The sequence below is a fragment of the Oryza brachyantha genome, chromosome 7 (genome assembly GCF_000231095.2).
Source record: "Oryza brachyantha chromosome 7, ObraRS2, whole genome shotgun sequence".
In the NCBI taxonomy this organism is placed as follows: Eukaryota; Viridiplantae; Streptophyta; class Magnoliopsida; order Poales; family Poaceae; genus Oryza; species Oryza brachyantha.
The window spans coordinates 4977420-5120435 of record NC_023169.2 but is presented as its reverse complement, the minus strand read 5'-3'; the positions used below and the strand labels follow the sequence as shown (position 1 = coordinate 5120435).

The following is a 143016-nucleotide window of genomic DNA, read 5'->3' as shown; positions in this document are numbered from 1 at the left end:
AAAGCTCAATTATTATAGGAGACTGTGTAACCCGTTACATGTCAAGAAAGTATTAATACTCAACTCCCCAAAATTTTGTATTGAGTCTATAAAAAGTCAACTCTTGGAGATGCTCTTGTGCCTAAAAATTAAAAGATGCCAAAAAAAACTAAATTACCATGTATTAGGAACACATGAATACGTATGTACGTCTCAAATCATAGGATAAGAGAGAGCCATTATTATTAGGCATGCGTAAATATTGAAATAGATTTAGGAATGTTCGAAGATACGTATTTCCGATCTAATTTCGATCCAGACATAATTTTGAGGATCAATTTTAGATACCGGAGTATATCCTCACACGAAGAGATATTATCAACCCTCAACCGTGCGTGCCAAGGAAAGGGCAGGAGACAAGAAGACACGCGATGACATCGGACAATCCGGGCCCACCATGTCAGAGAGTCCACAACCTCCCCGGCCATACTTTTGACCGGGAAAAACCAAAAAGGATACACACGACGGGTCGAGTCCAACATAGGGATGAAGCTAGATCGAAATAGAGAGGTGCCACGGGTATCTGAATTTGAATCGGAGGGATGAATATATGGTGACTCATAAATTTTAGTTAAAAATTTTTCCGAAGGGGGTTTCTGGGAACCCCTTCTTGTATGCAGCTTCGCCACTGGTCCGACATAGAATGCGAGAGAGCTGGTAATACCTCCGTTACATAATAGCTTCATTTTTCGTTTTTCTCTGTAACGTTTAACCCTTCGTCAAAATTTATCAAAAACTTAAAAAAATTAGTCACGTATAAAGTACCATTCATGGTTTATCATCTTGTAAGAATAAAAATATTAATCACAAAAAAATTTCAAATGAGACAAAAAGTCAAAACATTGTATAAAAAAACTGAAAAATGATTTTATTTCAGGACGGAGGTAGTATTAGACACGAGTAAACATTGAAAAAGATTTAGGAAGTTGCAGATATGGTCTCTGATCTAATTTCCAGGATATGATTTTATGGTCAATTTTAGATACTGTATCCTCACAGAAAGAGAGATTGCATGCCAGGAAAGGGCAGGAGAGAGAGGAAAACACATATTGACATCGGACAATCCGGCCCACTCGGCCCACCACGTCAAAGAGTTCGCGACCGCCCCGCCCCGTCCCGCCCCTACTTCCGACCGGGAAAAACCGAAAAGGATACATACAACGCGGTCGAGTCCGACTCCGTATACGCTACGACTACGTACCCCTCCGATCCCTCGCCGCCCACGCCATGTATGCACGCACGATCCCCTCGTCGTCGATCGAGTCCACTACCGCCGCCGCCGAGATCGAATCGAATCAGAGACCTCATCGCAGCAGCAGCAGCGTCGTCGTCGTCGTCGTCGAGCAGTACTAGCACGTGCGTGCGTCGATCATGAGGTTCGTGGCGGCGTACCTGATGGCCACCATGGGCGGCAACCCGAGCCCCAGCAAGGACGACGTGCGCGCCATCCTCGCCTCCGTCGGCGCCGACGTCGTCGGCGACCGCGACGCCAACGCCAAGCTCGACCTCCTCTTCGCGCAGGTCGCCGGCAAGGACGTCGCCGAGCTCATCGCCGTCGGGAGCGAGAAGTTCGCCTTCGCGCCATGCGGTGGCGCAGCCGCCGCCGCCGCCGCTCCGTCGGCCGGCGCCGCGGCGGAGGAGAAGGAGAAGGAGGAGGAGGAGGAGGAGGAGGAGGAGAAGGCTGTGGAGAAGGTGGAGGAGGAGGACGACGACGACGATATTGTGTTCTCCCTCTTCGACGAGGAGTAAATTAAAGCTAGCGTCGCGTCTTCGTCTCCGATCAGCCGTACGTGCATGCATGAGTGGCTAAAGTCTATAAATAAATACGTATTTAGCATCGCCTTTATGCAATACGCATGCATCAAGGCATAAGTATGCATATATACGTTAATAGTAGTAGCAGTAAGGTAGTATGCATTTAGCTTTGTGTCTATATATATAATGGATCGATGGGATGGGTTTACAGTGCTTGTACCTTCGTCTAATCGTTTATTTAGTGCTTGTTATTTTGCTGTGTATCTGTTCTACCTTAATTTTTTCGTTAATTATATTGACAGCTGAATCTCTGATCGATCATGCACGTGCAACGTACGCAGGGCGTTATACTATGGCTGCGTTTCTTTGTATAAATTATGGAATTAATTAATAAAAAGTTGAAAATCTAATGTAGAAAGGTGAGATTATAAACTTTTATATATAATCTTTTTGCAAAAGTTATACCATTTAGTGGTTTTGGAAAGTGTGTGCGGAAAAGCCGAGCAAAAATCTAAGAAAAAACCAACAAAAAATACAACCTATGTATCAAGTAGGGCTAAATGAATAAGCTCGTGGCTCAGTAGCTCGTTCAACTTATGGCCAGGTTGGCTCAACTCGTTTTAATTTCCTACCAAGCTAAGCCACACAGTTTTGGCTCGTTTGGGATAACGAGTCAACTTAGCTCGCTCCCGAGCTAAACATGCAAGCTACATCAAAGACACTTTCTAGATTGTTTTATGGTTTGGTACTAAGGCCACGTTTGGCCTCATGGCTAAGTTAACTTAGCTCCCTTATTTTTTACGCATACGTTTCCCTAACGGCTAAACGACGTATTTTTTAAAAGAAAATCTGTAGAAAAGTTATTTTAAAAATCATACTACCTCCGTCTCTAAATATTTGACGCCGTTGACTTTTTTATATACGTTTGACTATTCGTCTTATTCAAATTTTTTTGCCAAATATGTAAAGCTATATATGTGCATAAAAATATATTTAACAACGAATACAATGATATAAAATAATTAATAATTATGTAAATTTTTTGAATAAGACGAATAGTCAAACACGTATAAAAAAGTCAACGGCGTCAAACATTTAGGGACGGAGGGAGTATTAATCTATTTTATATTTTTTTAATAATTAATAATTAATTAATCATGTACTAATCTATTATTATGTTTTCTGCGCCAGTTAAATTAACTTATCACCCTAAAGAACGAACGTGGCCTAAGAATAATTACAATATACCTATACTAACGCTATCGTGTTATAATATTTTTATTAATACATCATTTAATTTCATATTAATCAAATTATTTTTTCTAAAATAGGTTTAATTGCACTGTAATTCAATTCAAGTCATATATCAAACATTTCTATGCTGACATATGGTGACATTTGGTCATATAAACCAAATAACTGAAAGAAAGTTTATGTTACAAATATTGCACAATTTTATATATCCACAGTCATATTCAACTAGATGAATTTCACGGCCATACGCGTACCATCCATCATACTCTTAACGCATGTGTGTTCTAAAGATGACCTAAATAGAAATCTTTTTTAAGACATGTATATAGCTGTTTAATATAATGTAATTGGGATCTACCTTCTCATTAATGTAAAATGAAGTTTTTAGGTAAATTTGTGCAATTCCAGTTAACTACAACTTTTATCATAATTTAATAGAAATCCACTACAAATATAGGTTAGGCAAAAGAAAAACTTAATCATAAATCATAATAATATGAAATTAAGAAATCTAATTACGTGTATAATGATTAAGCTTACAAATAATTAAAACTCAACCAGACATAACTTCATCACTTTTGGTCTACACAGTTCGGCCTTGTGCTATGTTTGGATAACTCATTAGAACTTCATATGGTTTCTAAAAAGCAAAATCGAAACACACTTGATGTGGTACCCGAAGAGTAAGCTGACCATGTATGAACTTCATATGATTTCCAGTAAAAATACACATGAACAACCACCCCCCTAGTAGAAAGAATAGGAAAAGAATATACTATGTAAAAGTCTCAAACTAGGTGAAATCTAATTGTGTATGGAATCAATCCCATATAATATCTAATTGTGAAAAAGAAAATACTATGTAAAAGTCTCGGACCGACGCATGCATGTACAGGATTTGGGCCCACGGGAACTATCCGGGGAAAATACGAGAACCGTGAAAACGGTCAGGAAAACTAACTTAACCGATTTCGCTAGCCTTTCCTACTTTTCCTGTCAAAACGATATTCGGACGAAAAAATCGATATACGGTGCATCCCGTTTTCAACCGTATTTGTCCCTTACCGACGTGAGCCGCCAAAAATGTTGAGGCAAGAGGGGCTCATATTTATGCGCAGGAACTATAGCCAGAGGAAGGGGTATGAATCTCGAGCGGAGGTAAATCTTTTCACCTAACTTTTTACACGTTGGGCCCGTTTGACACAGCTGCAGCTCCCAACTCCAATTTGTCTAGAGCCAGATTTATGCGGAACGGTACAAATTCTATTTTTTTATGAGTGAAGTTAACGGAGCTGCTCCTAAAAAATAAACTATAGGCACGGAGCTTGGTTTTGCTGCTCCACGACTCCACTCCATAAAAAAAACCCACTACCCTTTATTTTTTTTATAATTACACTACTATGTCATTCATACCCTAATCTATTCTCGTCTCTCTCCGTATGTATTCGTAGCGGCGACGCGTGGCACTCGCATGCAGCAGCAGCAGCAGCGTGCAGGGCGCTGCGGCGGCGGCCGGCGCGCAGCCTGCATCTGCGCGGCAGGGCGCGCAGGCTGCATCTACGCGGCCAGGGCGCAGCAGGCGGTGGGCTGCGTGCAGGGCACTGCGGCGTGGGCGACCAGGACGCGACATGGCACGACGGCGGCAGCGGCAGCGGCAGCAGCAGCAGCGTACTAAGGTATTGTCTACTTTTTTCTGATTTTTTCTATATGCAAACTGCAACCTAAGTACCTAACTGAGGTCCGTTCGGCAGCCAGGTTAGATATCTACGAGCTCTTGTTTTCCACGCGTACGCTTTCTAAACTGCTAAAATATGTATTTTTTGTAAAAATTTTCTATTGGAAAGTTGTTTTAAAAAATCATATTAATATATTTTATATTTTTTAATAATTAATAATTAATTAATCATGTACTAATCTATTACTACGTTTTTCGCGCCAGATAACTTACCCTCTTCCCCCCTCACCCGAACACGGCCTAGATGATTTCATGATTGCATTATTAGATTATTCGATTATTTGTTTGTACATATAAAATAATATTGTCTATAATTTTTACTTAACAATACATAACATTATTTGTTATACCATGATTGTGCATATAGATATACTACGTGATCATTTTATTTTAGGAGTTCTGGAACAGATAAAGCTAACTAAACAGTTTTGATCTGCTCTTCAGCTTTCACAGGAATATCTCTCACTTAAGTTAAAGTTTGGAGCTAGTATCTGAAGTTCAGAGCCTATTAAAATCATATCAAATAGGGCCAATGGTAAGTCGTTGGTGTAATACTTTCCCTGTGTAGAGGTGATGCCCATCGGTCTTAGAATAAGTCTACCATTGTTTCACTAACTTTGATATAGGATATACTAAATTCCTAAATTATCAATAGAAGATGAATAAAACGGGATGCAGAAAGATCAAGCAAAGCAATGGGTTTACATCGATGATATTGATATTGTGGTGTCATATATAAAGCCTCGTGAAGCACGCCAAAGTCAATAGAAGATCCAAGCCAAAATACTGCTGAAATCTAGACACATCCAACGTGAGAGTTTGAGACCCAATTACTACTGCAATAGAAAATCAAATAAAACATGGATCACGAGCCTACTCAGAGCAGACTATAAGTCAACTTATAAACATATTTTAAAAAGATAAAAGAGAAGAAAGAAGAGAAGTGAGCTACTAATTTGTAGTCAGCTACACACGGGCTCTAAAAAAAAATATGTATATGACATGTGAGACCATGTATTGATGTTTTGTAGATAACTATTATATAAATTATCTATTAGATTATAGATGAATTGGAGCCACTAGTTGAATATACTGTTGAACTTGAACTTGTTCTCAGCAGATTCAATGGCCAACGATCTAATTAACTATGAGGGCGGTTCGAACGAAAGAAAGTGACATATTTACTCTAGTATAAGAAATTAGTATATAAATCATTTTTTACAATATGTGTTCGCATAATAATTGTTTTTTTCTCTCTCTTCTACGCTGTATCTTTCACTAACGACGAGCATGATATATGCTTCTTAGAAACCAGTGGTTTCTCTCCAATGATGAATTTATGATTTTTTTAGTATATTGGGTGAAGAGAAGACTTGGTTTCTCTAGGAGAAAACCATTTTTAAGTTTTTTCTCTCTTTCTTCATTAATTACGTTATCATGTCATCATTTTGCTTATCTGACAAGATATTTAATAAGAAAAGAAACCACGTTTAATACATCATTGGACTGCCTGACGAAGCTATTTAATTAGATTGTTGGCCATTGAAACGTATAAACTAATCGCACTGTAAAGGTATAAAATAATAAAAATAAAATAAATTGTCATGGGCCTACACCAACACCCAATACCTACTCCTAACAAATCGTGCAGATTTACATTAAAAAGTAATACCTGGACTGGAAGTTTCAAATAGCGACGATATTTTACTAAGTTTATCTTAAAATATCATCTCACGCATAGCGAGCAGTCAAATTACTATTTTCGCTGAAAATTTAGCACTCATTATTAAAATACTCATTTATTTTTATATTATAAGATATTTTTATTATGCTAATACCGATTCATCTATATAGGTTATAAGTATTCTAAATTCTCGAAAGGATGTCCCATCATCTGATGCATGCTATCCAAATAGTCATCAAAAAATTTGTAAAGATAGATTAATATAAGATATATCACTACATAAACATGCAAATTTAAATATGACTTCTACAATTCATACCAAATAATAAATTGAACTCTAAATAATATACGTATACTTAAAGTCATTTTTGTTATTTTTGTTATGGATTGTAAAAGTCATATTTGAACTTGCATATTTGTGTAGTGATATATCTTATATTAATATATCTTCACAAATTTTTAGAATTTTTTGATTAACTTCTGCCTTCGATTCATAACGTAAGATGTTTGACTTTTTTGGTTGTAATGTTTGACTATTCGTTTTATTCAAAAATTTAGTACAAATATAAAAAATAACAAGTCGTGCTTAAAATTCTTTTAATAATAAAGTAAGTCACAAACAAAATTAATGATATTTTTATATTTTTTAATAAGACAAATGATCAAACATCCAAAAAAATCAAACATCTTACATTATGTAACGGAGGGAGTATTTAAATAGCATGCAATAGATGAGGGGATATCCTTTCGAGGGTTTAAAATCCACTCCCGTAGCTTAGTCATATGGAACTAGCTAATGTCCTAAAGTATTTCATCTTGAAGCACCTATTTTTCTTTTTGAGAAATATAATATGCGTAGGTACTTAATTTGTTGAAGATGTTAAAATTGCCTAAACTATATATATATATATATTTTGCACCTTCATATTTGTCCACGACGTTAAATAGACAAAGAGCTCAAGCACCTATACTGGAAGAGCTGTACGGCTATACCTCGCTGACCTGACTTAGCTTGAAATCGATCGGCCAATGGCTGCTGCTCCCGCCGCCTCGTGAAGGCCTCCGACGCCTCCATCCAGCCGCACGTAGCCGCCGTCTCCAACCTCGACCTGTACCCTAACACCTTTCAGGCCTCCATAGTCTGCCTCTACGGCCCCAAGGCCGGCGGCGACTTCGACGCCGTCGTCGCCACCTTCGAGGCCGTTCTCCCGTCGCTGCTCAACCACTTCTACCCTCTCGCCGGCCGGATCGTCGTCGACCCTTCCTCCGGCCTACCCGAGCTGCACTGCCACAACCAGGGCGCGGAGCTTGTCGTCGGCGAGGTCGACGTCGCGCTGGGCAGCCTGGACTACGCCGTGACCGGCGAGTCGGTGAAGAGGATGATGCTGCCGTACCCCGAGGACGTGCCGCTGTCGGTGCAGCTGCTCCGGTTTGCCTGGGGCGGCTTCTCCGTCGTGTGGGGCAACAACAACCTCCTCAACGACGGCCACGCCATAACCATGGTCGTCAGGATGTGGTCGGAGCTGGCGCGGACGGGGAGGATCGCCGACGGGACGCCCGTCAACCACGACCGGTCGGTGTTCCGCCCCCGCAGCCCGCCGGCGTACGGCGCGGCGCTCGACGCCCTGTTCACGACGTACGACGACCGCCGGCTGGTGAACGTCCTGACCGCCCACGACAGCTTCGTCGAGCGGCTGTACTACATCGAGGCCGGAGACATCGCCCGGCTGCGCGACACGGCGAGCACCAACGAGGTGCGGCCGTCGCGGGTGCAGGCCGTGTCGGCGTACCTGTGGAAGGCGCTCGCCGGCGTGGTGGCCGCGTCGCGCGTCCCCGAGGAGCGGTGCTGCATGGGGTACTACGTGGACGCCCGGCGGCGAGAGACGTCCCCGGCGCTGCTCCAGGCGATGCGCAGCTACTTCGGCAACGTGATGGCGTACGCCGTCGGCGACGCGGCCGTGGAGGAGGTCCTGGCAAAGCCGCTGGCGGAGGTGGCGGCCATGGTGCGGGAGAGCATCACGTCGATCGACTACGACGAGTACCTGCAGGAGCTGGTGGACTGGGTGGAGGAGCACAAGGCGGAGAAGGTGATGGAGGCCAGCGCGCTCGGGCTGGGCTCCCCGACGGTGATCCAGACGGTGTTCGCGTCGTTCCCGCTGGACACCGACTTCGGGTGAGGCCAGGCGGCGCTGGCCATGCCCTTGTGGGACCACGAGAGGGTGACCTGCGGGACGCTGGCCGTCGGAGCGCGGCCGGGAGGCGACGGGTCGTGGCTGGTGAGCGCCTACGTATGGCCGCGGCTGGCGGCGGCGCTGGAGTCCGACGAGCGCCGCGTCTTCAAGCCCCTCACGGCGGCGTACCTCGGCCTCGTGTAAAATTTTAGCTAGCTTGCTATGCTGCACTGCTTAATAATTTGCTTTCTCGTGTGGAAGAAAAGCATTTTTCAAGCCTCGTTCCTGCGATCCAGGGACGGATCCAACTCATTCCGTCTTGTCTACGAACCAAATACATTATAATTTAATTCCAGTATTCTATTTCGCGCATTGTGTTATCTCAACACATTGATGATGCATGTGAGGTATTAATATGTACCGGAGAATTTCAACTTATTAAGCTTAAGCTGTAAACTTGCATATTAAAGATTGTTTGGGGAGCTTTTGGTCTGGGCGACTGCAGCTCGGAAATTCTAGCTCCCCAAACAGCTCAGATGGTCACCACATTACTTATGATAATATGTAGATATACATTCTAAGAAACGAGCTAGAAGCTAAAAGTTAAAAAATATAGCATTTTCAGATCCGGATAAATGGGTTCTTATCAACCGCTTTTTAAGTATATTAAGCTCCTGTTGCCAACCAAATACACGGAAGAAACTGAACATCTCGTGCAACGTATGCGCCATGTTCTTTACGTAGTATTTTCTTTGTTTTTTCAGGCACTTCGTGAACCGTTAAACAGTGTATTTTTTAAAGTTTCTTAAATAAAAGCTCACCGTCTCATATTTTTAAAATAATTTTTTGAACTCTATATCAATTAATCTCATAATATTAAATAAGTATTAGGTAAGTAAAAAACATCTTTTAAAAACCACCATGAACTTTATTTATAATATTATAAAGTTCGTCATGATAACAGAAGCATAATTTTTTAGATTTTAGATTTTATTTATTAAATTATTCATAAATTTAATTTTATGATTAAAATAAAATCACAAGACTATCCTTCTCCCGCCCTCCCAGAGAGCGAAATGCTAACTTGGCAGACAGTTGGCCGCGACGCTTCCTTCTTCACTCGTGGGCAACGGGCGACCGGGACGGTGGCCTTCGTGGGCAGTGCCACATCCATGCATTTCGCCTAGCATGTCTAGCAAGGCCATAGGGATGACAGGGTTCACGTTTGTGGTTCGCATCGAGAGACGGTTTTGGTACGTTAGACCAGTCTAAAGTTAAGACAAATTTTGAAAAATGGGAAATTTGGTAAAAAAAATATGTATTAGATTAATTTGGAGTGAATTTTGGTGCAAGAAATAGATAAAAAAATAAATTTACAAATGATTAAAAATGCATTAGTAAAAAAGGAAAAAATATAGTTTATTAGGTAAAAGTTGTTTGTAGTTGTATGTATATGTTTATATGAAAAATTTGATGTGAGGATGGTATTTTCGATGAGACTGATCCAGATATGTAAGGATATGTTTATACGTTGTTCCGTTAGGTTATTATGGAAAATAAGAATTATAGCTATCACTTGTTCGTTCATATTGGATAACTTTCTATGTCAATTAATTTAGGTAATATTTGTAACTTCTCGAGATATATAAGTAGGATAAATTCACATGCTTCTCGATACAAATGACATGATTTATTTGTTAGTTAAATAAATACAGGTGTATTAGTGTAGATAGAACCCCTGATCTTGCGTGAGAACATGGAGAACCCCTGATAACGTTTTTCCAAAAATAAGTCCTAACTGTTAGAATCATAGCTAACTACTAATTTTCTAGTTTTCTTATAATTATACAATTTTTTAGATTTCTTTTATAATTTTTAACTTGGTTTATATTATCCACGGATTTCGACTTTTCGCTTGAAATCACGTGGTTATGACCGCTTATCACGTAGTTTTGACTGAGGAGCCATGATAACCATGTAATTTATATTTAAAAATTTTAAATTAAATTTATGTCGTTTTCGCGGTCTTAACAGTTACCCCGCGATAGCTATGCCTCCGACAGCAGCTATTAGAGCATCTCCAACAAGAGATTAATATAATCCCAAAAATTAAATATTGACATTACATGATAAAGCTACACTCTAACAGATGGTCAAAAAATCTCCCCATCTTTTAGCCTTCCCAAGCAATGGTGTTTTGTGATGTAAATTTTGGTCTCCTGCCAGCGTTCCCAATCAACTGCGCGCCATTTCTTTTTTGGCCGGCGCTTTTTTTCGTTCGCGAACCCTCCGTCTCTTTCTGGAAAATTCATCGCCGCCCCTCACCTCCTCCTCCTCCATCCGCCAGGACCGCAGCCCCACTCCACCTTCATCCGCCGGTCGCCGATCGTCGGCGGCCGCTGCCCCCTTCCCTTCCACCCACCGCCAGGCACTGGCGCCTCCTCCTCCTCCCGTCGGCGTCTCGGCCGCCGCCCCTCACCTCCTCCTCCGCCCGTCGACCGTCGGCGTCTCGCCCGCCGCCCCCCAACACCTCCATCGGCTGGCCGCCGACGGCTGCCGCCCCCTCCCCTTCCACCCACCGCCGGCGCCGGCGCCGGCGTTTCCCCGTACATCCACCGGCCGCCGCCGGACACCGCCCCTCCCCCTTCCTCTTCCACTCACAGCCGTCCGCCGGCGCCAACCCCTCCTCCTCGGCCGCCGCCCCATCCCCCTCCCGGCTGGTTGCTGCCCCGTCCCCCTCCCGTCTGGCTGCTACTCCAGCGTTCCTCTCCCGGCCGGGTGCTGCTCCACATCCTCCTCCCAGCAGGTATGTCCAGAACGTGTTCTTCAATCTTTTTTGAGGTTGAAACATCACTTGAGATGTGGGAAGATGTGGTAGTATGGGGATAAATGAGGCACAGTATCGTGTGCATTGGTTGAAACATCACTCGAATCGCATTTGGCAAATAACAATTGAAATGTGAGGCAATACAGCATTCCCAATCCGAGGTTGTCCAAATGTTTTCTGTGGGAAGTAGTTTAACCATTGCAGTCAAATTAATTGTTTGTCATTGCTTTCAATGATGTTAGAAATCTGATGCCAAGCAAATCACAGAACAGAGAATTTCACGGGCAATAATTTCAAAAGAAAACAGTTCATAAAGAAACTCAAATAAAACCCACTGTGGATCTACAAACAGTCAGAATACTCTGCTGCTATTTTAAGTGTTTCGTCTAATACTCTGATTCTGACACGATCATGTATTCATGATGATTTTTGTGTTAACTTCGTATCATATGTTAATTTCTCATGAGCATATTGTTTCAACCATTCAGACCTAACTAAGAGTACATAGCTAGAGATTGTTGAGAGCAGGATTACATGTTTTCATCTTATTAGTGATGGCACAAGTGATAACCACTTATGTTGAAGATAAATTTGTAGCCTTTGGAATTCAGAATTTATCAATTGTTTGCTTGATGAGATATTTGCTCCCTATCTGAAATGTCCTTTTCTAAAAAGTCTGAAATGTCCTTCTCCAACATATTGCATTCCTCAAACAAATTGTATTCTGCCAGGCCCGAGCTATTTACCATTGAACCATGTTTATTTTGGTATATACTTAGCAAAACCTTAATGTATCTGCAGGTGAAGAAAAAGCTAGGATTGCTGAAGTCTGCAGTGTGGCTGGGCAGTTCTATTCTGCTGTTCTAAATGGATCTGCTTACTTTTTTTATCAATTCTAGAAGGCACTTCATGCTCTAGTTTGTATATAAGGCTGTTGAATTGTTCTAACAGAAAATGTCATTTCTCTTTGCACTATGAATCTCATTTTACTATTCTATTTGTCATCAGATGCATTACTCAGAAATCAGAACGGTGTGCTTATATCGTGAGCTTTATTGTTGCTGGGACTTCTGTGGCCATCATGATACTGAATTTATCTCAGATAGTCGAGCTGTGCTAAATTTTGTTTCAATGGTGTAGAATATAAGTGAATTCATCAATTAATTGATGATGAGGAAAATTTTAAAGTTTTTAGGACTTTTTTTAGGCAACTCTTGGAGAATTGGGTTGTTTCGATGCCCAATAATTTTGGTGTGTTCTCAATCCATGATTTTTATGAGCTAATTTTTAGGCCCTCCGTGGTTTGGGCAACCCTGGGGATGACACCATTTGCGTTGGTAAAAACTGCCACTCTCATTTTTATTCGCTTCTCCTTTATCCTAAGTTTAAAATTTTAATCATAAATTTATAGATGGCTTAAATGTTTTTTCACCGTAATTTATTTTTCAGCCTTAACTTTTAGATTGCAAATAACATATATATAACAGTTTTACTCTAAATTATTTTTTGTTTGTAAATAAGTTGTTTGGCACCCCTGAAAACCAAAGAACAGAACCATTTTCTTATCTTTTTATTACAGTTTAATTTTCTCTGGCAGCTAGTAATTAAAGCTAAATACATAGAACCGACAGAGAGTTGCCCTTTTGGACAAAGATTCCACCTAAATATATTTTATCCTCATTTAAATTAGCATGCACAATTTTTAGCAACCAAGTTGCACCATTAAAATTGGGTATGGTGAATTTTATAAATATGTAGAATTTAATTATAAAATTTAAATCATTTTATATATCGAAAATATTTGTTGGTCACAAGGTGGAAACCACAGTGTTGGAAGTTTGGTACCGGTCTATCTCCTACAGGCTTGGGCCAAGATGGTGGCCCAGGAAGCCCAAATATGCCTCCGGAAGGAGTGCCTTTGCTAGTCCGGAAAGCCTTCGGCCTAAGCGCTGTGGAAACAAACAAGCAGACCCATAAAGGCATGTTTAAAGGTAGAGCACCCTATTGATTTTTATCTGATCCACGTCAGCGCCAAGAGTTTATTTTATAAAGGTACAAATAAAAGTAGAGTCGGATGTGGTTTCTTAACTAATGCAACAAATATTAATTACACTGCTTTTCTTTTTATCCACCCTCATGCAATAAGGTTTTCTTTGATAAATGCTAAGAGTCGACTTTAAACCGTTATCATACATAACAATGTCTTTTCTCTCTTCTTCCCTCTCTTTCCTCCATGTAAACAAATTTGCTAACGTGGCGATAGAGTTAGCTAAATAAGCACATTTGTAATTGTCCTAAATAGGCTGGATAATAGGCTCAGCCTAAATAAATCTAGACCATGTGCATTCTATCTTGTACCATGAATGTGTGTGACCCTAGCAAATTCTCCTGCGTAGTGTTATAAATAGACGCTCAGGAGGATTGTAATAGGGAAAATTAATCTTCAAAAACCTATTACTTGAAAATACTTAGTATGCTATAATTGTTCATTTTGGCAACACCCATGAGTACCCGTAAGGGTTCCAGGTGCTTGATGACTGCCTACCACACTAGGTAAACCTCAACGGTAACACTGTTATGTGGGATTTTTAATACACGGGTGTTCATATGCCTCGGCCTCGTATCAAATAGTGGAACAAGTCAAAGATATTAGTAGGGTATGAACAGAACGAGCTTTAGCCATACTTTCTATTAATCTTTAATAAAAAGAATTAGATGGGTCTCAGTGGAGGCTCTTATAGCTTTAATAGGGTAGTGAGGATTTGAGCCTTCGCCGTCTCCATGCTGGATCCATCCCCATCTTGTGCCACCCATCCCTCATAAATTAAATACCCTTTTTTTACATAATTGTTTATAGACTTAAATATCTATTAAATACATGCTGGTAACAATCAAATTAGAAGAATGGGAGCTCATATTTTGGCTTATTTACGAAAAAAACAAAACGACATACTTGCAAACAAAAAATAATTTATAAATAAAACTTTTATATACATGTTTTAATGATCTAAAATAAGCTATTATAAAAAAAAAATCAAAAACTAACTCTAAATTTAAGATAGGGTGAAGATCTTTATTTTGTGTAGCGTCCAGCTGTGGATGCTATTGTCGAGAACGTGGAGGCCTGAATTGTTCCAAATGAGATCCTCATTGTCGAGAACGTCGAGGCCTGAATAGTTCCAAATGATATCCTCTGCAGTATTGTCCCATATGTCAGTCTGCAGTACTACATATGCAGTATTGTAGAGGATCTGTGCACGAATGGTTTACCCACTGCAGTCAAACTAGCCCTAGTCGGTGTGACAATTCGATGAAACTAATGGCTCTTGTGCGGCTGCACCGTGGCCTCTCGTCTCTGTTTTGTACGGGTAAAATTTGATAGTCTTATCTAAATTCATTCGTCAATGAATATATATAATAGATCATTTACTAGCATCAGTATAAATTTAAACATACTAAAAAGTCTTATATTGCGCAGAGTACCTCCATCTACGGCGAATTGTCAAAAACGGTTTTTTACATGTAGTTTTTCTGTTTGAAACGGTCTGGATATGGCCAAGAATTTGAATTTTAACTACTTGGTGAGGTGGCTTCAACACGATACTTAAAGAAAAACTAAATCTTATAAACAGAAAGATTCAGATTATATTGTTTTTACATAAACAGTATCAGAAATTTTATACCGGTTTCATCCCTAAATTTAAAATCAGCCCTAGCTCTCAAAGTGCGGTAGCGTATATATTCACTTCATCTCAATGGTACTAAAGTTCCTACATTACTTAGTTTCTACTGGATAGATCTGCTTGTTTCATCAAGATTATTACAACAATAGTTTTACATGATGCAATGGTCCACTTAGCTTAATTATAATAATTAACATATACATTTGAAAAAGTAAAGCATGTTCCGTTGAAGTTCTACAAACAGAGGAAATTGTTTACATGTATACTCCTTTCATGAGAGACAACAATGAAATAGTTAGATCCGATGTCAGTAACTTTTACCACAGTCAAAAATTAATTACTAATAGAGTCATTTTGCTTCTTTTGTAGGTGCAACCTCGGGCGAAACAATGGGTTGGTGGACAACTGGAGCTTACAGCCATGGAGTCTCGTATTTTCGTATTTTCGTTTATATTTATGCTTAGAGTGAAGTGCACCAGCGGTCCCTAAACTTGTATGCATGTGTCATCTAGGTCCCTAAAATCTCAAAATATATTTTTGGGTCCCCGAACTTGTCCGGGGGTGTTATATAGGTTCAAACGGGTTCCAACCGGCTCCATCCACTGACGTGGCATGCCACGGTGGCGTATACGTGTTGGTAGTGCCATGTCGATCCCACATGTCAATTTCTCTCTTCTCCTTATTCTTTTCTCTCTCTTCTCGTAGGCGCCACCGTGGCATGCCACGTCAGCGGATGGAGCCGGTTGGAGCCCGTTTGGACCTATATGACAAATGCATTTTGAGAGTTTAGGGACCTAGATGACACATGTATACAAGTTTAGGGACCGCTGGTGTACTTCACTCTTATACTTATAAGCTAAAATTTAATTTTTTAATATTATTTTGAAGTTGATTTTAGGATTTGGTAAGCGAAGTTCATTTTTCAACTTTGGCTTCTAGATCACTAAGAATATATATATAAAAATTTTATTCATAAATTATTTTTATTTATAAATATATCGTTTGAATTTTTTACCCGACACTAGGTTTAGTTGGTATATTCACGTTCTTCATATGTTGCACATTCAATATATTTATCTTTAACTCAACAACTCCGATAGCCTACACACTTGCATGGACACTTTTTTTATTTTTAGAATATAGGATTATAATTTACTTAAAAATGGCTGGTGTTAAATTAAAGACATGATAATTTCCTAAATATATGCTTACCCGTTCTCATTTTTTTAAATATTTCTCTGAAACCATTCACACTGGTTCACAGTACCATTTCCACGTATGTTGCGCAGGATATAAATATGACTCCAAAAAAATGTAGAGCAAAATTTAAGTTCTTGCAATCAAAACTAAAATAGATTCGTCCATTCCGTATCGTAAGATATATTTAGATTCATCCATCAATCTATGCATGTTATTTTTATATATGTAGATGTATTAGCATCCAAATTAAATTAGAAAAAGTTGAAAAGTCTTGCATTATATAACAGAAGATATAAATTAATTTGTATAGTGAATCTATGAAAAATCATTGAGATCATCCAATGTCCAGGTTATTAATATCACACACTTTATATGGTGTTTTGTCCATTTATTAACAAAACAATTCCGTGGGTAGCCTGGAGCTCGAAAATGTGCCGCGCAAAATTGGGCTTTGGCCCAACCTATGAAGGGCCTAGGCTGACAAAAATTATTCAAGACACCAACTAGGAAAAAGTCCATTTCTTGTCCCTCCTAGGAGCCGAAATTCATTGACTTCTCTTAGCCGTAAAACAAATTCAAATGGAGTCACTCGGTAGTATTAATAGTGGTTTTGGCTAACATGGTGCATACGTGGTAGGTTGATTTGGTCTTTATCCTGTATGCGTGGCTACGTGGCGTTTAAATGTAATTATAGTCAGCAAACAAAATTAAAAAATATTAAGTGGATCCACATGTTCGTTGAAAAATAAGAAAATCTACTCCATACCATTGAGTTTGCATCGATTCAATGATCTACAATTGATTTGGTCGAGTTCTAAGATATACCCTCAGTTAGCAGTTCTCTCTACAACTTCTAACATAATAAATTAATAGTCAATCTTGTAAAGGGTATTTAATTAATAGTCAATCTTGTAAAGGGTATTTTGGACATTTATTACAATTGCATAGGATACAAGGGTAGAGAAAACTGTTAACCGATGGTATATCTTAGAACTTGACCAAGTCAATAGCAGATCGTTGAATCGATGCAAACTCTATGGTATGGAGTAGATTTTCTCTTAAAAATATAGGCAAAATTTTCTACAGGGTATCGAAAAAACGTGTAATTAGCTAGTGGGCACCGTAAGATCACGAATTTACTGCAGGACACCATAAAAATGTGGTAATTAGCTGATAGACACTCCGGCCATTATTTTATTAATTTCAAAGTCAAAAATTTTAAAAATAACTAGATTGCCCTCGGTGGCCAACCGGTTATGCTAACTAGGTCTGGTCAAAACAGACCAGTAGGTCTCGGTGCTGCAACACACCCGAACCCTAGCCTACAGGGTAACTGAGCAGGCGGCGGCCCGCTCACCTAGAGCAATCTCGTCATTTTTAAAATTTTTGACTCCTAAATTAATAAAATGATGGCCGATGTGTCTACTAGCTAATTACCATATTTTTATAGTGCCCTGCCGCAAATTCATGATCTTACGGTGTCCACCAGCTAACTACACGTTTTTTTGATGTCCTGTATCAAATTTTGCCAAAAATATAATACTACCTCCATTTCGCAATATAAGATGTTTGATTTGTTTGTTTGCAACGTTTGATCATTCGTTTTATTCAAAAATTTAGTACAAATATAAAAAATGACAAGTCATGTTTAAATTTCTTTTGATAATAGAATAAGTCAGAAGCAAAATAAATAATATTTTTATAATTTTTTAAATAAGACATGATCAAAACAATATAAGTAAAAATATCAAACATCTACGCTATAAAACGGAGAGAGTAAAAAATAGTGGACCGACTTATGAACTCCCCATCCCTCTCGCTTTACCCCTTTCTAACTAAAGAAGCACGAAGCTATTGCGTCTTTAATCGTCTTGTCTTTCCTCCTGCCCCTCCGAGCCTTCTTCACCTCCCCCATTCCTCTCTGCATACTCTCACACACGTGATTTCTCCCGAGAAATTTGAGATTTTGTCACTGCTTAATGTTCGATGTTATGCCATTTCATAAATGAGCTTCGATAAAGAGTCATGTTTAACTGGGTGGACTTCGATCTTTTACCATTTTAGCTCATTTAAGCATTTTAAATGTATTTTCGGTAAAATTTCGGGATCGTGTGACTGGGTTACCCCTGTCTCGTTCTCTCTCGTTCGCTGTTCTGCACGAGCCAGGAGGAGGCGACGGAGCATTCGCCGTGCATGGCTGGCGGCGACGGCGCGCCGCCGACGGCGCCCTGCCCAACCGGCGATGCTCCGCCCGACTCGACCGCCTCGCCGTCTGATTGGACCGCCGGCGCCACCAGCCGCAGGCCAAGCCCGGCCGCAAGTGCCCAGGCCGCCGCCGCTTTGCCGGCCAGCGTGCTGCCGCCGCCGGTGATGACCCCCGACGCTCTGAAAGATAAACTAATCTGGGTTAACGTCGATCGGTGCGACGCTACGCTAACACGCTCCCCCGACGGCACTCGTGACGGCGCTCCCTCCACCTCCACACCGTTGTGCGACTTGCTGGAAAAATTTGGCCTGGAAAAATTGCTTTTAGGTGTACAGACATTTCGCTTGCTGGAAAATTTGTAGTGTTCTTGTTCATGAACTAAAGCAGTCTTCTTGTTCGTTCATTCTCATGGAAAAGCCGAGTGAAATAAATCCAGTGCTCCAATTCTTTTCTTCTTTCCTTGAATGAACAGTAGAGGACAAATGTGAAAATGGAAATAAACAGAGGATTGAACTCCAGTGATGGCTTGAAAATATTGCCGATTAACTCCAGTGCTCCACTTGAAGCCAGCTAAATCACAGAAGAAAAAAATCCCATATGAACAGCGAGCGGCGCCGCTAAATCGCCGGCCGAGCAGGGCGCCGCTGTCGCCGCCGGCCATGCATGGCGAGCGCTCCGTCGCCTCCTCCTACAGAACAGCGAACAAGAGAGAGAACAAGACAGGGGCAAAACGGTCACACAATCCCGAAATTTCACCGAAAATATATCTAAAATGTATATATGGGTAAAAATGGCAAAATATCGAAACCCACCCAGTTAAGCGTGGCTTTTTATCGAAACTCATTTGTGGGATGGCATAATATCAAAGCCAATATTAAGCAGTGGCAAATCTCAAATTTCTCGGTTCCTCGCCCACCGCCATGCCATCTCCCTTCCCCTCGCTAGCCAGCACCGCTATCCGTTGTTGTGCTCAGCTCCACCGCGACGGGGATGCGGATCTGGAAGCAGCTAGAGGGGACCTCCAGTAACCAATGGGTCGGCTTTTGTCGTGTCTCCTCTAACCCCCACTGGATGCTCTCCTACCAGGCTTGGTTCGGTCGGAGAAAGGATTAGGGGAAGAGAAGAGGGAAAAAAGAGCCACAATGTTAGCCATGAACGATGTCATCCAACCTATAGCGCACCAACTTATTTTACTTATTCTACATTATTCATTCATCATTTTACATCCTTCAATTAGAAATTATCTTCACAAGATTAGACAGCTAGGACGAACTTCACCTCTCATTACGTATAATTTCTATATATTATAGGCTTTCTAAATTAGAAATTATCTAAGCAATCATAGAGTTTCCATATGTTAGAGATTACCTTTCTAATTAGAAACAAGTCAAACACTTTCTCTGTATTAGAAACTTTATATAAAGATAAAAATATATCATTTTAAATCATAAAGTTTCTACAACTATGCATTATATAACTTTAGAATCAAAGTTCAATCACAACATCAGCATGGCATGCAAAACACCACAAGCTGACACGAGACGTCATTAGAAAACCGACAACGATACCATAACAATGAAGTTTAGGTTCAACACCATGTCATAGTTGCGCCAATCATAATATCAATGAATGCTCTAGACCACTTTGGTTGAATACTTAAATAGACAATCACTAACAATAATATCAGAGATCAATATACGATAATAGAAATAATTATTTGGGGTTTTAGAAATATTTCGTCGGCACCCATCTTTTTACGTGAAATAAGTAAATATGTTGATCGATGCATCACCGCAGAATATTTTTTAATCATTGAAATATATATGCACATCCTGATAATGAACACAATAAAATCGCTAAAATTAACTTTAAATTTAAGGTTAAAATTTAAATTATAACTTGTAATTAAAAACGAAAAGACGAAAGAATTTGTTACGCCAAATTGTCAGATAAAATGACGAAGAAGAAAAAGGGGAGAAGAGACTTCCAGCTGACTTGCGTGGAGTTCTTTATCCTCTCAAAAGAAGGCGCGTCGCCAACGCGTCGTAGCCGCGTCCAACGCGGACGCTGACGATGCAAATTGGCAACTCGTTTTTCGTACTTTACCACGAGCCATGACGAGTAGAGAGATTTTTGACCTACTCGTTTTTAACAAAATTCTACTAAACGAAACCAATAAAAAAGGAAGACTCTGCGCCAAAAGTCTGCACTGGATCAGTCATAGACTACTATATTAATTGGTGACGATGTTGATTTATATTTTTATGCTTACACAAGAAAGCCGTCGCAGGTGTATGACTTCGTTTAAATCTTGGTAAATATATATTGTTATTACTAGTATTTTTAGTTCATATGGAGGTTAAAAATTAAAGAAAGTTTATTCTACTTTCTCAAGTATGTAGGGACGCCAAAATCTTAATTAAAAATCTTGACATCCCCACTTATGTAATATCTAAAGATACCACGGTTTATACTAGAAAATGTATGTGATATATTTTGGTACGTTTGTGAGGACAGTAAAATTATCCTAACAATTATAATACCTTCGTATAAAAAACCCTCATAAGCTTTCGGTAAACCCATGCTTAAAGCTTTTCCTAAAAAATAACTGTTTTATACAAAAGATATAAAAGACATATACAAATGCATCACAACGCTGACTACAAGGGGATCAAACATAAATCGATGAACCTCCTTGATTTCTATAATAAAAGCACGTGTGTACGAGTAATATTATTGACACGTGAAGCCATGTGGCACAACGTCGGTGCAACACCAAAGGTAATTACCCCTGACCATCTAGTGTATTTACAAAAATTTAGCATAAATATAAAAAATGACAAGTCATGTATATTCAAAGTTCTTTTGATAATAAAGTATATCATAAGCAAAATAAATAATATTTCCATAAATTTTTAAATAAGACGAATGATCAAACGTTACAACTAAAAAAGTCAAACATCTTACGTTATGAAATGAAGGGAGTACTAGGCAGATTTGTGCTTGCCGCTAGCGTATCCATTCCGTTAGTTCTTAGCGCACTAGCATGCTTGATACTTTGAACATTTAGGTAGATTTAGAGAAATATCCAAACTACTATTTGCATCGTCAATGTTACGGGTACGGGGATAGCCGGTACATTCGTATTTACCTTGGCAAGAGTACTGTACGTATCTAATCCTATAAGTAAAGAAATCATATATATTTTATACGTAGAACTATCAACTTATTCGAGAAAAATAAATAGAGTTTTACTCGGTTTTTACCAAGATCATTCGAGTATATCTATACTTGTCTTTTTAGTTCTACTTTATCAAGTCAATAGTTGTACGTATAAAATACAAGACCATCACGAAAGAACACAAGGAAATCCAATCCAACATATCTAGAGAGGAAACAAGAGATACACACAAGACACATTAGACCAAGACTTCAGAAGTGCATTCATCGAGATCAATCCTATACAACTCATCGACTTATAGCTACATGTAGTCTACCCGAGTAGACAGTTCTAAGTCTTGTATTGATTGTGTTCTAAATATAAGCATTTATAGGATTCAAAACTTATACCACAATATATGTGAATCTCCTGTTTTGTGCGTGCAAAGTTGTTAGTCGTGTTCTGCTTGTCCGTTTACCATTGTCTACTTATAGCTACATGATAGTCTACCATTGTTTGAGCTGTGTAGTTGCAATTCGTGTTCTGCTTGTCTATTTCACGACTCGCGCGTCATATCGATTGGGTTGTGCGAATATGTAATTCGTACGTGGTTCTGGTTTTGTTCATGCTAACCCGTGTTTCGTGTGAGTTTTGTCATTGTTCGTGTGAGCCGTTAATAGGTCATCATGCGAATTTGATATTTGTACGTGAGTTGGTAATTCTGTTCTACCAACAATCTTTGTTAAGCTATTGTGAGTCGTTCTGCCATTGTCGTCGAGATTCGTACCATGAACCCGTGTTCTTGATAGGAGTCATTAACGGGTCATTTCATCATCAGGTTAACGTCTCAATTTTCCTTCAATTTTTCTGGTTCCGTTCGCGTCGCCGTTTAACAAGTCTTAGCTACGAAAATGAGAGAACTTCTAAAATTCATAACTAATTAATCCGAAGTCAGTTTAAGCCCATTCAAATATTTTGTCAAGAATCCAGTAAAAATAGTTTTTTACTGTTTAAGTGTCCCAATGTACTGTTTTGAGTATTTTTAATTGTATACTTTAGATTTTGGTGAAACCGATCAAGGTTCCGGTTTACTACGAAGTGGTAGCACAAACCTTTCCAAGGTCACAAGGCAAGTCATAATACAATCCTTGAGCATGTTATTCCCTATTTTTAAATTATTTTCACATTTATAAGTTATTTATGCATTATTTCGCAATTACATGCTATATGAGAATTACCTTGGCTCCGGGGTATATTTATATGTTGTTAAATTGAATGCTTAGCCATGTTTATTTCCTTTATGATGTGACCACGCCTACTACGGATACAACTGTTGCTCACATCATGGATGAACACGATGATATCATGATCAAGTCCTCCGAGTGCTAGAATCCGATTTAGCCACCTGATGCAGCGCTGACTTCAAACGACCGCCAAATCTTCATAAAGCTCTATTTTTGGCCCATGAGTATTTAATGGAAAGCTTTCGGGAGTCCTCTTTCCAACGGATCTTGCCTCATTGTCAAATTCCATCCGAGTCAACGGGAATCACGAAAACAATGTGCCATGTCACCTATAATGGGCTTATAAGCTTGTAACTTCGTTTGTGACTTGGCCCAAGAGTGGCCCAAGGGGGGTGCGCCCCAACCAGGGGGAGGACGCCCCTATGGCCTCCTACACTACTTTAAATAGTTAACTACCCCTTTAGGGTTATTTGGGTTTTGTTAGGTTGAAAGTTAGCTACTTGCTACTTCCATGTAATTACAGATCCGGCTAGGATTCCTGGTTACATGTTCAGAACCCCAACCTTTGTGAGTCAATTTATATTGCTTTTATCTTGTTCTTTCTTATTCTCGATTGCTTGCATGAATAGTTTGATTTGACCAGCAAGATCAACAATCCCAGTAAAGATGTATCGGTCGCTAATGCGTAACACAACAATGTCAAGTATGGTTGTAGTCGGGTCGTCAATTTCTTTCCTCAAATCATAGTTATCCAACTCACCAAAAGATTAGGCCACCCGTGCACACATCACTTTACCACACAAAATTTGGATTGGGACATTATATTCATCCTCATTAATAATTTGAGATTCAGTCTCACAATGAAAGTAGTTCATTTTTAGGGTTTTAATAAAACAACTAAAATATGACTAAAGGTGGGCTGTGAGTACATAGTTTTGTTGATCATGCTCATGACAAATAAGGGCCAGTTCACGAAAAACCCTTGGAAGAGTTATCCATACTTACCACAAGCTAGGATGGGAAACAAGTGAACTAAAATATAGTTTTCTTTTTTTCCTAGGCACCTAGGCAAGGGTAGGAGGGATGGAGTTAGGTCGGCTCGAAGATTTGTTCATCGACTATCGGATCTAACGTGGCATAAGGGACGTAGCCTGCCTTTGATACCCTAAGTCCTCAAATTCCGTACTCAGATATTTATTCGATGATATAATATTTAATGTTTAAGATAAGATTCAGTCATACATTTAAAAATTTCGACTATCAATATATAGTAATAGCTTTATACAATCCAATGTTTCTATCATAGTATGATGATACTTCTTCAAGGCATATCTACATATATCATTTGTTTTATTTTTTAAACTAAGCATTTGAAAAACAATTTATTGTGACTGTTTGAAAATTTTGGACAGATATTTTCTTGAATATCAAATATTTATGGCTGGAGAGAGCATTAGAAGAGAAATACTGATTAACATTCAATGTTAAACACCTTGTAAAGCCAATTTCATTTCATATTTCCATGTTCCTGAGGCGGAGCATTAAAAAATTGGCTCTTTCTCGCTAATGCTACTCTGTGCCCAATGTGAGGGGTTTATCCTAAATCATCTTCCAACCTTCAGTCTTAAATCTTGTTACCTTCTTGTTTTTCTTAGACTCCACTCAGTTCTTCGTGTGGTAATATCCATAAGCAGTCTTCAAAATATATATTTGAGTATTGCCTTCTCCAACCTTATATTTTTTTAAAAACAGTAAATACATTGAAATATATTTTCAAATATTAATATTTCTTATTACTAACGGGTTAATATTGTAATGTTTATTTTACTTCATCAAATTCTACTGGAGTACTTGACCGCCTAAACTATTTTCCTCACGTTACATCCCTACCCAAAGAAAACTATTGAAAATGTTCCATTTAATTCCCTAATGGCATTTCTTTTTCTCTCTTATTTTGCACTAAAATTTGATAGGACAACTTACATCTCAAAATTCCTTTTAATGTTCTATCACTGTTTACATAGCTTTAAAGCTTATAAGGATAAATTAAATATCACAATTTTAATGTTCAAACAAACTGCCATTATAAAAATAAAAATATTTTCGAACTACCATAATGGTGTCAAATGTGGCTCCCAAAAAATGTCAAGAGGAAAATAAATATTATTTATTAGATTATAGCGAATCATTTTGAATGTGTGATCCAATAAAATAGTGTGACAGTGTGAGAGAGTAAACCGAAATATTTTTCCTTCTATAGATAATCTAGGACTTCGTCCATTTAAGACCGGATCAGGCGCAGCCGCGTTTTGTGGATGCTATCGGAAAAGGCATAACCAACGACCAAGACGGCACTTGGTCAAGAAAAAAAAGAAGTGCTCACCACTTCCACTTGGTCCCGTTTTATATCATTATATGTCATCATCATTAGATGGAGATGGACACAAATTACACAAACTTAAATACTCCACTGGTTGTCTCCAAATAGTACCTATTTGGAATAATTATTTAGCTTTTTTTAGGATATATTTACAAACCAAAAATAGTTTAGGAATAAAACTGTTATATAAGTGTTCTTAGTGATTTAAAATCCAAGGCGGTAAAAATAAACCACGATAAAAAATCTCAAAATTAATTCTAAATTTATGATTAAAAATTTAAATTTTGAATTATAAGCTTAAGGCAAAGCGAAAGGATGGATGCGACTGATTCTTGAAGTCAAGTCCTCCCAAAAAAAACAAAAAAATAGATATATAAAGAACGAGAGCTCCTCGAGCTGACAGAACACAAAAATTGATAGACACCTCTCCTGTCCTGCTGGTAGCTAGCAAGCAAGCAACCGAGCTTCCATCCATCCGGTCGCCGGGGATGTTCGACGATGGCTGCGGCGACTGCTGCTATCGGTGTAGGGACTTCTGCTGGTGCCTCCTCTGCGTCCTCATCCTCCTCGCCATCGCGCTCGTCGTCGTCCTCGTCGTCGCCTTCGGCTTCGTCGTCCAGCCCTCCGTCACCGTCGACGACGCCGCGCTCACCCGCCTCGCCCTCGCCGCCGCGGCGCCCACCACGGCGCTCGCCTACAACCTCTCGCTCGTCCTCGTTGTCCGCAACCGGAACTGGGCCATGTCCATGAAGAACGTGGAGCCCCTGGAGGCCGCCTACAAGTTCGACGGCCAGCAGTTCGACCGCGTCCAGATCGCCGACAAGGGCGCGAGGCACGGGCCCAAGAAGACGGTGGTGTACAGGCTCTCGTCGGGCAGCGACGCCGCGGCCGCGTCCCTGGGGAACGCCGGCGTCGCCGAGTTCAAGAAGGAGAACGCGACGGGGACGTTCGAGGTGGAGGTGGCGGTGTCCGGCAAGGTGAGCTACACGGCGCGCATCACCAAGTGCAAGATCGAGGCGGCGTGCAAGCTCAAGCTGCAGCTCGCGCCGCCGGGGCAGGCGCCGGCGGCGCTGGTGTTCGAGAAGGTCAAGTGCAAGCTTGCCAAGGCGGAGAAGAACTGCTAGCTAGTGGTTGTTGGGTCAATTGGATTTGAATGTGTTTTTTTGTGCAATTGTGTTTAAATAATTTGCCAAGTGGTGTTTGTTAATTGCTACTGTACTACACTTGTGTGTGTTTTAGTCTATTAATTTTACCCACTCTGCACCAAGTGGTTGGGCGTAATTTAGGTGGTGTTTAGATTGAGAAAATTTTTAGGAGAAGCGTCACGTCAAATGTTTGATCGGATGTCGGAAGGAGTTTTCGGATACGAATGAAAAAACAAATTTCACGGCTAGGCTAGAAACCACGAGACGAATCTTTTGAGTCTAATAAATCTGTCATTAGCACATGTTGGTACTGTAGCACTTATGACTAATCATGGACTAATTAGGCTCAAAAGATTCGTCTCAATATTTCTTTCATAACTGTGTGGTTAGTTTTTTGGTTCATCTATATTTAATGCTTTATTTAGGTAGTTTTTTGGTTCATCTATATTTAATGCTTTATTTAGGTGTCTAAAAAATTGATGTGATGTTTTTGAAAAAATTTTTTGGAACTAAACAAGGCCTTAGCTGCAGGCTTCTTCTACTCAGGGGAAGTGGTTGAGGGTAAACTAGCCGTTAGTTTGGAAGGCTGTTGTTAGGGCATTACTAACCCAATGACTAGGATGATATCTATAACATTAATTAAGTTGCCATCTAGTATTAAAGATGATGTGGCAAATGAATAAATAAGGAAAGAGCACGAGACATGGTTTCTACATAACATTCAAGATATCATGTGATATAAGTAGCATTAAATTGAAGTATGGAATAGTGGTGTTTGCATTGGAAGAGTAGTGTCTAGTACTAGTTTCTTGATGATGTGGAATTTATGAAAACTACATTTAGTGTTATGGGTTGGGAATACCCTTATGTTATCTTATTGGACCAAAGTGTGTCAGGAATTCAGGATCTTTCTTTATGCTTTTGTATATTAATTAATTCATGTTCAATTGCCATTTCACATTAAAGTGAATGGATTGTACTTTTTTCCCCTAAAATTTGGATCCAGAGTTATTCCAACTAGCAAAGGTTTTATTAACCCGCATAAATATGGTGGTGGCCTGATTGGATATATTACCAGGTTATTTTCAGCTACTTTACTAGATTATTGTCTTAGATTAATAATTTACTGCAAGCATCTTGTTTTTCTTTCAAAATTTTTTTTGGTACAAAATTGCTTTGTCCATGAGATGATTGTTTGGGTGTTTCATGAAAAAAGCCAACCGATATATTTGTAAATAAAAAATAACTTGTGAATAAAACTTTTATATATGTATTCTTAGCAATATAAAAGCCAATATTAGAAAATAAACTTCAAATTAAAAGTTAAAATTTAAAATTTGACATATAAGCATAAGTGTAAACGAATAGATGGGGCTAATTAACTTATCTTAATAATAGCTGAATATCCTATATAATAATAGTAATAGTAATAATAATAATAATAATAATAATAATAATAATAATAATAATAATAATAATAATAATAATAATAATAATAATAATAATAATAATAATAATAATAATAATAATAATAATAATAATAATAATAATAATAATAATAATAATAATAATAATAATAATAATAATAATAATAATAATAATAATAATAATAATAATAATAATAATAATAATAATAATAGACTGTGGGCCGTTGCTCATGCCATGCATATTAGCCCATTTGACCTCTCCGGTCAAGCTTGGGAACCATCTGGTTGCCCTAACATAATTTTCTCTGGACATACCACTAATTTATAAATAGTTTTTTGGAATCAACCGCCATATAATTATCCTCGTCATATTTGTTTTTTCTAATTAAGAAATCTATAATTTGTTATTACTAGGTTGCACGATATAATATTTAAAAGAATTTAATTCAAGTCAATTCGTTGGGCCATTCGAGTTGGTTTGATACAGATTGAGATCCAGTGCAATCTTAGTTAGAACTACATGTTATTGACTAATGGAAATCGTGGGCATATATTTTTCACTAAACCACTTAGATCTGATGCAACAGTTTTATCGCTACAATGACTAATACAATACGCAATAGTAGCACTTAAATCTGGATTCTTAGATTTACATGGAATAGTCCTACTGAGATTACTTATGCTGCAGTAGAAACTTCATTGGATCGAAATTCCTTAGATTCATGTAACTGGGGATTATTATATTTTTGATCGAATATTGAAACATGACTTAGATAGTAAACATTATCCACTTCTTCTTCATAAGAGATTGGCAGTCCACAAAATTACTATGCATCTAAAGAAAATGAATGGATCTGGATCCTCTGCAGTGTAGTACTACTCACTGACAGGTGGACCCAATAACCTGTAGGGCTCATCTATCGGTGAACAATACTTCATAGTCAGTACTGCAGAAGATCCTAATTAAAAATAAATTGATTCTCCTAGTATCAAAACGAAGCCTTTCGCATTGCCATAAATTTACTCTGTAGTTAAACAATTTGACTTTACGTGCTTAAAAAATGATGTTGCTTCAAAAAGCCAGCAGTACTCCAGAAAAAAAAGAGGCGACAGTAGATCAATGATTCAAATACCAAAAGTAATTAAGTTAATGTAGTTAAAAAAAAGCTAGGTAAGATAATGCGCAGCATTTTTTGAGAGAAGAGCAATAATTTAGACCATAAATAAGTGATTCAAATGCTACAACGAATTGACATAATATGGCTTAATCAAAGCATAGATAATTCATATTATATATATTTAGTAGGGATCAACTTAACTTTATATTCATATAAGATTCCAGCGGCAAAAAAGCGTGAAGATAAAAGATCAGCTCTAGATTTTTTTGAGAGAACATAATGCAACGCAGAGCTCACAACACATATATTCTCTACGAAGCTTGGTCGGCATATCCTAGAGAGATTGACGAAGTCACCACGTGCGCCTCTCTGTCGACGGGTACGTCGCTACCACTGAAAGCACGAAGCCGTTAGAATCCTAAAAAATTCGCTTCAATATAGAGTCGAACCAGGACCTTAAAAGTTACTAAGACCTTTATAATCACTAGGCTACACGCCATTTCGTAGATCAGCTCTAAAATGGGCCAAGGCTCATATCGTCCCATACTATTTTACTATTACTAAGAAATAGAACCTCTATACCACGTGGAAAGGACCTAAACAACCTATAATTTGCTCTTACTAAGCTGCACGATATATTTTTTAAAAGAATTTAATTCAAGTCAATTCGTTTGGCTGTTCAAAGTTGCTTTGATACGGATTGAATTGAGATCCAGTATAGTCACAATGAAAACTGCACGTTAGGAACTACATACAATTGTGGGCGTCCATTTTCTCAACGAACCACTAAAATATGATGGTATAGTTTTCTTGCTACAATGACTAATACAATATCTCCCATGTCTGAGTGGAAGCACTTAAATATTGACCTTGGAGACTGCTTATGTTGCGTCAAATACTCAGATTGCTTACGTTGCAGTCACCCTGGAGACTACACTGGATCCAAATTGCATTGATACATGTGACCGCGGATATGTCGCAATATATTAGTCGATAATCTCGATGGAATGATTAATATCGATAATACTAATAATTGTGGCAGTACAATCAATATCGATAATCGCAAGTATTTCACCTATAATCGTGTGTTTTTGATGTTATATCTCACAGTAAATATGACTTTCGTGGCTAGTTAAAATATTGGTCAGCTGTTGTGATATATCTGATCTTTACTGATTTATGAGAATATAATTTATTTTTAACCATAATTCAATGTTGCATGCATTATTTTTGAGAAAAAAACCTCTTCGCCACAAGGTTCTAAAATAAGAACTATCACCGAGAATTTTCTGGATTTTTTTAATCATTTTTATCAAAAAAAAATACTCATAAAAAATTTTGCAAATGTTACACCGCACCCCGATGGCTCAAATGATTACGACGATAACGCAAACCCTTGTCACGTCCTAGCATTGGGCATAGTCTTATGCTTCATCTTTGCTACATGGGCCATGAGTGGTTTTTAGAGTTTAGACCAATATCAATATTCCAGGAAACTGCTGCCTAGTTTCTCTGCCTTTTCTCAAGAAACAATCCAACCTTTTGCAATCAATTTCCTATCCACTAGTCTGTGGAGGTCTGAATTAATGCAAAGCGAGTACAGCAGCCATCAATATATCGACCGACGACTTCACCCAGTTGACCCAACAAGACACCAGCTCGCACCAGATCCGACCCGCACATTCCCGATCCAACGGCGGAAAATCAACTGCAAAGCGTTAAAGCTACCGCCTCCATTCCATAATAACTTTATTTTTCGTTTTTCCGTATCCAATGTTTGATCATTCGTCTTATTTAAAAAAATTATAAAAAACTTAAAAAAATAGTCACGTATAAATTACTATTCATGTTTTATCATGTATTAAAAAAAATATTGATCGTAAAAAAATTTAAATAAGACGAAGAGTCAAAATATTATATAAAAAATTAAAAAAATGATCCTATTTCAGATCGAAGGTAGTACCAGATACCGATGACTTTCCTCTCCTTCACATGTCTCCCCTTCTGAGATGTGCCAAGATAAATTCGTGCGAATGTGTGATGCAATCTGACCAATCATAATCATCAGCAGCAAAGGCTCTAAATTGAGGGAAAAAATTGCAATAATTTCACTTCTTATATATATATTATATAAATAAAAAATAATGAATAAATAAAAAATATATACATATATTGTTTTAGTGGTCTAAAAGCTAATGTTGGAAAATAAATTCAGTAAAAGACTCTAAAACAAAGATTAAAAATTTAAATTTTATCTTATATGTTATGCCCGAGCATAACAGAAAAGATAATGTGCTTAAATTCAGAATTCCCGATTAATGGTTTGCCCACTGTGTTGTCAGTAGCTCAGCTGCTGCTGCTGCTTCTTCTTCTTCCTCCTCCGACCAGCCACCACTCCAAGATCCAATCTTGCGGAGAGCTCACTCAGCTCAGGCTCCGAGCCATGTGCTGCTGCTGCTGCGAGTGCGGGTGCTACGACTGCTACGAGGCGTGCTGCGACCGCTGCTGCGGCTGCATCTCCTACGACACGCGGGAGAGCATCTTCTACTTCTGCGTCTGCCTCGCCATCGTCGCCGCCGTCGTCCTCCTCGTCGTGCTCCTCGTCGCCTACGGCTTCATCCGCCACGTCTCCGTCACCGTCGAGTCCGCGTCGCTGACGCGCTTCAACCTGTCCGCCCCGCCGGCGGTCACGGCGCTCGCCTTCAACCTCTCGCTCACGCTCGCCGTCCGCAACAAGAACTGGGCGATGAGCATCAAGAACACCAAGGAGCTGGAGGCCGGCTACAGCTTCGACGGCCAGCGGTTCGAGCGCGTCAAGGTCGCCGACGAGGGGAAGAAGCTCCCCGCCGGGAAGACCCTGGTGTACCACCTCGCCTCCGGCTCCGAAGGCGCCTACGCGGCGCTCGGCAACGCCGGCGTCGCCGAGTTCAAGAAGGAGAACGCGACGGGGGTGTTCGACGTGGAGGTGACGATCTCCGGCGAGGTCAGGTACCAGGCGCACCTCACCAAGTGCAAGCTCGCCGCGTCGTGCCCGCTCAAGCTGCAGCTCGCGCCGCCGGGCACGCCGGCCGTCGTCTTCCAGAAGGTCAAGTGCAAGCTCGCCGCCGCCGACAAGAACTGCTAGTTAGCTAGCGCTCGTCGCCATGCCTGCATAGCTAGTGGCTATGCGATTGACTGATTTGTGATTCATTTCATGTCTGAATTTCTGCTGGATTTGAAAGAATTGCAATGTTCGATTCGCTTCAATTCTCTGGTGGTACAAGGGGAATTTCTCCTCTTTTTTTTTTTTCTGTTCTTTTCATCTGCACTTTTATTCTGTAAAGTAATGCAGATTTGCTGTTAGCACACCCCTCCCCTGATTTGAGGTTATTGAGCTCTTTATGCTTCAGCATTTATCCCTTGTTAGTTTGGCTGCCTGTAGTCTAATTGTTCTCTGAAATAAGTTGGTAAATATAGGCCGCTTTCAGGCAAGGGAAGGTAAGTTAAGTTACCCAGCAAAAAAAATATAGTAATAGATTAGTACATAATTAATTAATTATTAATTATTAAAAAATATAAAATTGATTCATATTATTTTTAAAATAACTTTTCTATAGAACCTTTTTGCAAAAAACTACATCTTTACTAGTTCGGGAAGTCTGCACGCGGAAAACGAAAGGACTAAATTAACTTATACCCTCAGTCGAACGCGGCCATAACAATTTGAACTTTTGAACATACATTCAGGAAAGATCTTATCATGTTATTTCGCATAGAGAGACTCGTATTTTTTTATGCTTTCTATAAGCGAAATGATTTATTAATCATTAAAAGAATAATTTGTAGAATTTGTACGTAATTTTTTATAAACTTGTTTTTAGCGATCTAAGTGCAAATATCGTAAAATAAACTCACATAAGAAAACCTAAAATCAACTTTAAAATTAAAATTTAAAACTAACAATTTTATTTATGATTATAAACGGTTGGTGCTGGAAAACATGTGGTCTAAACGTTTCCTTTTTTTTAGAACAAAACAAGGTTATTGTGTTGGTGATGCCAGCTGACTGATGCGACTTGAATATCTGTTGCAACAATAATGTGCAATGATCATGATGATAATGATACAGTAACTTCACCACCACAATATAACAAGGCATGGGTGGTATAACCCTTACGGTGGTGGAGCTCATTTTGCCGTTGAGTTTGTAGTCTTTGTAACTAAAAGCAAGTTTAACAGAGTCTCTAAATATATCTAGGGTTAATTGAATTCATATCATTATAAATTTATTTGTTTAGAAAATTATAAATTAGTCGTTTAAATTTCGCACTTATTCATTACATACCACCGCTTACCACTTCAACACATTTCTCAGACTTTTAGACCAAATCGCTATTGTCTTCTTCCTTACCCCCTTCACCACTAGTGTTGTCGTGCGCCCGCTACTCCAGTTTTTGAATGGGACCAGCTCCTACTTCTTCACCAACATTTACCCCTACTTCATCTAGGCCAGCAACAACCAGACTGTCCAGTTGGAGTACGCGCTCTTCTATGGTTGTGACCGCTACGTTGACCTGCAGGGCACATGGCTCACATACACCAAGCTCCGTCATCTAGAGCAGATCAGCGAAAACATCCACAATGCCGCCATCTAGAACCGGAACTTTGCAGCACGGATGACCAAGAACCCCAGCACGCCTGGGCACGAATATGTAGGGGAACAGGATGTTCGACGCTAGCTCGTACTAGAAAGGCAGTTCAAGAAGGGGAAGGAAGAATGGGACGAGGAAGAGGACAAGGATAATTTGGTCTAAAAATTTTAGAAAATATGTCGAAGGGGTAAGTAGTGATATATAAAGAATACATGTGAAATTGTGATGGCATAGCTCCAATTAAGCGAATAGTGATGGTATTTTTTTTAAGACGAGCAAATTTATAAAGTGTCAACGATTGGTGTCGGCAATAAACCTATAGGGTGGCTATTAGGCTAGGAACTCGATGTCGATGGTTAGAATGAAGACGAAGGCGTTTTACCTAGTTCAGACTCTCAGTTGACAAGATAATACCCTAATCCTGCTTGACGATTGTATTGGATGTGCGATCGTATGTCCCTCAAGGGGTCCCCCGTACCCCCCCTTATATAGGAGAAAATTGCATATCTATCCCAGGTAATTGTTGATTTCGCAAAAATACCATCGTTCAGATGAGCTACTTTAAAATGCCACGGCTATGTGATGCCAACGTGCTGGAATGCCAATTTAACCTATTATGTAATCTGAGAATTCATTTTTTGATTTGTCAGGTTTTTTGGGACAAATATGCCCCTGACATTAATTGCAAGAGAGAAAGAACAGAGAGATTCCCAGTGGAGAAAAAAAGCTAGGGCTTGGAGAGCAGTCGCCGGCGGCCGCTACCCAGCGTCAACCCACGCCCTCCCCGCCGGCGGCCACCACGCCATGCCAAGCCCTCCCCTCCCGGCCGTGGTCCTGCGCCTCTCCCCGCGCCCTCCTCTGCCGCCTACGCCCCTCACCGCGCCATCCCTGGCTGGCCAACTCCCCGCGCCCTCCCTGCCGGTGGCTGCCACGCCAAGTCCTCCCCTCCCGGCCGTGGTCCTGAGCCCCTCCCTGCGCCCTCCTCTGCTGCCTCGGCGCTGACCGCGCAGTCTGCTGGTGGAATTTTGTAGATGATGCAGTGTTGTGCTCGAATTTTTTACATGATACAGTCTTGTGCTGGAATTTTTTACATGATGCAGTGTGCTGCCACTTTGTAGATGATGCAGGGTGCTGCTGGCATTTTTTTTGGACAATGCGCACTGCTGCTGCAATGCCCTTTTTTTAGCTAATTTAGGCTGATCCTGCAATTTTTAGATGAAGCAGGCTTCGGCTGCTATTCTTGGATGATGCAGCCGGCCATTTTTTCCTGGAATTTTGTACCGTGGCGGCCGCCGATGGGGAGGGCATGGGGTGGGCGGCTGCCGGCGGGGAGGGCGCGGGCTGGCGCGGGGTGACGGCCGCCGGTGACTACTCTCCAAATCCTAGTTTTTTTTCTCCACCGTGAGTCTCTCTGTTCTTTCTCTTCTGGGTCTTTCTCTTTTTTCTCTCTTGCAATTGATGCTGCGGGCATATTTGTCCCAAAAAAACCTGACAAATCAAAAAATAAATTCTCAGATTGCATAATTGGCTAAATTAGCATTCCAGCATGTTGGCATCACTTAGCTGTGGTATTTTAAAGTAGCTTATCTGAGCGATGGTATTTTTGCGAAACCAGCAGTTACCTGTGCTAATATGCAATTTTCTCCTTATACAGTGAGGGGTAAGCCTCATATAAATGGTAGAATCCTAATCTGATAAGACTAAGATCTATCCTAATTTGGTTTCAACCCGGATCCGGTATGTGCGGCATGCAATCCGACCGTTACCGAACACCGGCTAATATCATACATATATAATTTCCTTCCTATTTGGTACCCCTACGACCGTATGCATACATTTAGTCTACGGATACCCCTAGTACAGGTATCCCACATAATGACATGAATCCAATTAACCTTTTTTATGTATGTTATCTCCACAACAATTAAGAGCCAATCTATTCATTTTATCTCCACACCAATTAATACGCAACATATATAAGAGCAATAGACATCTAACTACGGGTTACGAGATGCTACGTGGACTTAAAAGATGATGGGGGAGAAAACAAGTGAAGAGAGAGGAGGAGAACTGTCTCGTACAAAAGACAATCTCTATACAAACTTTAAAAATGAGAGAGAAATGGAAGAGTTGATTGGTACATAGAGTATCAGGGAACTGCTGAATAGAGGATGTAGAAAAAATTAGAGGTAATCATTGCCTCTACCACAAAAACTTCCTGTAATGTATCACCTCTAATATACAAACTCCAATGCCATTATATTTGTTTTCTCTGTCAATAATCTATGCATTTTTCTTTAGAGCTTTGTAGTAGTTGTGTTGATATTATGGGAATTATGGTTCCCTCACCAGTGGTAGGGCCACCCCGACCACTCTCCTTAAGGCTGATCTGGGGTCGGTCAGCTCGACACTAGTCACATGTGCATGCGCATTAGGCCCCAATACTAGGGACCTACCGAGGGAGGTCTACATGGCTCGGATGCCCCTTACACCATTTGCCCCACGCCGCAACATTAACTATGATGAAAAACACCTATCATTCATAGGACAGGCATAAAAAATAGGGGCACCTCTTGTCGGATCTCATTAGTCTTGTCATCATCTTCATCCCAATTCAAGACGTTTCGTGAATAACATCAGTTAGACTGCCCCTTGTCCTCACAAACAGGTGGGAGCCAATAGCGAGATACCTAACGACATGTGCATTGGGGTTCTGGCTCTGTCCATTCATAAAAGACGTGGTATACAAGGGCCGATACGTCCATGTAAGGCTATCACTGGCCTTCGGAGCCACCATCCTATCGCATATCCTGTCAATAGGGAGGAAGCACACGCATTAAATGGCTACATCAAAAGGTGAAAAGCATTGGGAACTAGTGCATGTAGACACATTTTTCTCAGGTATCTCTTTACCACTATAAAAAGATGACCAAGGGTGACAACTATAAACCAATAGAAGACATGAAGAGAAAAGAGAAAAACATAAGCCTGAATGAGGAGTGTTCAAGAACTAGGCGACGGAAAAGAAAGCCTGTAACAACCCCTCATCAGGAGTGCTCAAGAGTCTATACTCATATTTATTGTTTGAGAGCTTCTCTAATTCTGATCATTTGTGTTCCATACGAAAAATCCATAACAACATTCACATGAGTAGTGTATTACGCCTCTATGTGTCCCGAACCTATAGACTTGCTTTGCATGTGTGATTCTTGCATACAGTTACTACACCACAATCCACCATATTTGAGCTAGTGATTTCTCTCGCGCTCTCTCGACCAGACATAAAAAGAGATCCCATGATCTTTCACTCGAGCATATCACATTCTAACAAGTTGCTTCTTGCAAGACAAGTGACTCGTCATTTTTCTTCTCTGCTCTACCTCGTCATTCAATTATATATGGTATTTTTTAGGTGCATCATATATAGGTTTACAGTACTTGCTCTAATGTTATATTTAGAACGGAGGATCGGCTGAAATTTTTTTCAGTGACACATAAAATAAGGTAAATCATTTCTGCAAATTGAGTATTAATTATTACAACTTGGAAAAGTGAATTTATTTGATTTCCTAGAAAACTTCTAAGTAAATTATTTTTGCACGAAACATAATGTTTAACCGTTCAAGATCCCATAAAACGAGAAAAAAAATCCAAGCCGAATAGCTGAAAGAACCAAGCTCATTATTTTTTTGGCTCCTCACAACAGCAAAGACGCCAGCGACAAAGCTCGAGCAGCTGCTTGATCCGACCGAGGGCTGGCTTTATCGTTGACTCTTTGATTGTTCGAAGAAAGTCAATAAAATATTTACAAACAAAAAATAATTCATAAATAGAACTTTTATGCATATCTTAGTAGTCTAAAACCAATAATGGAAAATAATTTTTTATAAAAAACCTAAAATCAACTCTAAATTTAAAGTTAAAAATTTAAATTTTGATATATAAGTATAAGTAGAATGAAAAATTTAATGACATCTACCATAGAAAATGTCCCTGCCATATAACAATTGAATTCCTATACGTTGAGATACACCTAGAGATTTGTGTACATGTATAAAGTGACGAAATATGGATGAAATACTCTATTCTATTAGTAAATATTTTGAAACACAAACATAATAATAATACAATAAAAAAGGAAATCTTTTAAGAATTTTTAAGAAGCGTGGAGCAATTTTTTGGGGCGCATTATTACAGATCAGCCCATACCAACTCTGGCTTACACTTGCTACGTCACGCATACAGCTATTGCAAGGTATGTTGCCTGTATATTTTGGTCCTAGTTCATATAATTATTACCCACGATTTCTGTCTTTGATATAGCGTTGAAATCATGATCCTCTGCAATAGCATCTGATACTATTGAGAGCGACAATAACATGAATTTGGATTATTTTTTTTTTACCATTGGGTCAAAACGAACATCTCAGTGCTACAGTAGCACTAAAGTAATGAAAACGGACATCTCAGTGCTACAGTGGCCCGTTGATTAACGGGATCGACACACCGATTCCAACGCATAGCAACAAAAGTACAAAACAGAAATTAGACTCACTGTTGTTTCCCCCTGCCCACGTGCTTCTCCCCCGTGCTTCCCCCTGCCTCTGCCGCGGATACGCATCGCCGACTCCTTGCCGCTGCGCTTCCTTGCCGTCACGAATCCTGATGCCGCGCTTCCTCGCCGTTGATTCCTGCTTGGTGTCGCGCACCTCTACGCACTCCAGCTAGCTCAACGTCGCCGGCAAGGAGCGTGTCCGCTACACGCCGAGGAACAGAGCAGGAGCTATCTGGTTCTGGCTTGGTCTCGCGCGCTCCACCTCGCTCAACGTCATCGGCGAGGAGCACGTGCACTGCAAGGCGATGAACGGAGCAGGAGCTGCGACTAGTTTCGGGTTTAGGTCGGTCTCGCACGCCTCCGCGTGCTCTACCTTGCTCAACGTTTCCGACGAACATGTATCAATTGATTGAACTGTTACACAATATCAACATCCCTACGCATCGTGTGATGTCAATTTTTGGTGATTTTCATTAAGATACCATATATGAATGATGCCATGTTAGGTAACATGGTACATCTGTGGTATCATGGTACTGTTCTATGTTTGATATCTCAAAGGTATCAGGCAGGGTTCCATGTCTGATTGTCTGGTAACATGGTTTTTGAGACTTAGGTAATATGTGTTAACACAAAAATTTCTAGTTTTGACGTCAACAACATGTTACCATGTTTGTTGTCTCAAGGTATCAGCCATGAAACCATATCTGGTAACATGGTTCCTCTTAGATAACATGGTACCTAACAAGTATCATTTATTGTATCATGAGTAACCATGGTACCACACAGGTATCATCTTTGATACCTCAAGATATCAGCCATGTACCATCCCGGGTAACATGGTTCCTCTTAGGTAATATGGATCCTGACAAGTACCATGTATGGTATCATCAGTAAACATGGTATCATGTCTGGTACGCATGGTTCCTCTTAGCTAACATGGTACCCTGACAAGTACGATGTATGATACCTAACAGGTACCATTCATGGTATCATGAGTAAACATGGTACCACACATGTACCATGTTTGATTCCTCAAGGTATTAGCCATGGTATCATGTCTGGTAACATGGTTGCTCTCAGGTAACATGGTACCTGACATGTACCATATTTAATACCTCAAAGTATCAGACATGTTACTAGTAGTAGCACCCATGTTACCTATGTTAACAGTGTACAAAAAATGTCAGGCTGCCATGGTGCCAATACAACGTGATGGTGAGTGGCATAGCATATCAGATATAATGCCAACAAAGAAAATGATAAAAAAGAGGTCATGTTTCTATTAGATATGTACGTATGATACCCTTGGGAATAAATTGACAAAATGAAGAAAAATAGATGATGTAGAAAAATTGGCCATTGTCTTTGTCGCCTCCGTCGTCGCTGTCGTGGCACCACCGCTGCCGCCGCCGTGAGATGCTAATCCCCATTCCACACATCCACCAAAATATTGTTGATTCGTACTAAGGAAGGGGGAGAAATGGGGTAAGAAGCTTTGGAATACCGGAGGAGATGGAGTGGAATGGAGTGCGCCGCTGCTGCCACGGTCGTCAGCGTCGTCTTCGCCGTCGTCGCCGCTATCGCCTGCTTCGTCGCCGATTGGTTTCGTGCTTGCACCTGTCTGCTTTGTTCCACCCAATGTGTCTGTCCGAGTGAGCTGTTAGTACTAACCGCAGTCGCATCCCTGAGCCGTTACTACTAACCACATCCCATCGCTCTCCCTTCGGACGGGCCACCGTTCGGTAGCATTTCCGAAACTAGACACGAGTATCTCGTCCCTAATTCTTAGTACGGGATTGGCTTGACTTGTAGCCACATTATTTTTTACCCCAATTCTGACGGAGAATCAAGATGCGCGGCACTACTACATGCAAAGCGCTTCTCTGCTCAGTGTCGATCGCGCTCCTCGCCGTCGAGGCGCTGATTTCTTGCCGCCGTGCTCCTCGTAGTAGCGACGTCGATTCCTGCTGCCGCAGTGCTCCTCGCCGCGAATGACTGCCATCCGCGCGCCTCTCACCACCAATTTTTGCTCGGTCTCACGTGCCTCCACGTGCTCAACCTCGCTCAACGGTGCAGACGAGGAGAGTGTCCGCTACAGGCAGTTGAACGAGGTACCATGTTATCTAACCATGTTACCAAGACTGGTACCCTCAGGTAGCACCCATGTTACATGGGAGATACCATATTACTTGGCTATGTTACCAAGTTTGATACCCTTCAAGTACCATCCATGTTGGTAGCACCTATATTATTTAGGAGGTATCATGTACCTAGGTACTGTGTTATCTAGTTTATGTTATCTAGATACCCTTCAGGTACCATACCTGATATATGGAGGTACCAATTCATCTAATGCATCTTTTTTATATTAACTAAAAAGCTAGCAAATAATTTTTGTTCACGCACAAACCCGTCCATGGAGTAAGATGTCAATCTAATCCCCCTTATCCATCCAAAAGTTGCTAATTCATCCGAGGAAAAGAAAGAGAATGAGGTAGACGATCCTTAGGTTGCCAGAAGCAGGATAGAGTGCACCGCCGCTATCATCACCATCGTCGTCGCCGCTGCCGGCATCGTCGTCATCGCTGCCGCAGCCACTGCAAGCCATCGCTGCTGCTGCCGCTGCTGCCATCGTCGCTGTAGCAGCAGCCGCAAGCCATCGCCGTTGTCGCTGCTGTGTCCACCGCTGCTGGCGTCGCTGCAACAGCAGCCGCAAGCCGCCGTCGTTGCCACCGCTGTCTCCGCCGCTGCCGTTGTCACTGCTGCAGTAGCCGCAAGCCGCCACCATTGCCGCCGCTGTCTCCGCCACTGCCGTCGTCGCTGCTGCAGCAGCCGCAAGCCGCCACCATTGTTGCTGTTGTCTACGTCGCCTCCTACTCTATGTTGTCGTTGCTGTACCCGTGTCCTAACAAAGCTGCTAGTGCTAATGTATCGAACGTATCCCGTCGCTCTTGCTTCGGAGGGTATACCGTCTGGGTAGCATTTCCGTATTTTATACTGCTCACGATAATTTTAGTGTTACTCATATGAACAGTGTCCATCTGCTGTAATGTAAACGATCTAAACCCATAGCATGGAGTTTCTGTTCCAACACAAAAGCTTAAGGTCATACTCACTTCATAGGCGCAGTCAACACAAGTAAACTCTAACTATATGCATTTAAAATATAGTATGTTCGCTCTTTTTTTTCATTTGACAACATTAACTTTATGTCAACGCTTGATCATTCGTTTACTTTAAAAAAATTATATAATTATTAATTATTTTCTTATAATTTATTAATTAAGATATTTTAAGTACGACTTGTAATTTTACAAATTTATATAAAAGTTTTTAAATAACACCAATGGTGAATTGTACAAGAAAAATCAAGACATACAATAAAAAAACCCGAGGAAGTAGGTTTTACGCAAATAATAAACAATATACTCATAGTTTTTCACAGCAAGAGCATTCGTAATCTCACTAACTTCTTTGTTAATTTCTGTTGCAGAACTAGCTAATCAAAGTCAACAGTCTAAAACAACAATTGTTTCTGAAACCGTATGCAGTAATTAAAAAACACGACGGGTTATTCAGTCTCTCATCTCTGCCTCAACGTGTCGGTGACGAATTTCGCCGGAGGAAACACCCGTGCGGTTAGAACGAGGCAGCGTTGTGAAGTGTTGAAGGCCTTACTGGGGAAGACAGCAAGTTCCTACCAAATGGTCGTGAGACGAGTAGATCGATGACTGTGTATTTTAATTGTTTCATAATCTCTACCATCTTACATAAGCTTAATTGATATCAAATTTTTAAAACTTTTTACTATCAATAGGATTTTAAAATATATATTTGGTCTGAAAATAACAATGTAGCATGTATAGGTTTTGAGTATCCTACTATTGTACAAAACGGCAGGAATTGTCAAACGGTTGGGTGTAGTTTAGAGAACAAGGTGTTCACCACTTGGGCAAACTTGTGAACATTCACTCGATAGCTTTATACTCGTTTCGTTTTCTTTTTAGTTTTATCTGAATTCATATAAATGCTAATGAATCTAGACATATATAAAAATTATATACATTCATCAATTGATGAATTTAGACAAGGTTAGAAAGTCTTACGATAAGAAACGGATGTAATAATATTCTTGCTTGCTCGCAGCGTGATGGTATAAAGCTCACAAGGCTTGCAACTTAATTTTGCCCTCTTTCTCGTCTATATACAACGACCCATCGAACCTCCCCGTCGTCGTCGTCGTCGTCTCATCCGAAGCTCTGAACCCCGGCGACGGCGGCGTCTGACAATGTGCGACGAGTGCTGCTGCCGGTGCCGGTGCGGGGAGGGCCTCATCGTGTTCGGCGTCATCTTCGGCGCCCTCGTCTTCGCGGTGCTCCTGGCGGCGTTCGGGTTCGTCCGGCCCCCCACCTTCGTCGTCGACGACGCCTCGCTGACGCGGTTCAACCTGTCGGCGGCGACGTCCTCGTTCGCCTACAACCTCACGGTGACGCTGGTCGCCCACAACCCCAACTGGGCCATGGCCGCCAAGAACACCAAGCAGATGGACGTCGAGTACAGGTTCGACGGCCAGGTGTTCGAGCGGATCCAGCTCGCCGGCAAGGGCGACAAGCTCCGCCCCGGGAGGACGGTGGTGCACCGGCTGTCGTCCGGCAGCGAGAGCGCGCTCGTCCCGACGCTGGGCAACGCCGGCGTCGTCGAGTACAGGGACGAGCGCGCCAAGGGGACGTTCGACGTCGAGGTGGCCGTCGCCGGCGAGGTGAGGTACACGGCCAGGTACACCAAGTGCAAGATCGAGGCGACGTGCCCGCTCAAGCTGCAGCTCGCGCCGCCGGGCACCACGGCGGTGGCGTTCCAGAAGGTCAAGTGCAAGCTCGCCAGCCGGGAGAAGAACTGCTAGATTGCATTCATGGCGGCGGCGGCGGATTCTCACTTCTAATTTCTTTTTTATGGCATTGACGTGTGCATCGATCGCAGCTTTGGTTTGAAACCTTTGTTTAATTTGTGTTTGAAATTTCAACTGATATTTGTGCATCCCACTCATGTATTTTCTTTACATTTTTTAAATCCATTGATGATCATTGTGATCCCAATCAGTTTGATTAATTCTTTTGATTCCTGATATGATCATCATGATGTCAAACATGTTTCATCGGAAAGAATGTATAAATGGATGCTTGATAACAGAAGCGAGGCGGAAGATAAAATTGGGCTGACATTGTACTCACAAAATATATATGCCCATAATTTATGGGGTTACCTATATAACTTTCGACCGAAAATCTCTCTAAATCTAATAAAATCTCTCTAAATCTTTCAAATGTAGCTATATTAGAATTGCATCAAAATTACGATGCAATTTCTATGTAACTTTATAACGGCTTGTACGTAAAATTCATCTGTTCCATGTCAACATGTTCTTTTCTTCTAGACAGAGGCTCCTTAGCACTGTGAGGCACGTTTTGTCGCTTACTTGTAAGCACGGAGAGGAATGATCGATGCTGCGAATAAAGCGTCCAAAAATGTTTGTGACAGCAAAAGAAGATGAATGGCATGATGAGGCCAGGTGTAGGGGAACAAACAACCCTTGTGCTACATATGCACACGATACAGTATGGCATGCTGCGCTTTCTTCATGCATCTAGGTTTTTTTCTCATGTTCCTCTTTCAGCTGCTTTCGTTTCAGCCTGTTGAAATGACCTGCACCTCGTTTTTCGTTAGCACGCTTTTTAAACTACTTAATGATGTATTTCGTGCGAAATTATTTTATATAGAAATTATTTTAGAAGATCAAATAAATCTATTTTTTAAATTTTTAATAAGTAATACTTAATTAATCATATACTAATTACATTTATCTTTTCTGTCTAAAGAAATGCTTAATCTCATGATAGCAGCTAGCTGGCTGATTTTACTCTTAACTGTTAAATTCTGTTTGACAGAGCACTAGCCTCCTAAATCATTGGTCTTTTTTACCATTATTGAGAAATACCTTGAGCTACAGAAAACTATTACGCTAAAATATGTGATACATTGAGATTTTCTAACGATGATAAAAAAAACTCTAAATCCTTAGTCCGATGGAACAAGAGCGAACCAAACATTGTAGATTGTTAAGGTTTTAAGAGTATAGTTTGTGGATCTTCTAGAGAAATTAAATATATTCATAGGAGAGTGGAGCTGCCTTGTGGTAGCTCCACAACTCAAGATCAGCTTTAGATTTGGAGCTCTACCAAACATGCCTTGACGTAATTAGGAAATTACTATGCGTATGACTCGATCATCCGACTTACATATGACCCAATTGATCAATGGCTGTAGTGTCACTCACTCGATCCCTTTGCCTAATCAATGGTCGTTGTATTTCAGTCGTACGCAGACAGTACAGTTAGGTTGTACGTATAACGGGATCGAAGTAATTATTAGCTCATGTTATTGTGTCAATAAAATTACTGTATGTACATAATATTTAATTATTTCACGGTGTAATATGTTAGGTAGTCTCAGAATTATCTTTGGAGTAATGTTTTTAGAAAAGGAATTATTTGAATCGTTGTTCGGCAAAGAAAACGACGTTCTCTAATTTTCTCAAAACGTAAACTCTTTGATGTGTTGGATAAAGTTTTAATTCGTCTTATTGAGAACCAATAAATATTATCTTGCGGTTATTTTTTGTTTTCTTAATCAAATTTACTAGTTTTTATCAAAAAATTTCATGCCATTTGTTTTAGAAAAACAAAAACATTTTGTTGACCTTTAAACATGTTGCCATGCCAACACCACACCATGCAAAGAACTCTAAATGTTGGCCAAGGTTGAATTGTGTATTGTTTTAGGGATGGTTTTTATATTTTAATAAAACTTTAGAATAGATAAAATGGACCTTTCGCAACAAAAAAAAAAGACGGTCTTTGGATATACTAAGCCAAAAGCAACTTCAGTACATCTTTTGTTTGTAAATTTTAAATCAACATGACCAGAATGGATGATGATCCCTCCTTTTTCAAATAATAAACAGAAACTTTTGGTCGAAAGTGATAGAAATTAAGGTAGCAGATGGGATGTTGGGGACAATACTGTCTGAAAGTAGAATAATAGAACAACGTATGCAACAAAATGCCCAACCAGAAATACATTGTTGTCATTCACCTCATGAAGAAATATGATTCGCTCGCTTCTGCTTAGTGGAAGTATCAGGTATGTTTACCTCTCTGTATTTTAGAAATGTCAGAGTTGATTACCAGCGGACAAAAAATTCAGAATTTGAAGAGGCACAAGAAAGCGATGTTCCATAGAATTTACTGAACATCCGACAGCGTCCTAGCTAACTGATACTGATGCATTCAGTGGTACATTACAAGAATGACACTGCCGTTCTGCAGAAAGATATAGCCTTTTGGGGCAGAGCCATCCATCATCACAACAAAAGAATCAAGTAACTTTTCAATTGAATTAGTGGCCGTGACCTAAACCAACATATTACAAGTTACAGCTCTCTACAATCTTACCAGAAAAAATACCAGCAGAAGTGTACAACACAGTACGATTTGGTACCCTATTAGACGGCACTTGTAGGGTATGCTGCCTGATCAGCCGTTGTTCTTTGGTTTCTGTACTAGAATCAGTGAACAACCTGGCAAGAGATTATCTATCATCAATCATCAATACTTTCCTGCCCGTCCACCTCACTAACTTCGGTATGAGCAACTGTAGTGGTGTGGACAGTATTGTTGCTACCACGGCAATGCAACAGCTGCCGCTGAAGGCTCTCAATAAGCTCATTAAGCTGTTGAATATTTTTCTCCTGAGATAATATTATCTGCAGATAGCATTATAGCATGTATATCAGTAAATATTCAATAATAAAATGTATGCAGTTCCTCCTAGGTTGATCCTTTTTATTAAAAAAAACGAACGGTTTATACTGCCTAAGATATGCAAAGAATCATGAACTTGTAAGCCAGTATAGAGCAAGACAGAAGAACATATCCAACAGACACCGCATAGTAAAATCTTGATTACTATGATATCAAGGTTAAAGTCATTATACTAGTCACTCTTTTACAACCAATGTAACACATCTAATATCTAATAGATAAAGATACCATGCTCCCAATTCAAGGACAATAATTGAGATTAATCTTTCTTAGACATGTCATAATCTAGACGTGTAAGAAAGTAATCAAGTGATAATCATTTGCTAGAAGTAATCATGTCCAGCAACTTCTCGCTACATGGTTGTTCCAAGCAATGGACTCCCATTACATGGTCTAAACTGTAAGGACATTCACAAAAAAAAGATCTTCACTTGCCAAATGGAATGAAAACACATGCTAGACTTTAAGTGAGTCATATTTAGCAAAATTAAATGTTCAATTGAGCAGAATAGTAACAAAAGAGCACAAGATTATATTAATCAGACCTAAACATATTCAATCTACAAATCATAATAAAGATTCAAGATATCAATTGATCGAGCCAAAATGCTTAATCTTATGCCAACTTCTTTGAAACATGCTTCGCCTAAGAATGTGCTTGTCACAAGGATTCCAGGAATTATTTTACTGGCAATATATGATTACCAGGATTCAATTTCCTCCATAGAAAGTAATATAGGCTCCAAAATTCACAGAAACATATGTGGGCTGGGTCAAAGTTATATGTGACTTCTGTAGAATTAATGGACAACTCGATCCTACTCTTGAGGGTGAATGACATATGTAGTACATCGGTAACAGGAAAAAAAATATATTCATAGAAGAATTTATACCAATATTACCAAAACACAAACTTGTGTGCTTAAGAATTACAAAAATGATAGATGTAAGCAGTTCATGTGAACACCTAGGACATGGTTATTTCTAGAAAAATTACCATATGTGCACTGGACAAAAAATAAGAAAACATGTGCACTTGTAGAACTTTCTAATAGTGCCCACATGATCATCTATGCGCATATTTCTTTCCTAGATCATTTTCACCAGAAAGTTCATTGTCCTCTTTTAATTGTGGAACCATGCCCATGCACAAACCAGATGTGGCGATACTAAGTACAGACACTCAGTATCTCATTATCTACAATCTGAAATGTCTGTGGGAACTACCAGTATACCATACCACTTAGGAAATAGGCTTGGCCTGGTTAACAAAAATGTTTGCCATCCAAGTTGAAGTTACTCAAAATTAAATTGAAGACCCAACTCAGAACACAAATGATGCTAGAAATTGATAATTAGCATATCACTTTGGCATAGACTAAACGGATGTACTTTGCTGCAGACCTCAATCTCAGAATTGGGATGCAAGGTTTTCTGATGCTTTGAATAGAAGAAAGCTTTCTTTTTTCACGAAGAAGGTCCTGACAGTTGGTGTGTCCTGTCACCACAACTATCTTTCTAGCCTGGAGAGCATCCCTAACATTTGATTGCCAAAGAGAACAGGCCTGAATAAATGTAGCGCAAAAAAACAAGATCCTGCTGTTGATGGGCTCATCAAATAACCCGTCGATCCAAAGTTCAAAGATCACCTCCAGCCAGCACGGATTGCCTAAGCTATTTTCTAGCGTTGATCCGAATGAAATCTGTATCTGAATCGATTCAGATAGTACCATAACAAGCTGTGAGCTAATTGACTTCAATTAGAGGAGAAAATATAAAGTTTCAAATGCGAGAGACAGATGATTTGGGGCAGGTTAGTTCTTTCCGATGAACTGGAGGGGGGGGGGGTGCTCACCTTCTCCTTGACGGCGTCCTCCTTGGCGAGCACCTGCTGCCTCCTGCGCGTCTCGGCGGGGTCGGCGGCGTCCCCGATCTGCTGCTTCCACTCGAACTGCGACGTGATGACGAGCACGAGCAGGAGGAAGACGAGCACCACCGGCCTCGTGTTCATCCCGGCCGAATCCAGTGGCCGACCAAGAATGGGCCCCCCACCCCCCCACGGATCTCCGCCGGCAGGGCGGCGCGCGGAGGAGGAGGAGGAGGAGGGTGCCCCGGTCCGCTGGTGAGAGGGGAGAGAGGAGGGAGGCAGAGGCTACGCGGGGGGAGTAGGCGGAGCGTGAGCGCTGCTGCGTGCAGTTGCTGCCCTGCGGGGAGGAGAGGAGAGGAGAGGAGAGGGGGAGGGGAGGAAGACGACGACTGCTTGCTTGGTTGGTGACGGCAAAACAAAAAGAAACTCTCTGCGCCTGCGCCACACAAAACCGCGTCGTGCTGGAGAGTGGAAACGGCCCGAAATTTTGCCAAACTGGGTCTTTGGGAAACGTTGTTTGAAGTAGTAGTAAATCGTTCCGAGTATAAAATAAACATTTTTGTTGGCATCTCTAATGGAACGATTAAATGACTATCTATATTTATAATAATTATATATTATAAATAATCTCTAATAAACTATTCATATAACGTGTCATTTTAATGCCTAAATTTGTCTTTTTAATGGTCAAATTTGGCAAGTGTTTCTCTCATCAAGCTGGATAACTGTCTATGGGTCTATAGTGATGAGCCAACACTTAATAAAGAGTGGATATATAGGAATTTCTAAAATTTAGATAGTGCTAACCGGCCATTAGAATTTAATGTGTGAGTAGGAAAAGTTTACTGGAGTTCATATCAATTTGGAATAGAATGTCTAAAGTAATATTTACATAGACAAATTTTAGTCATGCTCTTAAAGATGCTCTCTTCGGTGCAACATTAACAGTCAAGCTATAATGTCTAACCAACATATTTATAGACGTTGAGATCTCATCCAAGTTGGCATAATTTTTCCATGGCACCGAGGTATCACTAGGATAAAATGAGCTATACGCACACGACAGATTAGTGGCACATTAGCATGATCTGTTTTTTTGTCAAAGAGATTACAACTCGCATCATCAATCACTCTTTTTCAAGATTACTAGTAACATTTCCATGCGTTGCAACGGGTTAGGGCCAGACGATTAAGGATGGGATAGGAGGAACAAGCTCATACAATTATGATGGGATGATAACATACATTAAGGATAAAACATTGATCCTACTATGGTTACGCATGATGTGGGATGAGAGGATAACAACTCTCCTTTTATTAGAGGTTTTGGACAACTCAGTATTTTCTTTTAATAACACAATAAATGTTATATAATACAATTTCTCATGTTGTATTACGGTCCAATCCTACACTTGTAAATAATTTCCACATTTTCTTTGAATTACACATTTTGTTTGTATGTTTATATATTTTAAGTATTAAATGTTATATAATATAAGATTTCATTTTTTTATCACCCTACTTTAAATGTAATTGTAAAATTAGATATTACATAATTTATGATTATGGTTGCCTCGTAGTGTTTTTTTTCTTATCCTATATACGATAAAAAGATGAAACGCTACACACTTTCGTCTAGATCCTTTTAGTTTATAAATATAAATTTATAAACTACCCCTCCATTCGCGATCGCTCACTATCCCTCCCCATTTCTTCCCTCCCAGCTGTCAATCTCACTCCCCCTCTACCTTCACACTCTGTCCTCCACCTTCGCTCTTCCTTGTCCCATAGTCCCCTGGCATCCTCTACCCTCTCTCAGCCACTGTTGTGCACCCCCTTTCCTACTTTTTCACAGTGCAAGCAGCTAGGGCGGTGAGATAGATGCATCTAGGCCAAGAGGGACTAGGGTGGGAAGGGGTGGAGCCATCGCTAGTGGTGCTCTCACTATTCCTTTGCCTCCACCTCCGCCCTCCTCCCTTCTTCTATGCACTCCCCCTCCGCAATCATCACCATACATCTAGAGCTCGATGGAGGTGGGGTGGGCAACTACAACCTAGCAGTGATGATGTGGATGTTGGCTACGGCAACATCGATGAAGTGGATGGGGATGAGTTAAACTTCATAGTGCTGGTTGATTTATCGGCTTAATACTATAAGGAAATGATAAAACCATCGTCATCTTTTCCAAAACAAAAATGCCATTGATTTGATGGTTGTATCCATGACAGTTGGAAATAAACCATAATCTTATAAGGAATAACCCCTATGGTTCGCTAGCGCATTTATAAAAGAAAAGGAAGGAACTACAGAGATGCTTGTTGGTTACATGACTCCTCCTTAAACCCTAAAAATATACCCGATCAATCTAAGAACCGAAAAGGCTTCATGATAAAACTACCGACCAATGTCGTTGGTGTCCCGAAGGGCGTCGACAACAAGTAAAGCATCGGTGACAAGACCCTAACCATGTCGGCGCCATTGCTATCTCAATTTCACTAACCAAAAAAAATAAATCGATCTAAAGAAGGGGAGAGGAAGAGACCGATGAATTCATTCGCAAGTCTATAATTATTCTTCTGCATAGACAGAAGGGGTGATCATGTTATAGCATAAGGTTTAATCATTGTAAATAAGCATCCAAAATTGTGGGTGTCAGAGCAAATCTTAGCCTTTATGACCCCATTATTTATCATCGTCCCAGATTGAAGCCATGAATCAATAGGAAACCCTAAAGTTTGTTTTGGCTTATTATTATTTAATCCAATTGGATTATGGCTTGATCTCATATTGTTATGCCATGTTTAATGTTGTGTTCAATTACTTTAACCAATTTGGCATGCAGTAGAAATTAGGATCCTTACAGCATCTCCAACAGGCTCGCCAAATGCCTCTCTAAGTTAAAATTTGGCAATTTAGCCTCAAATTTATACTCCAACAAAGTGGATCCGGCTGGTCAAACTGCTCCCACCACTGGCCAACTTTGGCCATCCAAAAAAGACTTGCCAAACATGTGCCCCACGTATGGGCCCACACACACCACTCTCCTCCTTCTCCCACGCCTCTCTCTCTCCCCTTTCCTCCCTCCACGCCAGGCCGCCCATGCCGCCGGCCTCCATCTGAGCTCGTGCCGCAAGTCTCCGTCCGAGCCTGCGCCGCCGGCCTCCGTCTGAGCCCACACCGTCGGCCTCCGTCCATGCTCGTGCTGCCGGCCTCCGTCCGAGCTTGTGTCGTCGGTCGGCGTCCACCCCACCGCCGCCCTCATCGACACCGCTGTTGGTCTACGCGACGCGCGCGGGCCTCCGCCCAACCGCCGTCGTCCCGCACGCCTCCTCCTCTCCACTGGCCTCAGCCCGCTCGACGCTTCGGCCGCCAGCCACACCGTCCGCCATGGCAGGGCGCCACCCTTGTCGCCAGCGTTGTTCACCGTCCTAGCTGTCGTGGAGCTAGGAGAGATAGAACGAGAAAAAGAGAATGAGGGAGAGAAAAAGATAGGAGAAGGAAGGGAAATAGGCTGACAAGTAGGGTCCAGCTGTCATAGACTTAGAATAGAGATGATGGATGGAAAGGCTGTTGGAGTACCAAACAAATTTAACTGAACAAATGAAATGCAGAGTGGCCAAATAGACAATTGGAGAATCAAATTTGGAGAGGCTGTTGGAGATGCTCTTAGCAACCTAAAAACGAAATTCGAAACTACAGAAATCAAGAAAAACCTAAAATTCATAAAACTCTAGATTGAAATTTATCGAAATTAAACCTAAAATCTTTCAATTCGGGGAGAAGTTTTCGCTGAATTGGAAGAGAAACTCACTGGCTGGCCTTGTTGTCACGTGGACTTCACTGGGAATGGCAGCAGCCACTGCGGCGTTGTGCGAGCTTCAACCAGCGTGCATGCTACCGCCTCCTCCTATTGCTCACGCCGGCTCTGCCGTGTGTAACACCCTAGTCCGTTTAGAGCCTACTTGTGGTCGAGTTTGGGTCCATGTGGCTTAAAAGTGGCTATTTAGGTGGGTGAGGACCTACTTATAAGCATGGTGTTACAACCATTTTATCCCCGATACAAGCGAGGACAAAAGTTCAAGTGGAATACTATGCAAGCGTGTGTCTATTCACCGTGAAGAGCGGACCAATGTGGACTTTTGAGACAAGGTGTTACTCATGTGCATGCCACCATAGCTCCATCACTGACCCATGCTACCGACATTCGACTAGAAATCCGTTGGGTTGGCGTGCCACCTCCTTTACCTCCTCCTAGCTGGTGTGTTGAGGGCCACGCCTTCGACTCTCATGTCACCACCACCATCGTTGCCATTCACGCACTCGTCATGAATCACTAGGGGGAGAGAGGAGAGGAGAAAGAAGACGCGTCACTAGGGACATAGAAGAGAAACACAAATCAAAATAGGGTTGGGGTTTCGGCCATCGGGAGGGGGAGGGTTACCCTTTCAACACGTGTTGGGGCCGATCTAGATCCTATCAATTAGCCGATTAGGGTTAGTTTCGTGCCAGACCGATGTCGTCGGGGGTTATGAAACCGTTTCTAGAGTCATTAGCGACACCCACCTGTAGCACGGTTACTGCACGGTATAACAAAAATCGTAATAAATTTATATTCAAAAAATTTAAATTCAAACTCTGTGGTTTCCTAGCAAAACCACACGGTTTTAGTCCATTGTCACGTGGTTTGGACTTAAAACCTTGGCATGTTTGTTCCAAGAAAATATAAATGAGAAGCCCTAAAATGTTAAAAAAATAGAAAATAGGAAATAAATACCATGATATATATTTGGTCACGTAGGTATATTAGTTCCTGTTAGCTTTGTCCAGGAGTCACTTCCTCACCACACACGCGAGGAAGAAGAACAATAGCGACAAACACAGGCTTTGCAACGACGAACGCCCCGGCCGCTCGAACGGACTGTATGTTGGCTCTATTTCACTGAAAATGGACTCGACTCTAGCTACCTACACCAGAGGAGCACGGGGCTTCTTATAAGCCAGGGACAACACCAGGAGCTAGCCTCCATGCCGGCCATCGCACCACGATTCCGCAGGACCCGCTCGACGTCGCCGTGAGCCGCACGCTCGCCTGGACGACGCGACTTCCTCCCGAGATCACGCGCCCACGCACACCAGTACACCACTCCTCGAGCAAACTAACTAAACTAACGTGCACATGCATGCAGCCAGCAAACCAACTAACTAATGCTAATGCATGCATACACCCAGCTCTCAGCGCCCATGCATGCAACAAGTAAACAAGCATGCAGCAAGCAACCTAGCATGCGACACACACACTGACTCTACCACGTCAGGTACACATCCATGGCGTGTTTATTTCCAACAGTTCCATTCCCTGGACTTTTATCCATTTTTACCATGTTTAATCAGTTTTGCCTTCGATTTTGATCATAGAAACATTATTTTCATAAAATTTCATCACCAAACTGATCTAAAACTCCACATGTATTACCAGAACTTTTTGTGATTTTCCCATATATTTTTTTCAAATCTTTTGAAACCAATCAAAATTTATTCAAACCAAACCGCCGATAACCGCTACCGTGCCAGGACAGTTTAACCGGCTGCCGCAGTAACCACGGTGGCTATTGGGTAAAGTAACACTGGCTGCTGCCTTCTGCCCGTATCACGTGCTCTAACGGGTCCATCTTTATTCGCACTGTGCTGGGCTCCTCCCGTGTCGCCGCCGCTTGCACTGGGCCAGTTTGCGTGGGCCGCGTCGGCCCATCGTTCGTGCGGGAGCCACTTCATGGGCTGGCTCTGTATTTACTGGGCGGAATTCAAATTATTAAAAGAAGCACTGGTTTTAATCCCTTCAATTCCCATACATTAAATATATGCTTTCTATGACATTTGAAATTCCTTAAAAATTCACAAAAATACAATTTATTACTGAGAATATTATTTCTAATCAAAAGGAACCCACGAGAACTTTTCTAGAAAGAATCCATGAAATGAAATTTTTTTATTGCACAATGTTATTTATGATGCTATGCGAATTTAAATATGATTAAATTTTACTTAATTATTGTTGCCTACCAGTGATGTAATTAGGGACTTATTGTGTTATTTCCAATTCTTTTTTTGGCCCACAGTGACTAGATCTAGAGAGGAATCATTATATATTATTATTTGATGATTGCTTTCTTTTAAAATGTTATCCTTAGCTTAGGCACATCTTAAGAAAATTGAGCCACTTGATGGAACAAATTCAACGAGTGGAAGAACAACATGCTTCTTAATTTGGGCCTGTTGAAAAAAAGACTTAACCATTAGAGAGGATGCTCCTGTAGAACCTAAACTGGCCAAGGGAATGGGTCAAAGTGTTGAGCACATTTGTCTCAGGTTGGTCTATGATAAAAATTGAACACTGGGCAGAAATCAAACCTAGTGTCTATGATGTATATTAAGAGTAATATTTCTCCATCAATCATATGAGGGAGAACTAACTCTAAAAATGTTAAGATGTACTTCACAAACATTGAAGAAAATAATAAAACTTCTACTAAAAATTACGGCAGTACTTTTATCATGAAGATGGGTTCTTCCCAGTATAACGAAAACAAGAGGAATCGGACCACACATCTTGGAAATGTCACACATGGCCCATTAGCTAAATATGATGGACATGGAAGTTTCTGAATGGTATGATGTTCATTTTATTGTGAATTCATTCAACTCTAACTTTGATCCATTCAAAATTCACAAAAATACTAGAAAGCAGAAATGGAGCATTTCAAAGCTTATTTCCCATGTAGTGGAAGAGAAAGAGCATCAAAGGCCAAAAGGCAAAAAAAAATATAAATCAGTTGAACCTCATAAATGCTAAGAGCAAGAGAAAGTTTCGTTAAGCGGAATTATTTGGCAATAAGAAGATCAAGCCCCAACACCCTGAGAAGGAAGGAGGGAGTTCGGTGCTTAATCAAACCCTCAACTTTCAATTGAGCCAAAATTCAAGAATCCTTACTGTAATTTTTGTGATAATGATGGTCATTGGCACACGGATTGGTTGGTTAGAGAGGGATTCTGAGGCATCAAGAAGCTAAGAAGGTAGGAGTGAACCCTAGGAGTTGCTAATAGAGCGGAGATTGATGTGAAGGTTGTTGGAGTCTTCACACTTAAGATTCCTAGTGGCTATGATTTAATTCTTAATAATGTTTTATTCTTTCCCTCTTTGAAGAGAAATCTTATTTCAATTGGAGTCTTGGTAGAAACTGGTTATAATTGTTATTTTTCTAGCAGAACATGTTACGTTAAACTCCATAATAAAGTTATTGGTCTTTTGTTCGTGCTAGACAAACTCTACTTGTCTCTTTGGATATAATGTGATGAATGTAATAAATGGCTACAATGATAAATATGAGACTTCATCAAATTTGTGGCACTGTCTCTTAGGCCATATTTCTAGGAAGAGAACAAAATGTCTCATTAAAGAAGAATGATATCTATATACCATTCCTGGTGTATATATACACATTAAATCTAGGAAGGTAATTTTAATTTTAAAATAATACTTTAAGGAAAAATACACTATACTACTTGTGAGTTCATAAAATAGTGATTAACTGGACTTTTACATGTTTATATGTGGACTCATAATATATTTTTCATATTTATATGTGAACTCATAATATATTTTATTACATATTTGATAATATGAGACATGTGGACGGATATAGCTCTTCTCATATCATAATCCATATTTTTTTGACAGATTTAGGTTTAAACTCGGATATATCATATCTTTTTTTTTTCTTTCCCATATTCTTCTCAAGAGCCTCAGGTCGGGCGGGAAATAAATGTCCTGTTTTTACCCCTAAATAGTTCGAGGTGCACTTTCAATGGTTTAGGCTAAATGGCTAGTTGATGGGCTCTTGCCCAAGACTGGCATGTGGGGGTTTTCCCTTTCAGAGTATGAACAGTAATTTACCATATTATACAACCGGTAATTATCAAAAGAATACGGTAACCGAGCAATACACCGGTAATTGGTTATACCGTTTTCGTTACTGTTTCCATTTCCCGTTCAAGTAATTACCGTTTCCGTATTCTTTGGCTGGAAAACATTAGAAACGATAGCTGGTCGGCCGGTAATTATCGCTACCGTAGTTTTCATCCGTAAGTTTAAGACATATATATGACCGTTCGGTGCCGGTTGTTACCGAGCCAGATTCTCTCGTTTTCCTTATACATCCTTCCTAATCGCTAAACGGTATGATTTTTAGAAAATTAACTTTGTATATATCAGATCAATTTGTTTTTCATTTTTTTAGTTATATTAATTAATGATATGTTAATTTGCTAATTTTTACATAGTTACTAACCCAATCAAAGAACCTGCAGTAAATAAGTACTCAGCTACTTTGACAAATTAATACTCACCGGTGCTCCAGCCTGAGTCAAAGGCCAAGAGTGAGAGGAGCAAAACGCCCACTCCCGCAGGGATTGGGATCACCTGCAGTCCTAGCAAGGACGGTAAGCTACTGCACGTATTGTCTACCGTTTAATTTTGTGATAAGTGGTTCAGATAGCTTGCTACAGTAACCAAGCTACAGTACACCCCATGCATGCTATAGTGCCAGAAATAGTCGTGTTCTTCACGGTCGCCGCCTCCCTCTCGTATCATGCGTGGAATACTCTCGTTAGATTTGAACCCAGAGAGTTAGAGTCTTATCTTTTCGCCTTTATATATGTTTACAAGTAAGAATTAATTTTTTTAACTTAAAATTAAAGTAGATCTTTAAAGCTTCTTTATTATAGTCTATTTTTTAGACTTAGCTTTTAAATCATAAAAAAATGTATATAAAAATTTTATTTATAAATTATTTTACATGTACCGTTCCGTTTTTTCTTCTAATGCGAAAACTGTGGATTGAATTGATCAACAAAGCGGGGCATTCCCATCTGTATTATGCAGCTTAATTTGGACTGGACTATTCATCCCTCCCAACCTAAGCTCTCCGCGCTCCCCATAACGAGCCATGATTGCTCGTCGTCGTCTTCCTATCGGCACCGATCAGGACCTGCTCCAAACCATTACTCGCCGCCGCTTGGGAAAGGAGGTGGGTGCTGCCATCGATGGGGTATTCTTCGATCACTTTGTCGCTATGGTAGCCACCACATACACCACGCCATACTTGTACGTCCCGCCACACGTCTAGTTGGGAGGGTACGCATGATGTACGCACGTTCGTTCCGTACTTCTCACGCCAGCGAATCTTATACATAAAACTTCATACGTATAATTTATATAACTTTATATCTATAAACTTCATATTTAAAATATTATATGTATAAACCATATATTAAATATTATACGTATAAAATTTATACATCAAATATTATAATATAATCTTATTATATAAAAATATGTACTTATTTTAAATACAAACTTTACATATAAACATTCGATGCACACATATCTCATATATAAATTTTATATATTAAATATTTTCACATCATAAAAGAAAACTTATATGCCTTAGACCCAAACAAGATAAAAATATAAATAGAAAAAAGAGATCTACGTGGAAAGAAAATAGAAAAGAAAACCCTCCAACAAAATCCGCATTAGTCTGCTCTACACGTTGAGCGGACCCACGATCGCACGGTATCCCGCTTATACTTTCGTCTTCGCTTTGTATAAAAGGGTTAACTTGTGAATACCATGATTGGAGCACCAAGGCTTATAAACAGACTCTTACACATCTAAACTTCTAAAGTGCTACTAAACCACCGCTACACATTCACTTCTAGGCCACATGGACCAAACATGCACTACTACTAGTCTTCAAATGGGCTGGGGTGTTATATTCACATATATAAACATTGCACGCATCTTCGCGTCTAGTAAGGTGTTTTAGTGGTAGGATCATAGTTTTGTGTATATTTAGGATCATTTGCATGAGCGAAGCTAGAGCACAACAAAGGGGGTGTAGCTCTTTAGCTTATGTATAGTGGCATATAAAAATTTCTCAAGTTATAAGTTAAGTGGATTATATATCTTCGTGTTATGTACAGCTTTCAAATTATATGAATTGGCACAACAACTTACGTGGTGTGTGTGAACCAAGACCAAAATGGTCCGTGTAGCTACTAAGATCATGCTAACTGTGTCTCACTATAAACAAGCAAGCATGAAGTAGTTAAGAGTTATGATTTTAGCAATAAGCTATTCCCCTCAAGTGCATAATCGCCGATAGTAATATGATGAATAATCGATTTTAATGCTAACTTAGGCACCTACCATTGGTTATTGTCCATGTGTAAACAGGGGATCTTTTGGGTCAGTTGAATAGTACACAAATATTTGGTTTTTTCAAGGCATGCGACATAGCTTGTTAGCTTTGCGATGTTAGTCATTCCAAAATGTTTGATTCAATGGGTCATGGGTTTAATCCCCAGTTCTGTCTCTTCTTCTTTATGTGTACTACTATCGTTTTTCTTTAAATATCACTATGTAAATTTGAATATCGTCTTAAATTAAAACATCATCCATGCGATTGATAGGGAGAAGGAAGAGAGGCTAGAGTGCAGCGATCGGTGATAGCAGGGGCAGACTACCAGTCACATTCGCTTCTAATGATAAAGGTAATGCTTAAGGTCAGTCTCAATACATATTTTATAGGGTATCATGCATATTAAATAGGGTGTCACATCAGCAAAATTGCTAACTTGGTAGGATCATTAAATGAGGGAGTTTCATGAGATGAGAGAGGAGTTTCATCCCTATGAAACTCATCTGGCTCGGTTACCCAGTTTACAGTCTTGATAATTATACCATAAAATTATGCATTGAGACTGACCTAATAGAAACATGAGTAGAGCGTGCCACAGGTGGGACTACTTGCAGCCTGACTGCCAGTGTGTCTTTTGCTCACCTTGGGTGAGATCGATCGAGTGCTTTGCCCCTGAAACAAAACTCTATCTTCGGTCCCTCAATTGTGGATCGAATTTGATTTGTATGCATCAACCGTGAAATGGTATCGAGAGCCTCTCATATATTAAAACCGGTTAATTAATTTACTACACTGGTTTACAAGGTTGACCTCATGCACTTGCTGTAGAGCGCTTTGAATTCCCTCATCCAACCTGGTCACCAAGCACATCAAGCTCCCCTGCCTAGGGGTGGTAATGAACTTAATTTTTTTCCTATAAAATTTAAGGGTTAAAAATGGCGAGCGTTGAAAATTTTGTAGTCTTTTAGGTAAAAATTTTTAAGGGTTAAGTAGGGTTTGAAATGAACAAAGACCTTGGCTCATTACCACTCCTACCCTACCTTTGACCTTCTACAATCTCAAGCTCCACCCCTTGTTTCTAAAATTGGGCTTCGGGGAGCTCCGTTTGATAGGGAGAAGAGACGCGATAGCAAGGGAAAGGCGGAGCAATGGTGGGTATAGGAGAGGTAGCTGACCATGGACTTAGGCAGAGGAGTGGGACATGATGTAACATAGGTAAAGGTGGAGTGAGAGAATACACGACATTAGCGGGGAAAGAAAGAAGACATGGTAGGTAGGCCGCGTTCGACATAGCAAGTTAGATATCTAACTCCTCTCGTTTTTCACGCGCACGTTTTCCGAACTGCTAAACGGTATATTTTTTGTAAAAATTTCTATAGGAAAGTTTTTTAAAAAAATCATATTAATCTATTTTATATTTTTTAATAATTAATATTTAATTAATCATGTACTAATCTATTACTACGTTTTCCGTACCAGATAACTAACCTTCCCCCAACCCATTGCCGAACGCGGCCGTAGTTAAGAGGGATGCCGTGGCAACACCAGACCAAGTGACCAACCTCTAGGTCCTCCACAGATCGCTGAGCATATCACCATTGTTCGAACCACTGCACCCCTTGTCCACGAGAGATGACACCATCTGAGCTGCCACGCCACTTTCGGACATGGTTTCACAAGACGAGCAACCATCCCAAGCTCCTGACACCACGGTTGGCACGGTGACCCTAACACAACCCCATATGTTACTTTGCCTGGTGGACAGTGTAGCCTATGGATCCAACGAGGTGGGGTTAGGACACTAAATTGTAATCTGGTGACGACGTCCTTGGCACCCTCTACCCCACCGTCTCCGTCGCCGGCTTGCCAGGGATTTAGGGAGAAGACTGACTCACACTTGGGTCTCTGGTTTTTATTACTTTTGTCTGATTTTGAGTCTCGTTGTTTTTCATTTTTTTTTAATTTTACGATCAGTGCCATGTAAGCGCTACAACCTACAAGGACGATACATAAGACGGAGATAAAGTCCACATGTCTCGTGGGCATCGCGTATGACAAAACTGTCATCTAAGCTATTGAGAAACTTGATTCGCTCTAATTTTAATAGTCGAGAGACGCAAATATAAGTCGATGTATATTCAAGGGACTTCTGGTGGACTTTTTCACCCGCTGGACCGCTGTTATGGCGGTTGCCGCTAGGCCGAGAACAGCCAGGCTCGTTGCTTGCACGGGGGCCGGGTGCGCAAGTTCACCGGGCGATGGTGTGTGCCACAGCGAGATTTAATACAACTCTACAAACTCGCATTTCCATCCTCGCTGATGGATTTTAGTACAACTGCACCGTGATTAAAGATGCTTCCCAACTCATTTATCTTCTTTCTTCTTTTGTTTCTTTTTTTCCTTTTTGCCAAACACAGTACAAACGTAAAGTATCTTTCGTACTACATCCTGCCAAAAGCTGATCTGATACGTGTGAATTAAGTTAGCACTTCCAAACAATATATATATATATATATCCATCTTCGCCAAAGAAAAAAAAATTGTATTGTGAGAAGTTCACAGTCAAACTTTTCGTCGTCCTTGATTATGCCTAGGAGGGTTAATGGGATAGAGTTATTATGTTCTTTCACATGCCTATTTAGTTCTAACAAATTTTTAGCTTAAAACTATGAATAATTTTATTTTTAACTTGTTTTGAATACAGTACTTAAATTTTGGCTGTAAAAAAAAAGCTTGATCTATTACTACCCTAATTACGCCTGGGCATTAGCCACAAACCCAAATATCGTTCCATTTGTGGTAGTGACGTTCCCTGCACGTCCTTTTCCTTTTTAAGGAATCGCTCCCGAACCGAAACGAAAAAGGAGTCCGAGGAAGCGCCGTACTCGATCCAGCTGCGCACCGCCCAACCCAACTGACCACGCGAACGAAGCGCACGCGTGCGTACGTCATCCTACGACGGCGGCCATGGCGGCCGCCGCCACTCGTCTCCCGCTCCTTCAGCTGCTGCTTCTCCTCCTCTTCTTCTTCCATCTCACTGTGGCGAGTACGGAGGCGGCGGCGGCGGCGACGGAGGGCGACGACTTGCTCGCCGCGGCGCGCGAGCCGGCGCTGGCGGAGTGGGTCCGCGGCGTGCGGCGGCGCATCCACCGGCGGCCCGAGCTGGCGTTCCAGGAGGTCCGCACCAGCGAGCTCGTCCGCGCCGAGCTCGACGCGATCGGCGTCCCCTACCGGTGGCCCGTCGCGCGGACCGGCGTCGTCGCCACGATCGCCGCCGGCGGCGGCGGCGGCCCCGTCGTCGCGCTCCGGGCGGACATGGACGCGCTCCCCGTGCAGGTAGGTATCTGCTTGATCCGCTTTTTCGTTCTACCCCATGCATGACACGTGGCGCGTGTAAACGAAATTTTGTTTTTGTTCTGATATGTACGCATATCAAGAATTTCAACATGTTTTCTTTCATCTTGAAGATAATTTGGCCATCTAAAAAAACAATTATTTTAATTATTTTTTGGGGTTATTTTGCACCTTTGTAAGATGTTGCATCGATCGGTTTTGCGTAGGGATGAATAGAAAATTCATGATCGTGCCGACTATTATTTGCATTGTATACTAAGGTAGTAATGAATTAATAATGCTCTAGTTTTATCTCCTAACTATAATAGATATTTTAGATTTCTCTAAATTTATTTATAAATTAATATATATGTTACATGTATAAGTATTTATATATGTATAGGAAAAAGGCAAAATATCTTATAAACTGAAATGGAAGTAATACAATTCATTTGTTTCCAATATCTTGTATTTGTGTAATTTTTTTTGTTGTATTGTCTGGTAGAATTAATGAGAAGTTTGACAATCACACATGGCTCCCAGTTTCCCAGAAAGGCAATATTTACCGAACAAGACAAGCTTTTTTTGACCTTGAGGTCTCGTGGTGTTACACATGGTGGAACAATAATCACATACAGCAATATAGATGAGTCATCAAAGAGATCTGGATACATAAAGATATTCTCAAATTTCGTATATATTAATAACATTTGTTTAAACCGAAGATATCCTACTGTTTGTCTGTTGTACTTGTAACGGTATAGAAGCCATGGGCCTTTGTTCGATTCATTTTAATATCTGGAGTATGGCCAAGCTACTAAATAGTGGCGGTAGCAGCGGCGCAATTGCGGTATCGGTCCACTTTCGCTATCGTGTAACGGGTTAGAACTTAGCAGTCGTAATTGTAGTTCGCAAAATGACTTAGGCTGCCTTTGGCATGGTGTTGGTTAACCGGCGCAGAAAACACGCTAATAGATTAGTACATGATTAATTAATTATTAATTATAAAAAATTAGAAAATGGATTAATCTGAATTTTTAAAACAACTTTTCTTTAAAATTTTTAAAAAACATACTGTTTAGCAATTAGGAGAGTATGCGCATGAAAAATAATGGGAATCTGTATTAGTTAGCGTGGCAAACGAATGCGGCCTGCCTTAGGAGGCCACATTCGCAGTGGGATATATATACGTGTGCCTGCTGTATGGCGTCTTGCCATCTTGGTGCTTTCACGTTTACTGCGTATAAGGGCAATTTGATGACGATTTCTACGACAATGAGAAATAGAAATTAATCGTTCTCTCCCTACTCTTCTATTCTCAATGAACAACATGATCTTGAGCTATCACTTATGAATTTATTCAATCTTATTATTATTTAGAAGGACAATATTACAATACCTTTTCCTTACGGTGGTAGTAGTGTACATAAAACTTTTTGTTTCTGTTTTCTAAGTTACATGAAAGATGTACACACATATATACACCACACATGACACATTGAGTGTGTCCCTTGGTCTAACTAATTTTCTATACTCCTATAAAGAAATATCAGTGCTATCTTTACTATAGTTTTACAATTTAGCTCTTAAATTTTTTGATATTAAAAACCAGTTAAATAAATTCAAATTAAGGTGACTATTGGATATAAGAAAATTTAATAACACATCATAAATCCGTAGCAAAGCACGGGTATTTAACTAGTTGTATTAAGAAGGTGGACTCGCTTGTGTATAGTATTTGTGGGCATCAAGGTTAATTTTATAAAATTTGGCAGGAACTTGTAGATTGGGAGCACAAGAGCCAGGAAGATGGGAAAATGCATGCTTGTGGCCATGATGCTCACACTGCAATGCTTCTGGGAGCTGCTAAGCTACTTCAACAACGCAGGCATGAACTCAAGGTACTCATTTCACTGCACTAGATATAATCATCGTAAAAACTCAATGCAGCATCGGCGAAGAGTTTCTTTATCATCCTTGAAAAATATCTTAGGATACCAGAAATTTTAGTGCAAATAATTATGGTATATTCAGATACTTTTTTAAGTATGCTAAAAAAGCTTATCGGCGAAACTAACAGCAACACATACCCAGAATTTGTAATTCATATCCAAAGACTGGTCCTGCCTTCAGGTCACAGTTAAGTCTAGCTAGCTATGCAATTAATTCAGGGTTAATTTACAACTTGTTCATGTTCTTGTCCTGATGACCATCGCCTGCAGGGCACTGTAAAGCTTGTGTTCCAGCCAGCAGAGGAGGGCAACGGGGGCGCCTACTATGTTCTTCAGGAGGGCGTCCTCGACGACGTGTCGGCGATGTTTGGGATGCATGTCGATCCAGCTCTCCCGGTAGGCGTGGTCGCATCCAGGCCAGGGCCATTTGCTGCGACGTCAGGCAGGTTCTTGGCAACGGTTACTGGAAGAGGTGGCCATGCTGCGTTGCCCCATGACGCCGTTGATCCTGTCGTCGCTGCGTCCTCTGCCATCCTCAGCCTTCAGCAGATCGTCTCCCGCGAGATCGATCCCCTGCGGGGTGCAGTATGTGATGATGCTATGATCTTCTTGTGATGATAATCCTTTTATGTAATGGCTTCATTTTTGGATTGAACAAATTGAGAGTGGTGTGTGCTAATTTCAGTGAAGAAATCAGGTGATTCTTCTGAACTTTTTCAGGTGGTATCTGTCACATTGGTGACGGGAGGAAACGCTTACAATGTTATTCCCGAGTCTGTGGCATTTGGTGGCACCTTCAGGAGCATGACTGATGAAGGCCTATCATATCTGAAGAAGAGGATCGAAGAGGTAGTTAAGCTAACTAGAGTATTTACTGGTAATCTGCAGCACTTCCACAAATTTGAATTTTTCAGTTACCTTTCATAGCATTTTATATACCATATTTAAAAAGTTACCATATTTTCTAATATAGAAAGTTGTACCAAGTATTACTAGTTGCCTAGAGTTACTAAAATTTTACACAAAAAAACAGTACCTATAGCTTATTTTCTAAGGATGATAAAATCCCTCTGCCTTTCAACCTGTATTTTCAGATTTTTTTAACTTGCCTTCTTTGCTTGAAATCTGTCAAACTTTGCTTTTTTTTTCCTATACAAATAATGAGACAACTAACTCCATTAGGTTTCTACTGACAACATAAACCCTATGTAATGAACCCGTTTTTTGCACTGAACATCATATCAATTCTGAATATCTTGGTCGATCTGCAACCCGCCGCCCCAGATCGTGGAAACGCAGGCGGAGGTGCACCGGTGCGCCGCCGCCGTGGACTTCATGGAGGAGTCGATGCGGCCGTACCCGGCCGTGGTGAACGACGAAGGGATGTACGCCCACGCGCGGGCGGCGGCGGAGCGGCTGCTCGGCGCGGCCGGCGTCCGCGTGGCGCCGCAGCTGATGGGCGCCGAGGACTTCGGCTTCTACGCCCAGCGGATGCCCAGCGCCTTCTTCACCGTCGGCGTCGGCAACGCGGCCGCCATGGCGGAGGGGGGGAGGGTCCACACGTCGCACTCCCCGCACTTCGTCGTCGACGAGGACGCGCTCCCCGTCGGCGCCGCCCTCCATGCCGCCGTCGCCATCGACTACCTCCGCAAGCATGCGTGATATTGATCGATGCGTGCGTCCAAGTGAAGCATGTGCTGTGTGTATGTATGGTGGAAGATGGCTTGGTTTTTATTGGGTTTTATAGGGTATGTGTGGAGGATATAGGGCATGCATGCAGCCATACGCAGTGCATGTGATCTTAATTATGCAATAGTGGCACATTAGTCCAAAGTCTACCATTTTCTCAAAATATATAGGATAAATTATATATGTATATACCTCGTCATGTTTATGGAAAGCAGTTTTTTATGCTTACTGGCAAAATACTCATGCTTTACTATGGAAATATATTACAAAATGTTATAGTATTTTTTTCTTAACTGTACTAATATCAATTGTTTGAACAAAATATGAAATATTCAATAATATTAGGAAATACTATAGACTAATTTGTAAAAGAACTACAAAACACAGTGGAGTGACAGATTCACAGCCACCACCACTAGAGACATTTAAAGTAGTATAGAAATTGTGATACTCCGTTGCAAGATAGGATTCTGAAACTTACGTCCATGTCACAAAAATCATAAATAACCAAAACTTTACTATCCATGCATGTCATGTAAAACAAGTTCCAGTCATGACCAAATAAAGCAATAATAAGTAGGATTATTAACCACTCAAAACACATATTGCAAAGGAGATCCGAATCAAGAATTGACATAAATGTTTATATAAAAAACTTAGTAAAAACCATAACGGACAATGAGATGATCAGTAGGCGACAAGTTTAGGGAGGTCCCAAATCAATAAATATCTTTCTCAAAATTGTTGAGACTCGCTCTCTTCTTTCCACCTAATAATAGTTCTCTGTCAACTTAAAAATAAGTGCATTTCTAGTCTCTACCAGTTTTGATTGAGGAAGAGTTCTAAAGAAATAAAAACGTCATGTATTTGTTACTAAATGAATAATTTTATACCGATCAGCAGATAGATGTGCCATTGAATTTGGCCTAAGCTAATGCTTTTGAAAGGTGAAGTTAGGATTTACCCATATCACACGAGGCAAACCATATGTGATCTACCATATATGTACAAACATCAATTTTGAAAAAAGTTGCATCCAGTACCCTATATTTTTCAAATGAAAAATCTTAAATCATTATTATGGCAATCTAAATTGGGGTCCTTCCAATTTGTCATTTTTATTATTATATTAAAAATACAATGTTTGGTTACGAATATTTGACGTTGTTGGCATTACCCATAACATTTAATCATTCGTCCACTATTCGTCCACTAGCACAGAATTCCCATTAGTGACAGCTCCAAACTCTCAACTATTAACAGCTGGCCGATCTGTTACACTCCAATGGTCACTGATGAGACAAGTCATTTGTAATGACTCAATATAGCTATTATACCTGAGACATATATGTGGTAGCTACAAATGTGAAATCGTCACAGATGAGGGGGGACACGTTCCCCCTCCATCTGTGATGGCTCATAGCTAGCTAAGAGCCATCATAGATGTCTGAATATCAATTTTAGGTTTTACATATTTGTGGCTAGCCTCTTGGTTTTCAAACCATGTCCTTGTCACATATATTCACACACACATGCCCATAATGTCCGTAAAAAACTGATAGCACACATATATTCCATCCAAATTACATCAATTATCCCTTTCGTACAATTCACATATATCACATATGCATATCTCACAATTGCATCACAATTGTCCATTTCATACACTTCACTAGTATATATATCCCAGACAAATAATAGAAAACAAACTTAGCACAATTGTTAGTGGCGAAGATATAATTAATAAAATGGTAGAAAAAAAGTTAGATGTAAAAATAGTACTCAATGTCAAGGACAAACTACATAATTATTATAATGCGTTTGGATCGAAGTATCCGAAGTTTCAAGTTTGTCAAATTGCTAATTTAAGCTAGAGCATTATATAAAGGTCCTTTTGAGCTCACTAAGTGCAAAAGGATATACTCTACTAATATTTCCTCTCATCTCACGGGGGTTGACACCCTCCATAGCTCATGGTCTCTCGTACAAAATGAAAGAGTAGAGTCCCGACCAGTTTGGTGCTTGCCTCCTTGACGTACATTAGTACATAGGTATCCCACACCTCTTGAATTTGTGTCATAAGCATGTGGCAATCATTTGATTTGATTAACACTCGGTTTCAAATCGTCCATAGACACCCAACCATGAACATGGATGAGTAACTAGAAGGGACTTTTAGAATTTTTTTATTTTTCAAAAACCATTTTAATAGATAATTTTATTACTAAATCTTGGAAAAAATATTTTCACTGAATGAACCTTTTGACCACGCCACCAACATTGACGTAGCAAGATAACGCTGTCACGCAGAGTATTTGGCGTGGCATGTTTGCCATGCTAGTGTCGCCACCGTGGCAAGACAATGCTGCCACGCCGGTGTGGCGTGGCCACACCAAATACTCTGCGTGGCAGCGTTATCTTACCACGCCATCAATACTAGTGTTGTCAAAATGTTTATCTGGTGAAAAAAAATTTCTTCAAGGTTTAGTAATAAAATTATTTATTAAAAAAGTTTAAAAAATAAAAAATTATGACTTTTACTCCATGAATAGTGTAGGCAGCTGGAGGAAGGGAAGTTCTTCCGGTAGCTGTCCCAATCAGGCAAAGCTCGTGTCGAATTCCCATGTCACTGAGATCCTGCCTACAGTTTAACCCATCCTCTGTTTTGCCTAGAATATTCAATAACATTCCAATAATGCTGCTGCACGCATTATTTTGTCAACCTGCATGATATCAATGCAGTGTAGAACATCAAGATATTTCCAGTATGGCAACTCCGTGAAAGAATTCTTTCTTCCACATGCACTTCTTACGAACTGTGGATGTTTTGTTACCAAACACTGTACTGATCTGCTTAACCATGTCGTGCACCTGTGTGTGTTTAAATTCCTATAACAATAAAGCACGTCACAATGAAAATAAATGATATTTGCATAGATTTCTTAATAAGACATAGTGAAACATAATTTGCAAGATTAATTGTATGACCTAATGGAGTTTACAAACTGACGCATCAACAAGCCAAGTCATAATGCATCATCTGTGGTGTAGTCGTGTTGTATTTTTCACATTTAGCCTTTAAAAACTATTTTTATAAATAAACCCTAAAAAACTTATTCTATAAATTGATCATTTTTACCGCCAATAAGACTGGCTCTGACCTCCTCGCCACAATGGCAGCAGCAATATGCTAGCGTGGCAAGGGGATCATCGGTGTCGATACCATTGACATCATCGAGTCGTAGGATCTTGGCTCAATTGGCAATCGAGTCGTTGTACGTAAACTGTCTCTGTTCTTTTTATAAAATTTGAACTGTTGGGCAAAACCCTGTTAGTCTTCCACGTTCAAAAAAATTGGCATCGAGTCATATGATCTCGGCACCAATTTCATTGGCACGGAAATAGATCCTTTTTAATAAGTTTTTTCCAAAGATTTATTTGTAAAAGTAGCTTCAAAAAGGCAAAAATTATGGAAAATGCAGTGCAACCATGCAAGCACAGTGCGCCTACAAGAAGCCTCGTTTGCATAGGCACAGTCAGAGGAGGGACTTGGCCATTGCTTTCGGAGGTCGGCCGACGGCACGAGATTTTGGTATAGATAATAGCACAGGTCGCCACAACACATATATGGGCTGGGCCGGCACGCATGTGGGCCCGTCCCATGCTTCGATGGCTGGCACCGTAGGTGGCACGACACAACCTGACTAGTGGGTTGTGCCTATGCTGGCACTAGACGGCCAACAAAAGCCCAAAGAACAAAAAAAAAAGGTCCAAAAGTTAAAAAAAAAAAAACCAAAACATGAAAGGTTTGTTAGGAAATGCTGGGCTGGGTGTGTAGTGTGTACATGGGCTGCCTCGCCATCATGTGCCCACGCAGACGTTTTGTCACCACTGTCCAAAGCTGTGGGTGGGGACGCCCAAAGCTTTCACGTCGCCGTGGTCGCCGCCAACGAGAAGTGCAATCTCCTCGACCTCCTCATAATCAACAAGTTGGCTCGTGACAAGACGGCAGCGCCGGCCACCTCGATCTGCAAGGGCTCAACGCCGAGGTGTTCACCCGCCCGGGCCTTGCCCTTGAGCCCCTCAATCGCAACCACACGTCTTCTTTGGTTACCAACCATGTTGAAACCTGGTTGACCTTGCCAAGAAGGCTAATACCTGCTTGTAAATAGAAGAACACAAACAAGAACAAGATAGGTTACAACCAAATTGCAGATGAATGATTAAACTCACGAGTTGGGGTCTTACAAACCGAACGAATGGTGAAATTGTTCCAGACAGATTAATCTAAGCAGAACTCAAACCCTAACTATGGCGACGACTACTAATATATAGAGTTAAGGGTCGTGCAATACCCCTTGACGCAATCCCATTGGACTCCTACACGATACATGGCCCAAAGGCCCAAAATTTCGGCGAGGTAGCACCGGGACAGATTTGGGACATAAACTTATTCAGACGATTTCCTTTGACTCATAATGAATTTAGATATAGGATTGGAATCATTGGAAAGGTTACCTTCTTAACTTTCCATCCATATAAACAACGCTTCAATTCAAGCTCGTATGCGACCTGGACACCCGTTTTAGTACAGACTAGTCTTGCACTCCTAATCGTACTTGAAGTCAACTTTTTTTACCTCCATCTTGATTTGGACACTCCTGTTGGTCCTCCACGCCTAAGTCCTTCTCTAAGTACCTTCTTGTACTCTTCATTATTCCTAATCATAATATAATTATTAGGTAGAAATCTATTCTCAAAATCATATAAAAAAGAACTCAGGAACAAGCTCACCTATAAATTTAGTTGTTTTACACAAGCTCTCGTAATTAAACTTCGAATGATCAACGAAGAATGATTCTGTTTATGCAAAGGAGCCTAAGGAGTGATGTCCTCGTCGTCCTCACGGTGGAAACGTCGTCGCCACCGGCCGATCGATAACTGATTCGCGCAAACGCTACGGCTTTGCCACCGATTCAGTAGCTCATTCATTGAGTTGTTTCATGCATATGACGTTGGGGTCTAGTGGTTAGGTTCTTCAGCTTCTCGTGGAAACGCCGCTGCACCGGATGGCCACGGTAGCCGATGATGGCGGCACAGCAGGCAGATGCGGCAGCCCGAGGCGGCGGCGGTCCGCGGTTCGGCGAAGGCAGTGGCAGCGGCCCCGTGAGGGCGGCGCATCAGACGGCTGCGGCGCCCCTCAATGGCGACACAGCGGCCAAAAGCGGCGGCACGGTGGAACCACAAACACAGGTTAGTACTGGCTCCTCCTACACGAGGGTCTTGCTTGGGCCGGCACCCGATGTGTCTTTTGGTCGTGGAATAAATTCATCTCAGGTCTCTTATTTTATCGTTGAATCTGATTTTCGATCTCCAATCAGAATGCCATATACAAGTCCCTTAACCGTTAAAACCGGTGCAAAATGAGTCCTAAAGTGATTTGAAAGATGGTTTCGGCCGACGATGATTTTCATAGTTAAGGGACCTAATTTATCCGGTAATATGGTTAAGAGACGAAAATCAAACTCGTGGCTCTCAAATAAAATTATTCTTCTGGTCATGCTTGGACCGTGAAATTACCTCATCGTGGCGCCATGGCCCGATACGATGAGCAGGCCGTGCTAGGGCGGCACAACTCATTTCGGCATGAAGCACGATAGACTGGCTCAGCCTAAGTGACCATTTGGATCCGGTGATTATTTTAGTACCTTTTTATATTGGATGTATAGATGTTAATTAAGAGTATTAAATATAGACCGATAATAAAAGTAATTGCATAAATAAAGGTTATTTCATTACATAAATTTTTTAAGCCTAATTGATCTACGATTAGCAAATGTTTACTGTAGCATCACATTCGTTAATCATGGACTAATTAGGCTTAATAGATTTGTCTCGTAAAATAGTCTAGAGCATAGGGTGGATTTTATTAATAATCTATATTTAATATTTTTAATTAGCGTTTAAACGTTCGATGTGACAGTGAGTAACAAAAAGTTGGAGGAAATTTAAGTGCCGCCTCTACGCACAGTCGTAACGGACGTAGCCCATATAGCCTGGTTTGTGTGAGCAAACGTCCCAGTCAAATAGGATACAGGATCGGCACTCGAGAATCACCCTGACAATTATTATTGCCCTGCAGTGCCGCCCGGGCCGGCGGCCGGCAGCTCGATCTTGCCGGAGCCCGGAGCACGCACGGTTCGATGGCTGCTGCTCGCCTCCTCCTCCTCCTCCTGATTGCCGTCGTCGTCGTCGTGTTCGCCGGCCCGACGACCACGACGACGCTCGCCTCACCCTCGCCGGCGCTCGGCGAGGAACTACTGGCCGCGGCCGGCGCGCCGGGGTTCGCCGGGTGGCTGTCCGGCCTGCGGCGGCGCATCCACCTGCGGCCCGAGCTGGCGTTCCAGGAGGTGCGGACGAGCGAGCTCGTGCGCACCGAGCTCGACGCGATCGGCGTCCCCTACGAGTGGCCGGTCGCCCGGACCGGCGTCGTCGCCACCATCGAAGGCGGTGGCGGCGCCGGACCCGTCGTCGCGCTCCGGGCCGACATGGACGCTCTTCCCCTGCAGGTCGGTGATGTACTTCGCTTCATAGAGACGCTAAATTCATTTTCATTTTATCCGAAAAGTCTATAATTAATTTGAATGGATTTTTACTCTTTATTCATCGTTTTCTGTTGCCCTCATATATATATAGTTGGTGGTTAATAGAACATTAATTCATGATTTTGCTAGTTTACACAGTTGGGATTGTTAATATTGTGGACACGAAAAAGTAATACATACGATGTGGACATTCGTTTTACCAAAGTTTGAGCTTGTTTAGAGAAATTTTACAGTAATTAAGAAAGTATCGAAGGATGCACCTAAAGTACTTAAAATTTATCAAAATTTCAAAGTATAAATTTGGTACCCTAAGATGGTAAAAGTTATCTTATCAATATTAGTTGTGTGCATTTTTAACAGGTGCACAGAAGTTGATTTTTTTTTTAATTTTTGAAGTCTTTCTAATAAATAATTTTATTACTAAATGTCAGAGGAAAATATTTTCACCGTATGAATTTTTGGCCACACCAATGTTAGTGACGTGGCAAGCCAACGCTGCCACACAACGCGGTTGGCGTGACAGGCTTGCTATATAATGTTTGGCATGCCTGCCATACCAAAAACTCCGTGTGGCAGCATTGTTTTACTATGTCAATATTGGTGGCGTGGCCAAAAGGTTCATCCGGTGAAAATATTTTCTTCGAAGGTTTAGTAATAAAATTATTTATTAAAAAGGTTTAAAAAATAAAAAGTTTCCCGGAAGTTATACTCCATCGTCAAAAGGTTGATATTTTGGATTATGCATCGTTACGTAGAGGGTATGTCGATGAATCTTATTCTGTGAAAGTGAAAGGTCGAGAAATGGTTAAGGGCCTTTCATTGTTTCGACTTTCGACTCTTAGTGCTTCGTTTTATGTTAACTTTGTTTGCTAATGATTGTTTCACTTGTTTCACTTGGGTTGACGATACAAACATTGTTGAAGTTGCGTTCAGTGTTTGAACATGATTGTTCTCACTTGCATATTGTTTTTATTGGTTTGTTTGGTTTTAAACATGCCAAGATTGAATCAGATTTTGATTTCAAGTATGATAAGAACTTGAAAGTGACGACCAACAAAAGTTTTTGCATCAGTCAAGTTTTTTTTTTTTTGAGGCAAAAGTTAATTTTGACGCATGGCAAAAATCCAAGTGAAGCAATCGTTAGCAGACAGTGAACATGACACCATCTATTTTTTGAAAAATGTTTTAATACAAAAGAGCATACATCGTCAGACAAAACAGATGCCAAGAAAATGAATTTCTGGTACCAGTAGAATCAGAGTTGTGTGTGGGCGTGACTCGGATGCAATTATTCTAGCAAAAGAAATTAGAATTGTTCTAATCAAATTTGATAGAGAGAGAATTGCAAATGGAAATTCACATGACATATTGCATTTTAACTGTATCAAGGATCATAATCTCTGTTGTTTGATGGTAGTAACTGTACTACATGACTTCTAATAGTTAGCACTTACTGATTCTTTTAATTGACAATGATGTTGTTGCCCTTTGGCAGGAGCTGGTAGATTGGGAATACAAGAGCCAAGAGGATGGGAAGATGCATGCCTGTGGACATGATGCTCATGTGACAATGCTTTTAGGAGCTGCTAAGCTACTTCAGTCTCGGAAGGATGAGTTGAAGGTAATCTGCAAACCAAGTATAAATTTCATGGTGAAATGAAATTTGGATTTTTGTTTATACCAACAGAAGACTGTCAAATAAACTGTATAGTGCAGTGCATACAGAGCAATTGCACAAACTTAAATTAAATTTAAATGAAGCAATGCATTGCGCCATTTTTTTTTTTGAGAAATTTGAATAAAAAACGGTCAAACCTGAATTTTCTCCTGCTTTCCTGGTTGAAGGCTCATTAATCACCACTCAATCAGCATAGTCAATCCAATTTATCTGAAAGTAATGTGATTGAAGCCTAGATGGAGTGACGGAGGTGGATCCATGTGGGTCTTGCTCAGGTTCAGTACTAGGGATGAAAATGGAGTGAATAGTTTTGATCAACTCAGGAGAAAACCAAATATAGATACAATTTGGAGCGGATAATTCTCGGGTAATCTAGATCTAGATATGAGTATAGATAATTTTCCGAATATGAATGGTGGCTGTTTCCGGCAGATACGGATACAGATATCCACATAATACATAATATATCTATTTTTTTCTTCTTAGCTACAATTCTCTAACTAACTTTCATAATTTCTTAATGGTACTTTAGTGTACAAACAGTAATGAATGTTATTAACATTATTTAAAGTGAAAATGACTATCTAAATTAGGCATGTTGTACATTAAATTAGCTAATTATACATAGATAATTTTTAACTCTAAGAGCAATTTGAGGGATTATCATGTTCCGAGAAATATTCATGTTCATGTTCATATCCCATGCTATTCTATCCTTATTCGTATTCAAAATAATTTATATTATCATTATATTGTAGTTATTCGTGTCTGTTTCTGTGTCCCAATCCATCTAAGAATATGAAAACAAATACGCTACGTGCATTAGCTGTCCATGTCCACTTTGTTTTCATCCATGTTGAGAACTACGGAACAAAATTTCTGAGATTTTGGGCATTACAACGTTAGGGTGTGACTCTGGACACAAAAAAAATTGAATTTGTTGGAATCTATAAAACTGTAGGTTCAGTAAAACTTTATTCAAATTCCAATTCTTCATTCAAATAATTGATCTTATTTTTGAAACTATGTTTGACCATTCGTCTCATTCAAATAATTTATTTAATCATAGATTATTTTGTTATAATTTAATTTATTACTAAAGTAACTTGAAATATGATTTATAATTTTACATATTAGTAAAAAAATTAATAAGACAAAGGATCAAATATATATATAAGAATCAACAGTATCAGTTAAAAAAAAAGAGTATCTTGCATTCCGAAATATGAAACCCTGGTCTTGCTTTTCCATTTATCAGGGCACCATCAAGCTGGTGTTCCAGCCAGCTGAAGAGGGCCACGCCGGGGCCTACCACGTCCTGCGATCGGGCCTCCTCGACGACGTCTCCGCCATCTTCGGCCTCCACGCCATCCCGAGCCTCCCCGTCGGCGTCGTCGCCTCCCGGCCGGGGCCGCTCCTGTCCGCGGCGGCACGGTTCGCCGCCACCGTCACCGGCAAAGGCGGCCACGCCGGCGTCCCCAACGACGCCGTCGACCCCGTCGTCGCCATCTCCTCCGCCGTCCTCAGCCTCCAGCAGCTCGTCTCCCGCGAGACTGACCCCCTTGAGGCTGCCGTATGAACGAGACCAATTTAGTAGTTTAGTTTTGCTCTAATTGCAAGTTTATTTGCAATCGTTAACAATGCACATTAATCTGATAATTATAACAGATTAAGTGTGTCATTAATTTCAGGTGGTGTCTGTCACGTTGCTGAAAGGAGGTGGAGCTTACAATGTCATTCCTGAATCAGCATCCTTTGGAGGCACCTTCAGGAGCATGACAGATGAAGGCCTCTCATATCTTATGAAGAGGGTCAAAGAGGTAAACACATTTTCAACTTCATTATACATGATTTCATAATGCTACTATAAATTAATGGTTCTAAAGGTAAAGCATTTATGTTATATAAGTGATTTACCATGTCCACCGTTATTCGCCAACATTGTAGAGAAGGCAAACATTTTTTATAGTAACCTCTAAAATGATTGTACATCTTAGAAATAACCTAGCTTGACATTTTTCTATGCCATGCGTATCATGATATTAGGGATTATCGTTTGAAGCTAAACGACATATTTACGAACGAAAAATAATTTATAAATAAACCAAGGCTGAAAAATAAACTTTGATTAAAAAAACTCTAAAATTAACTCTAAATTTAAGATTTTATAAATAAACTTATATTTTAAATTATAAACATAAGTACAAGCGCGACAACGGAGGACTTTGTACATAAAGCATAAAAAAAAACATATGGGAGTTCTCTGGATATTGCTCCTGTCGAAATTCACACAGATTTAACTGCGGTGATCGAGACTAGTGGCTGATAATATAATGGTGCTTGAAAATTTGGAAGATCATCGAAGGGCAGGCCGGCGTGCACCGGTGCGCCGCCACCGTCGACTTCCTGGAGGAGGAGCTCCGGCCGTACCCGGCCACCGTCAACGACGACGGGATGTACGCCCACGCCAGGGAGGTGGCCGAGGCCATGCTCGGCGAGGCCAACGTCCGGCTCGCCAACCGCACCATGGGCGGCGAGGACTTCGCCTTCTACGCGCGGCGGGCGCCCGGCGCCTTCTTCTTCCTCGGCGTCGGCAACGACACCACCATGGCGCCGGTGCACTCGCCGTACTTCGCCCTCGACGAGCGCGCGCTGCCGGTCGGAGCGGCGTTCCACGCCGCCGTCGCCATCGAGTACCTCAACAAGCAGGACTGCTCGTGATCGTCATTATCGTCCGCTTGAAGAGCTCCGGCCGCCGGCAAGAACGTTTCCTTGGAATGGAATATGAAGCAAAATCTATGGTGAAAATAATTTGAAAAAAAGATAGTATTTCGAATTTTTGTCCTAGTTTGCCGGCATTTTAATATGTGTGTGTGATTGCAGACTTGCAGTAAGTGACAGTTTGAAATTGTACTGAATAAAATTCCGTCTGCATAATTAGCAATGGTTTTTTTTTTTCCAACACGGCAATGGGATATACAGAACATTTTAAGTTCATGCAGGAAGGCGCAAATGACACGAAGGAGAAATGGCATTTGATTGTGTAAATAGTATGGTCATATCTCTAGGACATGAAAGTATGACTACAGTCTAAAAAATATAGGATATTTCTATTTCTGCTAGTATCATTTTTATGCTGGTTTGGCCAGGTTTAATTCATAACCCCTCCTTCCAAAAATATAAGAAAATTTATTGTTTAACTTTTGTACGATAAAATAAGTATATCTTCACCTACCTGCACATCTCAACCAACTATAACCATTAATTCAATTCACAACTAATTTCCTATCTCTACTCATTGCAATACTTCATTCTCTCAACCTTAATCTGTCTGGAAAAACTCCAAACACCCTGATATTTTTAGACGGAAGGAGTCAATTCTATTTATGGAGCGAGACAATGGATCTACTTGAGCCCTGTTTTTGACCAGAGTTTGCACCAAGATGCCGAAGGCAGGACGGATTTGCTTAATTATAGTACAAGTCCTAAATTTGACCTTGCAATTGAAAAAAAGATAGAAAGGATTTCATTTGACCAACTAACCGATCAGCATATGGACAGATAGACGTTGGTCTAACCAACTAATTGGCCTGGCAGCACTATAATGACAATCGGCTATATTATCAAATGTGACAACAATAAATATGTGGAAATTTACAAAGGCATTGGGTGCAATCAATTGATAATTAGTTAAAATCTGTCAAATATATAACCGATATTATTGACAACAATCTTGATTGATCGGAATTAACTGAAACAGTATAAGACTATTATTGGTACGGATAGATCAAACACTTAATTACTAGATCAAAATTAACTAACCATATAATGAGCCAATGACCATGGGTTACCACCAAAACGTAGGTCTGCCAAAATAATCAATCTAGTCTATTAAGAATAATCTTGATAGATCAGACCTAACTGAGACAGCATAAGATTATGCTCCATACGAAGAAATTCAATAGTTAGCCGATCCAGATCGGATACAAATCTAATGAGCCGATATCTTATATTTTTATATAATAATAAGATAAGTTATCGGCTAAAGCTTTGATGATACAATGAACAAGAAATACCACTTAATATAAAATATTTGATAACCGCAATCTCATACATTGGATCTAATTGAGACAATACGAGGCTGGTTATGATAAACAGTAAAGTATTAAGTTGATTTAAAGTTCACAATGTGATTAATCAGAACAACTCAAGAGACATAACTAAGCTGGTAGGATAACTAGCAACCACACGCAATTGATCAGAATATTGGACAAAGTTCCAATCTCATCGATATTGTTATCGGGTGACGAGAAACAGTACCATAAGAATATTCTTTCTTCTTAGTTTATTTTTTAGAATTTATACTATTTAGAACAATTTCTGTCAGAAACAGCTTTTGAAAAAAAAAACTGTAGCCGAAAGAAGCTGCTTCAAACATACCGTGGGTTCAAGTGTCATCCATCCCATCTCTTCTGCCCCTTCAGCCAAAAACATTAAAATTAATCTATCCCATAAACCAAACAGATAATTGCTCTATGCCAATCAAAGTATCAAACCCTCGCCTGCGCAGTCAGTTCAGAATTTCAGTATAGCAAACCTCTCGGTAAAAAAAACAAAAAAAAAAAAACGCACACACACACACACACAAAAGAGAATACACTGGAACAAGCTCCTCGCCATGGCCATGGCCGCCTCCTCGCATCGCGTCTTGTTCCTCCTCCTCCCCCTCCTCTTGGCGGCCCGTCTCTCGCCGCGCGCGGCGGCGGGCGGGGACCTGCTGTCAGCGGCGCGCGCGCCGGGGTTCGCGGCGTGGCTGCGCGGCCTGCGGCGGAGCATCCACCGGCACCCCGAGCTGGCCTTCGAGGGGGTCCGCACCAGCGAGCTCGTCCGCGCCGAGCTCGACGCGATCGGGGTCCCCTACGAGTGGCCCGTCGCCCGGACCGGCGTCGTCGCCACCATCCGTGGCGGCGCTGGGCCCGGCCCCGTCTTCGCGCTCAGGGCGGACATGGACGCTCTCCCCCTGCAGGTTATACTCGCCTCCTTTTGATTTGATTAATTTTATTACGATTGGATTCGCTTCGTAATTAATTCTCAGTTTATTTGAGTTCAAATTATTTGGTAAAATCTACTGATTAATTCATAATCCGTTGACTTAGCTTACTGAAATGGAGCTTGCCACAATCATATATTGCTTTCTGTATTGAAAACCAGTCGATTGCTGTTCCAAAGTTCTCCCAATTCTAGCATAACCGAGTCTGTTAGTTAGCATAATATAGTCACTAACAACGGATGACCGAACAAAACATTGGTAAATGGACAACAAATGGTGTTATTAATAGCAAGATGAGGCAAATTGGTGATCACTTGACCTCTTGTTTGGGCGGTCATCGTTGCATTGCCTATCCTCATGCAAACCTCCGTGAGGTGCTACAGCTTTTGCATTTCGTTGTCATTTTGTAATCTGTCCAGTTGTCAGGTGCTGGGCTGCTGGTTATCCATGTTTTATTTGAGATGTAAAAATACTTATACGGTTATAGCAATCACATGCCTGTCATGAGGACACTATATATCTGCTGGATTGTCAAACCCAATGAATAATATATGTGGGAACCAAGGAAAAAGGTATTCTACATTGATGTTGTTTACACTTTGTGTCTTCTAGACAAACTGAAGAATGTTTAAGTGCAATTTTTCCTGTGAATTAAGTTCAATGTACCACGATATTATCACTGACAAGTGAGAATAATTACTCCATCTGATCAAGAATATATGATGCTGTTGATGATGGTCGTTTCCAATAGTATCTCCTACAATGTTTTATATAAATATATGTAACTAAAAAAATTAAACAATCTTTTTATATAATCAACCTAATAGGATTTCTATGTTAAACATAAAAGATAGAGAATTTTGATTTGTATGCTTTGTGAAACACTATATACTTGATTGAATAGCATAATAGTCTAACAAATGTGGCATGAAGAATGAACTTTTCCTGATATTATAAGGGAGATGTAACCTAGGTCATAAATGTATTCCATAGGCTTGTGCAACAAGTGCTCTTCATGTTGTATAATATATCTAGTGAACTACACACTTCACACTTTTCAAGTACCTTCCTATTTTATTAACACTTCTGCTTTCTCATTGGCTCACCATTTGGTAGGAATTAGTAGATTGGGAACACAAGAGCGAAGAAGGAGGAAAGATGCATGCTTGTGGGCATGATGCTCACACAACAATGCTTCTAGGAGCTGCCAAACTACTTCAATCTCGGAAGGATGACCTGAAGGTAACTATGCAACAATAGATTGGCTTCCTTGTCCATAAGATAACTTGAGTTGATACAGCATAGATCCATTGACAAGACTCCTGTAATCCCCCACACATGAGGTCTAAATCTAAAATCTTGTTTGATAACCAATGTTGGTCTTTCCTGTTTTCTTTTAGGGTACCGTCAAGCTCGTCTTCCAACCAGCAGAGGAAGGTTATGCTGGCGCACTCCATGTTCTACAAGAAGGCGTGCTCGATGATGTGTCAGCCATTTTTGGTTTGCATGTTGATCCAAGGATTCCAGTAGGTGTTGTCGCCTCCAGGCCAGGGCCATTTCTTGCAGCATCAGGCCGGTTTCTTGCAACAATCACCGGAAAGGGTGGTCATGCCGCAGGCCCACACACCGCCGTTGACCCCATCCTCACTGCATCCGCTGCCATTATCAGCCTCCAGCAGATCGTAGCCCGGGAAACTGATCCTCTTGAGGCTGCAGTATGTATTCCATTGCAGTAGTTTACTTGTAATTTCCTGCCTGTCTTGTGTCAATTTACACCATATCTTGTTCATCAGATGTGTTCCTTTGGCAGTAAATAACATCATCTCCTTTTACTACTGTCAGGTGATCTCTGTGACATTCATGAAAGCGGGTGATGCTTACAATGTTATCCCAGAGTCTGTATCATTTGGTGGCACATTCAGGAGCTTGACAACAGAAGGCCTCTCATACCTTAAGAAGAGGATCAAAGAGGTAAACATGATCAAAAAAGCACTCTTATGTAGCCTACCTGGCTTCATCAGAATTAGACCAGTGGTCCTGTCAAAGCTTAGATTCTCCGTTGTCCTTGTAACCTGTCACTGCTAATGATCAACCAATAACATGATGCTTGTCTGGCAGATCATAGAAGCACATGCCACGGTGCACCGGTGCACTGCAACTGTCGACTTCATGGAGGAGGAACGCATTCCGTACCCAGCCACCGTTAACGATGAAGGGATGTATGACCATGCCAGGACAGTGGCCAAGAATGTGCTTGCGGAAGATGGTGTCAAGGTGGGTGCACCGTTTATGGGCTCAGAGGACTTCGCATTCTATGCACAGAGGTTCCCAGCAGCGTTCTTCCTGATCGGCGTCGGCAACCAGACTACCATGCAGAAGGTGCGCCCGCTGCACTCCCCCTACTTTGTCATTGACGAGGACGTGCTTCCGGCAGGAGCTGCCTTGCATGCAGCCGTCGCCATGGAGTACTTGAACAAGCACAAGCATGCGTCGACCTCTACGAACTAAGACCACCTGGCCCCCTAAATGCAGCAATTCCATATGAAGTTCATCGAAAATAGTTCTACTTCTGTAAAAAGGAGGAAAATTTGTGCATTCCAAAGGAGGGCAAGACTTTAAGTGGTTTTTCAAATGCTCATGTTTTCACTTTCTGGATTGGAAGCAGAGATGTGACATAGAACTGAGGAGATTTTGCATAAGGGACAAATTCCACTGCACTGCACAGCAGCTAGCCAAAGTCAAATTGGCATTAGTAAAAATAACTTAACTGTGCGTCCATTTTGATTGGAAAAGATGGTGTGGATAATGTCTGTAACTGCAAGTATCCTTCATGAGGATGATAAAATTGAAGCCATGAGAGGATACTATCTTGTATCAGAATGAGACAATTTATGCATATTTCTCTTTGGTGTAATTTTTGGACACATTCTGCTATATTGCCTTAGCTAAGTCAAAATCGAACTACACTAATTAACCAAAAATTGGCTGAGCTTGTTTATTTGTATCGGTCAGAGATCGACAGCTTTTGCTCACAGTAGGAGCATCCCTAACAGCTCATCTAAATTTGGTCATCTATATCTTTATTTGGATGATCATCTAAAACACTTTCATCCTTCGTATCACTTTGTACTCCAGCAGATCATCTATATATGGTATCCTCTATGTTCTGCTGGAACTTAACTTTTATCCTTTATCCTCTATTTCTAGGATGGAGGATGGAATGGATAAGCTGTTGGGGATGCTCTGAGATGATCAGTTTGTTGTGTTAAATTGATCTTGCCGATGGTTTTTTTTTATTTTATCATGAGTTAAATAGTTTGTCCATCATTATTTTTTGTAATTGAACATAGCTGTTAAATAATGCAGTATAGTATATGGAGAAGTAGCTTCCTTCCCAAAACTTTTGGGATTGGACACATGCAATTACATGAGAGTTTTGGTTTCTACCTGATGAGTCACAATTTGCAAAGATGTGACTAGATTGGTAATTTGTGCTACTGGACTCATTAAACAGTACCGATAAAGCACATGTTATATACCTATTATATTATGGAAGGCTTGACATATCAGGAATGATATGATTCATAGCAAAGGAACGGCCACAATTTCTGATCCGACAAGCTTCCCTTGTCAGCTATTCTTTTTATTTAACGTCGTTGACGAACACTTTTGCATATATGTTTACTGATCTGTTTTATTCAAAATAATTACATAATCATTAATTATTTTTTTATTTGATTTACTAAATACTCTTTGATCATAATTTATAAATTTACATATTCGAAAAAAAGAGGTTTGAATAAGACATCTAAAAGTCACTAAAGTCGAGTAAAAGAACACAGGGAGCATGAGACCGTAGAGGTCTTGACTTTAGTGGAAGCGTAGAAGACTTTACACTTATGTGGCAGAGCAACTCAAGCATAGGCCTTGGTGTCATCATTTGGCTTTTCTTTAAAAAAAAAAAGATATTTTGTAAAAAAATAGTTTGTTAATAAAATTTGCATATTCGTTTTCTTGGTGACATAAAAGGAAAAATCAAAAAATAAACTATGATAAAAACTCTCAAATTCAAGAAAATTCAAAATTTGACTTATAAACATAATAAGCGAAATAATGAGACCCTATGTAAGCATGAAGTGGATGCACATGACGGTATTTCTTGAGACAGAGAAGTGCTCAAGTCGCCCAAGCTCTGGTCGCGACGGTTGCTGAAGTAAAAGAAGCCATGCAATGTCGTGCACAAGACAAAATAGAAACGAATAGGGTAGCGCATACTCGCCCAAACGGCCGTAAGTTCCAAGACTTGCAGAGTGTAGATTGTGCGCTCCTGTGAGAATCGTGGACTTGTTGAACCAGCAACGTAATCCTTATTTTTCATAGTTAATAAATCTCTTTTTATGGTAACGAAAATGGAATGTTCAAATAAGTTTATGATTAATGGAGAAGAGAATTATGTAACAACATTGCTATACTTAAGCAAACTAAGGGCCTGTTTGAGAAGTTTTTTTTTCAAAAGCTACTTCTGCCAGAAGTAGCCTTAAACGGTTCACATCTTATGAGAATATGTAGTTATAGATTCTAAAAAATAAACTAAAAATCCAGAAGCTAGCTACCCAACAGAAGCTGGCTACCCAACAGCTGCTTCTTAGAATCTAAAACTCTCCAATCAGGCTCTAAAGGTATTTTTGCAATGCCGCTTACATAGGCATTTTAACTTTTTGCCACGTTCGTAACTTTTAACTTTTTGCCACGTTCGTAACAGATTGTAGGAACACACATGTCAGATAATAAATGACAAATCTGTTTTGACCACTCATAGGAGTGACAAAAAGTAAAATTTCCCACACTCGTTGAAATTTATGATTGAAGCAAACGGGACCGGTATTAACATGGAAGCACGATTGCACGAGCCATACAATTTCTATCCAACAACGATGTATCCAAAGTGCAAACATAACTACGGAAGAAAATGTAACTCCGCTGGTGGACTCGATGATCCCAGGAGAACGAAACTGGCATAGAATTTCACTTGGACTGTGACCAATGGATTCAGATATGTCTCGAGCAAAACTTTTCTGCACCAAGGATATAGCACACAATATTCCCAAGCACAGATGGACCAGTTCGTCTTTACAGATATGTAAATGGTACTTAAATACAAACTCCGCCAATGGAGGATGGTGCACCTATGGACTTAGACCAACAAATATACAGTACCATGTCTTGAAACCTGAATAGCTTGACAAAAGATGATAAAAGTCCCTAGTCTAAAACATAAACCAAGCCTGTTGGAAGGATGGTTGTCTTGAATGTTAATTTTATCCTTTCATAATCTCCCGGTAGACTAAATCGATGAATTCATCACTCTGGGCATAACAAAGAACAGATGTAGCATCAATTGTAAGTTATAACTAATAGAGACATCATTAGTATGAGTTATGCACAAGACAATAGAACAGGGAAAAACATCCTATGACTTTATGAAAGCTTCAGCCTCAATTGAAGCCTACACTCAATTCATGGAAAAATTTAACTCTGTAATCCAACAAAGATAAGTCATGAAGTATGCATAAATTGCTATTGTGGCATACCTCAACAAGTCTAAGTAATGCATCCCTGACTTTGTCTCTGGATAGTGTCGGGCTGTAGATTGATGCTGATGCAAGAGATGGGGATGGATTTGGTGGCGGAAATGGTTGAAGTAATGGAGTCCCATATGGTGGTGAAGGCGATGCTGTAGGCAACGGGAATGGCTGAAGCAAGGGAGCACTCTGTGGCTGCTGAGCTATACGAGGATGTTGAGGTGGAGCAGTTGGTACCGCCGAATTGGTGCGAGCCATTGTTGTCTGTGAAGATGTCAATGGTGAAAAATGTGATGGATTTAGAAGACTTGCTGACCTGTTGACCACAGCACCAGTTCCACCGTGAACATCAGGGGATATCCCAGATACTGATGAAGTTTGAGAAGGGAGCAAATGGTGTGCAACAGGAGGCTGCGATATACTGATACTTGTTGGTGCGTGTGAAGATAAAGGAGTAGACCCAAAAGATTGATTCTGTCCTGCAACTGCTACACCAGAGCTACTGCCAACATTTATAGCTCCCTGTTCCAAGAGACCCAAATTTGTTAACAGATTAAAACTACAAAGTTCTATACTTTTATCTTGAAGAAATTACAGAAAACTTCATTGCTAAAGTAGAATGGGGATGACGAGATCACAAGACAAAGTAAAGCTGAAGAGAAAAGGCCTAGTTTCAAGCTTTCCGTACACTGAAGAATGCCGATAAGGGATCCTCCTGGACATGGGTAGTAGCTGGTATTATATTCGATGTTTGAGGCTCTAGTGGACCTTCAACCAAAGCAGCAGGTGCTTCTTCCAGCTCTTCAAATTCACTGCAATAAGATTGATAACAGTATAACACTATTAAAATAATATACTTTAATTTATGGCAATATACATTTAAAAGTAACACAATAGAATTTTTAAGTGAATGGTTTATAATACAGCAGTAAGATACAATATTAAATGAACAAAAAGTAGCAGACAAGGGTCATGTTGATCTCATTTTAAATTCATGGCATGCTAATTTGAGTACAAAATTGTTTGTCATGCAAGAGGCTACAGCAATGTGTGTGCAAGATGACATAATACCATACCACCCAAATCTTTTCGTTTATGCTTATGCTTATAAGCCAAAATTTGAATTTTCAACCTTAACTTTGGAGGTGATTTTGGGGTTTTTTTACTGCAGTTTATTTTCTAGCATTGGCTTTTAGATCACTAAGAATACGGATACGAAAGTTTTATATCATCCCCTACATTCAAGTGACAGCATGCATGCCTTCAGTACATATTATCTGATTAAAATATTCGACCACCTAATCTATCTGAAACCTCAAAGTGTTAGAAAATGTTCAACAATCTAAAGAGAAGCATTTTAAATCTTGTTTGATAAACCAACAAATATTCTTGAAAGGTTCGTAACAACATAAAGTAATAATTTATATCATGTCATGTTGACCAGCACTACTTCATCAATCAAGTCCAGAAATGTAGCACAAAACACGCATTCAAGTACCTTTTAATTGAGGGAACCTTTGGCTTTGGAGTTGCCTTGGAGAATGCATTCAATATCCTGCAGAAAACAAAAGAGATCAGTAACTGAAAAAATAATATAAGAAAGTGTGAAGCCTTGACTTATGGAGTGAGTAAATGAAAGATTAAAGCAGGTTTATCAATGGGATATTAAAATTGCTAACAGTATGCAAAGACAGTAAAATATTATTTAGTGAACCTACCAGCAATGGTAATTTTAACATACTAAATGTAATACAATTGATACATAACTAAGTAAAAAACAATCTTAACTATATATAAAGCAAGATAAATTGGAAGTGTAACATACTGACACAATGAAGATTGGTTCTGTTTACATTGCAGTAGTTTTTTTTTAAAAAAAAAGTATTTTTCCCTCGGTTCAGGTATAACAGTTAATCAAAGCAATTACTGTAACGACAGATTCCATTATTCCATAATGTAGCACACAAAAGGAAGTTGTCTCTGACTGAGGTGGCATGCAAACTACAAATTATACAAGTCATAATAGAAAATTGCAGATTTCCCATAGAAAGATGGTTTATTTATTAGCATTTGTATAAGAAGCTAACATGTCAGTGCTACCGTGGACCAAAATATTTAATCCATTGCATATTATCATTCCTATGAAGCTATGACTCATTGCTACTGTCACATGTCCTCTGTTCAGTGATCCATAGACACTCACCATCTCACACAATCATGTCGCATTGTTATTAACCTGTTGTGCTGATTTTTTAGTCATACTAGCAAAATACCCATGCTTTGCTATGGAATTATATACAAAATGTTATAGGGTTTTTTATCAACTATACTAATATCACTTGTTTGAACCAAATATGGACTATTTTATAATATCAGTAAATACCATGAGCTATTTTGCAAACTAACTGTAGAAAGCGGTGGGGTGGCAGATTCACTGCCACCACCACTAGAGACATTTAAAGTAGTATAGATGAATCACCAAATCGGAGTTGGCATTAGAAAGTGATGACTATGAGGATAATTTATGTTGCCGTAATTGATATGCACATTTGATCAAAACAAATAATGTATGGTTTCACGTCATTATACATATACAAGCATCAAGATACATGAACCAAACAATCTACAACAAAAGACATGAGCATGATCCACAAAGACAAGTAAAAGAAGCATTACTTGTAGGCACTACAAATTTACCTGCTAAACAGATTTGCAACTTCTTCACATTCTTGGGAATTATAAAACCAAATACCAATAACTTCTTGTGCAGCATTGCGGTACATTATATAGGGAACCTGGAGCTGGTATTCAAAATCTCCCAGGAGATCTTCGACTAGATTATCTGTTCATAAGATGAAAGCAACGAAATACTAAGAAAGAACACAGAAGAATGTGAAGAAAAAACTCCCAAGATGCTGCTTGACCCTAAGAGTTTGTGGTTTGTGTATAAAGTTTCTCCGAAAATATCAACTGTTTTGTAGTGAAGCCCATCAGGAAGCTGCTAGCATTGAGGTTTAACAATAATTCAGTGAGTAATAATTCAGAAATAAGCTGATACAAGTTCCCAACTGCACATTGGTAATAATGACAATCATGCGTGACATGTGAGATGTCCATATTCATGAACAGGTTTTACAAAGGTCACATATAGCAAATTATAGAGTCTAAAAAAAACCAGGAAATTTTGCACGCAACATACCGGTATTACGCCGATTCATGACAACAAACTGGAATCTGGGCTGTGCATTCCTGCATTGCACAATGTGATGGCATTTAATACAACTAGTAAATGTGATGCATTGGCATATTAACACCTTTGGCACTATCTGAAGATTAAGAGACGAGACACCTGGATAAGCAAGATTTCAGTGTGTCCACATTTGCAAAAAAGCACCATTTGAAGTGTACCCAATCATTTGAAGGATGTGGAATATCCATGATATATGAGCAGTCGGCCATTCAATACCTATGGACTAAATAGTATTGCTTTCCTTTCTTGATCTATATACCAGGGATGTATTTCATTTGAAAACAATTATATATGGACTCCATCCGTCTCTATATCTATCTATGTCTCCATTTGTATTTTCGGATTGCTTCATCATCTGTTTCCCGAAATGGGGACACTTGAACCCCTAAGCCCTAAGTCGCATTCAAATGCAAATATGCTGGTAAAGCAGTGCCAAGAGGTGTAAATGTTGTCATATTACCAAAACATGTTGAACAACTATCTTGTGCCAAAGTTTTCTATCTTTTCAGGCAATATTCTAAAATCAAACTAGCATCAATACAATTGTGTACTCTTAAACAAACCATACTTGGGCATGTAAAACACGAGAAAAGCAAAATGAACAAATCCATTGCAGCTGCCTCCAAGAGCCTTTACTAAGAACACCAAATCAAAATTAGATTCTGCACGATACTACATTTCATCCTTCTAATCAAATGGTACTATACTACATTTCACCCTTCTAATCAAATGGAACTACCAAACCCACTTCTCCATTATCCTACATCATCTAGCACCCAATATTTTCAAGGAACTCAAATCAGTAAGAGCATACAACTTTGAGGGACATCCAGTCGGTAACCGAAAACTAAAACTAAAACTAAAATCATCAGCACATTCAGACACAAAAAAAAAAAATGGAACCAAATCCACCATAGTAGGGACGGAACTAACCTCTTGACAACGAAGAGCGACCCCTCCACCTCCTTCCGGCTCTGCAAACACGCGCGCGCACGAGAGAGAGCGCGAAAAATCAGGCCAAATCAACAGAATGGAAAACTAAGAGAAGCAAACAAGCCACGAATCGCCAAAAAAATAACCACAAAAGAAGAAGAAAGAAGCACATCCCATCTTACCCACTGGTTGAGGTTGGTGTCAAAGTCGTAGAGCGTGACGTGGCCGGCGGTGATGAGGATGTCCTCGACGGCGGGGTCGAGGCGCTGGAGCACGGTGAGGTTGAGCACCCGCGTGCCCTCCTCGTCCATCGCCAGGTTGGGCGTCACCTTGGCCCTCCCGCCGCCGCCGCCGCCGTGGGCCATGGCCGCGGAACGCCGCCTCGGGCAGGGGTAGGGGGAGGAAGCCCTAACCCTAATGGCGGCTCGCTTGCCTCGCTAGGGTTTGGAGGACGGATCGAGAGGGGAAGGGGGATTTCGATTCGAGGAGCCGTCGATTGGCAAATTTGGCCGCGGGTGCAGAGAGAGTGTGTGTGTCGAGGAAGAAATAAAAATGGGGGATTTAATATTTCTTTTTGGGATTTTGATAGGGTTGAAATTTATTCGGAAATTGGGGATACGAGGAGGAGGAGAGGAAAGGGGTGTGTTAGCCGTATCTGGGGTTGGATATTCCGGCTGCACGTGACACGTCTGTCACATGCTCCACAAATCTCTCCGTTTCTTTTTAGACGAAAAAAACGATAATAAGAGCCTCTCGGAGAGATGGCTAATACTTTACTCTCTGAAAACTTATATTTGGTCTATCTAAACAAATATTAGAAACAAAAATTACGCTATCCTCCAAAGAATCTACAAACTGAATATATTAGGAACATAGATTTCTCTTCTAAATTTACGATACGAGATAGCTGATTTTAGGCATATGAAATATTAAAAATACATTTAGGAACATGATAGGGACATGTTTTCTAGCCCAATTCCTAAAATTTTGTTTTAGCGATTAATTTTACATACCTCTTGGAGCATCTCCAAGAGAATGGCTAAATTTTGATTCTCCAAATCAAAAATTTAGCCATTCATTTTAGTTTTGGCAACTCGAATTCATAGAGCATCTCTAAGAGCAACTTCAATAGTATAGCCAACTACTAGCTCTAATTTATCTATATTCAATTTAATAGCCAATTCATACAATAGTTACCTACAAAACATCAATACATGGTCGCACATGTCAAATACATTTTTGTCATGGAGCCCGTGTGCAGCTGGCTACAAATTAGTAGCTCACCTCTCTTCTCTTTCACATCTTATCTCTTTAAAATATGTTTATAGCTGGCTTATAGCCTGAAATTGTACCTGCTCTAAGGAGACTATCCATCCCCACTCTCCTAATCCTGACAAGGGGAGATGATAAGAGGGTCCCACATGGGTGGGACCCACGGATAGCAATTGTGCCAGCAGGGGAATGGGTTGCTAGATTTGGCCATTGAGAACTCAAATTTAGCCATTCAAATGGCATAGCAAGTTAAATAGTCACTTTCTTGAAGGGCATTTTTTTTTTTGTAAAATTGCCAAATTTAAGTATGGCAAGTGAGATAGTCATTTTCTTGGAGATGCTCTTTAAGTTGCTCTAATGGTTGTGTTTTTTAGTGATAAGTGATTATTTGATTGTTTTATATAGCTATGTAGGCCATGTTCGGCAACGCCGGTTAATATCTCATATTCTCTTTTTTCGTGCGCACGCTTTCTAAACTATTAAACGGTATTTTTTAAAATAAATTATATATGAAAGTTATTTTAAAAGTTTAGATTAATCTAATTTTTTATAGTTAATAATTAGTTAATTATATACTAATCTATTACCATGTTTTTCGCGCCAGTTAATAACTCTGCTGCCGAACGTGGCCTTAATGGTATAAGCAGTGTTCACCTAAACGGTCGTTTAGATGGTTTAAATGATGTCTAAATGGTAGACGGAACAAATCTGTTTAGTTTAGGATCTAAACAATAATGATTTAAACGGGCTAAATAAAACAGTATTCAGCCACGGTGCGAGAGAGGATTAAACACCGACTCGGTGAATAAAAATTTGGCGACGTAGAATGCACGTCGCACTAGGCAGAATGCACGCGGCAGGGGCCAAAAATTGTGATTAGGGTTTCTCAGTCGCCACACACTTTCCTGAGCTGCAACATTTTTCCTCTCTATCTCCCATCTACTGCTTCTCTATGCTTCCTCCTCATGACCGGCGCGACGACGCCTCCCCTCTTCTTCTCCTCTCCCCACGGCCGGCACGGCACCGCCCATCCGTTCCTCCTCGTCAGGGCCAACGCGGCACTGCCTCACTGCCTCCCCTCTACTGCAGCCTGCAGCTCCTCACGGCCAATGCCTCTGCGGCTCTGTTCAGCTGTTGCTGCTCCAGGAATCCAGGTAAAGGCCTCCACTTCACGTCTATTTCTATTTCTCTCTTCTTCACTTCTGATTTCTGAATCAACCAATCAATCCACTAATCAATAATTGATTGAATGAGTTCTTATTTGCTTTGAATCAGCCCTATTGTTCAATGATGGATGTAAATGTATATCTGTACTGATTGATTGTTGGTAATGCTTGAACTTGTAGTTGTAGATGGATGTCTGTACAGTAGTATACTTGATGATTGAATTAAAAATTTGTTATTCCTATTCAGTAATCACTAATCAGTATTAATGTTTCTAACTTTCTGATTTTGTACCATGAATGAATTCTGAACTATCATTCTATCACTTGGGCAGGTGACATAAATAAAAACGAAAAGATAAGGTGCTTGCAGATGGGCCAGGGTGATTTAGGGTGTGTTTGGTTACTCATATCGTGTTAGCCTGACTTATCTCTCTTATCCAGGCTGAGTGTGGCCTGGCTACGAGGATACATAGCTGTTTGGTTGTTTGTATCAGTATAGCCTGGCTAATATAAAATTATGTATGGTTACTTGTATTAAATGGTCGAGCTGAGAGTTTGTTTGGTTGATTGATGGCATATACTATTTGTATTTGTATGGGTAACTATTGTATACTATTGTTTAAGATGATATTTAGAAAGAAAAAATTCTATTATAGACAAAAGTACATATATAAAAATGGTATTAATGGACATATCATTTAATTAGATCTTGTATTTTTTATCATTTACACAATCAAATCCATCGGTCACTGTACAGCAATAGCAATAGCAACAGCTTCAGCAGAAAATTCACGATGGGGAAATAATCACTTCAATAGACGAGCTCGGAGGTGAACCACGCAGGAGCTGAGCTCGGAGATGGCGAGGACAGCGCAGACAACAACCTGGCACGAGGACGGCGACAACGACCTGGCGCGAGGCCGGCGGTGACGATGTCGGGCGCGGGAGGCGAGACGGCCGGGCGCAAGGACGACGGCGACGGCGGCAACGACGACGGCCGGGTGCAAGGGAGGCGAGAGGCCAAGCGCACGTGGGGGGCACCTTCCAGATTCGAGCGAGGACGGCGCGCGGCGACGATGGTCGGGTGTGAGGGCGTCGGCGACGATGGCCAGGTGCGAGGGAGGCGAGACGGCCGTGCCGCGTGGGGGCGCTCCACCCAGATCTGGCGCGAGGACTACGGCGACGACGGCCGGGCACAAGGGCGGCAACGATGGCGACAGCGCGAGAGGGGCGCAGCGGCGACTGGTGTGCGCGAATGGTGCCGAGGAAGGTGAGGCGTGCGCGACCCCTCTCATGCCCCTGCACCCGCGCGTCCCGGCCCCTGTACGCGCGCAGCCTGGACGAGGAGAAACGCTCGATCTGTGCGTTTCCCTAGGGCCTGGTTGAGGAGGTTATTTTGGATGCACTGAGCTAGGCCCCGAGAGTCGTGCCCGTAACCAAACACATACTATTTGTATGAGTGGATACCAAACACACTCTTGGAGTGCCATACCACAAACACACGTCACTCTCCTTTGAAACCTAGGGAATTTTGTTAATACGATCTCTATATCTAGGGGTGATTGTTTGTTTTTAGAAAACTAAACGGCGTATTTGCAAACGAAAAATAATTTATGACTAAAATTTTTATATACGTGTTATATCTACAAGCCAAAGCTAAAAGATAAACCATAATAAGAAAACCTTAAAATGAATTCAAAATTTAAGGATGAAATTTAAATTTTGGCCTATAATTATAAACAGAAGTAAACATATGAGGCTGATAAAGATTTTAAGTTGTTTAACATATATTAAGGTTGAGAAAAAATGACTATATTACTCTTTAATAATGATGAATGAATAAGAGCATGAGAATAGTGGATAGATAAGAGATAAAATGGAAAGAATCTTAAATAAAAAGTAATTAATGAAAAAAACTAGTACGGTAAATAATGCTATGCTTATATTATAAGGGCACGCAGAAAAGTGCTTATTAGCTGACCCTCTCAATCGTCATGTAAGCAAATTTGGTGACATGGAGGAAAGAGAGGGAAGGAGACAACGACTTAGAGTTGACTCTTAGCATTTATTAAAGAAAACTTTCTTGCATGAGGGTATATAAAAAGAAAACTAGCGTAATAAAAACATTTTATTACATTAATGAAGAAATCACACGTAACTCTACCTTTATACGTATCGTTATAAAATACACTCTTGTTGCTGATATAACTTGAGATAAAGCCCACAATGAACTCTACCATTGAACATGCCCTAAGAATACTTATATTTTGAGATGGAATGCTTATATTTTGAGATGAAACGAGAAGGATTGGACACCTATGATTACGTGAGAATAAAAATGAAATCTGTGGTTATGTACTACATTCGCCCATGTGCACAAGATTTTCTAAACTTTGATCTTGAAACAAGGTTGTTTACATGGAGATCTTCTCTAGCCTTGTGTAGGGTAAAGAACCAACCGAACAGCTTAAGATTATTCCACCAAATGAGGTTAACATGATCCACTTAACTGCAACATCATATTCATCTTTTGGGGAGAGATTTGGGAAACAAACAAAAAACGGTTGGCATGATTATCAATTAACTCAATCAACAAGCAACCATACTATCACTACTTCATATATGATATAATGTTGGTCACACAGTTTGGATAACGCTCCACACCAACTCAACTTTACATCTGTATCGCGCCAAATGTGCAGCAGAATCAAGCCAAAGAGCCATGCATCTTGATTTCACCGACACAAATTTCCGCTTCCAAACTATTATCTGGCAGTGCTATACCGACAGTTGAATATTGCTAGTATCCTTTCAATGCTTGATGCAGTCAAACCCTTGACAAACCGACACCCACACGATTATTACAAGAAGCAAAAGGATTCCAAGAACTACCAATTTGATTTTCATGTTCTGCAACCATGTCTTCCTACGAATTTTCACTCCCTGCCTTTTGAATTCCTGGGCCTGAATTACATAAAAGAAAACGACGTTATGCATGCCACAGGATCATGGCAAAGCAGCACATAGAACAGATGGCTTGTATACCTGACTTCGTAGATCGGAAGTCTTGTCTTGAAGTTCACTCAATTTTTCTCCACGGCCCAAAGTCTGAAAATACCACAGAGAAGCAGAAATGAACAGACGGTAATAATGAATAAAGTTAGCTTGATTCAAGGCATCACAAAAACTGCTAAGACATTGACAATCCACCATGATCCTTTAAAAAAATGTGATATTTCTATTAGGCACATTCCAGGTTCGCATTCAGATAGAACCAAGCCCAAAAAAAAAAAACTTCTTAACATATAAAGCACATAATGTGAGCAATGAATATAACATTATAATAGGGTAAACATCATCTTTGGTGGATGGCACCTTGCTATCCTGATGTCCAGATCTTCAGTGCTTGAAATTAAAGCAAAAGCACAATAGCTACCATAATGTTTGTCTTGTATATTTGTTATCCTTCTAGAATGAAACCATACCATAAATTACATTTCTTTTCGCTGGCAAATTATAAGCAAGCTTGCCCCAATGAAACAGAAAGCATGCTTTAGTTTATTCATTAGAGAGGATGAAAACATAGTACCACACTAACACTTACATGACTTGTTTAAAGAGGAAGCCCATTTAACTTGGTGAAGAATGGAGGGAAAATAACTGCAAATGTGGACCACACCTAGCACGATGTAATTTGTACTCACTCCAACAGTTCAATTGTAGTATGACTGCATGACAAGTTAAGAATTTGCTTTGCTTATCCTGATCTTTTTACTGAAGATAAATGTACCTTTTATAAAAAAAAAACAATGTTTTCTGAATCAATATGACACTCACATAGCACTGGGTAATCTAAACCAGAAGCAATTCAACATATATTTGTGTCCACTTAATCAATAATTCCTGGTTTACCATCAAATTGATGAACAAAAGTCACAAGCATCATCCCTCTTTGAATACAAAAGTGAGGGGAAGGAATGAGGTATACCTTCTCTATGTTTTCTAACATGATATTTTTAACTTCAGAAACTTGGGCTTGCACTTTCAAAGTTTTCTCTATTTCTTCTGAATGATCAAGGACATACTGCATGTGTTGCTTTATAACTGGTCTGCAGTGCGAATGCTCAATTTTCAGTGCAAAAACAAAATTACATCCTGTGCTATTTTCAGGAGTACTTATAACAGACATACCCGTAGTCTTTATTGAGACTTTTTGCAAGAGCTGTATCAGCTTTACCACCTCCATATCTCTTCGTGAAGTCATCTTTCAACCTTTCTAGAAAAGCCACTGAGACATTCTTTGGGACAGATTCCTTTGCAACTACGCAATAGCCTACAAAATGTGCATAGAGAAAAGATATAACCTTGAGTATGTAGACATCTGGATATTATATTTATCAATAGAAAATTTATATTCCAATCTCCAGGGCTCCAACATAACAGTACACAATTCAGTATCAAATGGTCCCACGTCCCAGCAAGACTATGGACAACCATGGTTGATTATTGTGAAGTAAACCTTTTGTGGCAATAGGATGATGGAATTTTATTAGTTAATGTGAGGATAGAAAGGCCTCCTCACATCCATGAGACCGCCATAATCAGGGAAGGAAAAGGACATCAAGTCACGATGGTGGTAACTGGTAACAAAGAGAGCAGTATTGCAGCAGCAGGGTTAAGTCTCTCATGGTCGGTAGCAGGGTTAGTCTCTCATGGTTGGTGGTTTACTACAGGCCAGTGATTCATGTGTAATCCTTGTACTAATTATACCCTGCTAGACCACCATGCACCCAGCACAACTGAGTAGCAGATTTTTCCTCTATGCATTGAAATTCATATCGCTTTATCCCAGGGATTCCAGGCTTCCAGCATTTATCCATTCATTGATCGGTGCTGAAATTTTTCTTTTGCACCCTTTCGCAGTTATTGTTATTGGTTATGCAAACATGATCCTGTCTGCACCTCGATAGAGAGTAACATTGGGGTGTACAGGGTAACATTGCTTTTTAAATTTATAGAAATGGAATTTTTCTTTATTCTCATGTAACATTGCTTTCTAAATTTATCTGTTAAATTTAGTGATTTTGTTTTGATCAGACAAGTCTGTGCGGCCTTAAATATTCTGAATTTATCGTAGCAGATTAATACAGAAAGCATGCCCAGTCATAATCTACAAGTGGTTTAGATGCTGCAGCAATCAAGATCGAAATTTTACCACCCAAACATTCTAAGCAAAGTTAATAACTCACTGAAAGAACACTAGTGATCAAACCGCGAGAGATGAAAGGCATTGGCCGGTTATCGCGCCGCACTATCTCACCGTAGCCGCGGTGGAGGAGGAAGTTGAAGGTGTGGCCGTCGCACGCGTAGCTGAACCGCGCCGGCGCTCCCCCGCCGCCGGAGCCGGAGCCGGAGCCGGAGCCGCCCGACGAGGGGAGCCGCTGCAGGCACTGCGCCGCGAGCGCCGGGAAGTTGCCGGTGAACTCGGTGTACTCCGCCAGCACCGCCGTGCCGCGCGCCACGAACGCGTAGATCAGCCACTCCGCCTTGCCGCCGCCGCCGCCGCCCACGTCCCCTTCCTTCTTCCCCGACTGCGGCGGCGGCGGCGCCATGAGAGTGGGGGGTGGGGGGGGGGGATCCCGCGAAGGCGGTGGCTGGGCGGATCTCGGGGCTCCCCGGCGGCGCGGATTCCGCGATTTCTTGGTGCGGTGGGAGAGAATCGAGGGAGTTGTTGAGCTGAGTGCGCTGGAGAAGCAGTGAGGAGCGTGCGTACGGCGGCCACCTTTTCTTGGTTGCTCCTTTTCTTCTCTCGCAACTCATCAAGGCACTGTTTAGTTAAAAAAAAAGGTTCTTAGACATCCCATCGATTTTTTTTACATCTAAAACTAATTACATGGTTAAGAAGGAAATCGTGAGACGAATCTTTTAAGCCTAATTAGTATGTGATTAGTCATAAGTGCTACAGTAACCTATATGTACTATGACAAATTAATTAGGCTCAAAAGATTGTCTTGTATTTTTTTGACAGAATCTATAATTTATTTTATAATTAGACTACATTTAATCCTTTAGACATCCCGTAAGATGTTTTTTGAAATGTTTTTCATAGGCCCAACTCTCTCTCTCTTTTTTTAAGTTGATGTGACTACTGATTGCTCCTCCACCTTTTCTAGCCTAGATTACACATTTAGGGGTATTTAGATCGAGAAAATTTTCGAGAGAATTGTCACATCAAATATTTGACCGGATGTCGGAATGGATTTTCGGACATGAGTGAAAAAACGAATTTCACGACTAGCCTGAAAACCACGAGATAAATCTTCTGAGCCTAATTAATCAGACATTTAATTAGGCTCAAAAGATTCGTCTTAAGATTTTTTCCATAACTGTGTAATTAGTTTTTTGATTTATCTATATTTAATGCTTTATTTAGGTGTCCAAAAATTTGATGGGATGTTTTTTTTTAAAAAAAAATTAGGAACTAGGCTTGGAGCATGCGAGAAAGAACTAGTTTACCCGACAAAACAAAAATTTTCACGCTATCAGGTTGCATACGAGGGCACATACATAAAATATTAAATATAGAAAAAAAACTATGAGACAGATGTTTTAATCCTAATTACGTCATGATTTGACAATATGATGGTACAGTAAACATTTGCTAATGATAGATCAATTAGGCTTAATAAATTCGTCTCGTAGTTTTCCAGTGAAGTCTGTATTTTATTTTGTCAGTAGACTATAGTACTTTAAATATGTGTATATATATTCAATGTGACAACTAAACCCAAAAATTTTTCACAACTAAACCGGTCCTTTAGTATACGGTTAGTGGGAAGCAGGAAGCCCGTTAGGAACGGTGGAGTTGTGAGCGTATGATTTACTTATTGGGTTTAAATCCTAGTGTTTATGAATATTAAACACATGCAGTGGGTTTTCAATGAGTTTAGTGTGATTATGGATTGTAACCTCTATTAAATCTCAAGCATGTAAAAGAACTCGCAGCCTAATAGTTACAGTGACTATCTAAGGTCCTAAGGTCCTGGATTCAAATATATTGTAGCATGAATTTCAGATCGGATATTTAAGGGACCAAGTCTCTCTACTTGGGCTAAGTTTCTAATTTTTTTTTAAAAAATAGCTGCATATATATATAGACCGGATAAAAAAATACTCTTGTCTAGAAAAATCTAATCTCAAGCATGGCTGGTTTCAATATTTTTTTTTGAAAAGTTCATGTCCGGTCCCTCATCTTTCGGTACGTAACATTATGAATTTTAAAACTCAAATTTAAAGTTGATTATATGAATGTTTATTATAATTTATTTTTATCATTTGCTTTTAAATCACTAGCCTTATTTATAAATTATTTTTTAATCGAAAATAAGATGTTTTTAAATTTAAGCGAAACCTCTCCCCACGAGAGATATTTAAGTATTTACCACTGTAAAAATGTAACATTTAATCGATATATTTACACAGGCATAACGATAAAATCCTTAAACACATTGATATATCTCTAAACAACAAAATGAATGCCCCAAAACCCGAAGCCCGGGAATCCCCCTTCCCCGCTACCAAAAGCCCAAAACCGGCTAGGGTTTTACCGCACTCTCCCCCAATGGCGGCGGCGGCGGCGCGGCGGATGCCGGCGACTCGCCGCCCCCTCTTCGCCGCCTTAAGCGTCCTCCGTACGCCTACGCCCCGCCACCTCTCCTCTAGCGGTCCACCCACTCAACCCCACAGCTCCCCCGCCAGCGAGCTGCTCCGTCTCCTCTCCGCCGCCACCTCCTGGACCCCCGACCTCGCCCGCGCCGTCTCCTCCGCCTTCTCCGCCTGCCCCACCGGCGACGTCGTCCTCGCCGTCCTCCGCTCCATCAGGAACCCCTCCTTCGCCGCCCCGTTCTTCCTCCTCGCCTCCTCCGCCTCGTCCCCGCACCCGCTCCGGGCCGACGCCTACAACGCCGTCCTCCCGTTCCTCCACCACGACGTCGCGGCGCTCGAGAAGGTCCTCGAGGAGATGGCCGTCCTCGGGTACGGCCTCCCCAACCCCGCCTGCGCCGACCTCGTCGCCGCGCTCGTCCGCGCCCGCCGCGTCGACGACGCCGTCCACGCGGTCGGCGTCATGCGCCGGCTCAAGTTCCGGCCGGCATTCTCGGCGTACACGGTGCTGATCGGCGCGCTGGCCGAGGCGCGGCGGCCAGAGCGCGCGCTGGAGCTGCTGCGCCAGATGCAGGAGGTCGGGTATGAGGTTGGGGTTCCTCTGTTCACCACGCTGGTGCGGGCACTGGCGCGCGAGGGGCAGGTCGCGGGCGCGCTTGAGCTGGTGGATGAGGTGAAGGGGAGTTGCCTTGAGCCGGACATTGTCTTGTACAATGTGTGTATTGATTGTTTTGGAAAGGCTGGCAATGTGGACATGGCATGGAAGTTCTTCCATGAGCTGAAGGCGCAGGGTCTGAAGCCAGACGATGTGTCTTACACGAGTATGATTTGGGTCCTTTGCAAGGCAGGAAGGTTAGGTGAGGCTGAGGAGCTGTTTGCGCAGATGGAGGCAGAAAGATCCGTGCCTTGTGCATATACATACAATACGATGATCATGGGATATGGATCCGCTGGGCGGTTTGAGGATGCCTATAAACTGCTTGAGAGATTGAGGGAGAGAGGTTGTATTCCATCTGTTGTGTCATTTAATTCGATTCTGACTTGTCTTGGTAAGAAGAGGAAGATTGATGATGCTCTAAGCTTGTTTGAGCTCATGAAGAAGGACGCAAAGCCAAATGCTTCAACATACAACATTATCATAGATATGCTTTGTTTGGGTGGGAGGGTTGAGGAGGCATATAGGATACGTGATGAGATGGAGCATGCTAGTTTGTTTCCGAACCTGTTAACTGTGAATATAATGGTGGATAGGTTGTGCAAGGCAAAAAAGCTTGAGGAGGCCTATAAGATTTTTGAAAGCGCAAGCCAGAGAGGTTGCGATCCTGATTCTGTGACATACTGTTCACTTATTGATGGTTTAGGAAAGAAAGGACAGGTTGATGAGGCCTATAGGCTATTCGAGAAAATGTTGGATGCAGGATATAATGCTAACCCTGTCGTATATACCTCCTTGATTAAGAATTTCTTCATGCATGGAAGGAAAGAAGACGGGCATAAAATCTTCAAAGAGTTGATACGCCGAGGATGCCAGCCCGATCTTACTCTTCTTAATACATATATGGATTGTGTTTTCAAGGCAGGTGAGATTGAAAAGGGAAGAACAATTTTTGAGGAAATCAGGAGTTATGGTTTTCTTCCTGATGTACGAAGTTATTCCATTTTGATTCATGGTCTCACAAAATCTGGCCAGGCTAGAGAAACATCCAAAATTTTTCATGCCATGAAGCAGCAAGGTTTTGGTCTTGATGCTCGTGCTTATAATGCTGTTGTCGATGGATTTTGCAAATCTGGAAAGGTGGACAAAGCCTATGAGGTTCTTGAGGAGATGAAAGAGAAACATGTACAACCTACAGTTGCTACTTATGGAGCAATTGTTGATGGTCTTGCAAAGATTGATAGGTTGGATGAGGCTTACATGCTTTTTGAAGAAGCGAAGTCAAAAGGCATAGAAGTTAATGTTGTTCTGTACAGCTCCCTCATTGATGGCTTTGGGAAGGTTGGTAGGATAGATGAAGCTTATTTAATTTTAGAAGAAATGATGAAGAAGGGTTTGACTCCAAATGTGTACACATGGAATAGCTTGATGGATGCTTTAGTGAAAGCTGAAGAAATAAATGAGGCCCTTGTCTGCTTCCAGTCAATGAAGGAAATGAAATGTCCACCAAACACATATACATACAGCATTCTTATAAATGGCCTTTGCCGTGTACAGAAATACAATAAAGCTTTTGTGTTCTGGCAAGATATGCAGAAACAGGGCTTGATCCCTAATGTGGTCACTTACACAACCATGATTGCTGGGCTTGCAAAGGTTGGAAACATAACAGATGCTTACAGCCTCTTTGAAAGGTTTAAATCCAATGGTGGAGTCCCTGATGCTGCAAGTTTCAATGCTCTTATAGAGGGGATGAGCAATGCAAATAGAGCAATGGAGGCATATAAGGTATTTGAAGAAACTCGTTTGAGGGGATGCAGAATTAATGTAAAGTCGTGCATTAGTCTTTTAGATGCTTTAAACAAATCTGAATGTTTAGAGCAAGCTGCTATTGTAGGTGCAGTTTTGAGGGAGATTGCCAAGTCCCAACATGCTTCAAAATCCATGTAGTATTGAGGGTAGTGGAGTTATGCTTTCAGGTGGGCCTTTGTGCTGCAATTCAACGGTCGACTGCCGTTGTGCTGTTTGGAAAGAGAGTGTTCTTTATGTTGATAAGGATCAAACTCTTGGATGGAAACTTAAAAAGGTGATTAGAAGTATGATTTCAATCAAATCTGCCCCATTAGTCATTGGATAGCATCAAAACTGTCAGCTGGAACAAAGAGTTCCTATCGGTATGCTGACTTACAAGTTCAAACCAAACTCATCTGCAGACTGCAGGTAGCCAGGTATTTGTATGATGCATCTTGCTCTGAACAAATGATTATTTACTAGTTCATTGATTGTGGTTATCCAAGTTCTGGCATCACCCTGTTTTGGAGCATACATTCTTTCTTCAAAGCTTAGCATGATAGCTGCTGAAATTTTAGTTTTGAGTTTTTGACAGCCTATTCACTTTTTATCTATTGAATTTTAATTGTCAATTGTTCTGTAGCTATCACAGTACCTTGTTTGTGTCTGTCTAAATTTGTGAGCATTGCCCAATCATTTCTCCACCTGGAATGACGAAAGTTAGCCAAAGCATATTGTGGTGTGCTCCTCTAGACATCATAAGTATTGGTCACCTTGGTGAAAATGTCCTTTTCGCCAGGCACAATATGAGATGACTAGAGTTGAAGCTTGCATCAAATGGTGATAAAATTGAGATTGGTAACTTCCTGACCAGAATTTTGTGGATACTAGGATGAGCTGCTGCCATATTTCGTCTTGTCTTTATAATTAGTCTATACATACAAGCATGCTTGATTGTGCAAGGCATGAGGGATCAGATGTGCACAACACATTTTTGATTGAGATCATGCTTGCTTCATCTTCAAATGACTGCAGCTAACTAGTTTCTGAAATGGGCTAAATAGTCCTTGTGTTGCACTTGGAATTGTGTTTTTATTCTGAAGTTATCTTTGGGCATTCTTTTACCATTCCCTTCTGATTCAGTGCCTACCTTTTCCATCAGTTGTTTGGTTTGATTTAGTAATACTGATAAGACCAGCACGCATCTCTAGTTGAAAAAGGTATGGTTGGATTGAAATTTCATCTGAACATTTATCTGTACTTATATATTTTTCCAGGTGCATTGGCTTGATAGGACAATGAGGCTGGGCTGATTGATATTCCCCTGAACTTCCATTTTGTTTATTCAGTTAGGCGGCCATCTGAGTATCCTGCAAGGAGACAAAAATGTTAGCAACCGGAGAAACCATGCATCCCCTGCTGGACTGCTTGAGGTTTTCCCAGGTTGAAAGTTTGCTCTATTTGGATCGAATTTGTCACTTTAAAGATATTTTCTCGTCCAGAAGGTTGTGTATGATTTTGTTGTCTATATTGCAGATAACATAACAATGACTCGAGGAGAGAGTGCAGAGTACAGCTAGAGCAGGAAATTTTTTTTTAAATCTATAATCTTGTTATTTATTTTTTTTCACTTATCTCAGATAACTACTACCTCTGATTTATAAGACTTTCTGACATAGCCTAAATTCATCCATTGATTGATGAATGTATATAATTTATATATATGTTTAGATTCATTAGTATCTATATAAATCTAGACAAGTCTTACGTCGTGAAACGGAAGGAGTATATTTTACTTTGTTACAAAGAAGTATGTGTGGTGATTTGGAAAAGAAGTAGAGCAGGAATTTTTTTTTTTAAATCTATAATCTTGTTATTTATTTTTTTTCACTTATCTCAGATAACTACTACCTCTGATTTATAAGACTTTCTGACATAGCCTAAATTCATCCATTGATTGATGAATGTATATAATTTATATATATGTTTAGATTCATTAGTATCTATATAAATCTAGACAAGTCTTACGTCGTGAAACGGAAGGAATATATTTTACTTTGTTACAAAGAAGTATGTGTGGTGATTTGGAAAAGCAAAAATGAAAAAAAAAATTCCGTTGCCGGGACTCGAACCCGGGTCTCTCGGGTGAGAGCCGAGTATCCTAACCAGCTAGACTACAACGGATTTATGCTTGTATGAACAATAGAAATATAATTTTTGGTATCATTCTCACGGGAGGTGTCGTGCACACACTCATCCATGGCCCTTCGATCGGCATCCCACGGCCAAGTCTCCAAGCGTGGTAATTTTTACAGATAACCGCCCGGATCATCTATTTCGGTTTTGCAGAACAAACCCCCCTGTCGCCTCTTCAGTTGAACTCGTCCATCACGGCGCTGATCGACGGCATTCCATGTTCAACAGGACTATTTAGCGAACGCTCCTGCACTTCAGTTCTACGCGAACGCTTGTTATTTTCCGTTTTGTCATATGATTCTTTCCTTTTTTTTTCATAGCAAAAATAATATGTGCACTCCCATAGAATAAGCTATTCTATGTTCCTTCTCCTCGTAAGGCTCAAACCCACTTTCTACCTCCTTCTAATAGCCCAAAGCCTCTTTCCTAGCCTGGTCAAAGCTCTTCCATGTTGGTTAAACCCGTCCTTTGACTTTCCTATACACCTCACATTTGTTCAGTGAAAAGTGCAGTAACACGAAGGCAAAAATATAGTAACATGTCTTATGTCTTATAAAATACAGTAACAATATCAGACGAATCTAGTTTTTTAAATCATATTTTTTTTAATCACGGTAGTGAAAACGGTTTTAAAAAATAATATAAGACACATGAGATATTGCTATCTAAAGATTGAAAATACAAACTTTTAGCTCTCCCATACGTATTAATGGTATTGTAGCAATAGCATGCAGTTACACCTCGTGTTATTACCCTTCGATCACGATGTTATTATATTTATATCATGATTGTTACTGCAGCAACGCACGTGTTACTGCACTTATATCGTTATGTTACTGCATAATTGCAGTAACAATACTTATATTTTATAGTAACATCGCATTATTGAATATATAGCGTTACTGTAGCTATTGTCATAACATTAGTGTATACTAATACAAATCCTATAGATATTTCTTAAGATTCTAAACTTTAAACAACTTTATCTCTCACTTCATATATTATTTTTTAAAAACGTTTATACTGAATTGCCAGAAAAAGTGATTTAAAAAAGTAGATCCTTCATGGATTTGTTTTGATGTTGTTACTGTGAATTAGTTGTCGTGTTACTGTATTTTTTTCCTTCGTGTTACTAGAGAATTCCTGGGAGACGAGGGGTGGGCTTAGATAGACAAGAAGGAAAGCCCATAAGAGGTTGACCCACGTGGGGAACTCTTTGATCAACCTTTAATTGTGGTGGGGATAATTTTTAGACTTAGAAAAGAGGGGTGAGATGTGAGATGGGCCTTGGGAGGGAAGGGTTACTAGAATAGCTTATATTAAGCGGTGCGCGTATTTGTCAGGCTCTTCTTTTCCATTAATATTTACACACGTATAAAGTTCACATATTTGAATTCAATTTGAACTAGGATGGTAGGGTTTGATTTTCAATTTTAAATCCACATGTTTATATATTTATATTAAAGTTTTGTGCAACTTAAAATTTATATGTTTAATCTTTATTATATGTCTAAAGTTTATACATGGTGGTCATGTCTCTCCTCGTGATTATGTGCGCAGCGCTAAGCTGGTAAAATATTTCATTGAGTTAAAAGGAGACGGACATTATGCTCCTCAAATGTCACCCATTCATCCGAATCTGATGACTATTTTGAATCATTCTATACATCAGCGATCAGCACCAGAGGTGCCACGGTATTCTCAGCTCCTCATTCATATCGTTTCTATGGCTGGTTAGGTATAAATTGTTGGAAGATAGATGCTTAGGTCTAAATCGTTGCTGCCGTATTGCATACATAAAGTGATGAGATTAGGTTTCTAATTTTTATTTAGATCTACAGATTTATATTAAAAAACTCAATGCAGATCGATGCCTATACAAATACATTTCATACCACAGAAATATAATGGAAAAATATCATATACATAAATTTCACATAGACATTTAAATATCTCCAAAACAAATAATAATATCACTGCATGCATATATTAATATAAATGTTAAATTTCTATATAATCCTAATTAACCTTCGGAATTTCGAATAATCGTTTGGCTGCACAACACCCGCATTCCGCGACCAACTCGTGAGTAATCCGAGTTTATCACGGAAGAATATTTAGATGTAATTACATTTTTTATACAAGCATAAATCCGTTGTAGTCTAGCTGGTTAGGATACTCGGCTCTCACCCGAGAGACCCGGGTTCGAGTCCCGGCAACGGAATTTTTTGTTTTTATTTGCCATCATGAAAGCTCTACTTTTTTAAAATTTTCTTTTTTCACTAAAGCATGGCTGTTAGCTTATCAAGGACGCGTTATCCAAACTGCCGAACTATATTATTTTTGAAAAAAAAAACTTTCTATACAAATGTTTCTTTATAAACATAAATGAGTAAAAGGCTATGAACTTATGACGATGACAATTTTCAAACCACTAAACTATATATTTTTTCACAAAATTCTTTAAAATTAAATAGGAATATATTTCTAAAGTTTGAGACAGTATCTTCTCTAGAAAGATTACCAGCCAACCAGTCTAATTCTCAAGAAAACTATATAACACTGAAACGGGCCATGAGGATTAGGTTAAAGGATATGGGAGAAATTAGGATCATTAACTTTGGAAATGCATGAGACATTGAGGGCAATGTCAACAGAAAAACACACTACCCTTGACACCCTTTTTTCCTAACCTATTTTGCCTGTCCGAGTGACATGCAGGCAAGAAGTAGCAACACTCTCCTTGTTAATTTCAGCTATATTTCACCATATAACACAATCAACATTCTTTGTAAAAGATTTGGTTCGAAAAATATATAGCAATCAAGACATCCCAGCAGTCTAACACACAACCGTATATGTTTAAATGGTGACACAGGAAAACATGCCACCAACAATTGTAGATCCTCAGCAATTGATGATTACATGTATCCGTGCGGAAAACTTGGCAAGACTATCAGCATACATTTTTTGAGGGATAGAATCTAGTGCATACATTTACAAGCTAATATCTTTCAATTGCATCGACTATCATTTTTCTAGAGGCATCAAGCAAGATAGATTGGACTAAAGTTCCTCGAACCCATCTTCATCGGCATCTTCCTCTATTCTTTCAAAATGCATCCGGAAGCTCTCCATCTATCACACCAGAGAAGAAATAAACAAAGTTGCACTATAAAACCTCAACTTTTGACTATGGAGGTATCATGGCTACATGATTAACAAAGTGGGGACGCCAACAAATTGGTGCAACTGTGGACTAACAAATTTGTTCTTTCTACGAAGGAAGTTACCAACAGGACAACATAAATAACGACTGATTACCACAAATTTAATAACCCCATGTCAAAGATAAATTACCTGGAAATCTCTCAGTACAAAATTGTTAGCAATTAAGGACATCGATGAACAAAATCAGACAGTAGAGCGGCTCATATCAACAAAATCAAATGTAGAAGGCTAAATGGAATAGGATGAACAAATGAAGCTATGAAAGGCTTGAATCAAACGATTTCGGACTTTGAGCAATTTATTGTGCAAACTGAAGTCTGGGTGCTTATACATTAGTTTTGGAAAAAGAAAAACAAGTAAAACACATATGTACTGCTAGAATACTAAGAATATAGCATTGAAACCAATTAAAGTGTTCTTACAGCTAGATTCTACTATATAGACCTGGAAGATCTTCTATATGTAATTGGCCCAAGTAACAAAATTGAATTAAGGGCACAAAAAGAAATGAGTATTCTAGAAGAGTATACTCAAGACATTGCAGCCAGAAGGTTATGAGCAAGGTGTGGAAGTGAGAATGATATCTTTAACTATTTTCCAGCTTATGCCACCCTACAATTATCAAGTGAAAACTCATGTTGAAGGAATAGAGTTGGTTTCATTACCTGAGCATCTGAGAAACGCAGCTGTTCAGCGATAAAAAGAGTTGTGCCATGTATTTCTGATAGAGAGCCCAGACCTAAGCCAACATCCTTAACCATTTCATCATACTGAACAAAGCTGACACGAAAACCCTGGGTAAAGAAAAGGTTTTCCAGCTTGTCTTGCTCTGAGGCCTGTGCAGTGTAGGACAAGGGAACTGTTATAGATGAGCCAATTTAAAACAATAGATGTAAATTTTTGAAGTATGTACTTAACCATGTCTGCTGCTGGTCTCCACTGTGCAAAACGTGGTAACTCCCCTATAAAGATACTCCCTTTCATTGCTAAATTGCTTATGATAAGCAAAAGGTCCTCCAAGCTTTTAAAATTGAACAAGGGTAAACCCTGCAATGCCACAACAAACTCATGACACAACATGTAGATTCCAAAGCTTTTCCTATTCAAGAGATGCCATAAGGACCTGAAGTACTCAAATGGATGCAAAAAAATAACATCACTGCAAATTTTAGTGGCAGCATCACAGAATCAGACAGCCAATCGAGCTAAAGCAAAAAAAAAAAAAGGTGAAGGATCTCCTGAATCCAATGAAAAGTATGATTCAAACTCTAACAAGAAACTATTTGGCCTGGATCCCCATATTCAATTAGAACGAGGCTGGTCAGTCGACTGGGAATTGGGCTGTACCTGATCCTGTTGCACATCTCCACAGCTGCACCCCTACTTTCAACCCATTCTACTCCCAAGCAATATATAATAGTATAGCAGACCCCTTTTCTTCTGCTACTGTACCCCTACCAATATGTATCAATGACACATGCCCTGTATAATCTACCACAGAGTGTGAAATTTTCCCATCCATAAAAATAACATATATTTATCAAACATCACGTTAAATCATCCAAATGCAAATATCATTTTATCACCTGCTCACCTCCATCATCTTGTTTCATGTCTACAACGCCAAATGAGTTATAAACCATGAAACATTGATATTGGCCCACTTTCAAATATTGTCCACTAGCTGAGGATGCTGTAGTTGTCAGCTAACACAAATATGCATGGATAAGCTAGCTAAGAAGTTGACATCAGGTTTATCAAAACCTTATTTTCAGAAAATTATCCAACCTTGGCATGATACCTCATAACTAAAACTGGGACCAGACACAGGCAGCGGTTTCCAGCTTTTCCTACAACAGGCAGGAAGACCTGTTGAAATTTTGTTTATCTTAAATAAGTATGCTGTTTTTCAATTAATATATTTTCAATGTTTCCTGAAAACTTTACGCTTCACCCTGCTGTATGCATATTCAGTGTAAAACAATAAAAGAGAAATAACCCAATTACAGCATTTACTGAAGTACCCTGCACAAACCATAAAACAAAATACTAACCCAGTTACTGCCAGTTTTGCAACCTTTCTAAACACATGAATGCAATGGCTGGTATGAACATATAGCAAGTGATAATTGTGCATAGTATGTTACAAGCAAAATGCTGGTGATTTACATATTAAAGGAAGTGCCGGGATTTTCAAGGCATGTGCATATGGATGTGTTGGTGTGCATGAAAAGTGTGCCTTTTATTGGCTTTCAGGATTTGTGCAATCCTTAATCTATAAACACATCAATAAGAAAATGGATGATTAGTACCGAAGTTTTGTGTGGAAGGAAAAAGTGGAGGAACTTACCTGCAGTACCCACAAGCTTGGCCTATTTCCATTTAAGCCATTTTTGTACAAGCCCTCTTGTAAGTCAGGAGACTCTGCCAAAGTATGAAGTACAACACAGTTCCGTGATATTTTTGCTCCGGCTCCTGTGATATCACAAGATTTTAAAATAAAATTAAAAAGAAAGCCTAGCTAACTACCTATGTGTTTGCTACAGATGAAAATGAATCATACATATTCTAATACTGTCAACAAATAAATGATGATTCTTACATCCAACGCGTCCTTCACTATTTTCAGTTACAACTTACAAGGAGCATTTGACAGTTCTTGCACAGCTAACATAATAAAAGTAAGTTCAACCTTCTGTTTATACATGAAAATGTGTCAACTCACACGTTTCTGTGTTAAATTGTGATTTTAGAAGAAAACAGCACACAGAAGGTCTACTATGTATGGAAGAAATTCAGGGAGCTACACATAAAAATACTGTGTGAAGGTTGTGGGTTGGCAGATTCACTAACAGCATTACCTTGTTTAAAAAGAAAGTATAGATGTACATGAGTTTGTGGGAACCCTTGAAAATCTCATCAGATTTCTTTTGAGAAATGCAAAAGATAACATGGAGACGCTAATTGACAGTATATTATTGTTATCTTATCGCTAGCCAGTGAACACACAACAGCAGCAGATGTTTCCACAGGATTTGGACAATGATAGCTGAGTAACTTATCAATAAGTTATTAATCTTGGTTCCCCCACCAAAAAAAAGAGTTAGTTATGTTGGTTAGCAGCATAGTATCTTTACTTAACTTTAGTTCTGTCTTCAGAATATGTGAAGCTTAGTTTGAGTTGTTAGGCTCAACCCTATATAACGTAAACAGCAGATTTATTGGAGGCAAGCAATGAATAATAATTGCATTTTTTCCAATGTCCCTCTCCCTCCTTTATATCTCTCCCCTTACGATTAGATTACTGGATGTTGCACCTTTCCTCATGCCCCATCTCTCTTCTGTTGTACCAATGAACTAAGGTTCCATACAGTTATTATTCATTAATCCTCACAAAATACAAATGGAGCAAAATAGAAGAGTCAAGGATAAATATTTTCTTTAATTTCAATTGAGATCTTGCTGTTTCAGATTTCTGGAAAGCCAGGACCCGCATCTTAGAACAGATAGATAAAAATGCACTAGTTTGTTAGAAATATTTTGTGATAGCATAAAATATGATGATACCTCTGAGTTTCTGCAATGCTGTACTGAAAACTCTTCCAGGTGATACATCATACACAACAGATAACTTTGGCCAGCTCAGCCTGTAAGGACGAGTGTCCATTCCATCTGTCAACAGAACAATCTATTAGGAATAAGCCAGCAAATTCTACAAAGATTATGCAGACAGCTTCACCATAACATTTAGTTAAAGTTCAGTACCTGTCTAAGATCATCTGAGTTGCTTATCAAATGTTGCAATTTGTCATCAATATATCTGGTCACTACCCTATAATATTCTGCATAAGGCATTAAATGTAAAGCTAGAGAATCTTTATCTTCACTTGGCGCACCAATTGAAAGTAGAACAGCGGCATACGGATCAATAAAAAGAGGATCTGCAATTATAATATTATTGAGAAACATTAGAACTGACATACAATCACATTTGTAGCCATCGTAGCCTTCTTCCAAAGAAAATACAGTGATATTCTGCAGGGATCATTATCTTAACTTTGGCAAGAAAGAACATATCATAACTCAAAGTTTAAAACAACTGTATTAAATATGTCTCATGAAGGAGACTGACATAGCTGATAACTCTGTCATAGGTAATTCAAAAAATAAATGAACAAGCAACTAAAGCTCATTACAAGCAAAAAAACAAATATAGTTTGCATATCAAGCTTGTATACAGTCAAGACCTCTTCGCCAACATGAGAAAAAGTTGTCGTTTGTTAAGCAACAATCTATGATGCTGAAATAGTAATAATGTCATACTTTAACAAATAATGATCAGCTGAAAACAGACCAAGGAACAATTATATAGATAAATGTTCTAAAATTTGAACCTAAGACCATTGTAGCTTTAAGATTGACAGACTTGAGAACAGGTGTTACCCAAGTGACAAGCAGAGCCAGAGCAAAGAATTTACAATCATAGACAATTCAATAAGCACATTGCTGTCAAAAATACGTGCATTGCTGTCTTTAATTTATGGCTTCAGATACGGGATGACAAAAGCATTCACCCAATTCGTCGAACAGGTAGCGCGCACCGCACGCTGAACCGGCGAACACACAAAGAAAAAGCAGCGACACAAGATGTGGGCATCGCTGACCTGGGCGGCGGGACTCCTCGTCGCGGACACGGGCGGCCCGGAGCGCGGCGACGAGGAGCGGGTCGCCCTCCTCGTCGGGCTCACGGAGCGGGCCCCCGAGGGGGGTGTCAGCCGCGGTGGCGAATGGCCCCCGCGGCGGGAGCACACCCTTCGCGCGGTTGCTCCAGGACCAGGGGGAGAAGGAAGAGGCGGGCAGTGGGAGCAGGGTAGGCGGCGAAGAGGAGAGCGGCGGCGCCCGGCGCACGGCCGCGGCCGCGGCCGGCGAGGCGAGCCACGGCAGGACGGGCATGTGTGGACAGTGCTCGGTGTTTGACCCGACGGTCTTTCCCCGCTATCCGGTGGCCTCTTACTCCACGCTCCAGCTTTACGTTTCCCTGCAGGAAAAACGTACTTCAGGGCCTCCTATGATTTTTAATTTGACATAGTTGAATTTTAGATATTGCACGTTGTATTTAAAATTTTTATTTAATATGTAACACACTTAAATTATATAGAGTAATAAATCAAATAATAATAAAATAATTAATAATTGTGTAAAATTTTTAAATAACACGAATGATAAAATCTAGATCCAAAAATCAAACGAACTAAGATTTATTTTTGATCAAGTTTGTTTAATTTAACTACAGCCGGACACGTATTAGACGTGGGCTGACCCATATTCATCCCTACTTCAAGGTCCTCTGTATCATTATATATGAAATACATAGGATTTAAATTTTATACATTTTTAATGAAGCCCTTTGAAAGTGGATTCGAGTTCTCCAAATCTTATGAAACTCTCATAGAATGTCACAGTATATGTAGATTTTGGAGAAAAGTTAACAAGAGTTCCAACTTCTTATTCAATTTGGTTTTTTTTATTGTCTATTCAAACAACCATTCATGCATTCCTTTTGTATTCAATGCTCTTTTTTTATACCTACATATCTATAAAAAATCATATTTTTTATTCTTTCTTTTTTTCAATCCTATGTTTCAAAGGAGCTCAACGGTGTATATAGAAACAAGAAACCCTCAATCATCGTGAAAGTTCACAAATCAATTATAAACATTGAACCACTATATAATTAACTGACTATGATATTTCAAAGCTTGCAATTTATGATCTTAGGGCAAATTTGAAGTGGTTTTGATGTACGGTAAGCCTTTAAAAGTTATGAATTTTAAAAGTTATAAACGACTTCACAAGATTCTTAAAAAATATCTCACAATCAATGGGGTATTTATACGCTAGATTTTATAATACATGCAAAATAAATATAGTCCGTACAGAAAAAAAGTTTCAAAATATGGGTAAAACTCTTTTTTACACATCAAACAACTATTATGTTTCTATAAACTACTCCCTCCATTCAAAACATATGTCATTTAGAACAAGACTTGGTCGAAAGTTCCAACCATTGATAATTTCTTAAAATGATTAGTTTAAATACAAGACAATGATACAAATAGATTCTCCTTGAAAAGTAATATCATAAACTTATTAGATTTTATACATATATTATAATACAAAATTGCTTGTCATAATTTTAAAAATTTAACCAAATATTGTCTTAAACAATAAATATTGTTGATCAGAGGGAGTACTATGGTACCACCTACCTAACTTTATTAAGTTTTAGACATTCCACTATGCAATGGCGACCTTTGTCAAATTGTTTGAAGTAATTTACCAACTTAACAAATTCAATACATATATGTATTTAAATTTTTTCAAACTCAATGAATGGAAAAGGCTTTTAGAAAAGGCAAGATTTGGTGGAGGATACATAAAATCATGCAATTATCTGTGTGACACAACAGAGATACGAATTATCAAACATGTAATTAACTGACGGACACTCAATATTATTATTTTATTACATTAGGTGTAGATAAAAAGAAACAATGAGGAAAAATTCTAATTCTCCGTTGTCTCAATTCACTTATAAGTTGATCAAATGATTGTACAGCAAAGACATTCCATCTCGACGAGCGTGTGCTCTGACTCCCACACGCCGCCACAAGTGGTCACATTTGTTAGCCACTTTGAGTTAGACATGTATCCGGCATCACGGAGCAAAAGTATATTTTTGAAATATTTTTCTCCTTATCGGGCTACGAAGTAATAAAATAATATCATAAATGTCCATCAACTACTTGCATTTTTTTTGACTATCCTAAAACCAACTACATGTTTTTTATCCTGTAAAAATTAAGAAAAATATGCACAATACTGGATTCGTAACCTACATAAGTTTGTCTTAATCAGATGAGATTTATTTTTCCCATAAAATATTGGCTATGTTCAGATTTAGTGCAATGCTTCTGTTGACCAATTTTACTTTTGTTTTTCATATAAGTTCATTTGTTTATGAGCTTCCTAAGTAATTTGCTAATTTCGAAATTCAAAACTATATTTTAGCATTTCGACGCATAGCCATGTCAACGCCGATGTCATATCGTCTTAAAAAACAATACCGCATATAACATTACATTCCCTGTTATTACATCGATAAAAATCTCCCGATTTGAGGCCACGTGCCAATCTCTCCTATATGGGCCTCATTTCTTGAATAATTTTTTTCTCCCTAATTTATATTTTGGCCGAAATATATCCTCATATGCCCATACTACTAAATTAATTACTTAATTTTTTTTTCCTTTTTCCCACAGACCATTGTACTTATATCAATGGACCTCACGGTAGAATCATCGGTTTATTCGAAGACTCAAGAAACAATGGTGATAGGAAGAAGAAAATGCCGGTGGTTGCCACGCGCCGTCGCTCACGCCTTCGTGTAGGCGTCGGCGTCGGAGTCCGGTGGACTGGCGCCGGGTGCCAAATCCGCGTAACCACCGCCGGACTTTGGCGCGTCCGCGGCGGAGCCGGGTGACGGTGACGGTGAGGTGGCGATCGACGGGGACGGAGACGGCACGTCGGTGTAGGCGGCTGTCGGACCGTCGGTGGCGGTGGCCGGTCCAGGGGCGGCGGCGCCGGATGGGCTCGGTCCCGGTGAGCCGGCGGCGCCGGATGGGCTCGGTCCCGCTGAGCCGGCGGCGCCGTAGGACGCCGAATCTTCGGGGGGAGACGGGCCCGGCGCGTTGGCGGAGCCGAAGGACTCTGAGGAGCCGGGGGGAGACGGGCCCGGTGCGTTGGCGGAGCCGAAGGACTCTGAGGGGCCGGGGGGCGACGGGCCCGGCGCGCCGCTGGCATCCCAGGCGGTGGGCGGCACGGCGACGCCGGCGGACATGGAGCCGGAGGCCTCGGTGATGAGGTCGAGCGTGACGCGGAGCAGCTTCTCGAACTCGAGGCTCTTGGTGACGACGGCGTTCTTGATGTCGCTGATGGGGGCGTCCTTGCAGGTGTCCTCGCAGGTGGAGGAGCCGCCGAGCGTCGCCGACAGCCACGCCTTGACCTCGAGGAACTTGGCGTCGGTGAGCTCCCGGGTGAGGGCGCTCAGGTGCGCCACCGCCTCCTCGATGTCGTCGGAGCAGCTGTCCACGCACTTGAACAGGCTGTCCTCCTTCACGCCGTTCAGCTCGTGGTGCGCGAACGCCGCCACCGCCGTGCCCACCTCCGCCGCCACGTACACCGACAGCTCCGCCAGCCGCCGCGCGTTCGCCGTCCGGCTCTCCGGGTTCGTCGTCAGCGCCTGGATGCACACCTTGGGGAACAGCGTCTTGTTGCACGCGTCCTGCAGGTTGTCCACCGCGTAGGCCCCCGCGGCGGCGGCGCGGACGACCGGCGCCGCCGTGACGAGCACGGCGAGGAAGAGGGCGGCCAGCTGGGAGCGAGGCATCGCCATGGTCGGTCGGTGGTCGCCCTGGTGGTGGTGTTCGTCTCTCCCTTGCAGCGGTTGAGGGAGGAATGGGGAAGGTTCCATGGGGTTATATATGCTGCTCGAGGTCGCATGCCATGGCGTCCATGGGTGGCCAGGGACCTGTTCTCCCTGCACCTGCAGACGGCATGGGCTGGCCTTGGTTTCAGGAGGAGTGGAATATGTCTCCTGTGACCAATGCTGCATTTCCTAGTCTATTTTTATGTGTTTTTGGTGTTTGACTGTTGAGTAATGTGGCTTTTCTTTTGGCTGCAAATTTGTGTGGCTGGGATAATTCATCTGTGTATAATTTTTGTTTAATTTGTTGCCATTGATGTGAAAAATTGTTAGTAGCGAACTGATATTAGAAATAGTCGTTTGTTAAAAAAAATATACTACCTCTATTTTATATTGTAAGATTTTTAGACTTGTCTAGATTCGTCCATCGATGAATGTATATAATTTGTATATATGTCTATGATTTATTAATATGACACAGAGAGAGTAGTATTTAAGACACTGTATAACCAATCTCCTAGTGCAATGCAAGGTCTCCTACCATCTTCTAACAAGCAAGTACAATAGCAGACTATAAGCTAGCTATAAGCATATTTTAAAGAAATAAGAGGGGAGAGAAAAGAGAGGTGGGCTACTAACACGAGTTCCAAGACAAAATATGTGTATGACATGTGGGACCATGTATGGATGTTTTGTAGATAACTATTGTATGAATTAGCTATTAGATCGACTATAGATGAATTGGAGTTAGTATTTAGCTATACTATTGAATTTGCTCTAAAGAGATCACTGGAGCACCTCCTCCACGAATGAATAAAAATGCCAAGAGTAATAATACGAAGCTTCTCAACAAACAAAGAGCAGTTTGGTTTGAGTCTAAATTTGCCTCACAAAAATTTGGCCACTCAAATAGTGTTTTTCAAATATTTAATTTGGTGCCAAATTTTGGCAATGCTTTTGGCTTAAATAAGACTACAAAGTTTGGTTTTAGTTGTTTAGGCCTCAAACTAAATATAACTTTATCTTACCTAATATTGGTAATGACAAAATTTGAGGCATGGTATAGGTACTGTTGTAAGATCAATTTTGGTCTCAGACCAAATCAACCCAAAAATAATTGATCGCACTCGCTGATTGAACTTGGTGCTCCCCTTCCACCCTCATCTTTTTGCTTCTCCTTATACTTATAAGCTAAAATTTAAATTTTTAGCCTTAAATTTGAGTTGATTTTATAGTTTTTATCGTAGTTTATTTTCAGTGTTTGCTTAGATCATTAAAAAATATACAAAAAAATTTATTTAAAATATTTTTTTTTGCAAATATCCCCATTAGTTTCTCATGCAGCAATAGGATCCAGAAGGCAGGAACACGTCCAATCAATTAGCTATTTACAGTTGTTCTGCTAATGAACTGACTGATGGCCTGATGTGCCAAACTGTCTGACCCTTTACAGTTTTAAATTAAGAAAAAATCTAAAAGATGCCACTGACAAACATCATATAAACGAATTTGTCTGAGAAATACCATTGCCGTTAAGGTTCCGTCCATTTTTGCCGTTAAATACATTGTTCACACTATAGAACTTAACGGAGAGATGCTGACGGTGAAGTCCTAGAGAGACAGCCTAGAGGGGGTGAATAGGTGTCCTGAAAAATATTTCAAATCGCAGTGGTCAGTACAGGGGCCGGACCGTCTGGGCCTATGGCCGGACCGTCCGGTCAGCACTCTCGGGTTGGGCCGAGAGGTCTGGCCGGACCGTCCTGGTTAGAACACGGGACCGTCCGATCAGTGAAAAATGCAGACTTGACAGTCTACCTTTTCGGTGATGTTCCTGGGAACGTGATGTGATTATGTGTGTAATAAAACACCAGAAAGATCGTAGGAACAAACAGAACACAAAATCATAAGAACAAAGACACGAGAGATTTATCCCGAAGTTCGGATCTTTCGATCCTACTCTCCGTTGAGGCGCTCTTGCGAGCGGGATCTCTCTCGATCCTTTCCCTCTCTTGGCTTCCTCCCGCAAGGCCAACACGGGTCTCCGAATTCACAACTAGGGACTAACAACCCCTTCGATCGACCACCAAGGTCAAGATCAAGGCGGCTTGCCCAACCCTAGATTGTAATTCGCTCTACCCTGCAGCCTTCTATGAGAAAGCACAAGAATCCACTATCAATCTTACCTATTCCCTTACGGAGGTTAGGTACCAACCTTCACAACTTGCTCCCGGGTGATCCACATGAATCGGAGGCTCGCGGGCGACGCCTATCCGTCTAGGAGATCAATCTCCAAGAGTAATAGGCCACCTTGACTCCACATGCATCCATCAACGCCCGAGAATGAACACTCTATCACTCACTAACTTTAACACTCTCTCTAAGATATGATCCAACGATTAATCCTCTAGGAGGTGTATTGGGTTAGTGGGGAGGCTTGAGAGGTGCTAAACTTGCCCTAGCAACCAGAAAACTCGAACAGAAAGCCTCACCAACGGCTAGATCTCAAGAGCCCCTTTTATAGGCTGACAGACGTCACTTAGCCGTTGGAAAAGAAACCTAACCGGACTGTCCAGCTAGGGGGCCGGACCATCCGATCGGCACTTAACTCACTCACTCAGAGCAGGGGCCGGACCAAGGACCGGACCGTCCTATCACCGGACCAAGGACCGGACCGTCCTGTCACCGGACAAAGGGCCGGACCAAGCAGAAACCGGACCAAGAACCGGACTGTCCTGTCACCGGACCAAGGGCCGGACCAAGGACTGGACCGTCCTGTCCTTGCTTCAGGAAAAACAACATAGGCTACAACTGAACCTAAACTTACTCCACTCGGCTTAGGCTTACTCCAGGATGCATGCAGAGATTGCAGTGACCCCTCTTAGTAGTACGGAGTTCCTACGACTCAAAAAGAAAAAATAAAATAGGCCTTCGTGCGCCTTCGTCTTCGTAGGGCCGTCGCTTCGGGTCACACATACTCTAAGTTTGATCAAGTAATCCTTCAATCAAAATGATCTCTCATCTTTTCTGCAATCACAACTCATTAGTGCACACATGCTTGGCTAGCATTGTCATTAATCATCCAAAACTTCGTTTAGGGGCTAGATGCACTTTCAATCTCACCCTTTTTGGTGATTGATGACAATACTAGTCAACGCATGACAATAAAACATCATACATGCAGATGCAATAAATCTAGCTCCCCCTAGATGTGTGCTACCTTCAACAAGCAATTATGCATGAAACTTGAATTTTTCTAACGAAGGCATACGAGTTCATGCAACGAACACACAACACATAGCAAGGAAATTAAATGCGAGCTAGCCTACAGTCAATACATCCCAGCAACACAAAAGTTCAGAACACAGGATAAAGGAGGGGCCGGACTGTCCGGCTTTAGGGTAGACGGTCCAGTCGACACAGACTCAGAATCATTTTGACCCCCTCTCAATTCTGCAACCTCTCCCCCTTTGACATCAATACTCCAGAAAAGGGTGCAAGCAGGGGAATGAGATGGTCAATCCTCATCTGACGGGACAATCTCAGTGGCGCCAGAGGCGATGGTCGTAGTGTCGTCCTCTGTCTGAATCCCATCACTCTCAGTGGCCTCCGCCTCTACAGCTACTGCTGGTTGAGCTGTTTCTTCCATCTGAGGTGCACCAAACACAAACTTCTGCTGAGTAGAGTGGCCACCTGAAACCTGAGGCTCTGAGGCCGCCTGCTCTGGCAGCTGTTCTGCCAGCTGCTCTGGCTCCCCCTCTGCCTGTGCGTCTCCCTCCTCATCGTCTGCTGCCTCGCCCTCATCAGACCCAGCCTCCTCTGAGGACTCCGCTGTAGGCACCTCAGACTCCTCGTCGTCCTCCTCAACGTACTCCTCCTCCTCGATGTCGACATCACTATCAATAGGAGCAGGGTGAGAAGAGGATGCGCCGACGTCACGGACGATGGTACGGGTAGCCTCATAGGCAGCAAAGGGATCCTCGTAGACCTCATCCTCGGACTCAGAGGGAATCTCATGCCCAGACTCACGCAGAAGCTGATTGATCTTTCTTTCGTTGGATTTTACTTTCACTGCTGTCTTCTTGAGATCCCAAAGATAGCGGAGAGCACTTTCTTGAAAGGAGAAAGCGATCCTAAAGATGGGCGCTCAGGAATCTGCGAAGAGGAGGGGCGAGCTGAGGCACTGGACTTTCCTTTCGCTTTGCTGACTTTGGGGAGAATGTGCTTTTAACTGCGGTGAGCACACTCACCTACAAAACGCAGACCAGTGACTGTCTCAATGATCAGATGCAGGTATGGAGCATATGCAAGTCCACGGGAGGCATCCAGGATGATCTGCTGCAGCTCATACCAGATATACTTCATGATGCTGAAAGGAGGCGCATTCTCCCTCATGTGCAACAGCAAGGTATGGTGCCTAGAGGTAAGGGCTGTCTTGTCGCCGCTCTTGGGCGAAACAGTAGTCTTCAAAAGCTTGAGTAACAGATCGTAATAAGGAAGGAGCCCCTTGGTCGAGCCAAGTGCCCCTGCCAGCATCTAGTCTGCATACAAGGTGCGAACCACCTCTGAAGACATTGGGGACTCTGCGTGTATGTTGGGCTTGTTCAGATTGAGTGCATCGAGTCCCAAGATGATGGAAAATTGTGACATGGTCATAGTATACTCTTCCCTTTCAGTCAGCCACCGCATTTGCAGTTCTGTCCCATCCTCCGTCTCCTCAAAAAATACAGTCGCAAAGAACCGTCCAATCAACTCCTCATTCCAATCCTTCTCCAAGCACATGATGCCACCGACATCCTTGTCGATGCACATCTTGATTACTTGCTTAGCTACCGGATTAGTAGAAGCCTACAAGTAGTCCCAATCCATCCATTTCATCTCTGTGAGGGAATTGGTCCTGCCGAGGTGTCACGCCCTGAGTTTTACCCTAGCCAAGAATTAATTAAATAATATATTAAAAATAATTTGTTAATTAAAGTTCAGGAGAAAACCCAGTGTAATAAATTAATTTAATTAATTGGAAGCTTTTTGGATATTCTAAAATGTCCCGAAAACATTTTAAATTATTAACAGGATTTAAATTTGAATTGCAGTCAATAAAATTTGCTTAAATCAACTTAATAAAAATCGGCAAAATTGGAGGCAATTTCTTTTTTTCCCTCCTTTCTTTTTCCTTTTTTTTTCTCTTTTCCTTTTTTGTCTCCCGTGGCCGAACTCCACCTCTCCTCCCTGTACGATCTCCCCTCCCCCTCCAAGCCGTGCGCCTCCACCTCCTCTCTCACGGTAAAACTAATTCCTATCAATTAGAATTCTATTTCTTATCCCTTTGAAACCTTATCTATTCCTTGTTAATAGGAGATGGGTAACAAGATCTATCTCTAGCTTCCCCCTATAAATACCCCCCTACAGCCTGGCCTCTTTCCCTCGTCTCCCTCTCCCGTGCATCTCCAGTCGCCTCTTGCGCCTCCGCTACAGCTGTGCCGCCCCTATCCAGCAGCTGCGCAGCAAGCCGCTAGCAGCCCTGCTGCATCCTTGTTCGCAGCACGTCACTGGCTGGTCTCTCTCCACCAAATTTCAGGTTCGCATCTATTTTATTCTTGCGAATCAATCTAAATTCATCTACCGTTTAATTGTTTAGGTTTACTAGCCAAACAGCGAGGAACAACAGCAATCCGTCGCTGATCTCTCCACCAAATCTCAGGTTCGCATATGTTTTACTCATGCGAATCAATCTATTATTGATCTATCGTGTAATTGCTTAGATTTTCTAATCTAATTAGCTAATGCGAGATTGATCTACAGTATGAAATTCAATTTCGTACACGTAGATTGGTTTAACGTTAAAGTCGTCTAATTCTAGTTTAGTGAGTCGTTAAATCTCAATTTAACGGGTCGTTAACTCCTACCGTTGTTCCGCTAACAGTTCACGGTTTCACGTATCGGATCTAATTTATCGTACGAATCTCTAATTCGTGCATGATTTGGTTCTGTCGTCTGAATGCGTGTACTGTCTGCAATTTCCCGAGTCGTGTCCCAACCGGCGCTCAAAGTCCGCATCACCTTCCTCGGCCCATGTCCTCCTTTCCTTCCCTCCCCGCCGGCCTACCAGCCCATCTCCCTCCCTCACTCTCCCTTTAGCCTCCTCCTCCTCTGCCGCTGGGCCGGCCCATTTCAGCCCGCTCGATCTCCCCCTCTTTTCTCCCTCTCCCGCTGGGCCAGCCCACGGCCGCCCGCACCCGAGGTCCGGATCACCTCCCCCTTTCCCCAGGGTCACCGACAGGTGGACCCCACCGGTCAGCCCCGTCGTCTCCCTCGCCGCGCCTTGCCGCTGCTGCGCCTCGCCGTGTACTACGCCGTTGCGTCACGGATGCCACTCCTCTCCCTCTCAGTCGCGCCGCACGTCAGCCTCGACGTCATCGTGGCCGTGTGCCGCTCGGCCGCCGCCCTTCGCATCCTCCTCGCCGCCATCGCCCTCATCTCCCCGAGCCACCGTCTCGCTTCTGCCCGTGATGACGCCGCTCTCCGCTGCCGCCACGTCGCGCCAGCGCCCGCCACCTCGGACGCGCTCCACCGCGCCCGTGCTTTCCGCGCCACATCGCCACCGCCGCAGCTGGGCAACGCTGCCGCTCACCCGCTTTGCGCCTCCCTCGTTGTCTTGTTGCGCCGGAAACGCCCCGTCATGCCGCACGGTCGCGCCTCGCCCACGCTAGCACCGTCGCGCCCTCGCCTCGCTGTCGTGGTGCTCCACCGTCGCGCCGGCGCCCTTGGCTCGCCGCGTTGTGCCGCGCCGCCTCGCCTCACCGCGTCATGTTCGCGCCACAGAACCGTCGCGCGCACCGGCCGCCGCTTTTCCCGCGCCGCTAACAGCCACGCGCAACCGTCGGCCGCCACCCTAACAACCTCCCTGCCCTAGCTTGCGCCAGCTCCCCTATAAAGCCCCACCGGCGCGTGCCGCCGCACTCGTTCCTGAGCCGCCGCCGCGCCGGTTGCCCGTCGTTGCGCAGACGCCGTCGCTCCTCCTCGGCCACGCATCGTCGTCTTCGCTGGTCGCTAGTGAGCACCCGCTCTTCCTTCCCTTCTCCCTTTTCCCTCTAACTCCTGGCCGTCGCAGCCGAGTTGTCGCTGGTCTCCGCCATCGTCACGCCGTCGTCGTGCCACCCCCCGCCTTCCCGCGTGACCGCTTCCCATCATCGGGCGCCGTCGTTGCCGTGCCGTTCGCCGTCACCGTCATGCGCCACGCTCAGTCGCCGCCCATCTCACCGCCGATCGCCGCTGCCAAGCACCGTCCTCATCGCTCCTCCTTGCTGTTCTCCTCTACTGGTGAGCATCGTCCTCTCCCCTCCCCTTCTTCCTTCCCTGCCACCACGCCCGCATCCATCGCGCCGCTCGGCCGATGCCGCCGCCACCCGAATCCGCCGCACCGCCGCCGCTGGGTCGCCGCCCGACGTCGTCACCGTCACGCCGTCATTTTCCGCTGCATCCCCCTCCTTTTCCTCCGTGCCCGCGCCGCCCGGCCGTCGCCGCGATGCACCGTCGCCACCTCCCGGCCGAACGCCCCATCCCATCTCCCCTCTCCTCCCCATCGCCTTCCCGCGCCACCGCGCCGCCCTCGGGTGGACGCGGCTCTGCGTCGTCATCACCGTCTTCGTTGTCTGCCCGATGAACTCCTTTCCCCTTCCTCTCTCCCTCGGCGCTCGTCGCCGTGCCGCGTCGCCCGTCGTCGCGTCGCGCCGCGCCACCCGACGTCGTGTCGTCGTGCTGCCAACACTGCCGCCCCTCCCCTATAAATCTCGCTTCCCCACGTGCAGCTGCCTCCCTTGCCTTGCTGTCGCCGACGCGACCCTGCCACCGTCGGAGCGCCGCCGTGCTCGTCGTGTCACTACCGTCGCTCTCCCCGAGCCGCCACGCGTGTGCGTGCTCCAGACGTCGCCGTCGCCCCTCCGCCCGTCGTTACCCTCACCTTGCCGTCACCGACGCTGGAGCGTCGTCGCCCTCCCGTCGCGCCGTAGTCGTCGCCCTCCCATCGCGCCGTAGTCGTCGTCCTCTCCGAGCCGCCGCCGTTCTCCCTTCAGTGCCGCCGCTCTTAGCGTCATCGCCAGCTCTCGCGCCATCGCCCACTGGGTCGTCGCCGTCCGCCGCCACCCACCGGTTCGCGTTGCTCGCCACCGGGACCCCACCCTCCACCGTCCTCCGCGCCGGATGCCGCCGCCCTCCTCCGCCCGGCCGACGCCGCCTCTCCCCTCTGTTCGGCCGAGGCCGCCCCGTCCTCCTCTGTTCGGGGCCACTGATGAGCGGGCCCCACTCGTCAGCCGGCCAGCCTCCCACTCCCCTCTCTCTCCCCTTTGACGGGTGGACCCACCCGTCATACTCCCTCTCCTCACTGCCTTGTCGACCCCGCCCGCCAGCTCACTCCCTCTCTCCCTTTCTCTCTCCCACGCGGGCTCCGCATGTCAGCCACACCTCCTTTCTCTCTCTCCTCTCCTCCCCGGGCCCACATGTCATACTCCCTTCCCCTCTATCGTGCCACTGACCAGTGGGTCCCGTCCGTCAGCATTCCCTCTCTCTCCTTGATGACGTCAGCTCCTCCAATTAATTGCGCAATAAATCATTAAGGTTTCCTGTTTAGTTTAAAAACACAGATAATCTTCTAAAATTCATAAGTAATTCATCTAGTCTCCGTTTAGGTCCATTCAAATTTCATTAAATCCAGAAAAATGCCAAGAATCCATTAAAAATAGTTCTTTCTCTGTTTCAGTAGTTTTATAGTCTGTTTTGCCTTGTTTGTTGTAGGTTTTGACCCCGTCGAAGCGCCGTTCGTTCTTGAAGTCGTCGTTGAAGTTCCTCGTGGGTCTAAGCAAGGCAAGTGGCACCCTTCTTTGATCATATTGAACCTTTGATTATAAAATCCCCCGCTTTTACATTCAAACATGCATTGTATTCAAATGTATTTACTTTATTTATCTATTGGGATTTACCTTTATACCCGTTGATCCCCATTTATTATTATTGTCATCCCAGGGTTAATATGACTAGAATTAGGATTAGTCAATGCTTAGCCATGCTTAGTTCAACTAGCTCACCAATTATTATTTGATTATTGATTAAACTTTGATAGACCTTTAATGGTTGTAATCATTATTAATATCCCGTTGAGGATTAATACAACTAAAATATTGCTTATCGTGGGCTGTGGGTGCATGGTTTTAAGAGTCGTGCCCATGGCAATTAAGGACCGGTTCTCAGGAAACCCTGAAAGTCTTACACGTACTAACCACAAGCCAGAATGGGCAACGGTGTGACTTGTAATCTAGCTTGTCCCTATTCGACGTACCAAGGCAAGGGTGAGCGTGATGGAGTATGGACGGGCAATCGTGGTGTAACGAAAGCCTCTCCTGCTTCCGGATTCACCAAGACACAAGAGGGGACTGCCCAACTTGGTGTAAAGGAGGGGGTGAAACCTGAAGTACGGTGCGATTGTCTAGGGAGGGTTAGGTTAAAGGTCTTATCATGTTTTCCGTACTGAGGTATCGTGGTGATACGTTGGGGCATGGTAACATGCTTGGGAGCCATGTCTTGTGGGTAAAGTTGTACACCTCTGCAGAGTAAAACTATTCGAATAGCCGTGCCCGCGGTTATTGGGCAAACTGACAGATTCACTGGGATTAGTTGAACCATTAATAACCTAATCATCTTGGAACTGGTTTGATCCTGCGCAACGTGGTGTAACGTTGGCAGTGGTTTGGGTCTGTCGCAACGTGGTTTAACGTTGGACAGAGGGTTGACCCTGTCGCTACATGGTGTAACGTTCGATAGCGGTCTGGGCCTGTTGCAACGTGGTGTAACGTTGAACAGTGGATGATTATTTTAAATGTTTACTTTACTTTTATTTTAGTCTATTTTATTTACTGTTTTGCTAAATTACTGTAGCTTTGTGCAATTTAACCTTAGCCTATCCCTTGATACCCTATTGCATTCATTATTCTCCTCTCTTGGGTGTTACTTGTTGAGTACGGTGGTTTGTACTCAGCCTTGCTTAATTTTTCCCCCACTAGAGCAAGTGCCAGAGTTTCAATCAGAAGTCAGAAGAAGGTTGTTCCTAAGGTTGAAGTGAGGTTCAGTCTGCCGTCGAGGATGCCTGTGGTGTGGAGCCGTCATCGCCAGCTGGAGCTGAAGATTAGATGGTTTAGTTTGTTTTCCTTTTCCGCTGCATTTCGATAGATAATTGCTTTTATTTGTTTTTAAGTCGTGGAACTGTGTATTGATTTGTCATAGTGTGTACTCGGGCTGATGCCTGGATCGAGATTTAATACATGCTATTATTCAGAAATTTGGTGTAAATTTCTAGGCGTGACACGAGGAACACTGATTTGTACCAATCCACTTGCTCCTGGGTCTTGAAACGGTAATCTGCTTCACACAGGTACTGTTGTTCTGGAGCCTTCAAACGATCAACTCTGGTCTTTCCCATGCACCTCATGTAGTCAATGCTCTTCCTTGGAGTCTCAAACTAGTTATAGTGCATCACAACCCTTCTTTTGCGTAGCTCAAGGGGGCGGCCGCTCGACTCTCGACGGGAAGGTCGAGAGGAGCTACCACCAACTGGTTCCTTCCCCTTCTGCATCTTGGATTTCTTGGACTTTTTAGCTTTCTTGGCTTTCTTGCTCTTGGCAGAAGGGGATGAGGGAGAGACAGGTGAAGCGGTCTCTCGACCTGTCTGACTGCGAGTACGGGGATACGGAGGAGACAATCATAATCCCCATGGAGCGCTTACGGATAGCGGCTCGCTTGCCTCCCCCTTTGGTTGCCACCTTCTTTCCTTTTGTCATTTTCCCTCTTGGCAACTCAACAGGAGAGGAATCCTCACTGTCTGTTTCTGTAGATAGCTCCTGACGAGCCTTCTGACGCTTTTCTGAAGTCATGATTGAGGACAAAAAAATGCGAGAATTAAGAAGCATGAAAGAATTGAAGTATGGTGGAAGGTGGAGCCAAAGAATTAATTGGACTGACTGTGGGTCGGACAGTCTGGACAAGCACACAATAGTCCGGTCGGAACTCACTGTCTGGCCATAGAAACTGAGCTGGACCGTTCGGCCAAGGGCCAGACCGTTCGGTCCAAGTGCTCTGCCAGACCGAGAGGGCCGGCCGGACCATCCGGCCATGAACACTGGATTGTCCGGGCAAGAACAGGTGGTTGAGTATGTGATTTTGGCCAGTAGATCGGTAAACTAGACATCTAACGAAGTGGTTTTCTTTGGTCGAAAGTTGTTAGAACCTAACAGATTTAGACGGGCTAAAACAAGGTGAAAACCCTAGAAAGAGATTGAAACCAATATCTGGAGTTGGGGAATGTCGATTCCGCGTTCGGGGGCGAGTTCCTCACCACCAATGCAGCGAAAAACGTGGAATCCGAAGCCTTTTCAACGGTGCAAACCCAAAATCACCTCTATGGGGGTGAGAGGGAGTTAGGGTTTGAGGGAGAGAGGAAATGAGAGAGAGAAGCGGTCTCTCGACCTGTCTGACTGCGAGTACGGGGATACGGAGGAGACAATCATAATCCCCATGGAGCGCTTACGGATAGCGGCTCGCTTGCCTCCCCCTTTGGTTGCCACCTTCTTTCCTTTTGTCATTTTCCCTCTTGGCAACTCAACAGGAGAGGAATCCTCACTGTCTGTTTCTGTAGATAGCTCCTGACGAGCCTTCTGACGCTTTTCTGAAGTCATGATTGAGGACAAAAAAATGCGAGAATTAAGAAGCATGAAAGAATTGAAGTATGGTGGAAGGTGGAGCCAAAGAATTAATTGGACTGACTGTGGGTCGGACAGTCTGGACAAGCACACAATAGTCCGGTCGGAACTCACTGTCTGGCCATAGAAACTGAGCTGGACCGTTCGGCCAAGGGCCAGACCGTTCGGTCCAAGTGCTCTGCCAGACCGAGAGGGCCGGCCGGACCATCCGGCCATGAACACTGGATTGTCCGGGCAAGAACAGGTGGTTGAGTATGTGATTTTGGCCAGTAGATCGGTAAACTAGACATCTAACGAAGTGGTTTTCTTTGGTCGAAAGTTGTTAGAACCTAACAGATTTAGACGGGCTAAAACAAGGTGAAAACCCTAGAAAGAGATTGAAACCAATATCTGGAGTTGGGGAATGTCGATTCCGCGTTCGGGGGCGAGTTCCTCACCACCAATGCAGCGAAAAACGTGGAATCCGAAGCCTTTTCAACGGTGCAAACCCAAAATCACCTCTATGGGGGTGAGAGGGAGTTAGGGTTTGAGGGAGAGAGGAAATGAGAGAGATTTCCTCTCTCTGCTCGGCCTGGGGGCAGATAAGGAAGTCACCGGCTGGACCGTCCGGGTAGGGGCCGGACCGTCCGGCTGGGACTTTGCGAAGCAGGCCGAGGAGGCTGGCCGGACAGTCCAGCTGGGGGCGGACTGTCTGGTCTAGACTAGACTCTGGTGGAAGTAAAAGAGGCTGAAGCGAAACTGACTCTAAGAAGATTTGGCTATTCAACTTGAGAATCAGATCAAGCAATCAGTACAAAACTATGATTCTCAAGTCAACAACCATTTTCGCAATCTAGAAATCAAGTTTTCGCAAAGCACTCAACAATTTTCGCAACCAAGTTTGAAAAAAAACAAGAATTTTGAAATTTTGTTTGGGAATGTTTGAGCCTTACTCCTGTTATTTAAGACCAATTGTATTTAAGAATTGACCTCTAGAAATACGAAGACTCATGTTGTTCTAACATGTGTATGAAATTGACTTAACTATTTGAAAAGTCAAGTCGTTTTTCATACAATGTTGCGAGAATCCAAAATATTTAGTTCATTTCTCAACTCACAAAACCTTTTCTCATCTAAGAGCTTGGTGAAGATGTCGGCTAGTTGGTGTTCGGTTCACACATGGGTTATGGAAATGTCTCCTTTGGTTTCATGGTCCCTCAAGAAATGGTGTCTATCGATATATTTGGTTCTTGAGTGTTGGACTGGATTTATGGCTGTTTTGATAGCACTCTCATTGTCACAAAGGAGGGGGATCCTAGTCATGGTGTATCCAAAATCTTGGAGAGTCTGTTTTATCCATAGGAGTTGGGCACAACACGCACCGGCGGCTATGTATTCGGCTTCGGCGGTGGATAAGGCGATGAAATTTTGTTTCTTGGATGACCATGAGACTAGAGACCGCCCAAGGAATTGACAAGTCCCTGTGGTACTTTTTCTATCAACCTTACACCCGGCATAATCCGAGTTAGAGTAGCCCACTAGCTCAAAATTGGATCCTTTCGGATACCAAAGTCCTAGGTTTAGAGTGTGAACCAAATATCTCAAGATTCTCTTAACGGCCACTAAATGACATTCTTTTGGAGCAGCTTGAAAGCGAGCACACATGCATACACTAAGCATTTTGTCGGGCCTAGATGCGCAAAGATAAAGGAGGGAGCCGATGATTGAGCGATATACCTTGATATCTACCTCCTTACCATTAACATCAAGGTCGAGGTGTCCATTTATCGACATTGGCGTTTTGATGGGCTTGGCGTTGTCCATGTCAAACTTCTTAAGGACATCTTTCAAGTACTTTGTTTGCGAAATGAACGTGCCATCCTTGAGTTGCCTTACTTGCAAGCCAAGGAAGAACTTCAATTCTCCCATCATGGACATCTCAAACCTTTTGGTCATGATCCTACTAAACTCTTCACTAAATGAAACATTAGTTGAGCCAAATATTATGCCGTCGACATAAATTTGGCATACAAACAGATCATTCTTAAATTTCTTGGTGAAGAGAGTAGTGTCGGCCTTCCCGATTTCGAAACCGTTCTTGGTTAGGAAATCGCGAAGACACTCATACCATACCCTTGGTGCTTGCTTGAGCCCATATAGAGCCTTGTGTAGCTTATAGACGTGGTAGGGGTGCTTTGGATCTTCGAAGCCCGATGGTTACTCCACATATACCAATTTAGAGATTGGTCCATTGAGAAAGGCGCTCTTGACGTCCATTTGGTATAACTTAAAATCATGGTTAGCGGCATAAGCTAATAGAATGCGAATGGACTCAAGGCGGGCAACCGGTGCAAAGGTTTCTCCGAAGTCAAGTCCTTCGACTTGAGTGAAACCTTGGGCCACTAACCGTGCTTTGTTTCTTATGACGATCCCATGCTCATCTTGCTTGTTCCGGAAAACCCACTCGGTCCCGATGACATTTTGCTTGGGCCTTTCCACTAGAGACTACACTTCATTTCTTTTGAAGTTGTTGAGCTCTTCTTGCATGGCCATTACCCAATCCGGGTCTCCAAGCGTGTCTTCCACTTTCACTGGTTCCAAAGATGAGACAAACGAGTAATTTTCACAAAAACTTGCAATTCGGGATCGAGTCGTTACCCCTTTCCTCATATCACCAATGATGTTGTCCACCGGGTGATTCCTTTGTACTGTTTGATGAATTCGAGGATAGTGCACCATGGGGGCCGGAGCCGATTCTTGCTCACATGTGCCCACGACATCAATCCCATCCCCAAGGTTTTTATTACCACCATCATCATCAACTAGTACGGAATCATCTTCGGTTGACGATTCTTGTTGAACATCTCGTTCTTGCTCTTGCTCCTCCTCAACCTCCTGGGGTCTTACATCACCAACAGCCTTGTTGTCTATATCCTCCCGTGAAATTCCAATTCCTGCATCATTCACTTCAACTTGCTCTACTTGAGAGCCATTAGTTTCATCAAACGTCACATCCCTTGAGACTTCAAGAATACCGGTGATTTTGTTGAAAACCTGATAGGCACGTGCGTTTGCCTCATATCCTAATAGAAAACCTTCATCTACTTTGGATGCAAACTTAGATGATCTAGGCCTTTTGCTATGAATGAAACGTTTGCAACCAAAGACACGAAAGTAGGATACGTTTGGCTTTTTACCGATTAGAAGTTCATATGCAGTTTTCTTGAGAAGCTTGTGGAGGTATAGACGGTTGAGGGAGTGGCACGCGATGTTGACGGCTTCGGCCCAAAAGACATCCGGAGTCTTGTACTCATCAAGCATTGTCCGAGCCATCTCGATAAGTGTCCGGTTCTTCCTCTCCACAATCCCATTTTGAGGAGGATCATATGGAGCGGAGAACTTGTGCTTGATTCCCTCTTCATCAAGAAACTCTTCAACTTGGGTATTCTTGAATTCTCCTCCGTTATCACTCCGAACTCTTTTTATCTTCACTTCAAACTCATTTTGCGCTCTCTTTGCAAATTTCTTGAAGATTTCTTGAGTTTCGCTCTTGTCATAGAGAAAGAAGACCCAAGTGAAGCGAGAAAAGTCATCAACAATTACTAGACCGTGTTTGTTACCTCCCAAGCTTAGACAAGCTATTGGTCTGAAGAGGTCCATGTGCAATAACTCCAATGGTCTTGTAGTCGTCATGATGTTCTTTGTGGGGTGGAAGGTTCCAACTTGCTTCCCCGCTTGACAAGCACTACAAACTCGGTCTTTCTCAAAAATGACATTAGATAAGCCAAGAATGTGCTCTCCCTTTAGAAGATTTGACAAATTTCTCATCCCGGAGTGACCAAGGCGTCGATGCCAAAGCCATCCAAGAGTCGATTTGGCGATTAAGCAAGATTTAGAGTTAACTCTATCATTGTCGAAGTCGACAAGATAGAGATCCCCCTTTAATCTTCCCTTAAACAGTTTCGATTTGTCATCTCTCTTGAAGAAGGTAACATCTATATTGGTGAACAGGCAATTAAATCCAAGCTTACATAATTGAGAAACCGAGAGTAGATTGTAGCTAAGGGACTCAACGAGAAGGACATTTGAGAGAGAATTGTCTTTGGAGATAGCAATTTTACCTAAGCCCATTACCTTTCCTTTGTTGTCATCTCCAAAGATAATGTCGTCGCAATTTCCTCCATTCTCGTCGAGTGAGATAAACATACTCCTTTCTCTGGTCATATGATTAGTTCATCCGCTATCGATCACCCAAGTCGAGCCACCGGAGGAGTATGCCTACAAGGAATAGGTCAAGCATGCAATTTAGGTACCTAAACTTGTTTAAGTTTGGGTCCCTTAACAATATTGATCAACTCCTTTGGGATCCATATGCTTGGCATTCGCTTCTCTTGACTTGATCCAATGAAGATAGCAACCACACGTCCACGGTTGTCCTTCATGATCACATGAGAGCCATAGATAAGCCTGATTCGAGCTGGATCCTCATGAACTAAGGAGAGCTCAAAGTCAACCTTTCTGCTCGGCTGGGGTCGGACTGTCCGGCCCGTAGGACCAGACTGTCTGGCTGGTACTCTCTGCCAGTCAGACAGCTCAGGTCGGACCGTCTGGTCCTTGGGACCGGACCGTCCGGCCGGACCCTTCTGCCAGACCGAGAAGTCTGACTGGACTGACCGACCCAGACCAGACTGTCTGGTTTGCCCTCTCTGTTGAACAGAGGGGCCAGACCGGACCGTCCGAGCCGGGCCGGACCGTCCGGCCTGCCTTCTCTGTTGAACAGAGGACTCAGGCAGGACTGTCCGACCCTGTTCGGACTGTCTGTCCTTAGGGCTGATTTTTGTGTCCTCTTCAGCAGTTGACTCCCTTTCCTTCACAAATGCAACACATGGTTGACCATTGATCATTACTCTTTTTGGGCTTGCATTTGAGTCGGGGGAATATCCAAGACCCCTCTTATCCTTGTTGTTATAAGAGGTGATTGTCTTGAAGAGAGCATCCTTGGATTGGTAAGTTCAAATGCATTCAAACTTTACCAAGGTCTCCAACCTCTCATTTTCTTTCTTCAACTCTTTGAAAGCTGCATTCTCAATAGTTTTGCATTTCTCACAATCAAGAATAGTATTGACTATTGTGTTGTCCTTAGAGTTGGAGAGGTTGTGCTTAAGATTGTCAATTTCATTCTCAAGTCCATTGTGCCTCACATTCATGGACACAATAGTTTCCTCAAGGATTTCATTGACATCCTTAAGATCGGTTATGGTTTGATTTGCTAGCGTGAGCTCCTTAGACAAATCAACCAACTTTTCATCCTTTCCGGCAAGGACTTTTTCAAGAGAGTCATTTTTATCCTCTCTTGAATAAGGAGATCCTCTTGCCTCTCGAGAGATCCTTCCTTTTCTTCTAGCACTTTCATGAGTTTAGCGATACGAATGAGAGCGGGTTTGCTAAAATTTCTAAGCAAAGCATCATCATTATCATGGTCTATATCATCATCATCACTAGAGTCAACATGATGCTTGGGAGCTAGATATACCTTGCGCCCTTGCGCCATGAGGCACGATGGCGTATGATCACCGTCGTCGTCGCTCAAGTTGAAGAAGAGCCGCTCCGTGCTTGATGACGATATGGCCATGGTAGTGACGTTTTTGCTCTTGGAGTCGCTTGACATGGGCTCCTCCTCTTTGTCGCTCTCATTAACGCTTGAGAATCACTCTTCACCAATGTGAGCTCTCCCGGGCCTTTTCTTGAAATACTTGGTCTTGCCCTTGCCTTCCTTGTTCTTAGCGAGCTTGGGGCAATCTGCTATAAAGTGCCCAAACTCCTTGCACTCATAGCATGTTTTCTTGGATTGCCTCTTGTACCGGTCCTCATCCTTTCTCCCATAGCTCTTCTTGCGGAGGAATTTCTTGAATTTGTGAACCAAGAGAGCGAGTTCTTCATCCTCACTCTCCGAGTCACTTGAGCTCTCTCTTGAAACCGCTTGACTCACGGATCAAAGTCACCAAGGTAGGATTTCTTGGTGAAATTGCCCGGAGCAAGCGCTTCACCACCACATGATCCGTCATGTCTTCACTCCCAAGGCCACGGATCTTGTTCACTATGACCATCATTGTCACACCCGGAGTTTTGTCCTAAGCCTAAATTGTAAAAAGAAATTCGTAAGTAACAATTGGCTTAATTAACTCAGGAAAAATCCCTCTAAAAGGAATTAATTCAATTAAATCGAGGCTCGCAAATCGACTAACTGGATTTAAATTCAAATTGCAGAAGTATAAAATTTGTCCAAACAAATTAATTTAAAACTCGGCAAAAGTGGGGTTTTCCTTTTTCCCTCCTTTTTCTTTTCTTTTTCCCTTCCTTCTCAAATTGGGCCGAAGTCCAATTTTCCTCCCTCTTTCTTTTTCCTTTTCTTTTTCTTTTTCTTTTCCTTCCCGGGCCGGCCCAGCCGAGCCAGCCCGCAGCCTCCCCGGCCGGCCCAGCCGAGCCGGCCCCCTCCGCCCGCCAGCGCGCGCCCCGCCTGGGCCGCCGCTCGGCCCAGCTCCCGCGTCGCCCGTTCGCCCGCGCCGCGAGTCCACGCCGCCTCCCTCCTCTCTCTCGCGCCATTGACAGGTGGGGCCCACCTGTCAGTGACCGTTTCGCCAGCCCGCGCCCGCGCCCGCGCCGGCCGAGTCCGAGTCCGCCGCCGCGCCGCAACCGCCACCGCCGCAACGGCCGCCGCCGAGACCGCGTCGTCGCCGACTCGGTCTCCAACCTCCGCCCGCCCTAGCCGGTGCCGCCACCCTATAAATCCCCACCGCCGCCGTGCAGTCGCCCACTTTCCGCCGTCGCTCGTGTCGCCGCCGCGCTGCTGCCTCTCGCCGCCGCCGTGCAATTTCGCCGTCGGACGCCTTCGCCGCTGTCCAGCCGCGTCATCACCTCCGCGCCGCTGTCGCCGACCAGTCGCCGTCCTCGTCGTCGTCGGTGAGCGTCCCCTGCGTCGCGCATTCCTCCGTCGCGTCGTCGCCGTCGCGCCCGGTCGCCTCGCCGCCGCCAATCGATCTCCGCCGCCACCGCCGATCTCCCGCACCCGCCCGCGTCGCCACCTCCGCCTCGGTCTCGCCGACCCACCCGCGCCCTCGCCGCCGCCGGTGAGCACCCGCACCCTCCTCCCCTCTTTCTCCCCCTTCCGGCCGACCGCCGCCGAGTCGCGTGCCGTCGCCAGACGAGTGCGAAGCTCGCCCCTCCCGCCGGCCGCCGTGGTCATCGTCGCCTCCGTGTCGCCGACGTCTGGCCGCCGTCGCTTGCGCCCGCGCGTGCCGCGCCGTCGCCGCTCGCCAGTCGCCGTCACCGCTGTTCTGCCGGGTTGCGCCCGTGCGTCGCCGCCCCGGCCGTCGTCGCCGTCGCGCCGTCGCCGCTCGCCGGTCGTTGCCGTCGCGCCGTCGCCGTCTCGCCGCCGTCGCCGTGCGCCGCCGCCGCCGCGTCGCCCGCTGCTCCCGCCGGTCGCCGTCGTCCGCCCGAGCCCGCGCGCTCCCCTTCTCTCTGTTCCCCTCTCACTGACGAGTGGGTCCTACCCGTCAGTCGTCCCCGCGCCCGCCTCCTCTCTCTCTCCTCCCCGGGCCCGCGTGTCAGTCTCTCCCTCTCCCCTTCTCTCACCGACAGGTGGTCCCCACCTATCAGCCGTCAGTTTCCTCTCTCCTCGCTGACGTCAGCAGCCCCATTAATTGCGCAATAATTGATTTAGGACTTTTCTGTTTAGCTAAAAAACCCAGAAAACTTCTAAAATTCATAAGTAATTCATCTAGTCTCCGTTTAGGTCCATTCAAATTTCATTAAATTCATAAAATTATCAAGAATCCATTAAAAATAGTTTCTTTTGCTGTTTCAGTAGAGTTTGTGCCTGTTTTATTTATTTTTGTGCTTTGTCGCTTAGATTCGGACCCCGCCGAAGAGCCGGTTTACTTCGAGATCGTCGCCGAAGTTCCCCAAGGGCCAGAGCAAGGCAAGTGACACTCATCCTTGAACATATTGAACCCATTACTGCAAATTCCCCGCTTTATTAGTTCAAATATGCATTGTTTTAATTAAAGTACTTACCTTATGCTATTTTCGGGTAAACCTTATTATTATGCCGTTGTTTATCCAACTTTATTCATTGCTGGACCAGGGGTAACTTGACTAGAGATAGGCCTAGGTTAATGCTTAGCCATGCTTAGAACAAATAGCTCATGGGATCACATTTAATTATGCTTGGTTCTGAATAGCCGAGATAATGATTCACTACCCGGTTCAGGTTAATGTCAACTAAAATATTGATAATGGTGGGCTGTGGGTGCATGGTTTTGAGAGTCGCACCCATGGCGATTAAGGACTAGTTCACGGGAAACCCTGGAAGTAATTAAGTGCTAACCACATGCCGAAATGGGTAAGGTGGGATTTGAAGCATGACTTCGAACTATTTGACGTACCCAGGCAAGGGTAGGCGTGATGGAGTATGGACGGGCAATCGTGGTGTAACGAAAGCTTCTCCTGCTTCCGGATCTACCAAGGCACAAGAGGGGACTGCCCGACTTGGTGTAAAGGAGGGGGTGAAACCTGAAGTGTGGTGCGATTAAATAGGGAGGGTTGTGTAACGGGTCCTATCACGATCTCCTTTCCGGTATGCCGTGGTGGTATGTCGGCGCACGTTCAAGTGTAGTGGAGTCGTGTCTTGTGGGTACAGTGGTACACCTCTGATCAGAGTATAAACTATTCGAATAGCCGTGCCCACGGTTACGGGCGAACTCCCAGCTTCACTGTGATTAGTGAACCTTAATAACTTGAATAAATTTGTTATCACTCGGTACTACTGCAACGTGGTGTAACGTTGAGTAGTGGTTGGGCCTGTCGCAACGTGGTGTAACGTTGGACAGTGTTGTGGTACTTTACAACTACTTATTTTATTTATGCTTTACTGTACTTAATTACCTTTATTCTTTAAGCTCTGTTATTTATTTAAACTGCCGCTTTATTGCAACTAACCTTAGCCTGTCCTTGTTAATCCCGTTGCATCATTTATTTTTCCCCCTGTCCGTGTTACTTGTTGAGTACGGTGGTTTGTACTCAGCCTTGCTTAACTTTCCCAACCCAGAGCTAGAAGCAGAGTCCGATGGAGGTGCCTCTCAGGAGTGAGCTGTTCCGCCGTCGAAGTGTTGCCTGTGGACTGGAGCCGTACCCGCTGGAGCTAGTCTACCCCTTTGTTTTTCTTTCCGCTGCATTTCCGCTAGAATAAGTGTAATTTTCAGTTGTTTCTAAGAACGATGGTTATGTAATCAACATTGTCTTTTTGTGTACCCTGGCTGGTCCTGGACAGGGATTTAATACACAATTAAGTTCAGAAATTCGTGTGAGGAATTTCTGGGTGTGACAATCATCCAGTCATACATCTTTTGAGGTGTTTCGTCATCTTCCATCACGAACCTCCCTAGGTTCCCTTCAAAAAGTTCAATCTTGGATTCTCGAACCCCTCTTGATTGTTCATGAGCAATGCGGAGCGTGTCACAAATCTTCTTGGCTTCATTAAGTTGATCAACCTTGTTGAATTCTTCCGGACTCAAGGAGTTGAGAATCACGCTTGCCGCTTGAGCATTGCGGTGGATGAGGAGCTCTTGCGCCGGAGTGAGATCTTCTTCATCTTCCGGCATATCCTTCACACCTGTGCGCACAACTTTCCAAACACTTGGATGCAAGGAGATTAGATGAAGTCTCATTTTATGTTTCCATGCCTCATAGTGAGTACCATCAAAGGAAGGTGCACGGCCGGAAGAGATAGAAATGTTAGATGATGAAGTATTGAGTTTAGAGTAATCAAACTCAATAGAGGCTCCCTTTTTGGTAGAGCCTTCTCCACCATCTTCATCTTTACGGTTGTTGTTGTTGGAAACGTCGCTAGTCTTGTCTTCCATCTTGGATCACTTTAAGCTTTTAAGCCTTTTCAGAAGAATAGGCTCTGATACCAATTGAAGTCCTAGAGAGACAATCTAGAGGGGGGGCGAATAGGTGTCCTGAAAAATCTTTCAAATCGCAGCGGTCAGTACAGGGGCCGGACCGTCCGGTCGGTACTCTCGGGTTGGGCCGAGAGCTCTGGCCGGACCATCTTGGTTAGAACACCGGACCGTCCGATCAGTGAAAAATGCAGACTTGACAGTCTACCTTTTTGGTGATGTTCCTGGGAACGTGATGTGATTATGTGTGTAATAAAACAACAGAAAGATCGTAGGAACAAACAGAACACGAAATCATAAGAACAAAGACACGAGAGATTTATCCCGAAGTTCGGATCTTTCGATCCTACTCTCCGTTGAGGCGCTCCTGCGAGCGGGATCTCTCTCGATCCTTTCCCTCTCTTGGCTTCCTCCCACAAGGCCAACACGGGTCTCCGAATTCACAACTAGGGACTAACAACCCCTTCGATCGACCACCAAGGTCAAGATCAAGGCGGCTTGGCCAGCCCTAGATTGTAATTCGCTCTACCCTGCAGCCTTCTATGAGAAAGCACAAGAATCCACTATCAATCTTACCTATTCCCTTGCGGAGGTTAGGTACCAACCTTCACAACTTGCTCCCGGGTGATCCACACGAATCGGAGGCTCGCGGGCGACGCCTATCCGTCTAGGAGATCAATCTCCAAGAGTAATAGGCCACCTTGACTCCACATGCATCCATCAACGTTTGAGAATGAACACTCTATCACTCACTAACCTTAACACTCTCTCTAAGACATGATCCAACGATTAATCTCTCTAGGAGGTGTATTGGGTTAGTGGGGAGGCTCGAGAGGTGCTAAACTTGCCCTAGCAACCAGAAAACTCGAACAGAAAGCCTTACCAACGGCTAGATCTCAAGAGCCCCTTTTATAGGCTGGCAGACGTCACTTAGCCGTTGGAAAAGAAACATAACCGGACTATCCGGCTAGGGGGCCAGACCGTCCGGCCGGCACTTAACTCACTCACTCAGAGCAGGGGCCGGACCAAGGACCGGACCGTCCTGTCACCGGACAAAGGGTCGGACTAAGCAGAAACCGGACCAAGGACCGGACCGTCCTGTCACCGGACCAAGGGCCGGACCAAGGACCGGACCATCCTGTCCCTGCTTCAGGAAAAACAACATAGGCTACAACTGGACCTAAACTTACTCCACTCGGCTTAAGCTTACTCCAGGATGCATGCAGAGATTCCAGTGACCCCTCTTAGTAGTACGGAGTTCCTACGACTCAAAAAGCAAAAAATAAAATACGCCTTCGAGCGCCTTTGTCTTCGTAGAGCCGTCACTTCGGGTCACACATGCTCTAAGTTTGATCAAGTAATCCTTCAATCAAAATGATCTCTCATCTTCTCTGCAATCACAACTCATTAGCGCACACATGCTTGGCTAGCATTGTCATTAATCCTCCAAAACTTCGTTTAGGGGCTAGATGCACTTTCGTTTAGGGGCTAGATGCACATGATCATAGAAACCCTAGTTCTTACACATTTAGAAAACATGATTAGCCATGATAATTATGTTGTTATTAATGGTCAAAAACTTGAATTAGGACCTAGATTCTTTCAATGGTCAAATAGTACAGGAAAAAAAATCTGTATTGCCCTCCTGAACTAGTAGTGAGTACCAATTATCCCCCTAAACCCAAAAAGTGGACACTTTTCACACTTAACTGGAGAACCCCCCCTCAAGAGGCTTTGAGGATGGTTTTGGCTTAGATTAGTACACATGGTTGTTTTTCATATAACCATGTGCACTAATCTAAGCCAACCAGCCTCAAAGCTACTCGAGAGTTTCTCCATCCGGTATTGCCAATTGAGGGTGAAAATGTCTAGTTTTGGGGTTCACTGAGGTAATTTGTACCCACCCAATATTTTAGGGGTGTAATTCGGACTTTTCTCAACAATAAACCATATTCATAGGGTGTGTATATTGTTTGTGGTTAAATTAAGCATTTATTAGATTCTTAGGAAATAAGTGTGCTGTATTTTTAAAAAACTCTATATAGAACACGAAAAAATGGATCTGTAACACCGAAGTCCTCGTTTTTGGTTTTATAGCACCAAAAGTTCCTTGTTCACTTTAGTAGCACCCAAATCTCCCATTTATTCCTATGCGTAGCAACCATGTCACTTCTCCCTCATTTCCAGTTTTCTTTGACCTAACTTGATTGTACCTAGCATGGGAATACATGACTAATCCTGTTTGTGTCTCTTTTGACTTGAACGGTGAAAATTTTGCTGCCCTCAATAGTGGCATTGCCTCGGTAGTTGGCTCGCCATTCTTGTCGCACACAGCATCACAACATGTCTCTGTTGCCCCAATCCCTTGTTGCAGTGTCTCCTTCCCTATATGTCCTAGTCACCCCGATCACAAGTAGCAGCCTCACCCTCAGCAGCCTCGTCGCTAGCCTGTTGCATGTGTCATGGAGACTTTGGAGATCGATGTGCAAGGTACTGCTCTGCTCCCAACTCCATCCCCTCCGTACCTAGTATATCCATATGCATGTTCCATTTTTGTCACTTATTACTCAAATAATTAACACTATGTCTTTGTACATATGAATAAAAGGACTATTGGTGTGAGATCAAAGAAACATTGAGGAGGTCAATACATGACTATGGAGACACTATGATAAGATAAAAAACATTCTGTTATTTTTCACTTCTTAGTAAAATCATTTCTTTAACACTTTATGTGAGAAGGTGGCAATTGCTAACCATGTGCACTAAATTTTTCAGGGTGGATCACAACACCTCAAGTAAGATAGATATTAAAGTGGCATCATATGTCACTATAATTGATTGTCGAAAGGTATATAAGAGAGGTTCGATGGTTGGGTTAGATGTTTTGACTAGAAGAATACTACATCATTGAGAAGGAATGTGGCATGTCAGCGTATTATGAATGGAAGTAGTTATCAGAAAGCTAACTTTTGGTATGATAAAATGAAGCTTACCAGTGATGTCAAGTTTCTTGGCCTGCTACGAGCTACTCCTACTAAAGTTGTGAAGTTTGACACAATAGTTGACATGTTTGACCATGTTAATTTAGATGTACAATAGACTCAGGTAATAGATGAGAGCCAAGTGGTAGATGCGAGTGAGGATATGGTTAAGTATGAAAAAGCAATTGGTGATATATTTAATGACGAAGGTGGACATGAGTTATCAAATTATCCAAATTTTGGATTGTCAATTGTAGGGCCGCCTAGACTAGAATAGGAAGAGAAGGAATGTTACATGGATGTAGGTGTTGATCTCGATGGAGATGAGCCAATCGGAGCTAATGATGAGTGGAGGTACTTCAAAACGTAAGAAGATGCTAGATGAACATATCTTTAACGTGAATGATGGAAGATAAGGAGATAAAGAAACTAGTAGAATCAATAGGTACATCGAGTTCATGATACAGACATTGTCCCCAGAGATGAAGTTGTTGTCCTTGATACAACAATTGTTCCCCGCACATCTTATGATAGTGATGACCTTGACATTGAAGCAGTATGCACTTTTGTTGACCAACATGCATTTGTTCTTATCATTACGCAACATGCCATCAAGAAGGAGTTTGACAACAATACAGATAGGTCCAAGGCAAAGTGTGCATACCCTGATTGTAAGTGGGTTGTTTATGTAAAGAGATTTCTAGGTGATGTCACGTTCATGGTACAACTATCTTACTACATGCTAGTTTTCCTCTAATTGTTTCAATGGAGCATTATTTTATTCTTTCACTTATGTACTGCAATACTATTGATATTGCAGATTGTGAACATAGGTCATACACATACCTGTGCAAGCACAAGTAGAATGTAGGGCCAGGAGGCTTCTATGATACAAATGTGTGACGGGGCAAAGGATTTGCTCATAATGAACCCTGCAATTAAGGCTAAGGATTTGCATAAAATGCTTTAGACTCAATTCAATATTGATTTGTCATACAACAAGGTCTGGGCTAATATGAAGAAGGCGAAGGATGTGCTTCATGGGACTTGGGAGCAAAGCTTCAAAATGTACGGGGTTTCAAAGTAGTGCTTGAAGAAGCATGCTCTGAGAGTGTATTCGATATAGCTTGCAAGAAGGTTGGAGGTAAAATGATGTTCTCAAGGATGTTTTTGCTTATCACAACTTCTATGGATTGAGTTTTGGTTGGATGTAGGCCTTACTTAGGAGTAGATTCCACCAACTTGATTGGACGATACAATGAACAACTTGTTGTAGCAGCATTAATAGATGGACATAACTGAATGTATTATGTGGTTTATAGTCTTTTCTATAGAGAGTATACAAGTAATTGGAGTTGGTTCTTGACGTGGCTCAAAAGAGCAATTGGTATACCTAATGGTTTGACTATACATACATATTCATGCAAGGTCTTGAGGATGCTATAGCGAATATTTTTGGAGATGCGGTAGAGCATTTAGAGTGTTTTATACACCTCATGAGTAACTTTAGAAACAAATTCAAGGGATGTTGTCAAGTACATGTGGACTTGTGCTTGGGCATGCATGGATTCAAGACGCCCAAAGTTAATAGATAGCATTGCTTCCACTTGTCCACAAGTCATCACTTACTTGAAGATTTATCATAGCAGTTGTGGAGTAGGACACAATTTTCAAAGGAGTGCAAGGTTTCTTATGTCAACAACAACATATCAGAATTTCTCAATAGTTGGACAAAAGACCTCAAGGACCTTCCTGTTGTTGACTAGATGGACAAGACAAGGGATAAGATAATGCAAAAGATATACACAAGAATCATCAACCAATAATTTGCATGGGAGAATCCTTCCTAGTTTCATACATGAGCTGCACCAGAAAAGTACAGGCCTTCGTTACATCATACAGAGGAGCACTGCCACTAAAGCTTATAAGAAAAGACCAAGTAAGGGAACAAGAGAGTAGGGATTTTGTGTGGACTTGGAAACAGAGACGTGCTCATATGAACAGTGGGATCCGTTAGGGAAAACCTTGCACTTATGTTATCTCCTTCATAGGTTCAATTAGGAAGTGCCATGTTGAGTCATTTGTAAATAACTACTATTATGTATAAAGGTTTAATACAGTGTATAAATTTGAAGTGGATTCACTCAATGATAAGTCACAATAGCCTTTGGTTGATTCTGAATTTGATATGAGACCTCCAAAGTCAGAAAAATTTGTAGAAAGACTAGGAAAAGAAGGATCAAGTCTAGTGCAAAGCCGGGTAAAAGGGTTCCTTATCAATATAAAAGGTGCTTTCGGTTTAGCCACATTAAAGGACTTGTCATATACCCCTAGCTAAATCCAACGATTTGTTGCCAATTCCACCTCCTAGAAGAAACAAGAAACTCTGATGCTCTTTGATACGCAAGTTTCATGTATGCAAGGAAAATTTATAATATAAACTTATTAAACTTGCTAGAAGGAAAAAGCAATCAAGACCCAACATGAGTTTTCTGTGCACCATGGGAAACCACATATTCACATATCAGGTAGCTCATAAGGTAAATGCAAATTTTGTGTCATTGTTATATCCTATAAGCTAATATACTTATAATATACTTATGTTGTAATGATTTTTAGAAAAAAAGCAGCGATGGCAGAAATTGTATCATCACATGTCGCCAGGAGGGTCAAGAGAGCTACCGTCAAAAGTCATGTCACCACAAGTCTTAGCAAGCGTACAACGTCAACTGCTACCAAGATAACTACAACGAAGAGATCTCTACATAATTAGTTGTTGTGTCTAAGCATGTTTAAATTGGGACCAACCTAGTTGGTTGGACCCAACCCAGCCTAAAAAGGCCCGAGCTTGGCCCGACCCAACCTAGCCATGCACTGTGCCTAGCTATTGAAGCCTAAAAGCCCCCAAAAAGCCCAAAAATGATGAAAAGCCCAAGAAACCTGACCTAGCTCGAGAAAGCCCAGGAATCGGGCCGAGCGTGAGCTTTGTTTTTTTATTTTTGCAGATCATCAGGCCTAGGCTAGGGTTTTTTGGCTCGTCTTTTTCTAGGTCTAGCCTAAAGCCTAGCCCGACACGGTGTTTGAGCAGGCCTAGTTGTGTATGTTTTTTTGAGTGGAAGACAGCCAGGCAATCGCCCAGCAGTTAATATATTAAACAAAAGACCAAAAGGGAGATACAAAAGGCTTAAACCTTTAAATCCAAATTACAACGTTTGTAACCAATCAGAAACAGAAATTTTAAAAGTTTCATTCATTCTACACATATGCAGAAGAATCTCTGTCTTAAAAGAGCCCCACCAGTCTTGAAAAGAAGGATACAAATTCCTAAAAATTTTACAATTTCTCTGCTTCCAAATATGCCAACTAGCAATGAACACAATTTCCAAAAAACCCTTCCTCCTAAATCTGAGTCTTGAGAGAACTATCATTTGGAAAAACTCTAAGGAAGTGTTCCAAGAAATACCTAGTTTATTCCAACATCTTGTGTATGTTTATGTTGAACTAGTATTGTGGTATGTACTCAATGGATAGTTCTATGTCTTGATATTTGCTAAACCAAGTGTTTCACTTCAACTCTAACTATTTAAATGATTGTATATATCT

General features: G+C 41.8%; 13 protein-coding genes, 3 non-coding genes and 1 pseudogene across 17 annotated transcripts; 11 read left to right on the top strand and 6 right to left on the bottom strand.

Moving 5' to 3' along the window:
* The first annotated feature begins 1314 nt into the window (after nt 1-1314).
* On the top strand, nt 1315-1991 carry LOC102701740 (60S acidic ribosomal protein P2A-like). The gene has a single exon (XM_006657531.3). It carries the CDS (start codon nt 1411-1413, stop codon nt 1786-1788), a length of 378 nt encoding a protein of 125 aa, XP_006657594.2. The 5' UTR covers nt 1315-1410; the 3' UTR covers nt 1789-1991.
* Nucleotides 1992-7492: 5501 nt separating this feature from the next.
* On the top strand, nt 7493-8842 carry LOC102718665 (annotated as a pseudogene).
* A 16919-nt stretch (nt 8843-25761) lies between these two features.
* LOC102701463 lies at nt 25762-26670 on the top strand. Its single transcript, XM_040526260.1, has one exon. The coding sequence runs from the start codon at nt 25827-25829 to the stop codon at nt 26460-26462; it is 636 nt and encodes a 211-aa protein (XP_040382194.1). The 5' UTR covers nt 25762-25826; the 3' UTR covers nt 26463-26670.
* A 4661-nt stretch (nt 26671-31331) lies between these two features.
* LOC102701187 lies at nt 31332-32425 on the top strand. Its single transcript, XM_006657529.3, has one exon. The coding sequence runs from the start codon at nt 31472-31474 to the stop codon at nt 32150-32152; it is 681 nt and encodes a 226-aa protein (XP_006657592.1). The 5' UTR covers nt 31332-31471; the 3' UTR covers nt 32153-32425.
* Nucleotides 32426-34955: 2530 nt separating this feature from the next.
* Nucleotides 34956-43355, top strand: LOC102718378. Of its 2 annotated transcripts, none has more exons than XR_005812252.1 (2): nt 34956-35060; nt 41711-41970. XR_005812252.1 is itself a non-coding variant. In XM_040526412.1 (2 exons), the coding sequence occupies exon 2, from the start codon at nt 42506-42508 to the stop codon at nt 43115-43117; it is 612 nt and encodes a 203-aa protein (XP_040382346.1). In that variant the 5' UTR covers nt 34956-35060; nt 42364-42505; the 3' UTR covers nt 43118-43355. The 2 variants fall into 2 exon arrangements, 1 of the variants encoding a protein (XP_040382346.1); XM_040526412.1 differs by lacking the exon at nt 41711-41970 and adding an exon at nt 42364-43355.
* A 2159-nt stretch (nt 43356-45514) lies between these two features.
* Nucleotides 45515-48469, bottom strand: LOC102700911. Its single transcript, XM_006657528.3, has 2 exons — nt 47950-48469; nt 45515-46036 (listed from the first exon to the last, which is right to left on the bottom strand). The coding sequence occupies exons 1-2, from the start codon at nt 48103-48105 to the stop codon at nt 45872-45874; spliced, it is 321 nt and encodes a 106-aa protein (XP_006657591.1). The 5' UTR covers nt 48106-48469; the 3' UTR covers nt 45515-45871.
* Nucleotides 48470-61087: 12618 nt separating this feature from the next.
* LOC102718098 (IAA-amino acid hydrolase ILR1-like 9) lies at nt 61088-65446 on the top strand. The gene is made up of 5 exons (XM_015839484.2): nt 61088-61556; nt 63329-63454; nt 63776-64090; nt 64226-64354; nt 64790-65446. Exons 1-5 carry the CDS (start codon nt 61188-61190, stop codon nt 65165-65167), a joined length of 1317 nt encoding a protein of 438 aa, XP_015694970.2. The 5' UTR covers nt 61088-61187; the 3' UTR covers nt 65168-65446.
* A 5809-nt stretch (nt 65447-71255) lies between these two features.
* LOC102717816 (IAA-amino acid hydrolase ILR1-like 8) lies at nt 71256-76421 on the top strand. Its single transcript, XM_006658380.3, has 5 exons — nt 71256-71763; nt 73295-73420; nt 74736-75050; nt 75169-75297; nt 75833-76421. Exons 1-5 carry the CDS (start codon nt 71398-71400, stop codon nt 76196-76198), a joined length of 1302 nt encoding a protein of 433 aa, XP_006658443.2. The 5' UTR covers nt 71256-71397; the 3' UTR covers nt 76199-76421.
* Nucleotides 76422-78155: 1734 nt separating this feature from the next.
* Nucleotides 78156-81461, top strand: LOC102717541 (IAA-amino acid hydrolase ILR1-like 7). Its single transcript, XM_006658379.3, has 5 exons — nt 78156-78503; nt 79644-79769; nt 79928-80242; nt 80370-80498; nt 80646-81461. Exons 1-5 carry the CDS (start codon nt 78156-78158, stop codon nt 81033-81035), a joined length of 1308 nt encoding a protein of 435 aa, XP_006658442.3. The 3' UTR covers nt 81036-81461.
* A 2122-nt stretch (nt 81462-83583) lies between these two features.
* On the bottom strand, nt 83584-88819 carry LOC102700635 (mRNA-decapping enzyme-like protein). The gene is made up of 8 exons (XM_006657527.3): nt 88475-88819; nt 88293-88333; nt 87309-87358; nt 86807-86951; nt 85608-85664; nt 84798-84921; nt 84119-84631; nt 83584-83893 (listed from the first exon to the last, which is right to left on the bottom strand). Exons 1-8 carry the CDS (start codon nt 88655-88657, stop codon nt 83846-83848), a joined length of 1161 nt encoding a protein of 386 aa, XP_006657590.2. The 5' UTR covers nt 88658-88819; the 3' UTR covers nt 83584-83845.
* Nucleotides 88820-93310: 4491 nt separating this feature from the next.
* On the bottom strand, nt 93311-96502 carry LOC102717267 (vesicle-associated membrane protein 724-like). Its single transcript, XM_006658378.3, has 5 exons — nt 96051-96502; nt 94922-95063; nt 94719-94839; nt 93776-93838; nt 93311-93694 (listed from the first exon to the last, which is right to left on the bottom strand). The coding sequence occupies exons 1-5, from the start codon at nt 96340-96342 to the stop codon at nt 93542-93544; spliced, it is 771 nt and encodes a 256-aa protein (XP_006658441.2). The 5' UTR covers nt 96343-96502; the 3' UTR covers nt 93311-93541.
* Nucleotides 96503-98369: 1867 nt separating this feature from the next.
* On the top strand, nt 98370-102571 carry LOC102716988 (pentatricopeptide repeat-containing protein At3g06920). Its single transcript, XM_040526216.1, has 3 exons — nt 98370-101267; nt 102116-102281; nt 102375-102571. Exon 1 carries the CDS (start codon nt 98376-98378, stop codon nt 100995-100997), a length of 2622 nt encoding a protein of 873 aa, XP_040382150.1. The 5' UTR covers nt 98370-98375; the 3' UTR covers nt 100998-101267; nt 102116-102281; nt 102375-102571.
* On the top strand, nt 101544-101713 carry LOC121055079. Its single transcript, XR_005812297.1, has one exon. It is a non-coding gene; the product is annotated as a small nucleolar RNA snoR127 (small nucleolar RNA).
* Nucleotides 102572-102949: 378 nt separating the features above from the next.
* On the bottom strand, nt 102950-103022 carry TRNAE-CUC. Its single transcript has one exon. It is a non-coding gene; the product is annotated as a tRNA-Glu (tRNA).
* A 2163-nt stretch (nt 103023-105185) lies between these two features.
* On the top strand, nt 105186-105258 carry TRNAE-CUC. Its single transcript has one exon. It is a non-coding gene; the product is annotated as a tRNA-Glu (tRNA).
* A 546-nt stretch (nt 105259-105804) lies between these two features.
* On the bottom strand, nt 105805-111233 carry LOC102700354 (O-methyltransferase 1, chloroplastic). The gene is made up of 7 exons (XM_006657526.3): nt 110930-111233; nt 110031-110206; nt 109833-109953; nt 108616-108740; nt 107184-107312; nt 106931-107101; nt 105805-106172 (listed from the first exon to the last, which is right to left on the bottom strand). The coding sequence occupies exons 1-7, from the start codon at nt 111216-111218 to the stop codon at nt 106101-106103; spliced, it is 1083 nt and encodes a 360-aa protein (XP_006657589.1). The 5' UTR covers nt 111219-111233; the 3' UTR covers nt 105805-106100.
* A 2133-nt stretch (nt 111234-113366) lies between these two features.
* On the bottom strand, nt 113367-114791 carry LOC102716707 (mucin-1-like). Its single transcript, XM_006658376.3, has one exon. The coding sequence runs from the start codon at nt 114718-114720 to the stop codon at nt 113701-113703; it is 1020 nt and encodes a 339-aa protein (XP_006658439.2). The 5' UTR covers nt 114721-114791; the 3' UTR covers nt 113367-113700.
* Between the last annotated feature and the right edge of the window lie 28225 nt (nt 114792-143016).

Coding starts and splice junctions, on each gene's coding strand:
- LOC102717541 (XM_006658379.3), top strand. CDS start 78,156: ATGGCCATGGCCGCCTCCTCGCATCGCGTCTTGTTCCTCCTCCTCCCC. Junction 80,243..80,369: donor CTGATCCTCTTGAGGCTGCA/GTATGTATTCCA, acceptor TACTACTGTCAG/GTGATCTCTGTGACATTCAT. Junction 80,499..80,645: donor TTAAGAAGAGGATCAAAGAG/GTAAACATGATC, acceptor CTTGTCTGGCAG/ATCATAGAAGCACATGCCAC.
- LOC102717816 (XM_006658380.3), top strand. CDS start 71,398: ATGGCTGCTGCTCGCCTCCTCCTCCTCCTCCTGATTGCCGTCGTCGTC. Junction 75,051..75,168: donor CTGACCCCCTTGAGGCTGCC/GTATGAACGAGA, acceptor CATTAATTTCAG/GTGGTGTCTGTCACGTTGCT. Junction 75,298..75,832: donor TTATGAAGAGGGTCAAAGAG/GTAAACACATTT, acceptor AAAATTTGGAAG/ATCATCGAAGGGCAGGCCGG.
- LOC102716988 (XM_040526216.1), top strand. CDS start 98,376: ATGCCGGCGACTCGCCGCCCCCTCTTCGCCGCCTTAAGCGTCCTCCGT.
- LOC102700354 (XM_006657526.3), bottom strand. CDS start 111,218: ATGCCCGTCCTGCCGTGGCTCGCCTCGCCGGCCGCGGCCGCGGCCGTG. Junction 107,313..108,615: donor CAAGCTTGTGGGTACTGCAG/GTAAGTTCCTCC, acceptor GTGGCATTGCAG/GGTTTACCCTTGTTCAATTT. Junction 106,173..106,930: donor TGCGTTTCTCAGATGCTCAG/GTAATGAAACCA, acceptor CTGGTGTGATAG/ATGGAGAGCTTCCGGATGCA.
- LOC102716707 (XM_006658376.3), bottom strand. CDS start 114,720: ATGGCGATGCCTCGCTCCCAGCTGGCCGCCCTCTTCCTCGCCGTGCTC.
- LOC102700635 (XM_006657527.3), bottom strand. CDS start 88,657: ATGGCCCACGGCGGCGGCGGCGGCGGGAGGGCCAAGGTGACGCCCAAC. Junction 88,334..88,474: donor ACACCAACCTCAACCAGTGG/GTAAGATGGGAT, acceptor GCGTGTTTGCAG/AGCCGGAAGGAGGTGGAGGG. Junction 84,922..85,607: donor AAGGTTCCCTCAATTAAAAG/GTACTTGAATGC, acceptor ATCTTATTGCAG/TGAATTTGAAGAGCTGGAAG.
- LOC102718098 (XM_015839484.2), top strand. CDS start 61,188: ATGGCGGCCGCCGCCACTCGTCTCCCGCTCCTTCAGCTGCTGCTTCTC. Junction 61,557..63,328: donor TGGACGCGCTCCCCGTGCAG/GTAGGTATCTGC, acceptor AAAATTTGGCAG/GAACTTGTAGATTGGGAGCA. Junction 63,455..63,775: donor AACGCAGGCATGAACTCAAG/GTACTCATTTCA, acceptor CATCGCCTGCAG/GGCACTGTAAAGCTTGTGTT.
- LOC102717267 (XM_006658378.3), bottom strand. CDS start 96,342: ATGGCGCCGCCGCCGCCGCAGTCGGGGAAGAAGGAAGGGGACGTGGGC. Junction 95,064..96,050: donor CCTCCTCCACCGCGGCTACG/GTGAGATAGTGC, acceptor CACATTTTGTAG/GCTATTGCGTAGTTGCAAAG. Junction 94,840..94,921: donor AGTCTCAATAAAGACTACGG/GTATGTCTGTTA, acceptor TTCGCACTGCAG/ACCAGTTATAAAGCAACACA.
- LOC102701740 (XM_006657531.3), top strand. CDS start 1,411: ATGAGGTTCGTGGCGGCGTACCTGATGGCCACCATGGGCGGCAACCCG.
- LOC102718378 (XM_040526412.1), top strand. CDS start 42,506: ATGTGCGACGAGTGCTGCTGCCGGTGCCGGTGCGGGGAGGGCCTCATC.
- LOC102701463 (XM_040526260.1), top strand. CDS start 25,827: ATGTTCGACGATGGCTGCGGCGACTGCTGCTATCGGTGTAGGGACTTC.
- LOC102700911 (XM_006657528.3), bottom strand. CDS start 48,105: ATGAACACGAGGCCGGTGGTGCTCGTCTTCCTCCTGCTCGTGCTCGTC. Junction 46,037..47,949: donor AGGACGCCGTCAAGGAGAAG/GTGAGCACCCCC, acceptor TGCTATCTGCAG/ATAATATTATCTCAGGAGAA.
- LOC102701187 (XM_006657529.3), top strand. CDS start 31,472: ATGTGCTGCTGCTGCTGCGAGTGCGGGTGCTACGACTGCTACGAGGCG.